The following is a 101943-nucleotide window of genomic DNA, read 5'->3' as shown; positions in this document are numbered from 1 at the left end:
GAGCAACGCCCCAGAACTTCATATGTGAGGGACACCTTCTTCCTCATCTTCCCCATCCCCACCTCCACCTCCTCTCCTGCATTTGCTTCTCTCCCTACACCGGGGTCATTCCTCTCTCTGTCGGCAGACAGCCTTCCTGCTCTCCATCTCCATCACGACTGCCTCCATACATACCTCTCAAGGGATTATCTGGCCCACAAAGTGCCCCCTTCTCTAGGAAGACCCTTAAAACTCAGAGATGAGCCTCCCATAACATTTTCTGCCCCTGTGATCTTGCCTCTGCCCCACTGATTGTCCCCATAGTAGACCTCTGACCCAAGCTGAGCTGGCCAGTTTCTCCTGCAAATTTGAACTTAAGAAAAGAGAGACACGATGACCGGAGCCACTGGAGCTGCTCTAGGTCTGAATCGGTCCCAATTCCTCTCATTGCTGCGTCAAATGGAATTATTATTACTGCTAAATCTCTCTTAAATGAGCCAGGGCTAGATTCTGTTGGCTTACACCAAAAGAACTCTGAAGCTAACTGAACCATTTTTTCCATGTTTCTATTTCAGATTCCCTGGAGAGAGAATCTGACTCAGCCTCGCCTCTGGAATGGCTTTTTCTGGGTCAACGTCTACCCCAAGGCCAATGAGCTGTGGCCGAGAAAAGCAGGGCCTCTTAGAAACATGGCTATAGTGGCCCACCCTTGGATGTATTGTTCAGGGTTGAAGACACCGTTTCAGGCGGGCTGGGAAGGCCCCCAGAAAGGGTCTCCTACAATGAGATCAGGCAGGGAAGGGGAAGCCAGGCATAGATGAGGGTAGTAAGCAATCTGGTCTGACTGAGGAAAAGGGCTTGTGATGGAGCGCAGTGTGGGGTTAGCTTGACTTGAGCCTTATTGTGTCTTTCTGAAGCAGGAAGAAATGTTTCTAGAATTATGTCTCCAGTGGACTCTGCAAATCTTCTCACTCTGGAGGCTTGGTGTCTGGTGGGCTGCAGAGACGTGCGACTTCAGGTAAAGGATAGCAGGGCTAACTAGTGTGCTTCCATAAGAAATAACTTATCGGTTACTCAGAGCTCTGTCCAAAGCTGTGAGTCTAATTAGCTTTAATATCCTCTTTGCCGAAAAGCCTAATGTGAAAACACAGACACATGCAAGGAAAACACATTTGGTTAATTAGCCTTGTGAAAACAGCGTTCCTCACTTCTGCGCCAGCTCCCAGGTCTCTTCACTAGGCAGCCAGAGCCACGGCTTCCTGGAGGGATCCAAGGCCCTGTCTCTCTGATGACAAGAGTGGGCTTCGGGGAATCCTGCCTGCCACCTACCAGGTGCCAGAGGATGTGAGTTGGCTGCTCCTCTTCATCCTCTCCTAAGACCGACACCAAGGTCAGAAGTGGAGCGAGTTGTGGAGTTGGACCTGGAAGGGCCATTGGGAAGCACCTAGAAGAGCCCCCTCATTTTATCATTTTATTATTTATTTAGGGGTGAAATATACACAAACGTGAAATCTCCCATTTTAACCATTTTAAGTACACAATTTCGTGGAATTAAGTGTTCACATTGTTGTACAACCATCACCTCCATCTATCTCCAAAACTTTTCCATCATTTCAACGGAAACCTTTATACCCATTAAACAATAACTCCCCATTCCCTTCTCCCCCAGCCTCTGGCAACCACCATTCTGTTTTCTGTGTCTATGTTTTTGATGACTCTAGGTACCTCATATCTGTGGAATCATACAATATTTGTCCTTTTGTGTCTGGCCTATTTCATTTAGCATAATGTCTTCAAGGATGATCCATGTTGCAGCATGTGTCAGAATTTCTCTCCTTTTTCAGGCTGAATAGTATTCCATTGTATGGATATACCACCTTTTGTTTTCCATTCATCTGTGGTTAGACATTTGAGTTGCTTCCATCTTTTGCTATTGTGAATAATGCTGCTATTAACATTGGTTTACAAGTTTATCAATTTTAATTTTAATGTCACATTACATAGTAGCCATGCTCATTGTAGAAAAACTTAGAAAATGCAGATAAATGAAAAAGCAAATCAAAATAATCCTTAATCTCAACACTGAGAACTAACCCTATGAAGATTTACTATTTATCCTTCAAACGTACTCTCACTCCTTCAGTTTCTTTCTCCTTCTATATATCCATGTAGACATACTTATATTTGCAAACAAGATGGAAATATACTATACACATTTGGTTTTTTTTTTAATTTTTTAATTTAATTTTATTTATTTTTTTATACAGCAGGTTCTTATTAGTTATCCATTTTACACATATTAGGGTATATATGTCAATCCCAATCTCCCAATTCATTACACCACCACCACCCCCCTACTGCCGCTTTCCCCTCTTGGTGTCCATACGTTTGTTCTCTACATATGTGTCTCAGTTTCTGCCCTGCAAACTGGTTCATCTGTACCATTTTTCTAGGTTCCACATATATGTGTTAATAAACGATATTTGTTTTCCTCTTTCTGACTTAACTTCACTCTGTATGACACCCTCTAGATTCATCAACGTCTCTACAAATGGCTCAGTTTGGTTCATTTTTATGGCTGAGTAATATTCCATTGTATATATGTACCACATCTTCTTTATCCATTTCTCTGTTGATGGGCATTTAGGTTGCTTCCATGACCTGGCTATTGTAAACAGTGCCGCAACGAACATTGGGGTGCATGTGTCTTTTTGAATTATGGTTTTCTCTGGGTATATACCCAGTAGTGGGATTGCTGGGTCATATGGTAATTCTATTTTTAGTTTTTTAAGGAACCTCAATACTGTTCTCCATAGTGGCTGTATCAATTTACATTCCCACCAACAGTGCAAGAGGGTTCCCTTTTCTCTATACCCTCTCCAGCATTCCTTGTTTGTAGATTTTCAGATAATGCCCATTCTAATTGGTGTGAGGTGATACCTCATTGTTATTTTGATTTGCATTTCTCTAATAATTAGTGATGTTGAGCAGCTTTTCATGTGCTTCTTGGCCATCTGTATGTCTTCTTTGGAGAAATGTCTGTTTAGGTTTTCTGCCCATTTTTGGATTGGGTTGTTTGTTTTTTTAATATTGAGCTGCATGAGCTGTTTATATATTTTGGAGATTAATCCTATGTTCATTGATTCGTTTGCAAATATTTTCTCCCATTCTGAGGGTTGTCTTTATGTCTTGTTTGCAGTTTCCTTTGCTGTGCAAAAGCTTTTAAGTTTCATTAGGTCCCATTTGTTTATTTTCATTTTTATTTCCATTACTCTAGGAGGTGGATCAAAAAAGATCATGCTGTGATTTATGTCAAAGGGTGTTCTTCCTATGTTTTCCTCTAAGAGTTTTATAGTGTCCGGTCTTACATTTAGGTCTCTAATCCATTTTGAGTTTATTTTTGTGGATGGTGTTAGGGAGTGTTCTAATTTCATTCTTTTACATGTAGCTGTCCAGTTTTCCCAGCACCACTTATTGAAGAGACTGTCTTTTCTCCATTGTATATCCTTGCCTCCTTTGTCATAGATTAGTTGACCATAGGTGCGTGGGTTTATCTCTGGGCTTTCTATCTTGTTCCATTGATCTATATTTCTGTTTTTGTGCCAGTACCATATTGTCTTGATTAATGTAGCTTTGTAGTATAGTCTGAAGTCAGGGAGTCTGATTCCTCCAGCTCCGTTTTTTCCCCTCCAGACTGCTTTGGCTATTCGGGGTCTTTTGTGTCTCCATACAAATTTTAAGATTTTTTGTTGTAGTTCTGTAAAAAATGCCATTGGTAATTTAATAAGGATTGCATTGAATCTGTAGATTGCTTTGGGTAGTATAGTCATTTTCACAATGCTGGTTCTTCCAATCCAAGAACATGGTATATCTGTCCATCTGTTGGTATCATCTTTAATTTCTTTCATCAGTGTCTTATAGTTTTCTGCATACAGGTCTTTTGTCTCCCTGGTAGGTTTATTCCTAGGTATTGTATTCTTTTTGTTGCAGTGGTAAGTGGGAGTGTTTCCTTAATTTCTCTTTCAGATTTTTCATCATTAGTGTATAGGAATGCAAGAGATTTCTGTGCATTAATTTTGTATCCTGCAACTTTACCAAAATCATTGATTAGCTCTAGTAGTTTTCTGGTGGCATCTTTAGGATTTTCTATGTATAGTATCATGTCATCTGCAAACAGTGACAGTTTTACTTCTTCTTTTCCAATTTGGATTTCTTTGATTTCTTTTTCTTCTCTGATTGCCATGGCTAGGACTTCCAAAACTGTGTTGAATAATAGTGGGAAGAGTGGACATCCTTGTCTTGTTCCTGATCTTAGAGGAAATGCTTTCAGTTTTTCACCATTGAGAATGATGTTTGCTGTGGGTTTGTCGTATATGGCCTTTATTATGTTGAGGTAGGTTCCCTCTATGCCCACTTTCTGGAGAGTTTTTATCAGAAATGGGTGTTGAATTTTGTCAAACGCTTTTTCTGCATCTATTGAGATGATCATATGGTTTTTATTCTTCAATTTGTTAATATGGTGTATCACATTGATTGATTTGCGTATATTGAAGAAACCTTGCATCCCTGGGATAAATCCCACTTGATCATGGTATATGATCCTTTTAATATGTTTTTGGATTCTGTTTGCTAGTATTTTGTTGAGGATTTTTGCATCTATATTCATCAGTGATATTGGTCTGTAATTTTCTTTTTTTGTAGTATCTTTGTCTGGTTTTGGTATCAGGATGATGGTGGCCTCGTAGAATGAGTTTGGGAGTGTTCCTTCGTCTGCAATGTTTTGGAAGAGTTTGAGAAGGATGGGTGGTAGCAGTTCTCTAAATGTTTGAGAGAATTCACCTGTGAAGCCATCTGGTCCTGGACTTTTGTTTGCTGGAAGATTTTTAATCACAGTTTCAATTTCATTGCTTGTGATTGGTCTCTTCATATTTTCTATTTCTTCCTGGTTCAGTCTTGGAAGGTTATACCTTTCTAAGAATTTGTCCATTTCTTCCAGGTTGTCCATTTTATTGGCATAGAGTTGCTTGTAGTAGTCTCTTAGGATGCTTTGTATTTCTGCAGTGTCTGTTGTAACTTCTCCTTTTTCATTTCTAATTTTATTGATTTAAGTCCTCTCCCTCTTTTTCTTGATGAGTCTGGCTAATGGTTTATCAATTTTGTTTATCTTCTCAAAGAACCAGCTTTTAGTTTTATTGATCTTTGTTATTGTTTTCTTTGTTTCTATTTCATTTATTTCTGTTCTGTTCTTTATGATTTCTTTCCTTCTGCTAACTTTAGGTTTTGTTTGTTCTTCTTTCTCTAGTTCCTTTAGGTGTAAGGTTAGATTGTTTATTTGAGATTTTTCTTGTTTCTTGAGGTAACCTTGTATTGCTATAAACTTCTCTCTTAGAACTGCTTAGAACAGCATCCCATAGGTTTTGGATCATCGTGTTTTCATTGTCATTTGTCTCTAGGTATTTTTTGCTTTCCTCTTTGATTTCTTCAGTGATCTCTTGGTTATTTAGAATGTATTGTTTAGCCTCTACGTGTTTGTGTTTTTTACGTTTTTTTCCCCTGTAATTGATTTCTAATCTCATAGCGTTGTGGTCAGAAAAGATGCTTGATAGGATTTCAATTTTCTTAAATTTACTGAGGCTTGATTTGTGACCCAAGATGTGATTTGTCCTGGAGAATGTTCCGTGCGCACTTGAGAAGAAAGTATAATCTGCTGTTTTTGGATGGAATGTCTTATAAATATCACTTAAATCTATCTGGTCTATTGTGTCATTTAAAGCTTGTGTTTCCATATTAATTTTCTGTTTGGATGATCTGTCCATTGGTGTAAGTGAGGTGTTAAAGTCCCCCACTATGACTGTGTTACTGTCGATTTCCTATTTTAGAGCTGTTAGCAGTTGCTTTATGTATTGAGGTGCTCCTATGTTCAGTGCATATATATTTATAATTGTTATATCTTCTTCTTGGATTGATCCCTTGATCATTATGTAGTGTCCTTCCTTGTCTCTTGTAGCATTCTTTATGTTAAAGTCTATTTTATCTGATATGAATATTGCTGCTGCAGCTTTCTTTTGATTTCCATTTGCGTGGGATATCTTTTTCCATCCCCTCACTTTCAATCTGTATGTGTCCCTAGGTCTGAAGTGGGTCTCTTGTAGACAGCATATATATAGGTCTTGTTTTTGTATCCATTCAGCGAGCCTGTGTCTTTTGGTTGGAGCATTTAATCCATTCACGTTTAAGGTAATTATCTATATGTACGTTCCTATGACCATTTTCTTAATTGTTATGGGTTTGTTTTTGTAGGTCTTTTTATTCTCTTGTGTTTCCCACTTAGAGAAGTTCCTTCAGCATTTGTTGTAAAGCTGGTTTGGTGGTGCTGAATTCTCTTAGCTTTTGCTTGTCTGTAAAGCTTTTGATTTCTCCATCAAATCTGAATGAGATCATTGCCGGGTAGAGTAATCTTGGTTGTAGGTTCTTCCCTTTCATCACTTTAAATATGTCATGCTACTCCCTTCTGGCTTGTAGAGTTTCTGCTGAGAAATCAGCTGTTAACTTTATGGGAGTTCCCTTGTATGTTATTTGTCATTTTTCCCTTGCTGCTTTCAATAATTTTTCTTTATCTGTAATTTTTGCTAGTTTGATTACTATGTGACTCAGCATGTTTCTCCTTGGGTTTATCCTGTATGGGACTCTGCGCTTCCTAGACTTGGGTGGCTATTTCTTTTCCCATGTTAGGGAAGTTTTTGACTATAATCTCTTCCAATATTTTCTTGGCTCCTTTCTCTCTCTCTTCTCCTTCTGAGACCCCTGTAATGTGAATATTGTTGCATTTAATGTTGTCCCATAGGTCTCTTAGGCTGTCTTCATTTCTTTTCATTCTTTTTTCTTTATTCTCTTCCACAGCAGTGAATTCCACCAGTCTGTCTTCCAGGTCACTTATCTGTTCTGCCTAAGTTATTCTGCTATTGATTCCTTCTAGTGTACTTTTCATTTCACTTATTGTATTGTTCATCTCTGTTTGTCTGTTCTTTAATTCTTCTAGGTCTTTGTTAAACGTACCTTGCATCTTCTTGATCTTTGCCTCCATTCATTTCCGAGGTCCTGGATCATCTTCACTATCATTATTCTGAATTCTTTTTCTGGAAGGTTGTCTATCTCCACTTCATTTAGTTGTTTTTCTGGGGTTTCATCTTGTTCCTTCATCTGGTCCATAGCCCTCTGCCTTTTCATCTTGTCTGTCTTTCTGTGAATGTGGTTTTTGTTCCACAGGCTGCAGGATTGTATTTCTTCTTGCTTCTGCTGTCTGCCCTCTGGTGGACGAGGCTATCTAAGAGGCTTGTGGGAGTTTCCTGATGGGAGAGGCTGGTGGTGGGTAGAGCTGGCTGTTGCTCTGGTGGGCAGAGCTCAGTAAAACTTTAATCCGCTTGTCTGCTGATGGGTGGGGCTGGGTTCCCTCCCTGTTGGTTGTTTGGCCTGAGGCGACCCAACACTGGAGCCTAGCCGGGCTCTTTGGTGGGGCTAATGGGGGGGTGGTGGTGGGATGAATTGGGAGATTGGGATTGACATGTATACACTGATGTGTATAAAGTGGATGACTAATAAGAACCTGCTGTATAAATAAATTAATTTAATTTAAAAAAACCAATATTCAGTGGGGAATTCCCTGGCAGTCCAGTGGTTAGGACTCTGTGCCTTCACTGCTGAGAGCCTGGAGTTCAATCCCTTGTCAGGGAACTAATATCCCGCAAGCCTCGTGGCTTGGCAAAAAAACCCCACAAAAACAGTATTCAGTGGAATGTTATTTACCTTAAAATGGAATGAAATTCTGATACCTGACACAACCTGAATGAACACTGAAGACATTGTGCTCAGTGTAATAAGCTAGCCACAAAGGTACAAATACTGTATGACTCCACTCAGTTGAGGTTCCTAGACAGTGAAATTCATAGACACAGACAGTAGAATGGTGGTTACTAGGCACTAGAGGAGAGGAGAATTGGGAGTTATCATTTAGTAGGTTCAGAGTTTCTATTTGGGATGATGAGAAAGTTCTGGAGATGGATGGTGGTGATGGTTGTACAACAATGTGAACGTACTTAATGCCCCTGAACTGTGCACTTTAAAAATGGTTACAGTGGTAGGTGTTATGTTATGTATAGTTTATCATGGTAAGTAAATAAATGAAGGGGGATTCACATCCACTTGCAGGCTTTTCTCCACAGGCCCCACCAGGTGTCATCAAAAACCCAGTTCTCCAGACTGGTGGTTGCCAAGGGGGAGGGGGTTGGAGGAGGGATGGAGTAGGAGGCTGGGGTTAGTAGATGTGAGCTTTTATACACAGAGTGGATAAACAACAAGGTCTTACTGTATAGCACAGAGAACTAAATTCAATAAACCATAATGGAAAAGAATATTTTAAAAAGAATGTATATATATATGTATAACTGAATCACTTTGCTGTACAGCAGAAATTAACACAACATTGTAAATCAACTATACTTCAATAAAAAAATATTGATTAAAAAAAAAGAAAGTTCCCCAGGTGATTCCCATGTGCAGCCAAGGCTGGGAACCACTGGTGTTTGGGGTAATTATCTTAATCCCTTATGGGGGAAAAACATTGCTCTTAAACTACCAAAGATGGTCCCTTTGTGGGTCCTAGAAGGACCTGATGAGTGTGAACTAGCTGACCTACAGGCCAGACTGCCCGGGCTGAGTCCTGAGCACTCCCCTTGCTCAGGTGACTGCAGGCTGTTACTTCACTTCTCCAAGACGTCAGCGGTACTAACCAGAGTGCCTGTCCATGAGGCTATGTTGTTTTTTGGTTTGAGGAGTTTTTTGGGGTTTTTTTGGTTTTTTCAATTTACGTGTTTTATTTTATATTGGAGCAGAGTTGATTTACAATGTTGTGTTAGTTTCAGGTGTCCAGCAAATTGATTCAGTTATACATATACATCCGTGAGGCTGCGTTGTGAGGGGACATGAGACAGCCATGCAAAATGCTTGCCACGTGGAAAGAGCATCAATAAATGTGGGTTGATATTATCAGCTTTCAAATCAGCCAAGAGTGAATACTTCCTACTATGTCCCTCGGCTATGGCAGGGGAATACAAAGATGTGTCAGGCCAGTTCCTGCCTCTAGGCGTTTACAGTTATATGACTTTACAGCTACATGTGCCTTAAGAGAGACAAACCAAATGCTGTGGCAGTTCAAAGACAGAGGTGTGATGATGGCAAGGCTGGAGAAGGAAAAGCCTGAAGGTCAACGGTATCTGAGCTGGCCCTGCCTGGACACGAAGCAGAAAGCTGACTCTGTCTGGCAACATCCTTCTCCTTTTCCGATGAGATATCCCAGCCTTAGAGGGGTTAGAGACCCACCCAAAGGTCAGAGTGGTTCATAAAATGCCCCGATCGCCACCCCTACCCGCCATGGGGTAACCCCATGACCCTGATCACTGAAAAGCCCCCAGGAGGCCGACTGACAAGCCTCACTGTCCAAATGTGGTTCATCCCAGGGCGGCTGCAGGCTGCACGCGGGCTCAGTGTGCTCTGGCCACAGGCAGCTGTCCAAGCCCATGCAGCTGCTCTCCTCCCCGCCCAGGTGGGGGGACCCTCCAGGCCACCTGGGGTAGCGCTCCCTCTTGGGGACCCTAAGCATCCAACAGAACTGGAGGGGACTGTGCTGGGCAACCAGCTGGCTGGAGGGAGGGCATAGCTGGTGTTCTGTCATGGTCTTCCTTGGCCCTTTGTTCTCCCAGCTCAAAGCTTTCGTGATGGAGAAGCCGTCCCCATCTTTAGGGGGAGATCTGGTCATTAGAGCCCGGGAGGAGGAAGCCCTTCGCTTCCTGCGGACCTTGCAGCTTTGATGTCACTTAGGTTTCTGTTGAACCTGGACTTGGAGAGAGTCTGGAGGAGGGCACACAGGTAATGAGTGGTGGAACGGGGCTGAGGGCATTTCAAGCAGAAGAAACGGCACTAGCAGAGAGGCTCAGAAAAGACAGCCCAGGGCATGTTTGGAAATTTGAGAAGAATCTGTCAGTTCTGATGGGGAGGGCAGCCCATGAAGGTGAGATGGAGATTTAAGACTAGAAGGGTAAGGGTAGATCTGAGCCAGATTGTGGAGGATTTGCCCTTACTTCAGTAGACAATGGGGAGCCATGGAAGGTTCTAGAACAAGGAGTGAGATGCGACTACAGCTGTGACTTATTTGTAGTTTGTTGAGCAAATTAATGAATGAGTGTCTGAGGAAGACGTGATAGTCGTGGGCAGGATGCCATGTGTCACAGAGATTGGCAAGAGGAGAGACTTGGCTGTAACGTGTCCCCACGGCCTTCTGTACGCTTGGGTAACTGGTACAACTGTTCTGCAAATTCAGCATGCAAGTAAGCTCATATCTATTCTATTTCTTACAAATAAACAAAACCAGCTCAAACCCACACACCAGATTAAGGAGAAGTCCAGAATCTCCCTCCTGGTGTTTCCCCATGTTCCTTCCATGGTTTTGCTCTCAGCTGCCCCAGGTTACAGCCCCCATTGGTTTCTGAGGGAGGACCATCCCCTGCCTGGTGTCCGTTGGGCTCCCTGTGATTCCCTGGGCCCTGGTACCAGCTCCTCCAGCCTCACACCCAGCCATCCCCACCAGCAGTCCTAGGAGCCCAGCACAGCTGGCTCAGGCCTCCGCCCTGGGCAGCTCCCACTCCTGCCCACTCTGGACACCCACCCACAGGAGGTAGGGCAACCCTCCCCTTCCCAAGCCTTGGGACACAGAGGACATCCCCTTTCCCGGCAATGTGGCCTCCCTAAATATTACCAGGAGCCCAGCAGCCTCCAAATGCAAAAGATCTAAAACAGCTTCTTCTCCAAAGACAAAGTCACTCAGCCTCCTTGGCACAGATGCCTGGACTCCCTCCGGGGGACCCAACAGGCCCACCCTTTTCATGTGTCAGGGAGGCACAATTAGTGCCTCAAAGCTGACTCACCCAACTAAGAAACAGCACTAACTCCAGGATCAGAGAAAGAAAAAAAGAAAAGGAGAAAGGGAGAAACAGAAGTACAGGGCATGAGATCTCCCACTAAATTTGTATTGTAATATTTTTCATACTATATTATTATTATTTTTGTTGTTTTACTTGGGGTTTTCCTTAACATTGTATATCCTGTATATATTACAATCTGAGCACGTGGCATTTGCTTATGAGATCTCTATGCAGGAGGGAGGAAAGTGAACGGGGAAGCTGGAAAATAGAACTGAGATTCACCAAGTACCTTCTGCTGGCAGGCTCTCCGCTGAACGCTGTGCACACGTCATTTCATTGACCTCTCCCCACAGCCTTATAAGGAAAGTATTATTGTTATTCTGGTTTTACTGATCTAAAAAAATGAAGAAATAAAGCAGATGAATGCATGCATGAATGACAATGCCATTTTTCTCTGCCTTTCCATCATGCAGAGATGGCTTGCGTTCCTGAATTATAAAACATTTTTCAAAAAGTCAGAGAACAAACAAAAAATATTAAAAAGAGATTAAAGCAGTATGATTTCCAAACCATTCAGTAAAGGATGAAAATAGCTTTGTTATCCAGCGCCTGTCTTCATAAAGTCATTGTTATCATGAGTTAGAACCTGCATTAACTCTGAAATTAAAATAATAGCCCCATGTGCAGCAAATTCTGAAGACACACTCTATGGTTTTCCAAGTGCCTATTAATATTCTCCTGAACTTTAGTTGGATCTGAACGGTTTACCAAAAGAGGATCCAGCTTAAGTGTTCTGCTTCACAAAGAAAAAGCAATAGAATGGGGTGACTCTGAAAAGCTTCCTTTTTATATTAAGCAGGTCTGAAGTACAAACTCTAAAATGATCAGTATAATGCCTGCATTTAGGAACAGGAGGAAGGGCCTCATGCACGCACCTCAGGAGGTGTCTCAGTGGACAGTTCCGGAACCACTGAGCAGACTCAGAACAGTCTCCGTGAAGAACGGTGCTCACAGGCTTGGTTCCAATGATCCCAACAGCAGCAGCTGTGACAATGCATTTTTAATCAAATCTAAAGGCAAACTTATAAAGAAATAAACGCTATTCAAATAAACACAGTGCATTTGCCTGAAATATATTATTATGCTTTCTGGAAATTAGCCCAAAAATATAAAATAAAGAGAATTCTACGGGGATTCACTATTGAGTCACAGATCTTGAAGGCATTATCTCTGCACTAACTTCCAAGACAAATTGCCGCAGACCGGCTGCAGAAAGCTAGAAGTTCCTGGCGGTGAGGGGTAAGGAACTGAAAAGCACCAGTATGGGGTCAGAAGGGCCAAGACAACTGATGGTTGCAAGGCAAGTTTATTCAAAGAGCATGAATGTATATATAGGTTTAGTACGGAACCAATATCAGACAATACATCAGTAAACCTTGTATTTCCACATAATTCCGTCGCCACTATCTATGCGCCACTATCTATGCGCCACTATCTATGCGTCAGCATGCCTTATGGGCCATTCTTTGGAGATACAGACTTCCCCCTCAGGGCAGCACGTCCTTCTTCTGGGGAACAACCAGGGGCTCTTAGATGCAGAGCAGGCACCTGGAGCGAAACTGGCCGCAAGCCATTTTCCTTTTTTACGCTCAATACCGCAGCGTCAGGAGTGCATACCAAGAGACAGACAAGCAGTTCTCCGGAAAGCAGAAAGCTGAATAAGCTTACAGCTTGGGGGCCACCACATTTCCCCCCTTTTTATTATTTTTTAAAGCTTGATAATGTAGCTTTAAGCCATGAACATCCTGACGCAAGACAGCGAAGCGCCCCATTACAAATCTAACAACACAAGGTAATAAACCGATCACCAATAAAAGTAGTACACCAATTGATATCAGGCCTGAGAGCCCTCCATGAATCCATTGTATCGGGTTTAGCCCTTGTAGTTGATCTAATAATCCTTGAATCAAATTCTGGGGTCCATCTTCGTCCAGGTGGGCCTCTTGAATAGCTTGTATTTCGGCATTTAACTTTTGAATATCAAGGCTAATGTGTCCATCAGTCCATACACTTAATATATGCATTTTTACTTTTTCCCAATCCCATTGTGAATCATTATATAAATGTTGAGTTACACAAATCCAGGTATATTTGGCATGACAAATCAAACGCATTTTTAATTTTAAAGCCATAACTTGATCCCCTATTCCTATTAGAACATTTTTTAATTCATCTACTTCCGTTTTTAGTTGGGTATCAATATGACTTTGTAGGGCTAATGCTACACTAGTATTTTTAGATAACTGATTAACATAATGAGCCTGGTGAATAGTTTGTGAAAGAGCAATCCCAGCAGTGGCCGCAGTAGCAGTTAAAGCTGCTAAGGCTAGGATTGCACATATTAGAACACCTATAAATCTCTTTGGTCGTTTTAATGCTTCAGTCAATTCCAGCCAGGCTTGCGTGCCAGTGTTATGATACCATGGTTCAGACAAATTAACAGGTAACATTATATAAGAAGGTTGCTTCATAATCATAACAGATGCAGATCCTTTAACGGGCAAAACACAACTACTAAAGATACAATTAACACAAGTAATATTATAACCTATAGGATTCATAGTGTTTTCTACAATTAAATCTCCAATCAATAAAGCATAAGGAGGAGCGACGCAAGTAATCACCGGTCTATAAGAAAAGGATAAGGCAAGTTTCCAGAATTCCCATTGCTTGTAAAAAACGAGGCTGTTATTATTAACGGGGACCGAAGAAGCTAGTATGGTGCCATTATCATAATCTAAAGTCCACCAGACAGAGGCTGTGGTCCACGTATCGTTACAAACAGGAAACTCAGACTGCGGGAATTCAGAAGCCATCAAAGCAGGAAAGTGTAGTCCTGTGACAGGCTTTACGACCGTAATTTGATGTCCAGCTAATAACGTCCCTTGATTACCTATGGTAGTTTCAATACACAAATAATGTCCAGTATCTTCAATCCTCAAGCGATATATGCATAGAGAATGATCCAACGAAGTATTAGAAGCAAGCTTAGTTACTCTAGCATTCATGTGAATGGGAACGTTATCCTTATACCAAAATACAAAGGTGGATAAATCTTCTCATCTAGAAACAGTCTGTTTGCAAGGAAGACAAATATTAGATCCCACAGCTTTATAATTTTTACGTAAATGAGTAAAAAATTGAGAATTTACAGTGGTTTGGTAAGAAATAGCATGTTCTAAAGCAACAGCCTTAACACAACCCGAATTGGTACTCATAGGACTTAAACAAACAGGGGGAGTATTAAACCAATTAGAGTAATTAACAGAAGTATTAGTAATAGGCAAATTTCCTAGCACTCTTCCAAAAGTAGAATCATTATAGAAAATTGGAAGGTCAGCTTCAGACCATGTAACAGGTTGTAATAAAGGAGGATCGGGTACATAAGCCCAATAAGATTTAGCCTCTATAGGTGGGGCTGCCAATACAGCTATCATGGCTAAAAAAAAGGTAAGAGGAGAGCGAGGATGAGCACTCTCCTCCATAATCCTACGTGCTTGAAATACTAAACATTGCAATTGATACCAAGTAATTTGATTTCGATCTCCCCTCGCCTCCCTGACAAGTTGTCTCCTACTCCTCGCCGCATTCTTCTCGTCCGCCGGGGGAACCGGTTGGGGTGTGCTGTGGTGTGCTGTGGTCGATTGCGAGAGCCTCAGGCCACGCATTCTTCGAGTCAGGGTGTTTATTGGTGACGGCATGATAATGTCGAACCAAGCGCTCCGGGAGCCACCGCGGAGAGTCTGCCTCCCTAGGGAAAACACAAACATGGCCTCGGCCCCATACTAAAACAGGGTCTGGTCCATGCCAAAGGTTAGTCATGGGATCTTTCCATTTAACAAGCGCTTTTTCAGGAGGGGTTCCAGAAAGACCTGTAAACAATCGTTCATAAGGCGTGTGACTAAATGCATCTAAAGTTAAAAAATTTAAAATAAATAAAGCATGATTAAGCATAATCTGAGGAGATCTATCATATTCCCCCTTTTTTATTTTTTGTAATGTAATTTTTAATTGTTGGTTGGCACGTTCTACAATACCTTGACCCTGAGGATTGTAGGGAATGCCTGTTTTATGTGAAATATGGAAAGTTGCACAAAAATTGGCAAAAGCTTTACTCGTATATCCTGGAGCATTATCTGTTTTTAAAGCTTTAGGAATTCCCATAGATGCAAAACAATGAAATAAATGAGTAATTACATATTTAGTAGATTCCCCAGCCAAAGGTGTAGCACATATAAAATTAGAGTAAGTATCAACAGTTACATGAACAAATTGTAATTTACCAAAAGAGGGAATATGAGTAACATCCATTTGCCAAAGATGATGAGGGAGTAAACCCCGAGGATTGACTCCAAATTGTGGAACAGGAAGGTGGGGTAAACATTTAGAGCAGGACTTAACAATGTATCGGGCTGTTTCTCTAGAAATAGAGAATTGTTTTTGAAGCATAGCAGCAGATTGATGATGTAAATTATGTGATTGAGTAGCAAGATCCTGAGGTTGAGATAAACTTAAGGCTATAATCTTTGTATTTTCGTCAGCCAATTGATTTCCCAAAGACAATGGGCCAGGGAGACCTGAATGGGCTCGAATATGTAATATGGCTACAGGAAAGTCATGCTGACGAATAATCTTTTGTAGTTGAAAGAAAGTCTGAAACAATTGAGAATCAACAGTATTGCCAATTATAGCAGTTTCTATGTTACGCAAAATAGTAACCAAATAATGGCTATCCATATAGAGATTAAAAGAACAGTGTGAAAAGATTTGAAAAGCCAAGGAAATCGCATGTAATTCAACTCGTTGGGCAGAGGTATGATCTGTTTGTTCTTTATGAAGTAAGTCATCAGAAATAACCACAGCGATGCCATTGGCAGAACCATCAGTAAAAACATTTGGGGCATTGAGAATAGGAGTTGAACAGATAGTTTTAGGAAAAATAAATAGATGTTGAGTAGCAAAATGAAGGAGCTTATTAGAAGGATAATGATTATCAATAATTCCTGAATATCCAGCAAAAGCAAGAGCCCAAAAATCAGAGACAAATAATAGCCAAGAATATTGATAAGTAGTATAAGGTATAATAATAGAATTTGGTTCATATCCTACCAACTGAATATTTCTTCTACGACCCAATTGAACAAGGGTTGCTATTAACTCATAATAAGGTGTAATGACTTTATTAGGCGTATTTTTCATATGAATCCATTCAAGAATTCCTGTTTCTTGCCATAATAAGGCGGTAGGGGTATGTGACGTAGCACAGATTATTAATAGTATAGGTAAAGAAGGCTCAATTCTAGTTAGCTGAGCAGATTGTATTGCTTTGTTTACAAGCTTGAGTGCTTGTTGAGCTTCAGAAGTTAAAATACGAGGGGAAGAAGGATCAGGACTTCCCTTTAGGATATTAAAAAGAGGCTGTAACTGACCCGTAGTTAATTTTAAAGAAGGTCGCAGCCAATTAATATCTCCTAATAACTTTTGAAAATCATTTAAAGTTTTAAGAACGTCAGTCCGTATCTCTATCTTCTGAGGTGTAATATTATAATTTGTGATATACTTACCAAGATATGAGAAAGGTGGGTTCATCTGTACTTTGTCAGCAGCAATGACTAGTCCTGATCGTGACAAATGACTTTGAAGGGAATTATAAGCCTTAAGTAAAATATGTTTATCAGAATAAGCAAGTAATAAGTCATCCATATAATGAATAAAATATATCTGAGGGAACTGTTTACGAACAGGGGCAATAACTTGAGCTACAAACTGTTGACATAAAGTAGGACTATTAGCCATACCCTGAGGCAGCAGTTTCCATTGATAACGTTGCATAGGTTCTATAAAATTTAAAGAGGGTAAGCTAAAAGCAAATCGCAACTTATCAGCCGGAAATAGAGGAACAGTAAAAAAGCAATCCTTAAGATCAATAATAATAATCATATAATTTTTAGGTATGGCTGCAGGAGAAGGCAAACCTGGTTGCAGAGCTCCCATAATTACCATAGTTTGATTAACAGCACGTAAATCTTGCAATAAACGATATTTTCCCGATTTTTTCTTCATAACAAATATAGGAGTATTCCAAGGGCTATTAGACTTTTCTAGTCTGCCCAAAGCAAGCTGTTCATTAATTATATTATGGGCCGCCATTAATTTCTCCTTAGAAAGGGCCCATTGGTCCACCCAGACAGGATTATCAGAAATCCAAGTTATAGGGTCAGCATGTGGTGGAGGAGAATCCAAGACCCCTAGAAAAAACCCAAGCCTGTTTTATCCTGTTTATTATCAGTCTGTAAGGGTAATTTATTTCCCTGTTGATTTTTTCCCAAACCATTCCTAGGATCATACCCTTGATTTAACAATATATTAGTTACAGTAGGGTTGGGACTAAGCAATAGGATTCCCATTTGTTGTAATATATCTCTTCCCCAAAGGTTAACTGGCAATCCGGGCAATACGTAGGGTTTGAATATTCCTTGATTACCTTCAGCATCCTGCCAATGTAGGTATTGCGAACTTTGTTGTGGAGAATTAGATTGGCCAATACCTTGCAACTGTGTAATGGTTTGGTGCACGGGCCAATTTTTTGGCCAATGTATAAACGAAATAACAGAAACATCAGCACCAGTATCTAATAACCCAGAAAAAGGCCTTCCATTTATTTTTAATACCAATTGTGGTCTTTCCCTACCAATTTGTTGAATCCAGTAAACTGCATCAGAGGAACCGAAAGCCCCAGTTCCTCTTTTGTTATGTTGTTTGTAAAATTTTTCCTTCTGGTATATATGGAATTAATAGAAGCTGAGCTATTCGCATACCGGGCGTGATAAGAAAAGATCCTTTTGATGTTTGAACCATAACCTTTAATTCCCCTTCATAATCAGCATCAATCACCCCAGGAATAATAGTTAAGCCTTTCATACACATACTACTTCTTCCAAGGATTATACCAACCGTTCCCTGGGGTAAAGGCCCAAAAGTTCCCGTAGGAAGGGCTTGGGGTCCCATATCCGAGGTTAATAAGAATTGGGTGGAGGCACAGAGGTCCAGTCCTGCACTATTTGGCGTGGCCCTTTGAAGGGAGGAGATTCCATTCCCTGAGGAACAAAGGTCTGAGCTGGAGGCGGTGGAGCAGGTTGTGGGGGGATTATTGACATTGCTCCAATTGTTTGATGGGGCCGGAGCAGGCCCCTCCGGAAGTTTCCCGACAAGGGAGTTCCATCTTTATGAGTCACTGATCGACATTCTTTAGCCCAATGCCGTCCTCTTTGGCATCGGGGACAAATTGTGGGAGGAGGAGATTTACCTTGAGGCACAGAATTTACGACAGGCATATTAGGAGTATCAACAGTACAATTTTTTGCAAAATGACCTGGCTTCCCACATTTAAAACAGTTTTTACTTTTAGCATTTGGCCCAAATCCTGCCTTAGTCAGGGCTGCAGCTATAGCTGCTCCCTGTAAGTAAGATGATCCAATATCAGAACAAACTCGAAGATAATCCTCTAAATTTCCTTTCCTTTTCCATGGACGTATAGCTGCTTGACAAATATTATTAGCATTTTCGAAAGCCAATTGTTTGACGATAATTGCTCCAGAAGGACCATCAGAAATAATTCTATTAACAGCCTGTAATAATCTAGCCACAAAATCAGCATAAGGTTCATCTGCCCCTTGCCTTATTTTAGCAAGGTCTTCAGTCCTAGTGGAGGCAGCTAAATGTTTCCATGCATGTAGAGCTATATGATAGATCTGAGCATAAGCCACAAAAGGGAAAGCTAATTGATCCTGTAATAACTGATGTTGTCCTTCCCCAATCAACATCTCATAATTTACTAGCACATTATGTGCAGTATTTCTTTCAGCTTGTTCAGCAGCCTTTTCATAATATTCTGATTTCCAAAGTAAATAGTCGCCACCAGTGAGACAAGCACGAGCAATAGATTTCCAGTCTGCTGGAGGCAATGCTTCTGTTGCAATCGTATCCAACATAGTAATAGTGAAAGGGGCTATAGGCCCATATTGTGCACAGGCTGCTTTTAAATCTTTCCAAACCTTAAAGGAGAGAGGCTGATATTCCCGATTATTTTGTTGTGGATTTTGAGGATTAGGTCGTTCCACCACCGGGCAGCAGAATAAAGGATCCTCCCCTCTATTAAGAGCTCCCCGTACTGCTTGTTGTAAAGGACTAAGCTTAGGAGGGATAGGGACAGAGACATGTAATTGCTGTAACCGCGGAAGAATATTTTCATCAGGATATTTTTCAGCCTCATATTTGGCTTCTTCACCCGCTAAATCAAAAGAAAAGTCATCACCATCAAGTGAATTAACACTCTTTATCCTCGGTGGCAACGGAGGAGCAGTAGCTACTGCAGCAATATGTTCTACAGATTTAGCTGTTAATTTTGGAACTGAATCATAAATTGGATTAAAACAATCTCTTATTAAATTCCACAAGCTAAAAGTGGAAACTGAAACAGAAGATGGTCCATGTGCTTTATGATATTTAGATAACTCATCTTCTACACGAGTCCAAATTGCTAAGTCCACTGATCCTCCTTCAGGGAACCAAGGACAAGCATCATATACTAATTGCAAAAATTCCAGAAGTTCTGAGGTAGTTACCTTAGTTCCATGGGCTTTTAACATTGAAAGCAAAACCTGAGCAAATAAATCACGCTCCTTAGAGCCCTTTTGTCCCATATTATTTTACTTCTGACTCTTTCTCGAGTTACCGTCCTAAAAACGAAATTATTTCTTGTGGCCACACTATCTCACTCGAGAGTTCTACTTACCTGAAATCTTCTGAAATGCCTCACGTACTCAGGTCCCTGTTCGGGCGCCAGGCAACCTTCCAAAGAAAGAATTCAGAATAATGATAGTGAAGATGATCCAGGACCTCGGAATAAGAATGGAGGCAAAGATTGAGAAGATGCAAGAAATGATTAACAAAGACCTAGAAGAATTAAAGAACAAACAAACAGAGATGACCAATACAATAACTGAAATGAAAATTACACTAGAAGGAATCAATAGCAGAATAACTGAGGCAGAAGAACGGATAAGTGACATGGAAGACAGAATGGTGGAATTCACTGCTGTGGAACAGACTAAAGAAAAAAGAATGAAAAGAAATGAAGACAGCCTAAGAGACCTCTGGGACAACCTTAAATGCAACAACATTCGCATTATAGGGGTCCCAGAAGGAGAAGAGAGAGAGAAAGGACCAGAGAAAATATTTGAAGAGATTATAGTTGAAAACTTCCCTAACATGGGAAAGGAAATAGCCACCCAAGTCCAGGAAGCACAGAGAGTCCCATACAGGATAAACCCAAGGAGAAACACGCCGAGACACATAGTAATCAAAGTGACAAAAATTACAGACAAAGAAAAATTATTGAAAGCAGCATGGGAAAAACGACACATAACATACAAGGGAACTCCCATAAGGTTAACAGCTGATTTCTCAGCAGAAACTCTGCAAGCCAGAAGGGAGTGGCATGATATAATTAAAGTGATGAAAGGGAAGAACCTACAACCAAGATTACTCTACCCGGCAAGGATCTCATTTAGATTTGATGGAGAAATCAAAAGCTTTAGAGACAAGCAAAAGCTAAGAGAATTCAGCACCACCAAACCAGCTCTACAACAAATGCTAAAGGAACTTCTCTAAGTGGGAAACACAAGAGAAGAAAAAGACCTACAAAAACAAACCCAAAACAATTAAGAAAATGGTCATAGGAACATCCATATCGATAATTACCTTAAACGTGAATGGATTAAATGCCCCAACCAAAAGACATAGACTGGCTGAATGGATACAAAAACAAGACCCATATATATGCTGTCTACAAGAGACCCACTTCAGACCTAGGGACACATACAGACTGAAAGTGAGGGGATGGAAAAAGATATTGCATGCAAATGGAAATCAAAAGAAAGCTGGAGTAGCTATACTCATATCAGATAAAATAGACTTTAAAATAAAGAATGTTACAAGAGACAAGGAAGGACACTACATAATGATCAAGGGATCAATCCAAGAAGAAGATATAACAATTATAAATATATATGCACCCAACACAGGAGCACCTCAATACATAAGGCAACTGCTAACAGCTATAAAAGAGGAAATTGACAGTAACACAATCATAGTGGGGGACTTTAACACCTCACTTACACCAATGGACAAATCATCCAAAATGAAAATAAATAAGGAAACAGAAGCTTTAAATGACACAATAGACCAGATAGATTTAATTGATATATATAGGACATTCCATCCAAAAACAGCAGATTACACGTTCTTCTCAAGTGCGCACGGAACATTCTCCAGGACAGATCACAATTTGGGTCACAAATCAAGCCTCAGTAAATTTTAAAAAATTGAAATCCTATCAAGCATCTTTTCTGACCACAACGCTATGAGATTAGAAATGAATTACAGGGAAAAAAACGTAAAAAAGACAAACACATGGAGGCTAAACAATACGCTACTAAATAACCAAGAGATCACTGAAGAAATCAAAGAGGAAATAAAAAAATACCTAGAGACAAATGACAATAAAAACACGATGACCCAAAGCCTATGGGATGCAGCGAAAGCAGTTCTAAGAGGGAAGTTTATAGCTATACAAGCCTACCTAAAGAAACAAGAAAAATCTCAAGTAAACAATCTAACCTTACACCTAAAGAAACTAGAGAAAGAAGAACAAACAAAACCCAAAGTTAGCAGAAGGAAAGAAATCATAAAGATCAGAGCAGAAATAAATGAAATAGAAACAAAGAAAACAATAGCAAAGATCAATAAAACTAAAAGCTGGTTCTTTGAGAAGATAAACAAAATTGATAAGCCATTAGCCAGACTCATCAAGAAAAAGAGGGAGAGGACTCAAATCAATAAAATTAGAAATGAAAAAGGAGAAGTTACAACAGACACCGCAGAAATACAAAGCATCCTAAGAGACTACTACAAGCAACTTTATGCCAATAAAATGGACAACTTGGAAGAAATGGACAAATTTTTAGAAAGGTATAACCTTCCAAGACTGAATCAGGAAGAAACAGAAAATATGAACAGACCAATCACAAGTAATGAAATTGAAACTGTGATTAAAAATCTTCCAACAAACAAAAGTCCAGGACCAGATGGCTTCACAGGTGAATTCTATCAAACATTTAGAGAAGAGCTAACACCTATCCTTCTCAAACTCTTCCAAAAAATTGCAGAGGAAGGAACACTCCCAAACTCGTTCTATGAGGCCACCATCACCCTGATACCAAAACCAGACAAAGACACTACAAAAAAAGAAAATTACAGACCAATATCACTGATGAATATAGATGCAAAAATCCTCAACAAAATACTAGCAAACAGAATCCAACAACACATTAAAAGGATCATACACCACGATCAAGTGGGATTTATCCCAGGGATGCAAGGATTCTTCAATATACGCAAATCAATCAATGTGATACACCATATTAACAAATTGAAGAAGAAAAACCATATGATCATCTCAATAGATGCAGAAAAAGCGTTTGACAAAATTCAACACCCATTTCTGATAAAAACTCTCCAGAAAGTGGGCATAGAGGGAACCTACCTCAACATAATAAAGGCCATATATGACAAAAGCACAGCAAACATCATTCTCAATGGTGAAAAACTGAAAGCATTTCCTCTAAGATCAGGAATGAGACAAGGATGTCCACTCTCACCACTATTATTCAACATAGTTCTGGAAGTCCTAGCCACGGCAATCAGAGAAGAAAAAGAAATAAAAGGAATCCAAATTGGAAAAGAAGAAGTAAAACTGTCACTGTTTGCGGAAGACATGGTGCTATACATAGAGAACCCTAAAACTGCCACCAGAAAACTGCTAGAGCTAATTAATGAATATGGTAACGTTGCAGGATACAAAATGAATGCACAGAAATCTCTTGCATTCCTATACACTAATGATGAAAAATCTGAAAGAGAAATTATGGAAACACTCCCATTTACCATTGCAACAAAAAGAATAAAATACCTAGGAATAAACCAAAAAAAAAAAAAAAACTGGTAAATGAAAACAACATTTAAAATTGTGTTGTCATTAGAGTATACACAAAGTAATTGAAGCTGTAGGTATAGAAGTGGTTGCCTTGAGAAGACATGTATAATAAGGAAAAGAAGAAAGGAAGGAAGGAAAGAAGGAAGGAAGGAGGGGAAGAAGGAAAGCAAGAAGGAAGGAAGAGAAGGAAGGGAAGGAAAGAAGAGGTCTTCAAAAATAGGGAGATTTAAGTGGCATTTAAGTAAACCTGCCAAAGGGAGCAGTGGCAATCAAGGGACCTGAGTATTAATTAGGAATGACTGGTCACGTGAGTCCCATGAGGGTAGGGATCACATCTGCTTCTCATTTCTGGAGCAGAGCACCTAGCACAGTACCTGGCCAGTAGATGCTCCATTCGCAATTGTCCAGTGTTGTCCGTGGGGCAGGAAAGCTACAAATACCATTGGCTGCGGCAACTGGGTGACTGGGGATGTGTGCAAGCTGGATGTCAGGCAGTGAGTAAAGAAATGAATAGGGAACAGAAGTGCCCTTGACCGGTGGGGAGGGCCGCGCTGTGCACCCCTCTGCTCTCGCTGCAGGGAGATGGCTTAGCGACTTCTCCTGGGGAGGTTCCTGGCCTCCATAATCTGCAGGAAGCCCTCTCAGAGTCAGTGGGCGCCCCTTGCCTCCAGGGCCCTGCAGACCCCACAGCGCAGTCCTAATAACCTGACAGTAACACCCAGCCAAGCCCAGTCAATATACACCACCAGAGTCTGTACAATGACCTTTAACATCCAGGATGGACCAGACTTTCAAGACTGAGTTGTCAACAGTGAGACACCAGTGGTTGTGGATTTCCATGCACAGCGATGTGGTCGCTGCAAGATCCTGGGGCCAAGGTCAGAGAAGGTGGTGGCCAAGCAGCATGGAAAGGTGGTGACGGCCAAGGCGGGTATTGATGACCACACAGACCTCGCCATAGAGTATGAGGTATCAGCTGTGCCCACCGTGCTGGCCATCAAGAATGGGGATGTGGTGGACAAGTTTGTGGGCATCAAGGATGAGGACCAGCTGGAGGCCTTCCTGAAGAAGCTGATTGTCTGACAGGCAGGGAAGCGTCCTGACTGCCCCTGCCCACCTGGGCCCCGTGGTCCCGGGGGACCCAGATAGAACTCATAGCCCTTCTGTGCCGGCCCTTCCTACCTCCTCCCTCTGCCTGGCCCCTGTGGGTCCGTGCTTTGGAGACCAGGCCTCCAAACACAGGAGCCTCAAGTGCTCCCAACCTGGCTGACCGCCAGGGTGGCCGCCCAAGGAGCGGTGCCGCCACCGAGCTGGGACAGCCGTCTCCTCACCCACTCTCTGCTCCTTCTAGGGCTTGTTGCCGTGCTCCCAGGATGCTGGGACAGAGTCCCCGGGCCAGCCTGCAGTAACAGCTTGGTCTCCCTGCTCCCTTCTGATCTGAACCCCGGTGCCTGGCTCATCTGCCTCCTGCATTTTTCTTTCCTGCTGCTGTTTTGTAAAAAAAAAAAAAAAAACAGAAGAAGCAAAAAAGAAACCCAGGGCTTCCCTGGTGGCGCAGTGGTTGAGAATCTGCCTGCTAATGCAGGGGACACGGGTTTGAGCCCTGGTCTGGGAAGATCCCACATGCCGCGGAGCAACTGGGCCCGTGAGCCACAATTACTGAGCCTGCGCGTCTGGAGCCTGTGCTCCGCAACAAGAGAGGCCGCGATAGTGAGAGGCCCGCGCACCGCGATGAAGAGTGGCCCCCGCTTGCCACAACTAGAGAAAGTCCTCGCACAGAAACGAAGACCCAACACAGCCATAAATTAATTAATTAATTAATTACAAAAAAAAACAACCCATAGAATACAGTACCAACAGCGGACCCTAACACAATCCACGGTCGTTGGTGATAACGATGTGTCAATGTAGGTCCATTTATTGTAACAAATGTACCACTCTGGTGTGGGATGTTGATGATGGGGAAGGCTGTGCATGTGTGAGGGCAGGGGGAGTATATGAGAAGTCGCTGTACTTTCTACTCATTTTGCTAATGTTTTGTTATTTGTAATTTCTTCTTCTAAAAAAAAGAGGATATTAAAAAAAAAAAAGAAATGAGTTATCAAGCCATGAAAAGACACGAAGGAACCTTAAGTGCATATTGCTAAATAAAAGAAGCCAATCTGAAAAGGCTGCATACTGAATGACTCCAACTATATGACATTCTGGGAAAGAAAGTAAAAAGATGTGATAGTCAGGGGTCAAGGGTCAAGGCGGGGTGAGGAAGTGATGATTAGGTGAAACACAGGAGATATTTAAGGCAGTGAAACTATTCTGTAGGATACCGTATTGATGGATACACGACATTATTTGTCAAAACCTACGGAACTGTATAACACAAAGAGCGAATCCTAATGCAAACTATGGACTTTAGTTAGTAATGCTATATGAATATTGGTTCATCAATTGTAATAAATTGTAACTGCACTAAGGCAAGAGAACTAAGAGAGAACTAAGAACCGCACTAAGGAGAAACTGTGAGTGGGAAAAGGAGAGGATATATGGAAACTCTCTGTACTATCTGCTCAATTTTCTTTTTTTAAATTTTATTTTACTTTATTTCTTTATTTCTTTATTTTTGGCTGTGTTGGGTCTTCGTTGCTGCACGTGGGCTTTCTCTAGTTGTGGTGAGCGGGGCCACTCTTTGTTATGGTGCACAGGCTTCTCATTGTGGTGGCTTCTCTTTTTGTGGAGCACAGGCTCTAGGCGCACAGGCTTCAGTAGTTGTGGCTCACGGGCTCTAGAGCGCAAACTCAGTAGTTGTGGCACATGGGCTTAGTTGCTCTGTGGCATGTGGGATCTTCCCAGACCAGGGATCAAACCCGTGTCCCCTGCATTGGCAGGAGGATTGTTAACCACTGCACCACCAGGGAAGCCCTATCTGCTCAATTTTCTGTAAACCTAAAACTGCTTTAAAAAATTGTTTATTAATTTTGTAAAAAGTGCAACCCATGGCTTGACCAGTTCTGTATATACCACTTTCTTAGGCAGTAAATTATCTTTGCAGAGCGCCTTTGGGCAACAAGCAATGATGCAGCATAGCCCACATAGACAGAAGGGTTTTGAAGACAATAAGCCTTCAAACTCATCCCCCCACTAGAGTGTGAGCAGGAATGACAGAAGGGGGAACAGAATGTGGTGTGTGGAACCCTGGGTCCCCCTTTTAGCTACAATCAAGGAGTCACTGAGCACATGAAGGCAGCCTCGCAGGGGTAGCACCGCTCTAAGAAACAAGCGACACTTCTGACTTGTTTTACCCAAATAACTTAAACAAGCAGATAATAACCAAGTGATTCATCCTACATGATCTTCAGTTTTCCCATTGATACAACTGACAGTATTATGCATTATAGATACTGCTGTGTTGTTTTCAAGCCTTCCTTGAAAGCCTTAACAAAAACGTCAAAACATCCTCGCATAGGATACTGATGATAAGGAAGTGGATATGTGTGATCACATATGAGATATCTTATTAAGGAAAGTGTGGGAGGGTTCTTCTTTAGAATATTTTCAAAAAGCTCTTCTAAACACTAGATATATTTTTTATTACTTTTACTGCTGTTATTCTCCTACTTGTTACCTGAAGTTTTGTCTAAGGACCGCAGGGGTTTTCTTAACCTTACAAGTAAGTTTCTGTTGAGTAGAACCTCGTCATGCTACTTGTTGCTATTGATAGAGTTTGTTAAGCCAACAGTGAAAGCAATCTGTCCTCTCAATGCATGGTAGCCCTTCAATACTGGAGATTCTGTAATGAATTTTAAAATCAGAGATGAGAAGCATTTCCCCCACCCACCTGGGATTGGAAAGAGAAAATTCAGTAAGACAAAACAGGATGCAGAGCTTAAGAAGTGGGTTAGAGCCCACGAAGTTCTAAGAATCACAACTGTTGAAGAAATATTAAGCAGACCAGAAAATTGGTGAAATGAGTCCAGGTTGAGTGAGACTGAATGCTTTCCCCAAGTCCCACATGGTAACTGCCTTTTTTCTTCTGTAGGGAGAGAAAGAATTGGGAAGAGATTTCAGATTTCTAGAGATTCACTTGAATAGTTCCTACTGCACTGCTCACTGGGACAATATTCTTTTTCCTCCCCAAGGTGGCCATATGCAGCAGCAGTTCACCCCATCCATTCACTCTCATCACTTAGAATGGAGTTGTCCCCATGCAAACATCGAGCAATGGCACCGTGAGAATTGAGAGGCTCATGAAAGCAAGGCTGATGGGAGCCCTGGGGTGCACCCCCAAACTAAAAGGACTCAGGTTGCAAGACCTGTCACTTAACAGTCACAGCAGGATATATTTTTGGTAATCGAAGCCTAATTTGGATTGTGTTTTTGGAAAATGATAACATTAGTTTTCTAAAAACTAGAAAATTTTTTAGGGGGGAGTGGTGGTTCTCTCCAACTCCACTTTGAAGCTAAAATGGCAAACTGTTTAGAATACAAACTTTTTCTTCCCGTGGATTTATGTAGTAGATGTTTCAAAATGACTGGCAAATACATAGAATTCATACAAAGTTAGAGGCAAAAGGGTGCTCCAGAACCCTCTGGTTGAATCTCTTCACTCTATAGTTGAGGAGAATGAGGTCCAGAGAGGCTAAGTGTTATGCCCAAGGGCACACAGCTGGCTCACAAGATGAGACTTGAATCCGGATTGCCTATGTACTGGCCAATGCTCTTCCCTCTCTACTGTGCTCTACTTCCCAGCACCACAAGAGGACACCTACTGTGTCTTGCAGAATCTAGACTATTTTTTGAAAGCTTGGAACTAAACTTGTGACTAATTAGAATACAGTGTTCCACCACCTTTAAGTCACCAGCTAAAATCCACTGCTCCCCGTCGCAGCACGCCCGAGGCCTTCTGGGTAACCAAAGAAAGATTATTGTCTCAACTCAGTTCTCTGTGTCTAGGTACCCACAAAATGGAAATCACTTTACTTGGGGAAGAGCAAGAGGACAAGATGAGATGAAAAGGAAGCATGTTTAAAATGGATAAAAGGAGGCACTTTTTTCCCACTACACACAGTTGAACTGGGGAACTCACTGCAGCAGGATATTAAGATCAATGGTGAAGATTTGTGTTTTAAAAGATTAGACATTTCACATGCATATCATCAACAGCGACACTCAATGGGATGAAAGTAAGATGGATGAAAGTTCTCAAGCTTCAGTGCATAAGTTGATCACCAACTGGGTCAGGTGAAAAGAAAAAAAGTTGTCTACTGGATTAAAATTTCACAGAAGGGCAGATCTGGGGGGTTCCAGTCATTGCTGCTGTGTAACAAACCACTCCAAAGTAGTGGTGTGAACCAACAGGCATTTTATTATGCACATGGATACGGTGGATCAGGAATTTGGAGAGGGCACAGCAGGGATGGCTTGTCTCTGATTCATGACATCTGGGGCCTCAGTTGGGAAGACTTGAACAACTAGGAATGACTTGAGGTTGGGGGCTGGAATCATCTGGAAGCTTCTTCACCTAACCTGGGATGACTTGAAGGCTCACTCAGCTGGGACTGTCAAGTGGAGCATCTATATGTAGGTGTCAAGAGGGAGTGTCCCAAGAAAAAGCACTTCCAAAAAACAAGTGTCCCAAGAGACCCAGGTAGAAACTACACGGCCTTTTATGACCTATCCATGGAAGTTTTAGAGCATCACTTCCAACACAGTCCATGGGTCAAAACCGTCACAAGCCCACTGAGATTCAAGAGGAGGAGACTTAGGACCTCCTACATCCGTCCCCTATGGGGAATGGCAAGATCACATTGCAGAAAAACCTGTGGGATGGGAGAGGTTTTCGCAGCCATCTTTGGAAAATGCAATCCCCCAGGGAAGTGGTGGGTGATGTGAGGTTACAAGAACACACAATCTAGTGGAAAAAACTGACATATGAACAGAGAATCACAGTACAATAAAATAAATTTCAAGGTAGTTATTTCCCCCTCTTTTACAAGAATTCTTTTTTTTCCCTTTGATAAGAGTCATCACATTAAAATTTTTTCATTCATTGTCTGTCTTCTACTAGATTGGAATCTCCATGCATTTAGTTTCCTACTGTAACCCCTGTGCCTAAAACACTACCAAGCCCAAAATAGGCACTCAATAAATATTTGCTGAAAGAGTATATGAGTAAAGTGCTGTAATAGAGAAGTAGTGGGAGGGCTGTGGGAGTACAGGCAATAACAAAGCACTCAGCTTGACAGAAATGACATTTGAGTGGGTCTTGAATGCTCTTGAAGGATAAACAACAATTTTTCTGGTGGAAAAAAAAGGGAATAAATTTTTCTCCTTAAATCTCCTCCAGAGACTTCATTAGCCAAGTTTAAGTGGGCAGATCTCATCCTAAGTGTACAGACTGCATGTAGTAGTTACAATGTTCTTGGTTGCAAGTGAAAGAAAACAGGGACTCAAATGTATTAAAAAATAAGCAGCGTATCGTATCACATAACAACAAGTCTGGAGGCCAACAGTTCAGGTAGCCTCAATGCCATCCTTCTTCACTGGGTCAACTTAGCTCCTTTGTGGTTGCAAGATGGTGCCCACAGTGGTAGGCATCACAGGCAGACAAAACAATACCCAGCAGGGGAGAGGACTACTTCTCCTTTGGAGTAAGATCTTTCCCGTAAGCCCCTGACAGACTTACCTCACACTGGACCCCACACCCCGCCTTACTGGCTAGAACTGTGTCCCATGCATGTATGTAACCTAAACGCTGATAAGAAGAAGGGGAGAAACACGAGCAGTTAGACTAATCACGTGTTACTCCTTGGGGCTTGACCTGAAGCTCCTGCCTCTCCTGAAGCACAGGGCTATGCAGAAAAGGGTGGATTCCCCAACAAAACAGAACAAAACAAATAACGGGGGTTTTGTTAGGAAGGAAAAAGGGGAGATGACTCCTCGGCACATAATCAACAGTGTTTGCAACATTAGGCTTGGGGAAGGTTCATGTTCTGTTTTCTTTGTGGATGACTATTACCTAACAATTTTATTTATTCTTTTTCATGCTTTTTGCTCCTTTCCTTTCTCCTCTGCACTAGTAGTCAGTTGAATAAATCAAGCGCTGTATCAATAGGAAAGAGTGTCATGTGTACAGTGTACATACGAATCTAATTAATCAAAAATATGTTGATTAGACGTGAGTGCACTTTCAGGTAAAAACCTTGATTCAGATGCTTCTGATAGCATAGCCATGCCCAGCTGTTCACCACTTGAATCGTGCTCTTTCATGGCCTTGTGCCCGTTACTTGTGCTGATTCCTCTGTCTAGGAAGTCCTTCTCAGTTTCCTTACCTATAGTGGATACTAGTGATTGCCTCTCCAGCGTCCATTCTATCCTTCTAGTAATTTGCTTGAAGAGATGGCGAACTGCCAAACTACTGTTTTTCAGACTCCCTTGCAGCTAGGGTCTTGATCTGAAATAAGTTCAGTCAATCAGGTGCACTTGTGTAAGATTTGGAGGCAGATGCAAGGAGAAGGCATCGTTCTGTTGCTGTTGCTGTTGGCCAGCAAGGTTTGAGCAATAATGTTAAGAGGCATTTAATGCTGTTGGACTCAATGTCCTGTTTCAGTGTCTAGTCACCAGTTTCATGGGTGTGAAGAGCCCTTGCTGCAGCACCATCCCAACTTCTGGAACATAGCTACTGTGGTAGGCCCGTGAACTCAATAGCCCAGGGGTACCCCCCTGACTTCTGCCCCTCCAGCTCATCAATTTTGTAAGCCTCTGTTTGATTCTCAGTATTAAATATTTCTCTGTTTGAAACACCTAGAGTGGTTCCTTCCTGTACTAAACCCTGACTCATAGATCACCTAGTTCATATTCAGCCTTCCAGGCACAGCCTGGGTCTTCCCTGAGCCACCAGGTTGGGCCAGGCGCTTCCTCTGTGCTCCCACCACGTCCTGCCTGGTAAGCCCATGCCTCTTCATCTTTGCACCCCTGGCACCAGGGTTTGGCTCACAGCATGTGCAGCATCAATATTTACCGAACTGAAGCTCCCTCTGCCAAGATACCAGACAGGTCCTGAAATCTAGTCTAAAGGGTGCCCCACCTCATGCCTGGTCTGCAAAGCCCAAAGAACAAGTGGCTCTAGACTTATACTGGATTCTAGATGAATCCAGAGCCCTCAGCTTTTCCGTACTTTAGTCCCCCACACAAGAGGCCACACCAGAATTGAAAATTTGACCTGGTCCCCAGGAAAAGGATGATAAGGAACAAGGGGAGTTGCTTATCTCAAGAGTTACCATCTGGTGGTTTTCAGGACCCTCTACTGCTGGGCCTACAACGAGGCCTGCAATCAATGGCAGCATAGTCTTTGGAGCGAGGAAAACCCAAGTTGGAAGGTGTGTGCCGTTGTGTAGCAAGTTACTTTCTGAACCTCAGATTCTTAATCTATAAAATGGGGTTGATAATATCAACCTCACAGGATTCTTGGGGGTAAAAGAGATTATATATGTAAAATGCTTAGCACAGTGCATGCACATTGGAAATGCCCAATACCCATCAGTTACTGTTACGGCCACCATTGTTGTTGACTGTGCCAGCCCTGTACCACAATTCTGTTACATATTTTTTACTTCATATACACACACTTTCCTTCAGCCCAAACAGACTCACATGCAGTTAGACTAGAACGTACTTCTCTATACTTTCTCCCGAGGTGTTCCATTTTACATCATGATGTGATTAACCCTTTTCTGCAGAAGATCCAGCTAGGCCCAAGTTTGGGGCTGTGCTGAGGAAATAACAAAACCATCTATGTCAGTGGCTCTCGATCCTAGCTGAAAATCAGGATCACCTGGAGAGCTAAAAACAAAACGGCAACAAAAATAAACAAATAAAACGAAACCAAGAAACAGTGTCTGGGTCCGTCAACCAGAGATTCTGATTCAGTAGGGCCCAAGCATCAGTATATCTTAAGGCTCCCCAGGTGATTGTAATGTGCAGCTGAGAGCCATTGCTGAGAGTGGGAAAGATGAGCGCTTCCATCGCCTCTGGGAAAGAAGAAAGAAGCTCTTACTTTTCTATAATCGCCACCACAGTGGAGGAGGGGAGAAGACTAAAGATTACAGTTGAATGATTCCACTTATAATGTGAACAAGGCATTCTTATTATGAACCTGGATAAATGACTCATCATGTTAATCCTCTGATTAGTGTCTGGGTTTCTCCTCTAGAGGTGTCTGATCTGATGAGAAGAGGAGTTATCAGAAATGCTCTAGGACATGGAAAAAGCTAGTCTGGAAATACCTGTGAGGGATTTCAAGTTGGCTTGTGGGTGTCTGTCCTGTGCCAGCCCTGTGCACACTCGCACACTTGCGGGCTGGTTGCTGATGTCAGGTGTACGCACTTTGATCCAGGGCAAGTGAAATGATCCCTGCTTTGGCATAAAATCTAGCTAATATCTTAATGCTAGAGATAGCTGGTGACAGCTGGGAGTGTGCTCAGACATAAAGTACAGGCATACCTCATTTGATTGCGCTTTGCAGACTTTGCTTTTTCACAAATTGAAGGTTTGTGACAACCCTGAGTTGTCAGATGATGGTTAGCATTTTTCAGAAATAATTTTTAAATTAAAATATGTACCTTTTTTAAAGACAGAATGCTCTTGCACACTTAATAGACTGAAGAATAGTGTAAACATAAGTTTTATAGACATTACTGGAAAACCAAAAAATCCATGTGACTCACTTTATTGTGATATTTCCTTTATTGCGGTGGTCTGGAAGCAAACCCACAATATCTCTGAGGTATGCCTGTACATCTAAAAAATGTAACTTTTTTCCCATTATTAAAGTGATACACAAAAGAAAATAGAGTGAGAAAACAGAAAAATAGCATGAACCCAGTAGAAACTAATAACAGACTTACACAGAGTTACGAGGTGCTAGACATGGTTTTAAGCTCTTCACCATATAAATTCATTTACCCCTCACTACAACTCTATGAGGGGTAACTCCACTTTACAGATGAGGAAAGAGGACCTGGAGCTGTTGTGTGACTTGTCCAAAGTGGCAGCTAGTAAAGGAAGAGCCAAGGTTTGGACTCATGCTGCATTTAACAGGGTAGGGTCAACCTCAGAGATATATATAGTTCATAAGGTAAGCTTTATCCAAGGATTCAATGCCACTTGCTAAAGTTTAAAAAGTTAATCTCAGTTGCCATTTATTCATCCATTTATTTCACAAATATTTACCAAAGGCATCTATGGGCAGCACACTGTTCCAGGCTTGATTATCAAGATACTGAAGAGTATACAGAGGCTACCTGTCCAGTCATTCCTATAGCATTGAACTCTCAAGTGTCTCAATATGTATAATCAATACAAGTATAGTAAGATTAGAAATGCAATAACTATTCTCTGATTACAAAATCCAAAACCAATACTTCAAAACTTTCAAAATGTCACAGTCTTACTAGATGGAATGTTTGGCATGATCCTCCGTATTTTCATCAATTAATAAGCACACCTTGGACAATAATTTAAGTTGAACCTCATGAATTCCACTTTGTAGCAACACGTTTAATATAACAGTAGTGTCTTCAAGTCAGAAATCTGGTGTTTTTGGATGGATGGATGGATGGATGGATGGCTAGATGGAAGGATAGATGAGTGAATTAATAGCTAAGAATGCCTGGCAATATTCTAGTTGCTTAAAAATTGCATCTTTAAAAATAATTCAGTGTTTTCCAGTTTGTTAAACAATAACTATGACTCAGAAGAAAATTGTGCTTTCTGTCCTTTCCATGGACTAAATATGTAACTTCAAGGAAGCCATTATGATGCCAGTTCCATCTGATTGTTGTGAGGATCAAATGCGCTAACTGAAATGAATTATGTAGCACCCTGCCTAATACATGTTAAACAGCATATTTTAAACTGCCTTTAAAGTGAAATAGTGTATGCAGAAAAGCAAAAATTCAAATGATACAAAAAGCTATACAATGCAAAATACGTTTCTTTTGGCCAAGTTTTCCCGCTATTATTACTACTATTATTAGAGATCTCCAAGCAAAAATAACATCTCCCTGTTGATTAAGAAGGGAGAGGTTTACAGACTAGGAGATAACATCCTTTGAGTCAGAACTAAGTGAAATAACACATGTATTCTGGTTAAATTCCAGCATGAGTGATTAACATTCTCCAACTTCAAATAATTTTTATTATTAGCCAACACTTGTCCATCCCCAATAATACACATGTTGCATACAGGCCACAGAATGAGGCAGCCTCTCTTGGCATGTTCACAATCTGTGCATACTTTCCACTGAGGGTTTCCCTTTCTTTTTGATTGCTATTCCATAGCTTTTCAACTCCCACTACTTTCAACCCTGGGATGTTTGCCGACACCGAGTGCCAAGTAGTTCCAAAAAAACCAAACAAATATAAGCACCTGTAGAATCCCAGGGAATGAAAGAGGTAAAGTACATTTTAAACATATTTATTAACGGTTTTAATGTTTGTGAAGAGATTTATATTTATTTCTTTTAACTTTGAGGCTGGGATTAATACACGTATTCCTCATTATTTCTCACAAAGTCTTGTTGATAAGCAGGAGGAAGAGGGCTATTCTGTAATTTTGTCTCCCAGTCTGTGTAAGTGGGATCCAGGACACAAGAACGACTCAGCCCTAAAGTGCAGTCCTGAGTCCCTCAAGAACTCAGGCCCTCCTGCCTTTTTCCCGCCTTCTTCCAGTAGAAGGAAGGGGTAGGGGGAGCGGGAAACAATTCAAACCCTCTTTGTAAGCGTGTGAATGAATTTCAAGAATGTTAAACACCTCAGTCTTCCAACCTAATTAGAACATGTAGAAAAGAGGCATTTTTAGGACATTTAAAACTTGCAGCATAATAACCCATCTGGAGAGCGCCACAGTGCGTCCCAGTGGTCGAGGCGCCCAGCAGGTCTTCGCGCGGGCTCCCGCAGCTCCGTGCGCCCCGGATCCCCGGCGGCGCGCGGGTGCGCAGCTAAGCAGCGGGTAGCCCCCGGCGGGGGGGGGGGGCGGCCCCTGCCCATCACAGAGCCCGGAGCCAGTGTTGCTTTTCTCTGCGGGCGACTTCGAACTGCCTGGATTTTTAACCCGATAAACTGATAAAGGACTAACATGTCTGGAGTCTTCCAAAGACAGAAAGAAAATCACTTTCTTGTCGCAACAGTAAGATTTTGTTACGAAATGCAAAAGTAAAGGTTAAAGCCTGGGAGATAACCGGTCGCATATGGGGGGAGGGGGGAGGAGGTGGTAAAAACTGTGGCTGTCGCATCCCAACTATCTCGGTTCGAATCCCGGGTTTGCCATTTGAGAGCCTACTCTGTGCTAGGCGGTCGGAATACCGCGCTGAACAAGATTATCTAGGTTGTGGCTTTCTTGGGGGAACTATCATTAGCTCGGTTCCCTTGGTATGCTTCTAAACTCTGTTTCTTCACCTATAAGAATTGTTGTAAGGATCTGAGACATCCTGGATTAAGATGAGAACGATTAACGCGCCGTCTGACACACAGTAGGGGCTCAGTAAGCATTTGTACTTCTCTCAATTTGAGCTCACCTGGTGAGGGCAGCGCAGAGAGGAGACAGGTGCCACGGTTAAGAATGATTCTTTGAGCAGTTCTTTTAAACAAGCGCTGGACTCTAAGGATGCTTAGCTGCAGATAGGAGACCTGGTAGGTGCCCTGGAAGCTAGGGTTCATAAGCTAGAACATTACGGGAAAGTGAGCCCCGCACCAGTGGACGCCAGCAGAGAACTCAGGAGGGACTTCTAGCTAGGGTTTCCCGCTCCGGGTCTCAAGAAGGCGTGATTAGCATTCGCCCCGCCCCCCATAGCTTCCCGGCCGGCGATTGGCCCACGCTCCTCGGCTGCCAGCTCCAGGCGGGGCCGGAGGGCGCCTGGGGAGAGGCTGAGCCCGCGGGGCAGTGGGCGGGGACGCGCGGAGAGCGTGGCGGGGCGGCCCACCAACCGAGCCCCAGCGCGAAGGGGCGGGGCCGGGGCGGAGCCTCCCGGCGGGCATTAGAAGCAGGTGACCCAGGCTGGGTGGGAGAGGCTAGTCAGTCCGAGGCCGTGACTCCACTGCGGCCAGCGCCGCCGCCGCCGCCGCGCGCAGTTCAATACCCGCCGGAGGTGGGCCAAAGGGTGCTAGAGCGCGGGGGAGGAGCGGAGCCCGGCGCGTCCCGGGAGAACCGCCACCGCCCCCAGGAGTCTGCTGGAGCGCGGATCCCCCTGCAGGGGAGAAGAAGAGCGGCGGGCGGGACGCGGCGGCGGGCGCGCACCATGCAGTCCTGTGAACAAACACTGGCAGCGATGGGGGAAAATAAGTGTCCCTGGACTTTGGACTAGATTACAACCAGATATTCCAAAAGCATCGAGACACTGCTCTCTGCGGCCTCTGAAAACAAATGAGACCCATAACACCCTTGCATAAGCTTTTAAAACATGGATCAGTGTAGCAAAAGGAAAGCTGTTCCCCCCCCACCTCAATATATTTTTCTCTTCCTCTTCTGAGAAAGCTTATATAGTGATGAGCACACACTTTACTGTTAGAGAATTCTGTTTGCTTTTCTAATCTGTTGAACCATTCCCTCATTTATATATGAAAGCCTATGTATTGATGAATACACACGTACACACACCACGCATACATACTTTACTGTTAAAAATTCTGTTTGCTTTTCTAATCTGTTGAACCATTCCCTCATTTACATATGAAAGCCTATGTATTGATGAATACACACGTACACACACCACGCATACATACTTTACTGTTAAAAATTCTGTTTGCTTTCCTAATCTATTTAACCATTCATTCAAGAAGAGTGTGAGGCCATTACTGGGGAAGGGGGTGACAGTGCATTGGCCAGCAGAATACCAGTGACCAGGACTGAGTGGGGACTAAATTTAAGAAGCTAAAATGGCAAAAACAATTAAAATTTGAGGATGTCTCCCTAGAAAAACAGCAAGTGTAGGGATTTGCGCTTCATTTATACCAAAGTTGGAAAAGTCAGATTTAAGCCCAGGTCAGTTTTTACATTATGGATATTAAGTAAACAAGTGTATAGTTTCCATAGTGTATTTAAGCACTTTGCTGGTGGAAAGAAGCCTGGTGTTATAGTTTTCATGGACTTTCAGAAGCTATTCACGTTTATAAAAATGCACTGCTCTTACACACTCATCCTCTGAATCAAAATTTCAGTATATTCGACAAAACCTTGTACACAGAGTTACAGAACTTTTTGCACATCTAATTCCTCTACTTGTTCAGAAGCTTCTTAGAACCTTGAAATAGATCCCCTGCCTGAGGGCCAGTTCCTCTCTTGTTTTTCAAATGAGGAACTTTTCTGATCACCTTGACCTCTTCCCTCAGTTAACATGTCTTCCCAGAAAGTACATAGATTATTCTGCTGCCTTAGGTCATTGTGCCTAATTTGGGTTTTTCCTCTTCCTTTTTTTTTTTTTTTTTTTTGTGGAGGAGTGTAAAGATGATGCAGAATGTATCTAAAAGTTGTGGGATGATGTGGTTGAAGTGATTTAATTCTTCCTGTTAAAACAACTAGTTTTCATTTTGGCAACATACCAAACCTAAAAAGAACAACCAATTTACTTAAAAAAAAAAAAAAAGACAGTTAAGACAAAGGATACTAAGCCAAGGAGAGGCAATACAGGTAATGCATTTGGAGGTCTAGGTCCAGGCCAACTCTCAGAGCTGCCTCTGTTTTCAGCCTCTGTTCTCACCGCTGCTCTCCCCCTCCCTTCCCTCAAAGATGAAGCCCACCTGCTTCCCTCAAGTCTTACCTCAGCCACCCCTCCCGCTACCCAGGGCAGAGAAGCCCATCTATTTATGGTCGCCCCCTATTTCCATCTCATATGCTGTTTTCTTCTGATTTTTATTTTTATTAGGCAAACAATCCACACTCATGAAAACAATTATAAAATGGAAGGTTGTGGGGTGGTTTAGCAGCTTCTTCACAGCCAGCTCTGTGATTTTAGTGAGGATTTAAGGCCCAGTTTAGTTTCACATGTACAGCTTTTGGGCTGTCCCTTTCATGGTTCAATTGTAAGCAACGTCTCCCATCACAGATTAGGGGGTAAAGATTTAGAAGGAACTAATATGTGACCTCTCAGTAAATCAGTTGATAAGACTTAGGAAGTCATTTTAATTTCTATTATTAACCTCACACTTTGAAGTTGTCTAAATTGGCTGAAAATAAGTATTCTTGGTGCCTTATTGGTTTATCCTTGCAAACCTTTGTCTTGTTTTCTCGTAGTCGTTTCCAGTGATAAGCCTGTGTGTGTGTTGTGTGTAATTGTGAGCAATGTACAAGCTTAAATAACGTGCTGACACCACTGTTTCCAAGTTGGTATTCATTAGGCCGTTTCCTCCTGGGCTAGGGCTGCACTAATCCTGACACCGGCTGCCAGGAGAAAACCTCATGGATCCCACACCGCACCTTAATAACAGCACCCGTGACCTGCAGTCTCAAGTACAGAATGGGAACCCCAGAGCTAGGAAATGTAGTTGTATATTTTAATGAACTGCTACCCCTGCTAAAGAGGCTTCTTTCACTTTTGTGCTCTACAGAAAGACCAAGGGGGGTAGGAGGGACAAAGCTTTGAATAACTGCTTTCTAACACCGAATGTGGCCAACAGGACAGAGAACATCACAAATCTAGGCAGGTGTGAGGTACAGTGGCTGAGGATTTCCTGCTCCCCCTGCATGCCCTTTCTTGCCTCCAAAGTCCGATCAAGTGATCCTGGGAAAGAAATACGCCTGGGTTGAGGAGGGTGGTTTTGAAAGAAAAAGCTACCAAGACATTAAAGCAGGGTGAATGATGAAGGGTAGGCAGGATGAAAGTAACTAAGTAACCTGGCTCAGAACTCTCAAAAGCTTCTAGCAGCTTGATGACAATTACAGGATTTATTGCAGTCTGTGGTACATCATTTGAAGACAATATTACTTCATGTTGTTACAAACTGTATGTATAGTGTGTATGTGTTGTGGGTGTGTATATAAATAATATATATTATATATATGAGAGATTTAGTGACTTTTGATACGGGTTTGGTGCAGGTGAATTTATTACTGAGCCAAGTGAGGCACATACTGAGTCAGTAGTTCGAGTCCAGGGCATTCAGTACTTTTTCTGATTTCCATGTGTGTATAGTGCCTGTCCCATGCGGTATTGTCAGTGTCATGTCAAATCCAGAACTCACAAAGCAGAGCCAGCGATATTTTCTTTGTAGACAATCAACTAGAATCTATAAAATTATTCCTGGCAGATGATTATAATTCCAGATCCCTAACACTAGCAAAAGGAAACCCAGAGCATCTTGATAAGAAGTTTTCTGTTTTTGTTTTGTTCCTGGAAGTCAGTAGAATAGCAGTTATATGTGGTTATATTAGTGTCAAGATACTTAATTTGCTGACCTTATTATTTCAGAAAAAAAAAATTGTATGTATTATATTTGTGGGAAGTTAAAATAATGCTTTGAGATTTTTATCAAATATGGAGAGTAGTTATTTATGAAAAACAAAGAAATGTCTATTTTTGTTTCTTTGTTCCCAATTACTGTAGATAAATTTTAAAGTGCATTAAAGCAATGGTAAAGCAAATAAGATGCTGTACAAGTATTTTTCTCATGCTTTCATGGAGAGACACTGTTTTCTAAGAGTATCTGAAGGAGGTATGTGCATTCTAACTTCATGATCAGATTTCTCGGATGTACTTTGAATATAAGTGGCAACGTTTTTATTGATAATAAAATCAAAGAAATTCCAATCACCAGAAGGAGAACTAATGAAAACATGTTTTACCTGAATATACTTCATAGGTTTCTCCTGCTGATCCTGTGATTGTTTCATGATTCCCTTGAAGAAATGAAGGAAAATAGACATAAGAACAGAGACATTACCTGAGATTGTGTTCTATTTTATCAACCCTCCATCTATACTCTGTACTGAAGCAATTTGGATAGAAGTGCTGCTGTTGTTGTGTGTGTCTGGTTTGCAGTCAGAAACTCCCAAAACTTCATCATTCAGCAGTTAGATCCACAACTTTGTATTAAGGTCTAAATACAAGTCAGGGAATCCAGATAAGATAAGAGGATATATGGTTCTCCCTCTGTATTTGTGGGTAATTGGTTCCAGTCGTCTCCCTCCCCCCCGTGCCACCCCATACCAAAATCCATGGATGCTCAAGTCCCTTATATAAAACGGTGCAGTATTTACATATAACCTACGCACAATCCTCCCATCTTCCCCCGCACCCTCCTTTATACTTTAAGTCATGTCTAGATTACTTATAACACCAAGTACAAATCCTAAGTAAGTAGTTGTAAATAGAATGCAAATGGTTGGTGGTGTGCAGCAAATTCAAGTTTTGCTTTCTGTAACTTTCTGAAACTTTTTTCCCTAAATATTTTCAGTCCATGGTTGGTTGAATCCACTGATGCAGAACCTGTGGATACGGAGGGCCAACTGTAAATTGATTTAGAGTTGGCACTTCCCTGACAATCTGGACCGATGCTTAGTAAACCTGAGATAGTTAATTTAGCATCAAAGTGAGTACTATGAGCATTATTAGATTGGTACATGTTAGGGCATTTGGGAGAACAGAAAATACAGCGGTTGAGCTGGATCCTGGTGCAAGAGCCACTGTGCCTGACCCGTACAGGTCTCTAGTGGGCACGTCTTCCCAGTGCTTTCTCGTTGTTCATTCCCCCCAGTGGAAAAGGGGGGCACTGTTGGACTTAGGAAGTTGGAGAAATAGGTAATAATGCTTCTTTTAGTGATTTAGTTACAGAGCTCTTACGTGCAACAGAATGAGAGGAAGTAGAATGGTTCTGTGCATAGATTTGGGAGCTAGACTGATTAGGGATTCAACTCCCAGCTCCATCATTCATGGGCTGTTGATCCTGAACAAATTACTTAAGCTCTTAGTACTTCATTTGTGTACTGCATCTTAGTACTTTCTCATCTGTGAAAGGGGGATAATGATAGTACTTATAGTTTAGGGTTGAGAGGATCTAAAAGATTCAATCAGGTTAAGGTAAGTAAAACAAGGAGGAAGCAGCCATTCAGGCATGGAATGGAAAGGGAATTGAAAGACTAGTTTTCAAATTTGTGTCTGCATAAGAATCATTTGGGGTTCCTATTAGAAATGTAGATTCCCAGGCTTCAGCTCCAGGAATTGAGATTAATTTGGGATCCAAGAATTAGGTCTTTTTGTTCTGTTTTAGTAAACTTTTAGAATTATTTTAGGTTTACAGAAAAGTTGCAAAGATATATCCATTTTGCCCTAATATTAACATATTATCATAGCACATTTGTTAAACTAAGAAGTCAACATTAACGCACTACTGTTAACTCCAGACTTCATTTGGATTTCACCAGATTTTCCACTGATGTTCTTTATCTGTTCTAGGATTCCACATTGCATTTAGAGAAGCTTCATTTCTTACAGGGACTTTCAGCCCATGAGAGGCAGGTGGTCTGGAGACCACATCTTGAGAAACACTAGGACATGTCAAGGGCTGAGGAAGGTCAAATTGCCCCATCCTCACCACCATCCTGGTGGTGGGGGTGTTGGATATAGAAATTTGAAGAGTTGGGATGGAATCCTCTCCCTTAGATGAGAGGGGTTACCTTAAGAAGTGAGGCATCTGTTCCTAATGCCAGATGAAATGAGTTTTGGAGTTTGGAAGGTGGGGTTGCTGCCTAGCCTGAGGAGATACATCTAGGGTTGTGGGCAGATCAGGGGAGTGAGTGCAGCAAATTGGGAACAACTACTTTGTGGGAACACAGGAGGGCTCAAGTAGTTGATTAAAGGGGATTACAAGGGGCCAGTTAGCCCGTGAGCCATATAAATCCTGTATTTCCTGGAACCTGGTGATAGTGTTTTAGAAATGGCTCACAGTAGTAACCAACATCAAGCACTGCCACATTGGACACGAGCAGAGAGTCAAAGGGTGAAGCTGAGATGACCTTGTTGAGAGAGGGCAGTGGGAGGTGGACAAAACACTGACGCCCTGCGTTTGGAAGAGTCGGTTCCCACAGTGAGGAGATCAAGGGCCACCATCTGGGGAGCTAGAAGTAAAGGTCAGTAAAATTGAGAACGGTAAGATGAAGGAATAGACGTTGTAAGAAAAAGCTGGCAGAGTAATTTGAGGTCTTGAAGTAGAGATCGACATATTCTTGAGGACCTTAGGTCCTGAGGCTGTCACTGACTTTCTCTAATCACATTCAAATTATTTAGCTGCCCTCACAGCAGTTAAGTAATCACCTAACCTGTTCCTTTTTTTTTTTTTTTTTTTTTTAAAGAACATTAACCTCTTCATTTGACTCTGGATTTCTCTTCATTTCTATACTACTTCACTTTCCTGGTTCTTTCTGCATGTTAGAGATCCTAAACCATAAACTGGTATTCATAACATTTCTTTCACATGAAGTACATGTTATCTCATCTGCCAAACCCATTTAAAATGGACTAGTGGAAATTGCCTCAGAAGCCAAACAGATTGCACCTGTGTACAAGGGACCAGGTGTCTCTGAAGGGCTCCTAGATCTTTTGTATTCTTGCTGGCACGGTGTCAGGCTGGCCAGGCTGGTGAGTGGCTAACAGTTAAGATTTTAGGTGATCTAATCCTTAACTTGATAGATGCTGGGTGTAATCTACAGATTCTGCATAGAAATTAGCACTTGCCCCTGGGAGAGCCCCTACCAGCTGTCAAGTGCTTTACCAAATAGCTCTATACTCAAGAATGCGGCTTCTGGGTGAGGGAACAGTCGTAGTCATTTTACATGTGGTTAGAGAGAAGTCTTGGGTGATGAAAGATTTTAGCTAACCTACACGCTATAGGTAAACATTTCCAAAAACATTGCATAAGCTGAATACAGAGTGAATTGTTTTCCAGTAAATACTGGCTTCAGCATTTTTCAAAAATCAAGGAATGGTATATTTTATAGAATGGGAAAACTAAGAAATGAAATTTGACCTGTTGTAAAACTAGGATTTAGTGCTGTTGAATTTCAATAATGGGCATACAGGGTACATTAGGAGTAAATGTGAAAGAATAGGGTCATGATGGAATCTGATACAGGGTGGAAAAAATTTCTCTTAACCAGAAACACTGGGCCCTAAGAAGTTGTCTTAGGGTCAACCACATGAATTTAACATACAAAAATGGCAATTTAATTTGGTTCAAACATACATTTCAAACTTTTGTCTTTTCCTTGTAAAGAATCAAGTTCAGTTCACGGTATACCAGAGTTAAAATTGCACAGATGTCAGTATTCCAATAGAGAAAAACAATTTTTTTTAAAAAGCAAAAAAGTAAAATTTGAGTTCAGGTAGTCAGATATTCTTTTATAGTCTTACTACTTTAGGGAACAAACCCTTCCTCGGTATAAAAATCTGGAAAAAAATGCCATAGTTGCCACCCTCTTAATAACTAGTTTCCATGCCCCATATTTGTTGGAGAACCTACTTTGTGATGTTTAAATTTTTACCTTAAGTTGCCTCAATTTCCCATTTATTAAAATGGCTGTATTGCCTCTAGAATTAAAGCTGAAGGGGAAAAGCAATTTTTAGCGATTCCCCTTATTCTACCAACTTGTTCTTGAAGCTACAGTCATGCCCAATGTTCCTACCCCCAATTTTTTTTTTTTTAAACCTTCGACCACTCGAGATATGTCAGCATTTCTGCTTAGTAACTGGCATATTACTACGCGGTGCAAACTATTGATATAAACAGTGACTTGTGATAGATTTTTTTCCCCTTCTGTACTAAATCAGATCATTTCTCCTCATCAGCAACTTAACAAGAACAAAGTTAAAGATGTGACCTCAGGAAGGGAACTAAGGTGGATGAAATACGACGGCAATACTATCAGGACTGATGGAATATTGCTCAAGTGCAGTGGCTAGGGTCTAAAAGAAACTTCTTTAGAGATCTGGTGTATTTCCAACTGCATGTGAAGTGAAATAGCAGGTTAACGTCAAATTCCGGGGCTTGTGTAAAAGTCACCCTCCTAACAGCAACCACAATTCTACTGCTTCCTGTTCTTCCATTTTCTTTCCTGTTCAATTGCTTGAAACCCTCAAACAACAAGTTCTGATTCTACAGTATTCCTGTAATTCCTTTCTCTGTGTATTTACCTACTTTTATCTTTCAATGTGCATTTCCATCTTGGCACCATAACAAACAATTCAAAAATGCCATCTAATGCATTATGCCACTGAGCACTGTAGCCAGTGATTTTAAGTGTACTAGATTATCTTCAGGTTGAAAAGAGCGTAAGCTGGAGAAATAAATGTCTACATCTTAGCTAAAGGCAGGGGTCAAAACAACTTATGAATGGTTAGTTTGAAAATGCTTTAAGGCCCGACTATCAGAGCTGACTGAAAACATTTGAGTTAGGCAGAGTTGTAATGTTATGTGAATAGTGAGAAGTGTTACAAACACAGTAGCCATATATTTTAATTACAATAGAGTTTATTAGCTTTTCTTTTAATATAAACATGAGGAAGCAAAACCACATAAGTTGTAGCATTCTTTTCAAAATAAAACTGCAATCAGTACTTGAATTTCCAAGCTGCAAACTCCATAAACAATATTTTTTGAGGTGGTAGATTGTAGTATTTTATATACCATAATTTATCATTTATGTCTCTGTCCCTTAAAAATGATGGAACCTGCAGCACTCAGTATAATGTGAAGCCTTGCGATGAAGAGAGAAAGTACTTCTGGCCCAGAAATGCTTTGTTTACAGGCAAAATTCCTAGGATTACATTTGAGAAGGTAGGAGGAGAAAGATTTCACATAGTTGAGAACACTTTTTTTTTTTTTTTTTTTTTTTAATATTTCAAGTTTAGGTGACATCGTTACCAATCTCCAAAAAGACTGATTACTGGACCTCCCTGCCTTTTAAAGCCTGAGGTAAGGGTTCCTAAGGTTTATATGTTTCCTCTTAAATAGAACTTGAAGTGAGACACCTACAGCCAGGTTAACACACAGGATAGAAAAGCTGTTTCATATCACTTACTCTCCTGTCCCTACTATTAGGGTCCAGTTCCTTTCAATTTATTACATGTGAATTAACACTGTTGTTCATAATTCCTTTACCAAATCTAGAAAAAAGAAACTTAGGTGATCAAGCAGGTAAGCAGCCCAGCCTTGCAAAGGACTATTTTAAAAAGAGGAGGGGAGGTATCCCCTCAAGTCTTAGTGCAATTTTAAGCTTTGATACTTGTAGAAGTATAAATGCCACAAACTTACAAAACATCATTTGAAAGTTTAATCGAATTTCTTCTAAACTCATTTAGTTTTGTAAATTTTAAACGTTAAGCGTTTATTGTTTTATTTTTTATTTTTTACAATTTATGTATTTATTTATTTATGGCTGTGTTGGGTCTTCGTTTCTGTGCGAGGGCTTTCTCTAGTTGTGGCAAGTGGGGGCCACTCTTCATCGCGGTGCGCGGGCCTCTCATTATCGCGGCCTCTCTTGTTGCGGAGCACAGGCTCCAGACGCGCAGGCTCAGTAATTGTGGCTCACGGGCCTTCCCAAGCCAGGGCTCGAACCTGTGTCCCCAACAAGAGAGCCTGAGACAGTGAGAGGCCCGCGCACCGCGATGAAGAGTGGCCCCCGCTTGCCACAACTAGAGAAAGCCCTCACACAGAAACGACCCAACACGCCATTAAATAAATTCATTAATTTAAAAAAATAAAAAATAAAAAAATAAAAGCTTAATGTTTAAAATGTACAAAAGTAAATGAGTTTAGAAGAAATTCGATTAAAGTTTCAAGTGATGTTTTGCCAGTCTAGCATTTATACTTCTGCGACAGTGTTCTGGAGTATCCAAGCACACTATATTAAAGCTTAAAATTGTTGTAAGACTTTTGGGACACCTTCTATTTCATCACCGGCTTGTTAATTACTGGACCACCATGTTGGCTGGAATTATGAAAATATCCTTTAATACAAGTATAGAACAAAGAGGAAAATCATCACAAAATCAGAAGCACCATTATAGTTAACAAGAAATGCAGCACGGACCCAATAGAAGGAAATAACCTACTTTCTCTGTTTATGATCGCAAGCATGCTAATATGCTAATAAGTACTGCCTGCAAAGAATTTGAATGACATGTGTTATTCAGCAGCTTTTTGGTTTAAATTGATTGCCAATAATGACTAGCAGCTTCAATGATATAGTAGGGAGGAAGAACCCTGCAAAACCTAACGATGCTACAACAGTCTGTTCCGAAGTTTGGCTTTATGAGTTGTTAGGAGTCCCATGTTTTTTTTTTTTGTTTTCTTTTTTTTTGTTTTTTTTTTTGTTTTTTTTTTTTGTTTTTTTGTTTCTTTTGTTTTTCTTTTGTTTTTTTCTTTCTTTTGTTTTTCTTTTGTTTTTTTTGTTTCTTTTGTTTTTCTCTTGTTTTTTTGGTTTCTTTTGTTTTTCTCTTGTTTTTTTCTTTCTTTTATTTTTCTCTTTTTTTGTTTTTCTTTTGTTTTCTTTTTTGTTTTTCTTTTGTTTTTTCTTTTTTTCGTTTTTCTTTTCTTTTTTTGTTTTTTTCTTTTTTTGTTTTTTTGTTTTTTTTGTTTTTTTCTTTTTTTTGTTTTTCTTGTTTTTTTTGTTTTTCTTTTGTTTTCTTTTTTTTGTTTTTCTTTTGTTTTTTTCTTTTGTTTTTCTCTTTTTTTGTTTTTCTTTTGTTTTTTTCTTTTTTGTTTTTCTTGTTTTTTTTCTTTTGTTTTTCTTTTGTTTTTTTCTTTCTTTTGTTTTTCTCTTTTTTGTTTTTCTTTTGTTTTCTTTTTTTGTTTTTCTTTTGTTTTTTCTTTTTTTGTTTTTCTTTTGTTTTTTTCTTTTTTTTGTTTTTTTCTTTTTTTGTTTTTTTTGTTTTTTTCTTTTTTTGTTTTTTTTGTTTTTTTGTTTTTTTGTTTTTTTTTGTTTTTTTCTTTTTTTGTTTTTTTATGTTTTTTTCTTTTTTTGTTTTTTTTGTTTTTTTCTTTTTTTGTTTTTTTTGTTTTTTTCTTTTTTTTGTTTTTTTTATGTTTTTTTCTTTTTTTGTTTTTTTTTGTTTTTTTCTTTTTTTGTTTTTTTTTTTTTGTTTTTTGTTTTTTTTTGGAGTCCCATTTTTTGATGGTAATACTGCACTGATTCTAAAGCAATATGCAGCAGTATGGGACAATGAGGCAAGAAAAACATAGAAGTTATATAGTTAGTGTCTTTAAAGTCTAAAAATTTAAACTATTAATTAAAAAACCTCACATAGTTCTCAGCTATCACATATCTGTGTGTAGATTGGGAGCAGATATCTGTGCATGGATTGGGAGCTTTTAGCTTTGGAGTGGTTTTTGTAACTCTGTTTACAATAAAAAGGACAGAAGAGCGTGTTACATTGACGAGGTCCCGTTCTTTCCTATGAGCATAATCTTCGCTTGTCCATGAGTCTCTTGAATTCAATGTCTTTCTTTAAGGTGAAAATACTAACTTTGCTGGTTTCTGAGCAGGAGAGGTGCTATTTCTCCAGTCCTTGTTTCGAGGGGTTTATGATGTTACAACCCCTCACTTCTCCCTTAAGAGAGGATGGCATTGGAGCGCCGAATACCAATGAAATTATCAGCGCTGAAAGACCTTCTCATAGCAGCTCTACACACGTCTTTGTATTCGTCGTCACACAATCTGGAAATGGCCTAGGAAAGTCAATCAGGTAGAACATAGGTATAATTAGGGGGGAAAAAAATGTTCGGACCTTAAAAAAACAAAAAAAGCATCATTGATAAGCCACACATCTACATTCGTTTAGATAGTTCATAGTTACTGCTACTTTGGATAGCTGATATCTACACTAACTGACAATTCCCTAAGGTAATAACCTTTAAGGGCTATGATTAGATTGCTGGGGCAAGGGGTAACTTGCCCTAATAACTTAGAGTTACTTAAAAATTGGGTTCCTAATGATAGGCTCCTAATAGCAATATCATCTGTTACCTACACACGTGATCCTTAAACGTAATGGACATACACTTGGGCAAAATCAGTGTTTACTCAGCTATTCAACTTCTATTCAGTTTTCATTAGTTATTACATACTCTAAGAAAATTTTAATCAGGTAGGTATGTGCTGAAGGTAGGAGAGGTCTAATGACAAGCGCTGAAAGGTGCTATTTCACTTGCACATAAATTATGGTAGAAAAACATCTTATTCTAAAGTACCACCAAGGTACCACAGAAAGTATCAATTTTAAATGTGTTCATTTCAGTTGTGAATTTTGCTGTATACCCACCAAAAATCATAAGCCATAAGTATTACTTTGTTCCATGTACGTTACCATTTATATTAAAAACTCATGTACTTTCTACAGCCAGTATCTGAATCCACATTATACCTTCCAAGTATAGGTCTCTCAGGTTAGCCACGGATGCTTTGTCTAATAAACTCATGGGACTGAACTGTGATACACACACACACACACACACACACACACACACACACACACAAACTGCAAGCTGAGTAAAAAACAGTTAAGAGGGAATTCCCTGGTGGCGCAGTGGTTAAGAATCCGCCTGCCAATGCAGGGGACACGGGTTTGAGCCCTGGTCCGGGAAGATCCCACATGCCGAGGAGCAACTAAGCCCGTGCGCCACAACTACTGACCCTGCGCTCTAGAGCCCGTGCTCTGCAACAAGGGCAGCCACTGCAATGAGAAGCCTGCGCACCGCAATGAAGAGCAGCCCCCGCCCACCGCAGCTAGAGAAAGCCCGCGTGCAGCAGCGAAGACCCAATGCAGCCATAAATAAATAAATACATTTATTTATTTATTAAAAATATCAAGACAGTAGAAATAGTCCAAAACATCAATTATTAAAAAAAAAAAAAGACAGTTAAGAGTGGTAAGTAGATTATGTAGGTACATATGATTAGGGATACAATTTTAAGAAATTATTCATGTATGGTTATATGTAAGTGTAGAGGTTCAAATGGAAAACCATTAAGAACAGATTAAATATGATTTAAAGTATTCTGAATTATGGTTACAGAAGAGACAATTTTTTTTTTTATAATGTGGGATCCCTGTATAAACCATAAAAGACACAGGAAATATGATGCCAACGGGTCAATAAGCTCTTCAAACTGTTAACCGCTTTCCATTTTCCTAATCACTGCTTAATATAATTTAGCTACAGATGTGGCTTCGGTGGCTGACAGAAAACCCCAGTTAGTGATTTCACAGCCTTACCTTTAAGTTCTGTGCTCTTTCTTTGCTAAGAGGAGTGAATAGAACATTCAGGTCGTTGTCATCTGCTAAGGAGCGAAGGTCAAAGTAGTGTTTGACATACACACTGAAAGGAACATTAATATTAAAATGAAGTCGCTCCAGGACGTGCCTTTCCATCTTATTCCTGGGGGAGGAGGAGAAGACAAAACCAACACAGGACAATTTTAGTCAACTGGGCTATCTTCAAAAATACCATTCTGAGCTACTAGGATGGCTCTAAATACTGTTTTGAAACAAATAATGGCTACCCAGCTGGATTAATACCCTAATGTTCAAACAAGGTACAGCTATTTGTGGTCCTTTCTGCGTCCCAGCACTTTGAGTCTGGGACAAGGGGGAAGAGGTTATGGCCCTCTTATGCACTCATGCTGCTGACTCAGGGGCTCATTCTTCAGAGTTCCATTAGTGCAGCTGTACGAGTCATGCTCCACACTCACTCACAAGGCCCCGCTATAGTGATCAGATGAAAGGAATGATGGATGCTGTTTATTAGCTCTGAAGAGCTTGCAGACACTTGCACCGGGCTGAGGACAGGAAGGGGCTCACTGAGGTGGAGACGAGCCAACACAAGGCGTGGGCACATCACCACGGCAACACATGGATCCCTCGAGAGCCACTGCTGTTATCTCTGAGGGGGGAAAACTCTTGAGGCAACAAGGATTCATCTCAAGTAAATAAATAAATAAGCTACATTCGATGGGAAAGGGAATCCCCCCACCCCCACCCCGTGCATGGGGCTGTGTCAAAGGGCATAATCCAAGTTTCTGTTCACCTTAAAACCTTACTAGGGTGAGTTGTCGTCACCATGACAGGACAGGATGCACTTTTTAAGCTTAGGAAGGCAGTAAGATTATGTCTCAGCTAGACTAAACCCACTTTACGATACGACCTCTGATAGAGCAGTTGTTTCCCCCGGTGTTAGGAGAGCAGCCCAGAATGTTCAGACCTACCGCCCCTTGCCAGGACAGACTGCACACGCCCACAGAGGGCGAATTCAATGAAGTGGGAAAGTAGAGTGCTGGGAGCAGGCTTCTGCTATATGACCATATCCAGCCATTTGCTTGCCAAATGTTTAAGTAAATAAATATAAAATTAGAGTAAATCTTACCACTTTCCACAGCAATCACTTTAGAGAGTTGATTATATAAAAATGATAAATACCCAAACAAACATGCAAGTGGCTTATTTTACAATACATTTGGTTTCTTGGTTGTAAAGTGTTAATATTTTATCCATTGGATAAATCAACAAATGCTCCTTGTTCTCCTGTATGGAGAGCAGAGTATGAGCAGAAATGAGGTTTCTCATTTGTTGAACTTTAAACCTAACTGAACCTACTTCCAAAATTAATTTCCTGTTCATACGGCCAGAAGTCTATAGAAATGTAAATCAGATAATGTTTTGATAATCAGCTAATCAGGACTTAATTTACTACAGGAATAAATGCACTTCACTATCCCTTTTATATTTTCTCCACTAATACATTTTAATTGTGTGGAAATACAGTACTTCATAGGATTAACATGTCTATTAATAGAGCTTTAATCACTGAAGAAAAGCATTATGCCTACAGAATATGCATCTTCTGTGTTTTTTGCTGTTTTTAAATGGCTAGGTGGCTGAAGAGCCTACCACTTACAGGCGCAGCAAACTGTCTGAACAGCAGCTGCTCAGTTTAACTTACTCTTTTGAAGGGAAATATATATTTAACAAGACACAGAGATGTTAGAAAGTTTTAAGGAAAAGCTGATAGACAGCAATTTTTCAATTCAGACTCAAAATGAGACCATTACAAATAGTAGTCAACAGCAGAGGGATGAAACAAATGTGTATTAAACACTTTGTTGTAATGCTTTCCAACTCCCAAAGATCATAAACAAAAGCAGCCTATTATAAACGTAACTCCTGGTGATTCTCCGTTCTACACAGAAAAGCGTTGTTTAGAATTAGTTTCTTCATAGCCGGACAGTGCCGCCAATGCTCCTGGGCTCAATGTCTGTGAACACCCACACGTTTCCCTGCATGTTCTCGGATGTTGTACCTGGAACCAGAGCCCCAGTCAGCTCAGTTGCAGATTCTGGGAAAATTTCAGCTGCCATCATGGCAGGGATGGTGTTCACGATTACAAATTTTCCTTCCTTCAAGGGACCAGTTTAAAGACTGATGATAGTGTTGGTCAACGTCACTTTAGTTTCTGCAACTTCCAAAAGTACTTCTATTCATTTCAAATTCATTATCTGCTGTTACACTGTTCGCTAAGATTGCTACCAGCAATATCACCATGACCACCTGGTTTACATGATCACCAAAGTGGGCATTTTCACCAAAAGCCACTTTGACAGCTACTGACAGTCACTGGTCCCTTCTCTTAGTCACAACTTTCCTCGCTTCAGCTGTAAATATGCACTTTGGTAATTGTGAATTATCTCGAGTAAGGGGCAAAGGTAACAAAAACAAACTCTTGCCCCTGCCTGCCATCTTGATCGGCCTCTGCTGTCCAATATAATCAAGAGGTGTCCTTTCCCATTTTCCTGAAGGCCACCCACAAAGACAGGTTCACTGTCAAGCGGGCACTTCGAGAGTCTGCTGGAATTACCTCTCTGGCTCATCCTGCTTCCCACCCTTGGGGCCCTTCACCAGAGCCAGATTGGAAGCCTGGCGTTTCATGCCCATGTGAGCGTGCCATCCGTGAGGAGAACCTGCCTAGTTAACTCAAGGCCCCACAAAGTGCCGCTGTGTTTGCTGAGTGCCCTGGGTGAGGCCCCAGGGATGCTTCCCGGACTACCTGAGAGGTAGGTGTTTCCTAACTCAGCAGACTTTAGGGGAGGAGACAGGAACACAGGGATCTGAAACCTTTATATGTGGCTACCTGTACATCATAGTTTCTGTAACAACAGAACCTCAGATCAAAAGGAGAAAAAGACCAGCAAAAGCAAATACACAATGTGTGACTCAGGTTGAAATTATAACCTGTCAGTAGTCTAGAGGCCCTAAGACCTTAACAGTGGCCACTTGCTTCAAAGACCAGGCATGTGCCCCTTAAAAATGGACTGGACCTGGTAGACAGCTTTAAGAAAGCTGTCAAGTTACTGACTGTACCATGTTGTTCTGGTAGTGAGCTTGTAAAATGTTTGGCAAAAACCACCAGAAAAATAATTTCAATTTATCGAGCAGAATATTACAACAATAACACATCAAGACCTACCAATTAATGAGGGGAAATACAAATTGTTATACTACAGCTAGATGGAAAGAAGTCTGTAATTTTATGTCTATTTCAGCTCTCTGCACAAGGTAACCTTTCTTAAAATGTAACATTTCTTAAAAATGTAAACTTTATGAGAGCAAATGAGGTATTGGAAAATGGTTAGAAAGTTCACGGTAACCTTACAAACTCACATGTCCTCAACTGTAACGTCCTTGAGGATCTGGCTGTGCTCCACATCCCATACAGCATCATCGCCCCAAATCCTGGAGGCAAGAAGAATGGCTCCCAAAACAATTCTTTTCCAGTTAGTGGGGCAAATGTCGATCTCAGAATAAGTTAAAAGCCTTTCTAAGTAAACCTGCAAAAGTAAAGCACTGATCTTTGATTTTAGTTCAGTTTAAGTGCTGTGATAAGAATTGTTAGGAATGACAGATTTCATCTCTTTTTGACACCCCTTTTATTCCTAGGTTCTACAAAGACTTTGCTCAGCCAAGCCAAGGCCAGAGGCCAGGTCACAGTTGTAAGTCAGATATTTCTGTTAGTCTGATATTTCTACTCTGCCCGTGTGAATTTCCAACCCAATTTTGGTCACAGGAATGAAAGGACATCTGAGCAAAGGGCATTCTAAAGACACGCATTGTATTATTACCTTCCCACTTGTCAAGGGCAGCACATACAGCCCAGTGTCGACTTCAACTGTTCAGTAAATGCTTGAGTGCCTATCACGTGCAATGTTAACTACAAGACTGGTGGTGGTTGCATGGCGATTTTACATAACGCTTGAGTGTGTAAAATTCTGGTAAGACTGAGCACATCTTTACCTTCTCTTCAGAGTCCCCAGTCCTTCTGTGGCATGAACTTGAAGATAAAAACTGGTGGTCAAGAGAGCCTCCCAGTGGCTGCTGCGTGGCACAGCAGGACAGGCAGTCCAAAGGGGCTTGACAGCTAGCTGTCAAGTATTCCCATATTTTAGTGCCTTTTTAAGGAACACACATGCATACAAAGGGTAGTCCTTTTCATATCCCCAATTTTTCACATCTCCATTATCATTTCATTATTCATTTCTGTCTTACATAATCTGCAGCTTAGTCAATTCTTTTGGTTTTAAGGTGGGAAGACCTGCCTGTGTCTGTATCCCTGGGGCTCCTCTAAACCTGCCGGTTTGTGAGATGATTTCCTGGTTTCTTTTACATGTATCAAATGTCTACCCTACAAAGAACTGGATGGAGTTAACAGCTGAGCAAAGATGAGAGAGGTAAGCTGTGATTTGTTGTTACCTCTGTAGAAGAGTGTATATGCCATTTGACAAAAAGAAAAATGTCCAGTTTTAAAGAGTCTGTTTACTCTCTGAAGGGTTATCAGATTGACAGCTCAGATTCGCCCATGCCCTCCAAACTCTACTGTGTTTTCAAACACGGGTATTGAGATTATATGTTCTTAGTGAAATTCGGCTCCCATTCCCCAAAGAACTCAGCACTCTCTAGTACCCTAAGAACGACTCTCCCCGCAAGGTTCAACTCTCTACTTTATGGGACTAATCAGAGGCACTGAAACGACACTGGCAATCTCTCAACTTCCTCTCACCTTTGTACTGGCAAACTTGGTACACGTGCCGATATTCATTTATCCCACTTGCCCTCCTGTCTCGGAGGAAGCGAGATTTCTTTCTTTTCACTGAAGCTAACTCTCCTATGAATGCAGTTGATCCCACCTCACTTCTGCAGAGCACTGTGCCCACAGTTAGTCTCTTTTTGAACAACTTCTCCCTCTCTGTCAGAGGCTTCCTCCAGTGTGAATGCTTCCATGTCCCCAGCCTGTCCCCCACTGCCCCTCGACGGCGTCCTCAGGGCTGAGGCCAGCTCCTCATCTCCCATCCTCTCCTTAACCCACTTCAGTCAGCCTCCTGCTGCTACCACTCTACAGAGACTACTCTTGCCGTGGTCACCGGTGCCTTCACACAAACCACCCAGAGCTCTTCGTCCCAGAGCTCCACTCCCCAGGCCTTCCCCTCAGAAATGAAAGAGCACTGCCACACGCCCAGTCGCTGAGACCAAACACCTGCACTTGAGTGTATCCTGCTCCAATCTGTTAGAACTTCTTGTTATCTCTACCTTCACTGGTACCCTGACCGCTTTTCTGTCTGTCACTTCTGACTTGTATCGCTGCCACTGCCTAACTTCTCTGCCTCCCAACAGACTACAGTCTGTTCTCCCCAAAGCAGCCAGGAGAGCCTCTTAAATTAAGAGTACTTTATGCGCCTGCTCCAGATCTGCCAGAGGTTTCCCATCAAACAAATACCTTCTTCCCGTGGCCTGCAAGTTACGAGGCCCTGTGCGGTACGGCCTTGTCCTTCCGTGACCTCATCACCTATGCTCTTTCCCTCATTCCCCGCTCGGATCACAATGGCCACCTTGCTTTTCCTTGAACACACAGAACAAGTTCCTGTCTCAGAGCCTTGCACTTGTCCCCTCTGCCCGTAATGCCAGCGTACCTGATCTTCCTCAGTTCAGCCACGTCCTGGGTTCAAACATTACCTCTTTAAAGAGGCTCTTCCTGAGCTTTCTAGTAAGCCCCTCTAATCACTTTATCCCTTTACCTTGCTTTCTCTTCATGGTTTTTACCACTACTTGAAATAGTCATCTTTTAAAAAACACTCATTAAAAAAAAACACTTATACTTTGCTATACACCTGAAACTAGCACAACACTGTAAATCAACTGTACTCCGATTAAAAAAAAAAAAAAAAAAAAAAATTTACGTCTTCCACACTTGCTCCATAAAGGCAAGAACTTTATTTATCCAACTTGTTCTCTCCTCCACCCCCCACATGTAGAAAAGTGACACAGAGTAGGTATTCAGTGACATGTTATTTATGACATGAGCAACTTCTTGGTAGCATTTAGCGTTTGGACCATACTCTCCTTCTTGAACCTCTCCTGGTGTCTCTTAGGGTTCTCTGCTGGGTTTCCTACCACTGTAGCCACTCCTCTGGGGATCTGTCCCTTAAGTGCTGACAGTCCCTACAGATCTATCTTCTACCCACTTTTTATTTTACATACTTTCTCTGCATTTGAACAGCTACACTTAATTCCCTCCCTCTAGCTCAGATTCATGCTCCAATCCCATATATTCAAATGATTACTAGACACTGCCATTCTGCTGTCTCGCAGGTACATCAAGCTTAACTTGTCTACAAAGAAATGCCCCTCTTCCAACCCAAACACTCTCCTTCCTGCATTTCCTAGCTCTCCATATGCAAGCACCATTCCTGCCTCTCTCAAGCATGTGCTAAGCACTCCAAGTGGCCTGTAGCTCCAAGAAAAGGCCTGTGTCTGATCCAGTACCCACTGAGGGGTCTCTTTTCAAAAGGACAAGCCTCCTGTCCTAAATTCTGCCTTGATAGGAGCAGGCAGTGAGTGGCCTAAGTATTCCTTCCCTGCAGACCACGCAGCTGACTTTCCCCCCTACAGGTTTGCTATAGGGAGGAGTAAAACAATCCCAACTACCTCTCACTTGAATATGATTTATTATTCAAATGATAAAATCTTACCACAGGAATTAGGAATGGATGACAAAAAGGTCCTTACACAGCTGTAGCTTAGCAGGCTAACTAGAGTAAAGCCTTCTGAAGTCCTACTGGCACCCTAGTCCTGGGCAACTTCACATGCAGGCAATAAGAGGACAGCAGGGATGGTTAACACCATTATCCATTATCCAAGGAACAGAGAACTGAGGGCAGTAGTTCTCAATCAGGACACACATCAGAACTGCCTAGGCAGTACAGTCTGGGACTCAGCTTCAAACTACCCGGAACCTGTTTCTGCCTGTGGACCAGAGCGTTCAGTTATTGCCCCGCCCTACCACCACAACATGCGTCGTCTGTGTGTGCGTGTGTGCACTGTGCGTGCATGTGTCCCCTCAGGTGTGGAAGGAGAAACCAGAAATCTCTCCTGCTGCCTTTAATAGCAATTGTTTTGTGATGAGAAAAGCAATGGCAACATTTTAAATCATAATGATTATTAAAGCTCAAATGTGTATACTTTACTTTCTTTTGATAGGTTTCTCTTAATAAAGTTCTAATGATCATTTCAGGAACCTACTTTCATTTGGGAAAAACAGGACCATACCATGTGTACAAGACAGAAATTTCTACAGATGCTTTACGAAAGAAAAAATATCTTACCAAAGTTATTACTGCACTTTCAGCAGTTAGCTGTGTGGCACTACAAACAGTATGAACAAATCTGTAAATGAATTTGTGTTCAGGATCATGCTCGAAGTATTCCTCTGGAACCTTTTCTCGCTGAAAGGAGAAAAAATGCAATTTATGTATCCATGGAAGAAAAATACTTAAAAGTACCCTTAAGATAGCAGTCTTCACACTTGGGCCCACGTGCCCCTTAAAATAATTTTGGTTGGGTGACATGTCTTGTAGTCTTTTAAATATAAACAATGGGATCCTAAAATACCACAGTGATCCAGTACTCACCACCATTCATTAAAGAAAAATACAGGCACAACCGCAGAAAATTTATGTATTTCCACGTTCCTCCCCACAGAATTCGAACCAAATGTAAACTATTGGGTTGGCCAAAAAGTTCATTTGGTTTTAAGTAAAAATAAAAGACACAGTTTTCATTTTCACCAAGCATTTTATTGAACAATATATTCACTAACCAAACAAACTTTTTGGCCAACCCAATATTTTTAGGCTCAAAAGTCTTGCTGATCACCATATGTCATACTTTTCTGTAATCAACTTTGAAAACACATTCCCAGTGTCCTGTAACCATAGGGCTCTAAGAATGCGCTGTCCTGTACAGCAGTCGCCAGCCACGTGTGGCTACAGAGCACCCAAAGAAGTGAATTTTAAAACTTTGTCATTTTAATTCGTTTAAAATTTAAACAGTTTTCTAATTTTCTTCTTAGAGGCCTTATCATATTAGGTTTATTTACAAATATTTATATTGTTTGATGCTATGGAAAATCATCCTTTAAAAAGATACATTTTCTGTTACTTGGGTATGTTTACTTACCTGCTCACTATTCATACAAAGTGCAACTCGGTTCATATCCATCAACCCCTTATACAACACGCCTTCGGGAAAATGACTAGACACAACATGGCGTGGGGAAGAAGACTTAAAGGAAGATGAATTTGACTTCGAGCTGGAGGAAGTAATTTTCTTCTAGTACTTAATTTCAAAGCAAATCAGCATGAAATAAACACAACTGTATAAGAGAAAAATACCACTTCAATAAAACTGACACTTACTGTGAGTGGATGTAATCTCTCATCAAAAATATCCAAGGATCTATCTGCATCTCTATAAAATAAGAATGTGCATTTAAAAAATTAATTCAGGAGTTACTATCTTAGTAAAATATCTGCTAGGAGTAGAGAGAGGGGTAGAGGAAGCTTAACCTTCAACAAAGCAAACAGTTTTATAAATTCTTCTCCTGGATTCCACCCTTAGAAAGGTTTCCTGACCTATTTTTACTCAGCACATCAAGTTCCGTGAAATCTTTTCTACAACAACCAGCCAGAGTTGCCTCTATAAGCACTGACCCTCCCTAACAGGCAATGCTAGTAAACCAATATATTTTCACTCCTCTAACCTCACACTGGAATATGCAAGAACATTTTATAAAGCAGTGGTGGTGGGCAATAAATTCTTCTAACTTCAATCAATGTGAATATGAGATTCATGGTTTTTTCCCGTTTTTTTCTCTTTAGTTCTTTATATTCTTATTGTGTATTTCTTCTTGTCTCTTTTAAATAGTTTGAGTTAAAAATGTAATTGTCTTTTTATTTTAAAAGAAACAGGCTTTTTAATTTAAAATTTCACCACACTAATACACTGCGCTCATTTGAACAGCGGTTCTCTAAATGTGGTCTGCAGGCCTCTGGGATTCTCCCCTATCCCCTCCTTCAGGAGGCCCAAGAGGTCAAAACTGCTTTTATAAGAATACTAAGACACTACCTGCCCTTCACATTGTGTGACATTTGCTATGGATGTATAAAAGCAAAAGTGGGTAAAACTGCTGGTTTCTGAGCATGAATCAAGGCAGTGGTACCAAACTGAATTAGAAGTCATTCAATTATTCACTGCCACTTGCAGTTAAAAATCTGCTTTAAGGGCTTCCCTGGTGGCGCAGTGGTTGAGAATCTGCCTGCCAATGCAGGGGACACGGGTTCGAGCCCTGATCTGGGAAGATCCCACATGCCGCGGAGCGGCTGGGCCCGTGAGCCATGATTACTGAGCCTGCGCGTCTGGAGCCTGTGCTCCGCAACAAGAGAGGCCGCGACTGTGAGAGGCCCGCGCACTGCGATGAAGAGTGGTCCCCACTTGCCACAACTAGAGAAAGCCCTCGCACAGAAACGAAGACCCAACACAGCCAAAAATAAATAAATTAATTTAAAAAAAAAATCTGCTTTAAGAACATCCTTGATAAAAGAGTAAAAATTAATAGTGTTCTTAAACCTTGGTCCTTCTTTTTAATATTCTGAATAAGTGGAAAGTATGCATTAAGCACTTTTACATACTGAAATATGGCTGTGTTAAGGAAAAGCACTTGTGACTTGGCGGTTAAGTCATTTTTTTCATAGAACACCATCTTTATTTGAAACACTTTTTTCATCGAACACCATCGTTATTTGAATGTACAACTGACACAGTCATTCTTTCAAAAATGAACAAAGTGAGCCTGTCACTTCAAGGAAAATCACTCTAAAGTTATTTGTTGCCAATGATAAAATTCAAGCCATCAAGCTAAAAATATCAGGATTTTTGGAAAACTTCTACCTTCTATTGTGAACTTGACAACTTCTCAACACTTAAAAGACTTTTCTGGTAAGACTGGTGGTGATACTAACAAAAGTGAGTTTTTGACACTGTCTAAAGAAATGTGAACCAATACTTTCCAAATGACCAATGTATAATATTATAAAGTCAGGTACAGGTAAAAAGATCTACTCAGTATGCATGACAGATCAATGGGTATTAATTTAACATAGTATTTATTACAAGTTCATTGATATGATTTAGAATTCCATTTTAACTAATTTAAGAAACTAGCACATGCAGACTTTTGGTACAGTATCAAAGAATATACCAAATTATCTGAAGGCTTTAAAAATACATCTTTTTCCAACTATATATCTGCAAGCGGCTGGATCTTCTTCATATTGTTTCTTCAAAACAAATGACTGAAGACAGAATAGATATGAGAATCAGCTGTCTTCTATTAAGGAGATACTTTTCTCTCAATATTTTTTGTTGTGGAAAATAGTTATTTTTCATTAAAAAAAAAATGACTTATGTTAAACACTGGGGTTCCCAATCAGGGGTGATTTCGTCCCCCAGGGGACTTCTGGCCATGGCTGGAGACAGTTTTGGTTGTCGTAATGTGGAGGGAAGAAGGTGCTACTGGCATCTAGTGAGTAGAGGCCAAGGGTGCTGCTATATATCCTATAACACACAGGACGACACCCCACAACAAAGCATTATCTAGCTCAAAATTTCAATAGTGCTAAGGCAAACCCTGTTTTAACATACAATGGATTTAATTTTTTAAATTCTCAATTTCAATGTCTAATACAGTAAATTATCAATATAACCCATATAAACAAATACTCTTTGGGATGCTCAGTAACCTAAGAATTAAGGGTCCTAAGATAAAAATAAATGATTCACTTCTATACTGTAATAAAAGCACTCGAATAATAAAAGCTTATGCCAGTAACATCTATAGTTATTACCTAACACTAAACTTGATACCTTGTAAATTAATTAGCTGGAATAACAAGATAGGTTTTAAAAGAGCTCACCTGTTCTTTATGTGGTAATATATTGCTAAGGTCAAACTGTGGAGGAAAAAAAATACATTGTAATAACTGATTTTTATCATATCAGGCCTGAAGACATTTTTAAAAAGGGGTTAGCAAGGAGGGAAGACCTTCCAGAGGCCCAGTGGCCCCGAAATCCTCGAATTCAGAACAGTACCACATGGGTGCTTTCCCCCTTGTTTTAGGTTCTTCAGCTTTTAGCAAAATTAGGAGACCCAAAATGCTAGATATGCTGTTAGAAGGCATGTTTTGGTTGATTATTATAATATATAAATTATTACATATTTCCCCTGTCATTTGTCCTTCTACCCACAAAACCTTCTGTCCTGTACAAGTTATATCTATCTATACACATGCTTAAATTTAAGCCATATAGTAGTTTGTGTGTGGGGGTGTGTGTGTGTGTGTGGTTTTTTTGTTAGCCCCTGCATTTCAGTTGATTTAGTTCGCTATCCACCTACCCATCCGTTTTCCATTATTTCCCTAAAAGTAAATAATAAAAGTGCTCTATACCAAAATGATTTAAAATCACTTTTACATAATTATTAGAAAATTTAATAGCAAAATTTTATAGCCACAAAACTGATGATAGGTCTAGCTATCCTGAAATAAGCAGTGCTAATAATACAGCATAATACTACACAGTGGGCTTCCCTGGTGGCGCAGTGGTTGAGAATCTGCCTGCTAATGCAGGGGACACGGGTTCGAGCCCTGGTCTGGGAAGATCCCACATGCCGCGGAGCAGCTGGGCCCGTGAGCCACAGCTGCTGAGCCTGCGCGTCTGGAGCCTGTGCCCCGCAACGGGAGGGGCCGCGATAGTGAAAGGCCCGCGCACCGCGATGAAGAGCGGTCCCCGCACCGCAATGAAGAGTGGCCCCCGCTTGCCGCAACTGGAGAAAGCCCTCGCACGAACCGAAGACCCAACACAGCCAAAATAAATAAATAAATAAATAAATAAAGTAGGGGGAAAAAAAAAATTAAAAAAAAAAAATACTACACAGTATACCATTAATGACAGGTATTTCCAAATTATTTTAAATAAAGTATTAACGAACAGATAGATACAAGTCCTTAGGTAGTCTTTTTTAAGTTACTATAGTCCTAAGTTATTCACAGCTGTTGTATATTAGGCAACAAAGGGGTTCTCTGGTTAAGTTATATGCTCCCCTTTGTTCTCAGTGTCTAAAATGAAACTCAAAATAATTGAGGGAAGGCAAATCTGAATTTTATAATAGGTCTATAGAATCTTAGCACTTGTATAAAGGCCTGTAACACCGTTAGCATCAAAGATGGATACTTCTATAGTGCTTCAAAGTTTCATCTTCAAATTGATTTTAAAATCACAGCATTAGGGCTTCCCTGGTGGCGCAGTGGTTGAGAGTCTGCCTGCCAATGCAGGGGACACGGGTTCGAGCCCTGGTCTGGGAAGATCCCACATGCCGCGGAGCAACTAGGCCCGTGAGCCACAATTACTGAGCCTGCGCGTCTGGAGCCTGTGCTCCGCAACAAGAGAGGCCGCGATAGTGAGAGGCCCGCGCATCGCGATGAAGAGTGGCCCCCGCTTGCCGCAACTGGAGAAAGCCCTTGCACGGAAACGAAGACCCAACACAGCCATAAATAAATAAATAAATAAATTTAAAAAAAAAAAAAAAAAAAAAAAAAAAAAAAAAAAAAAAAATCACAGCATTAGAAGTTTTATGATGGAAAGGACCACTGAACCGTAGATGACATTTAATTAAACAACCCATTTTACAGATAAGGGAACCAAGGTTTAAAACTGACTTACCTAAGGTCCCACTAATTATCAGAAGCAGTTCTCTTTCTCCTGCCCTCTAACCAAATAGTGGCTCCCAAGCTCAGCTGCACACTGGGATCATCTGAGAAGCTTTAAAAACTGCCTGGCTTCTGCTTCAAGATGTTCTGATTTAACCGGCACTGGGTATGACTTGGGCATCAGGACTGTTTTTAAAGATCCCCAGATGACTGCAGCGTGCAGCAAAGTTTAGGGATGAATGAGTTAGGGTTAAGATCGGAGAATCACTCGGGATGCTTTTGTCCATATAATCATGCTTCACATCATTCCCCATCTTGTCAAAAGGTGTGTGTGCGTGGGTGAGAGAGAGACAGACAGACAGACAGACAGACACACAGACACTGTGTCTTGGAGGCGGGGGCAGGCGGGTGGACTTTGTGCATCCAGAAACATATATCTTGAAAAGTTGCATAAGTGATTCTAATAAGGCTCACCTACCCCACTGAGAACAACTACCCCACTGAAAACTAACCCCATGATAAACATTTTCAAAATCATTCCTAAAAGCCAATTGGCCCTATTAATTTTCTCAGTAAACCTTTATTTCACCAATAATGAATGTGATGAATGATCATTTTTAAAACTGAATGAGAGCAAATTAAAATTTACTGTACTTCCAAAAATTAGACTAGGTCGGGAAAAAAAAGGATGAAACCTACTTGTCTGAGCAAGGTTAATCTTTTTTTTTTTTTTTTTCTTTAATTTTATTTAATTTTACTTATTTTTGGCTGCATGGGGTCTTTGTTACTGCGCGCGGGCTTTCTCTAGTTGCCAAGAGCGGGGGCTGCTCTTTGTCGTGGTGCGCGGCCTTCTCACTGTGGTGGCTTCTCTGGTTGCACAGCACGGGCTCTAGGTGCGTGGGCTTCAGTAGTTGTGGCACACGGGCTCAGCAGCTGTGGCTCGCGGGCTCTACGGCACAGGCTCAGTAGTTGTGGCGCACGGGTTTAATTGCTCTGCGGCATGTGGGATCTTCCCAGACCAGGGCTCGAACCTGTGTCCCCTGCGTTGGCAGGCAGATTCTTAACCACTACACCACCAGGGAAGTCCCTGAGCAAGGTTAACCTTCAAAGTACTTTTGAATTATATACTGGACATCAGACTCTTTTGAATTCAAAAGAAGCTGCGACTCTAGCCAAAGTAGAGTGGTTTTTGTACCCACAGATTCAGTGTCTTGGCTGAATAAAAACATTCAGTGATGATGTGATAAGTGCCCAAACTCAGGACTTTAGAGATGGGGCTCAGTTTTTGCTGAAACATGATTTGACTGCAACTATTATTGTAAGCAAGAGAGGAAAGTTACCTTATTATGACTGTGAACTTGCTGTCTTTAATTAAAGTAGAAGTTACTGATAATTTAAATAGCTAAAAAAAAAAGCTGGCACATTAAAAACCAATTAAAAATATAATTAGCTTATAAAATTAAGACAACAAATAAAATTAAGGATAAGGACATTAATATTTTCAAATAGCATTTCCCAAACTGTGTTCTGGAAAATCAACATTCATACCCTAAGGAGATGTTAATGTTTCGTGGACAACCGCGAGGGAGGAGGCAAGAAGCTCTGCATCCCGTTTGGTTTTTTTCTCTTAAATAAGCTTGAAAGGTTCATCATTAGGGTGTTTTGAAAGTGCATCTCCAATTGTGGACTATGAGGTGCTCCCAGAAATTAAAGAATAGTTTCCATCATCATGACACTGTTCGTGTCTCCTTAAGTATAAGCCTGACCACAGCCATGTTTCCGAAACCTCACCTCTTTTATTGTTCTCTGCTGTGATTGATACAGTGTGTTGGAGATATATTTATATATATAAACAAAAATTAAATGTGTCTATTAAGTTAAAACCTCAGTTGAACAAATTTCATCTACAAAGAAATTAAGCTTGAGTGTGTATTTCTTAAGACTGGTTTGATATATTCTCCCCCTCTTTGGGGGACAGGAAGGAGAAGTAAAATTTCATACAGAAATAGTGCAGGAAAAAAAAAAAATGCACAGTGGGATAAATCTGACAAAATCCAATTAAATTTAAATGCAGAGTCGCTTTGGTGCCAGTAGGGGACAAGCTGTTCCTTCTTCTAAGAGTAGCTTCCAAAGTAGTATACATTGTTTGAGGACTACAACTCATAAAGAAATAATTTTTTCTAGAAATAGCCAATAAAAAGTACCTCTCTTTCTCATTATGTTCAACAATGGCTTAACAACAGAAATGCATCAAATAAAGATTTATACTTTTTCTGGGATTTCTTATTTGCTAACTGGCTTTCCCTTCTATCATGCGCTCTCAGATTAAAATGGAAACTGAAAATTCATATTTAGGTCCTTGAAATCAATCTATAGTTGACACCAGTTTTTTAACCTGATCACTGAAAAGGACAATTCAAATGAATGAAATTATGTATGGCTAGGATGCTTTTAGCGATAAGGGGGTCTGTCACTCAGCCCTTGGCAACCTACTTGTACTCACCATTTTACTGTGGTTCTAAGATTAGGCTGGCTGACTGTGCTGTCATCTAGAAATATTGTTGAGCATGAGCTATACTTTTTAGTAAGCTGCCCTGGAGATACCTGAAGGGGAAGGGAAATAGAAGAAAATGTCACAGTAAGTTAAACCTATAAAGTGTGTTTTTTTCCTTGGTTAAAATGTCAAACGATAAAGCATTAAGATTTTTCTTACACTCCATGAACTGCCTGAGTGTGATATCATGTGCAGCTCTATGGGAAACCTCTATACTCTGACTTCCACAGACGAGCTTTGAGAAATGGGTTATAAAATGCTGCCTTGATATAGTACCTATAATCAAACCTGGCAAGCGCCTATTATAAATTACCTTTATAATAATGTAAAAAGTTTAGAATAAGATTTCAGGGTTTTTTCCTTAAGCAATGAAATGCAGCTGAGATTTCCTATTTCTATTCATTTACTACAATAAAACGTAATGCTTTATGTAATACCGATGTAGGAGCATTTCACTGCAGTAAACGAACACCAATAATAAATGTATTAGTTCAGGAGACAGTGTGACGAAACAAACGTTTTCGAATCAGAGGCTGGGCATGCCAGGGCTGCTCTATCACTAAAAAGCTGGGGGCCATAAGTCTCTCTGGGCCTCAACTTCCTTATCTGGAGGACAAAAAGGTACTGCTTAAAGATTCTCTCGCATCCAAAAAAAAACGGATAAAACAACTCTGAGAATTTAACTTCTCACTTCATGTTTAAGTAAGACTGCCATGACATTACTCAAGTGAGAACCTCAGAGAATACTTGCCATTCATTTCAAAATTGTACTAATTCTGTTCTACGTGTTATTTGACACTCCTGCCTCACCCATGCTGCTCTCTGCCTGCAGTGCCTTTTTCTTCCTCCTGTCCCAGCAAGCTTGACCCCATCTTCCTCTAGGATCCCTCTGCCAGCAGGCACACCACAACACTTCTCGCTTTCTGCACACTCACACGTCTAATTTACCAACTGTTCCATGGTCTCAGCTGCTTGCATAGTACCACCCTCTTAAGTAAACAAGCTTCTCCAGGTTAGGAAGATTCTTCTCCTACCTCCAGCTACTGAGCACAGAATCTGGGACAAATTAGGATTCAACAAGTGTTTGAGAAATTATTTAAGATCAGTTACAACTGGAGGTAAATCTTACTAAAGATACAAATTCGTGAGAATTTATCTACAGTGGTGTTGGATAGGTGACAAAGAACTTTTTGAGACCCTCTAGAGAATGAACTATCTTTAAAACACTTTAGAACCATTTAAAACAAATAAACCATTTATTTGTGAAGAGCCCATGAACACGGCAATAGTCAAATACTAAAATGGCCTAAACTATGTTAGGACAACTCTCTTCCTTAAAGTAAGGCCAATAACCAAATCCCAATCACTGAAAGCCACTGGAAGGAAGAGTAGCATTCTTTAATACCACAGAATACAAACAATTTTAAAGCTGGGTTTTGTTTTTGGTTTTTGTTTGTTTACTAATTCAGATGAGCCTTCCTTCCTCCTATTAATATAAAACAGTTTTCACCATGCTGTCACACTCTCCCATCAATGTCCTCCACAAATACATGAAAGGTGAGGCAGGGAGAAAATCTAGTTGATGCTTTTTAAAATACAGAGCATTTAAGTAAAAATTGCCAGTATCCAATAATCAGAAATATCCAAATGGCATATATAAAACACCATTTTGCTTGTTTCAGATGCTTTATGCAAAGCCACTTATTCCTTATTAACAAAAAGTTCTAGATGTAACATATTTGAAAAGTATCACTATTTGGAAGACTCATTTCTCCTTCAAGCTAGAAATGTTTTAAACTAAAACTCTGATATGGTCCTTAAGCTATTTGGTTAATGTGTAATTTTAGAACCTCAAAAAACAGATACAGCATGAAAAATGAAAATTCACTCATTCAAATACTTTGATTCTAAACGAAGCAGGTTATCTTTTAAGGTCACTACTATTAGGGTATAATATGACATACACTACACGTAATAAAAGTCAATTCTGACCAAAAGTCTATATATATGAGGGGAATAAAAATAGTAAGGAAATGTACCAAAATATAGACTAGTTGGTAGAGCTTTGGGTGCTATTTATCCTGTTTTCCTCTATTAAAAACTTTTTTTTCTATTATGAATGTATATTGATTTGTCTTTGGAAATATTACTGCTAAAACATTTAAATTTTTAAATTAGATGTGGTCTATAGTCCTATGGGGGCTCATTTAATGTATCAGCAACTTACAGTCTACTGGCTCGATCCTACAAAAGAAACACTTCCACAGGCCTACTCCTGAAACTATTCAAACTTTCCAGCATCTAGTGTTCACTAAAGGATGGCAGAATTGAAGCCTCTGAGCAAAGCCTAGATATGTTAGCTGCCAGCAGATTACTTTCCTCTCATCTTGCTTGAAAATTTAAGATAACTGTCCTTTATGATTAAAGCCTTACCATTGCTGGCTCACAACCTCAATAAACTGCACTGACACACATAAGGGTATAAAATGCAAATACAAAAAAAAAAAAAAACAAGTAGCAAAAAACACTACTGACAGTTTAATGTTCATAGGTATTATTTCAATTGGTCACTGAAGAAGAGTATTTATCTTCATTCAGCACTAAGGACAAAATACATGGACTTTTACAATCTTTATAAGGGGAAAGGTTGCTTAGTAGACTTCAGGTTTAATGGTGAAGACTAGAAAATAATCATACCTAGGAGGTTAGTAAGTAACAACCCTCAAAGCTTATCATTAAAGGTCAAGTACCTGTTGAAATCCTGCCCCCACCCAATGACTCTTCCCACTGTGCCTACTGCCTCTGATTTTAACCCATTAAAAGAATAAAGCTGGAGAGAGCGAGAGTACGAAGTGCGGCAACCCGAGTCATGGCAGGACAGGCATTTAGAAAGTTTCTTCCCCTCTTTGACCGAGTATTAGTTGAAAGAAGTGCACCCGAAGTTGTAACCAAAGGAGGCATTATGCTTCCAGAAAAATCGCAAGGAAAAGTATTGCAAGCAATGGTAGTAGCTGTTGGATCAGGCTCTAAAGGAAAGGGTGGAGAGATTCAACCAGTTAGTGTGAAAGTTGGAGATAAAGTTCTTCTCCCAGAATATGGAGGCACCAAAGTAGTTCTAGATGACAAGGATTCTTTCTTATTTAGAGATGGTGACATTCTTGGAAAATATGTCGACGAAAATAAGTCACTATTGAAATGGCATCACGTGAAGCTGCCCGTTCCCCCAATGGCATCACGTGAAGCTGCCACTGAAGTTCTGAAATCTTTCATCCTGTAAATAATTTCCGTGTTTCTTTTATAAGAAAGTAATGATATCCAAACTAATGATATTCAGTGTCTCTGAAATTTAGTTTTCTCTGTATTGATTTAAACATTCCCAAATAAAAGTATATAAATGAAAAAAAAAAAAGAGAATAAAGCTGAAGTTCACTTTTTTCTTCCCCCTTTTCACAAGTTTTGGATACGTTTATTAAGAATCAATGACTTTAACTGAAAAGTCTGTAATACTCCATCTATGTTGCACATTAATGGACAATATGGTAGGGTGAGTGGTTTGAATAGAATTCATACTCCAGGCCTTAGTAGAAAAGTATAATATTCTAATTATAGGTATAATCCAAAATATTGTCTGAATTAATATCGTTAATTATATTGAATTAAACTTCAAACTCAGAACCTATATTCAAAGAATAAATCTAAGTTTGAGTAGACTGACCACAAATCTATTTCCTCTCCCCCTTCTTTCAGATATCATCTCAGTAGAATTAAAGGCATTTTTTAAAAAAGCTATACATAAGACAGGATAAACAGCAGATGATTTTTAATGTTTGAAAGGTGAAAAGACTAGATAAAGGAGTGGTAACTGACATGGCAGAACAGAGGAAGCACAACCTTGGTACCTACAGAGAGTGACTAGGACAGGAACAAGAAAACCAGTTTGTCTTACGGAACCCAAGGCAGGCTCAGAGTTCAGAGGCGTGGTCCCCAAATCCTTGCAGTGAGGCCCATCAGTTAACGAGTTGTCCAAGTGATGCTTCCAATTAGATCTTAACAGACAGCCAAGGACCATCACTCGTTTGAGGGAAGCCCCCAACAAGTAAGAGATCAAAACAGGAAGAAGGAATGGGACTTCCCTGGTGGCGCAGTGGTTAAGAATCCGCCTGCCAATGCAGGGGACACGGGTTCAAGCCCTGGCCCAGAAAGATCCCACATACCACAGAGCAACTGAGCCCATGCGCCACAACTACTGAGCCTGCGCTCTAGAGCCCATGAGCCACAACTACTGAAGCCCACACGCCCTAGAGCCTGTGCTCCGCACCAAGAGAAGCCACTGCAATGAGAAGCCCACGCACCCAACAAAGAGTAGGCCCAGCTCACCGCAACCAGAGAAAGCCCACGTGCAGAAACCAAGACCCAATGCAGCCAAAAAATAAATAAATAAAATAAAATATAAGGATGCTTTAAAAAAAAAAAAAACAAAACAGGAAGAAGGAATTGATGGGAGTGATAAAAACTCAGGAGCAAATGAAAACTTGAAATTGCATCAGTGAAAAAAAGAATGACAGGATATAAGAGAACTCTATAAATTGAAAATAAGGTAGACAAAACAATATATTCAATAGAAGGATTAGAGCACAGTCAAGGAAATCTCCAGGAAGCAGGACAAAAAGACAAAATGCAAAGCAGGAGGGGAAAAAAGTTACCGATCTGGTAAGTCTAAGACTTCCAACATCCGAATAATAGGAACCTGGAAGAAAAAAAACAGAATATCAAAGAAACACACAAAAAAGGTCTATACCAAACCAAATTATGAAATTTCAAAATCCCAGGGAGAGGGAAGGTACTAAAAGGTTCCCGAGAAGGAAGGGATGGGGGGAAATGACTAAAATCGGTAATGTACAATGTACCATACAATGTCAACAGGTTTAAGAGCAACAGTGTAAATGAGAAGATGAGAGGGAAGTGTCTTTAGAACTGCAAAAATTAGTTTCAACTGAGAATTCTATACTTTCTCAAATAGAAGGAGTTTCAGAGAGGCTAGATCTCTATAAACTTTCTGCCCATGTGCCCTTTTCCCACGAAAATGTGCTCCAGTAAAACAAGGAAGTATAACAAGACAAGAGGGAAACAGAATCTAGGACATAGGGGATCCAACATAAGAGAGCAGAGATATGTGAGATCCCAGATGACTTCACACAGATATCCCAGGAAAAGAGGCATAGAGCAGGCCTAGGGGAACACTAGTCTATATGGGAGTAGGAAGACAAAAGATCGGGGAAAAGTGTCTCCAAGAAAAAAATGGAACAGATGTGGCTTAGTAGACGGAAAATATTTTTGATAGGCATGTGACAAATGTTAAAACATTTGGGGAAAAAAATAGCTGTTAGAAAACAGGCAAGTGAATATAGTCAGGAAATTAATTCCACAGAAAAAAATGAAGAATGTGAAAGCAGGGAGACCGGGCAGGGAGCTACTTACTGCATGTGGCTGTGTGAGATCACGTTGGCTAGGAAAAGGGGGTTGGGTTATCCTAGAGAAGTGCAGAAGGGCTCCAATTTCATTAATATTGAAGAAGAAGAATGAAGGGTGTGCAAGGAGGAGGCACAGTCAGAGAACTATATGGCTCAGCAGTGCACAATATTTGCAGAGTCGTAGTAATGTAAACATTGATTCTGATGTAATAAAAACTGATACATGTTGAGGGAACACAGGGAGGGAAATAACGTCATGGTGGACCGAAGAAGCTAAGCTTTCACCTGCTATGACAAGAAGTCAATGGACAGTGCTAAAAATTAACTTACCTGTTATACTTTTATTACTTTGGTTAAAAAATAAGATCAAAAAAATAAGGCAAAAGAATTTAAGGCAGATCTTTATACTACAACCATATTAGTGAAATTTAACTTAAATGTCAGAACCCTTAAAAAATGGGCACTACTAAGTCAAAGACTTTCCTGAATACATTTGATAATTAGGAAAATAGAGATTTAGAAAATCTACCAAAAAGAGGTCCATGCTAACAGTATGGGATCCATCATATTTTTAGGAATCATGGCAGACATATTTTTAATTCAAACTATTAATTTCTTAACTTTTCAACTGTTTACTTACATGGTTTAAAGGGTTGCTCTTCGTCTTTTCCCGCACTAAGAATAAAAAAAATTAACTGATGAATTCTGATACAAATGCCATAGAAAAATAAAAGTAGTCACTAATTATTTGATGGATTACCAATAACACAATGAGATAAAATTCCATTCTATTTTTTAAAATAATTTCCAACAAAATATATAATTTAAATCACCCAGCAAGATGAGTCCTATAAATAAAATCTAAAAACTTAGTTTCACTTTTTTGACCTAATAGATATTCTGTATTAGGTACAAATGAAAGACTCCCCATTTACAAAAGAAAAGGACAAAGCAAATTAGGCCAGGTGAGAAACTTAGCTAATAAAAAAATTTACCTGCTGCATAGCTGAACTACTAGCCAGGAGTATTTTCTAATTCTTCATTTACACACAGCTTACTTTAATTACCACCATCTACAGATGACAACTCTAAGAACCAGTTTCTGGCCAGGCACTCATCTCCGAACGCACCAGTATCTCTGGAAGCATCCTGAACCACTTAATGGTAACCTACTCAAATACCTTACTGAAAAACTACACAACTGGAAAGTAACCTATGTTAAACGTAAATTTTAAAATGAGTGTGCTGACCTAAATGAACATATCTACAGCACACAAAACTGTTTTGCTCCAACAAAGGCCAGAAGAATAAAAGCCTGAAGAGGGTTTTAGGCCACACTCTTGCTCACATTGCCTCCTTTAACTCCAGACAGGCATCACAGGCACGGATTCCTTAAGGCTGAAGAGAGAGACAGGCATGGGACAGCTTTTCTTTTACTGTCTCCAGAGCCCCTCTACATGTGAGCAGCTCATGGCTCTGGAAGAAACTGAGAAATAGAGCAATCCTAACCAGAAATGAGTGGCTCAAGTACACACACTAGAAAAACGCAAGTTAGAAACCCCAGGAGCTTCCAGGTTGGTGAACACGTAGTACCCTTGCAGGGGGCATCAAAGCTCTGTGCCCTGTCCCCATGCCTGGCCCTATGCATCTCTTCCATCTGGCTGTTCCTGAGTTATATCCTTTTATAAAAACCAGTGATCTAACGGAAAAAAACAAAAAGCAAAACAACAACAACAAAAAACCAAACCTCCGTTTTTTATTGTGCTGCTTCACTTTAAATATTATGGAATGTTCACTTCTTGTATTCCTGCTCTCGTAATCAACTGAAAAACTTGGTCACGTATGGCTCTTTAGCAAATAAACTAGGATTTAACATAACATTAAGGAAGACAGGCAGGCAAGCAGGAGTGCAAAAAATTCTACGGTTCTGATTCTCATCTTAAAACAAGGAGGACACAGGAAATTTATATGAGTTTCACATGCTGAGGATAATCTTCTGGAAAACCCCATATGGCATGTTGCTCTTATTACCCTGGCACAGCACTACATTAGGATGAGAAAGTTTTGAATAGCTTAAAAGTTCTGAGTAGCAGAAATCTGGATGTGAGATAGGCTCGTCTGGTTGAACACTGTGTAAAACAGGGCCAAAATCACAAGGCTCAATTCCCATATATAACAACTGATTTTTCTGATTTGATCAAATGAAAACCTAACTGTGACCTAAACCCTATCATTTGTCTTTAACATATGTGCTCTTCGGAGCAAGGGGAAAAGGACAAAGTAGCATGCAGAAATAGACCACATCTAAATCATGTGGCCAGTTGACTATGTTGATAAAGAGGTGGCAAAATGTATAAACAGATAGTCTAAGTGTTCTCCTCCCTAAAACACTGACAACTAAAGGAAACTGTATCATCAACATATTAAAATAAGACAAGTGAATACATAAAAAAAGTGAAACATTTAAACCACTGTAAGAGTTTTTCTAAATACCTCCTATAATACACAAAACAAAAACAGTTTTCACTCTTTTTCTCAGGGAAAAAAAAGCATTGCCTTACCCTCTGTTTGAGATTTGCTCAGACAAACTGTGCTTGGCCTTGGGTGGTCAGAAGGGTTTGGTTCCAAAGCTAAGTCTGTATAGGAAGAAGAGAAAAAGGTGTGGTGATTTAGTTGAGTAGAAAAATACATGATTTTAAAGATAGCTACACATTGATTGAAACCACTTTTAATAGTCTTGAGAAGAGCTTTTAGTAATGACAAAAAGGCAATTTTAGTAAAGGCACAATATAAAAATTCTATTGGGAAACAGCAAAATTGTAGAAACTCTCCATACATGTGGAATAAAACCATGGCTATGTCTTAGACTTCTTTAACTTGCACCTAAATAATCTATGCCATTTTTAGATGAATCATATATGTGACCCCCCTCCTATTTATCAATTAAAAATTCAGTCACCCTCTTTTAAAGCTGATATTACTAGCACATTCCAGGAACAGTCTCAAGAAGCAAGTTATGCTGTGGCCAACTACTGTCAGATACCAGCTCAATATATCAAATATGCCAAAACGAAGTGAGTTGCTTTTGGCAAATGTTCTTCAGACAATCAAATGGCTAATTCTAACTCCGTTCAACAAATGAACTCATCTAATTGGCTGTGGTTTATCTGGGGGCTATTCATCATGGCAGATTTAAGAGGACTACATAAAAGTTCAATGTTCTAATCTATAGGAACACTTCCATGATAGTGATTTTTAACTTTGCCCTCTATTTCCAAAGCTAAACTCACTTCTTCATTCCACGCTGCATGATTAATTTGGGGCTTCAATAAGAGTACTTTCTGGAGCAGATCATAGGGCTACTAGAAAAAAATTTTGACCACACCTACACGAAAAGGTGGGTCTGCCTGTAGCCCACCTTGCACCAAGGTGGGATAGCGTCTTCTATTTAGGCAGAAATACAAAACAAGCACAAGCTACCACACAGGATAGTAAGGTTGTTGTTTAAAACAAACAAACAAACATAAAAGCCCTATGACACTTCCTCAGCAAAGTCCATCTCAAACCATTTAACCAATCTTTTAAGAAACTGGACCAAGATTCAGATAAAGAGTAATGGTTAAGGCAATTATTTCCCAAACCACATAATAACTGATCTGTTTTTGAAAGATGGCTTTGATGGTCAAAGTGAAATACAAATATATCCCTGCCTCTGAGAGAATCCAAAGAATACACACATTGATATATTAAAAACTAATTAGTCTAGTAGTGAATTCTGTCTAACCCAGCATTCCACAACTGTATCTACCTAGAATCCCCTTTTCCCACCCAGAAAGAATTTTGCACGAACAGTAATTTTGGACTTCCCGTTTTAACAGGAATCTGAGCCATCCATTTTAATGTCATTGCCAGCACTAGTAATTTACAGAGCTAAACCAACTGCTTTGTTCTTCATGAAAATTCCTTCACTGAATTTGAAGTTTATCAAGCTGCTTTTGGAGAAAATATTCTATTCAACATTTTTATGTAAAAGACCCATAGAATTATTTTAAAGTTTTTTTCTCCTACATATTTGAAAAACTAAGACAATGGGAAAATAAATTATTTCAGCTGTACACAAAATGGCAGGCAGAGACTTTCACAGCTGCCTCTAACCTATAGCTTCCGAAAGAATTCATGACTACTTACCTATACCAAAAAGAAAGTAAATAGACTACATTTGAATCTAAAAAATAAGCAGAAATGTTTGCAAAGTAGCTGTATTATTTATCAGTGTCTATGGCATGGTAAAACTTAACAATTTTCAATGGAAGTCCAGGAAAATTAAGTGCCAGAATCAAAGAGAAGCAAGCTTTAACACACACACACACACACACACACACACACACACACACACACCCGCCAAACCAAGATGTGCTACTACAGATCTAAATACAAAAATCAAGAAGGCTGGGATAAAAGAAATGACAACATGCAAAAAAAAAAAGTAAACTTAGCCCAAGTGACCAGAAAAAAGCTGGCACTCTCCCTACTCTATCCTAGGGGGTTCAAAGGTAGGCACAGGACCCAGGACCGGCCAATCAATCACAGCTGTCCTGGGACTTCCCAAGAAAAGAGAAAGGCAGAACTGTACTCTAGGATCCTTAGCTAGTCTTGAGCTGCTGGACACTCCCCTTGCTATCATGAGGGGAAAGGCTTTTCAGGAGACATCAACAGAGGAGAGCAGAACTGAGGAGATCATTTAACTCCTGGGTCAAATAGTGCTTAACTCTGTGATGTTCTTTTAACTTGCAACTGAAGGAGACCTGGTTAATCAGCAGTACTGATGATCACACTAAAGGTGGGGAAAGGTAAAAGTCACTTGCTCATTCCTTTAACAAATATCATGAACAAAAATCTGCATGAGACAAAACGATGCTCGGTTTAAAAATTACACACAACCATTCACAATCATTAACACACAATGATTCACAACCGTTACTTTTAGTTGCTTTTCTTATACGTTAAAAAAAGCTCTAATTAGTGTACAATTTATGTCTTCTTGTTACTAACAAGCGCTCTCCACCCCACTGTTGCATATTTATTGTCTAATGAATACACACTGGCCCATCAAGTGTTATTCCTATACTGGACTTAGCCAATCCCCTATTGCTGGGGATTGGTGCTTACAAAGTTCTATTCTTAAAATATTAGGAGGAAAATCTTCATGTACATAGTTTTTTAAAATAATGGTTTTATCTCCTTAGCAAAGATCTTCGGAAGTGGAATGACTAAGCCAAAAGGTTAGATCACTTTCACGGCTCCATGTACAATGCTAAATTGCTTCCTAAAGAAGGTGGGGGGCACATTAGGGTATAATGCTACCAATCATGACATTTTGAGTTCCTACCCTTGCTTTGGATACTTGAAAAAAAAAAAAATTCCTACTGATATGAATGAGGACCCTCACTGTAGATCTAATTTGTATTTCTTTTGATTACACAGTTTGACCATTTTCCCACAGTTATCAGTGTCATTTCCACTTTGGTGAGTTGGCCTATCATTTGAATGTACTGTAAACACCAGGGCCCTACTGCTGTCAGTTTGCATGAGGTTTTCAGAAAATATTAATCTTTTGTTTATAGCCTATATAACTAACAATTTTCTATATAACTTGCACTTTTTGCTAATGAAAAATACCACATCACTATCTTATAGAATGGACATGTGAGCCATTAGACAGTAAACTCATACATACACACAATATTTCTGCACTTCCCATTAACTATCTTCCCAAGAGCCTAAGGAGACTATGATAAAACCTACCACACTCTTCACTGTCACAAAGGTAAGACTGCCGACTATTAAGCAAAGCTTTACCACCCACCATCCCTCTCATCCCTCTCCCCACCACATGCACACACAGTAATTTAGAGACTTCAGGAAATTACTGTGCATTCAGGAAATTACATGGATTCTTCCGAAAGTTATTTCTTTAGAAACCTCTAAGAATGTTTTACCCAGGAGAAATATTCTTGAGCTCATGATTAGGGCTTATGATTAAAACTGTATTTTAAGACCCATCATTTTTGTATTATCAATTTAAATTGCAACTTATTTGACAGCATGATAGGTCGATGTAGAAAAAGTATGATTAAAAAAAAATTAAACTCGGTCTTAATGTAAACATTCCTCAGAGGAAACTTGTAAAACACCACCGACACTGAATACTGTTTTTCCTCCAATCTAAGATTCTACCAGTTGTTAAGATCCACCTCAATTGCAGTTGTTAAAAGTGTGAAAACATAGGCAACTTAGAACAAATGAAATGCATTACTGAAGGCTAAAAGTGTTAAAACTATGCTATCAAACTGTCGATAAATGATTTTTCCTTGTTAAAATATTAGAGGGAGAGGGAAGTGACCAAGAAAGCATCTGACAGAAGCAGCATATTTCAGAAAGCGATTAATATCAACATATTGGTTCCAATATCTTCCAAAGAAACAGGCGACGTCAGCAGTTTCTGGGCAGCTGCTGAGCACCAGTTTACTTAACGGTAACCACTGCGTTTACTGACCTGCCCGAGCATCCCTACAGTGCACAGTGTAGTAGCTTTATGGCTCATGATACAAACATTACAATCTTTACAATTACCATGTAAACTGATGATTTCATCTCTTTGAGTCCACACTTGCCACCGCAGTCAGGGAGTTCCTGCCAGCCAGCCCTGAGCTGGGCTGCCTCACCAGCGGGTACACAGCAGGCTCCTGCACCTGCCAGGCTACTGCTCACCCAAGCCTTGATCCTGCTTTCCTAGCTTCTGACAATCCTGGCTTCCAAACTTCCCAGCTCTGGTTTCCAACTGCTTCTGTACCTGCCTCTACCCTGGTTCTCAGTTTTGCCTTATTTTAATCCTCAATCAGTGTTACAGTGATCATGACTGAGAGGTGACACATAGGTAAGTACACCTGGCTTTATATATTTCTAAAGAGTACTTTACTCAGTTTCTTGGACTTTTAAGAACCTTTCTGGGTTGCAAGTTACCTTCATTTCATTTCACATTACGCAGTGTTACTGTTTTAACTCTTAAGTTTTATTACTTTCATACACTAAACCAACAACAACAAAAAAGGGTGAGAAAAAAGGTAGTATTCCAAAGAAGCTCACATAATGTCAACAATAAATTCTGTTCCTATATGCCATGCATTTGGAATTTACAGTCCTACTCTCTATCAATACTCATTTTTAAAACCTTGGACAACTCAATTTATACTTAAGAGAAGAATTCCTACACTACCTAACTCAGAACATGGTGAGAATCAAATGAAATGCAAGAGCAATCTATATACTACAGCCTATTTTAGACCCTTATTAATATCGCTTTTTTGTTCAAGCCACTGTTGGCTCTCACCTGAGCTACCGCACCAGCCTCCTAACTGGTCTCCCTCTCTGCTTCCTTCCACCCTTACAGTCTATTCTCACACAGTAGCTGGTCTGATCTCCCTCCACCCTCTCTACCCCCCTTCCCTTTTTCTAAGAATTAACATCATTCCCCTGCATAGAATCCTTCAATGGTTTCCCATGACAATTAGACTAAAATTCATATTTTTTTGTCAAGGCCCACTAGGCATACAAGGTCTTAATCCCCCATATTCCTCCTGGCATTCATTCACTCAGCTGCAGCCACCCATCTTTCTGTCCTTGGCACGCATCAAGCATATTCCCTTCTTAGGAACTGCGCAGAAGCCTCTTCTCCCACAGCCTCACATGGCTCTCTTAGGACTGCTCATGGGTCGCTTAAGGAGAGAAGCTGTCTTTAACCACCCCTTGTAAAACTGTCCTCCTCCCCAGCCCATTACCTTCATTTTCTTTCTTAGTGTTCTCACTACCTGATGTTATTCTTGTGTCGTCAGCCCCCAGGCACCTCTAGAAAGTAAGGACCTGAGTTAGGATACGGGTTTTGTCTTGTCTAACCACTGTTTGTCCTGCCTCTGGAATGGTGCCTAATAATCATGTTTCAGTGTACCCAAAACCAGTTAAGTTTCTCCCAATTTTCCCACATCATCTAAGATTTCTTCTAATGCTGTCTTTTGATGTGTCTGTCACCTAAGACCAGAGTTAATTTCAGATCTCTTAGAGTAGTAGTTTAGTTACTCAGAATCAAAGACACAAGACAGGTTACCAAGAACCACGAAAACCTAAAAGAGGAAATCTAATGTTCAGTGAACAATCAATGGTAACTTTAATTTGGGAAAAGAACATCTAATGTTAAAATACCTTTACTACAAAATGACTCACCCTATGAATTTAATGAAGTCGTAAGACAAAGTGTACAATCAGAATGCTATAGGGAAGTATCAACACAATGCATCAGTTTTTATCTGTGTCCCCTGAATAAAGCATTATAATGGGATTATAAAAGATGCTCAACCATAAAGGCTGGGTAAATGAATTATGCTCCAACCATTCGATGGCACAGTAAACAGTTGGTAAAAGGCAGGCTGTAGAGCTATGCGCAGTTGCATGGAAATACATCACCCTGGAGCACTCTCTAGGTGTCAGCACAGTTCCAGGAGCTTCATGTCGTTACTTTTCTTTATAACAAAAAGTTACAAAGTGGCACAGAAAGAACAATCCCATCTTTGTAAAATAAACACAATGTTATGTTTATATGCATACAAAAGGTTCAGGAAGAATCAACCCCAAAATATTAATAAAAATTCTGGATATTCTGAGTGTGAGTGAAGGACTTTTCTGTGTTTTCTAAATCTTTTACATCAAATGTTTATTAATACTGTCACCAAAAAAAGGAAAGATCTGTCGCTCAGAGGTTTTTCCACATCATATTGCCAATTCCTTCCCTACCCACTCTTCAGGGGGATGGGAGGTAGGGGTCACTTGAGAGAGCACCTTTCACTAGAAAATTAGCAAAGCTCCTAAGGTCAGAACATAAAGGCTGTATGAAAAGTTGATGAATAAAAATAAAATCAGATAATAGGACCGTAGCATCTTATTTTCTATTATGACACTACCATCAGTTATATTAGATATACTGTTAAAGACAAAGTAGTAAACAATTCTTTTGAGTCTATCTGAAATCTATACTACGTTCTTAGGAGTTACTTTTTTGAGATGGCTTGAAGAAATCATGTTCTTCTCCAATGTTTCTGAAGAACAAGACAGAGCATCATTTATGTACGATTTTCTCTAAGTAACCAAATAATTCTTCACTGTAGAAAAGCCAAAATGTTTTATATCTGAGTAGGTATTTCTCAGTTTCCAGGGAAACTGATACAAAATTGTCTGAAATAAAGACATTAAGAGCAAACTTCCAATGTGCCTGTGCTTTATATTTGGTGTTCTGACCTTGTTTCTATGGAAACTTAATTAATAGGCAAATGCTGAAATTGAGGTTTCTCTTATCACTTTATTGAATGCCCCCCCAAAAAAGACAAATTGAAATGAAATTTTAACAATCGTGTTAAACATAAAAAGGTAAATTCTGTACTCATGAACTCTATTTTTCCAGTTCCTGATTTAGCACTCCTTCCTTATCATACATAGTCGTATGCTAAATGCTTAGTACCTTACCTGCCCGCTTACCAGCTTCCCCTAATGTCCCTCTGTCCAGGGCATTCTCGGCTTCAATTGGATTTCACCAGAACAAACTCTTTAAATTATATCAACGTGTTTACCTGACTGATAAATTTAGGCTATTTCATGACTTCTACTTTTATTCATATCCATTGCAATGTATGTACAGACAGAGAATGGAGAGGTAAATGTTGCTTCTGAGTTGTGTACAATAAACTGGAATGGCAATAATCAAAACTGGAGTATGCTGAGATAGGCCTAACTTATGGATAAATTATAAAATATAAGGTGCACTCTAAACAGTTTCTTAAGCATCCCAAGAACTGAATTTGGCATATCTACCACCTCCCAAGTCTGTCTCTTTTGTTCAGTAGCTGTGTTACACAGTCATTTCAGATCTCTAAGTCTTGGCTTCTTCATCGGCAACAGAGGGAGAATATATACGGGCCTTATTTGTAGATGGAAGGGCCAAGTGAAATACACAAGAAAATGCATTGTAAATCTTAAAAGAATTCTATAAAGGTCCAATTTTCGTCTCTCATCCTACATTAGCCAACTACTAACTGTTTTTGAAAATCATTTAGAGGCTTACCTTATAGCAACAAGCAGAGCAGTTTTCACAAGTACTTACATGCTTTGTGTTTAAAGCTACAATTAATTCACATAATTTGTTCATTCTTTCACAATATCTAACTATTCTGAAAAGGGAGTACTTTCCACTTACAAAGCCACGTCCATCATAAGGGTGAATCCACAGGCTTAATTATTCTAACTTTTAAAGAAATTAAATAAACCCAACTAAAATTTAAATAGAAGAGCTGTAAGACATTTCGTCTATGAAATAATGAAATAATCTCTGGCATTTAAATGAAACAAATGGGCCAGGGGGGCTTTAACATCTTTATGATACAATGTTTTATACTTCAAAGAACAGTCTTTATTAAAGTGCCACTATGCTACCCAGAAATTTTTTTTTTTAACCTAGAGCCATCCCTTTCCAAAATTCTAGAGGCAAAAATCAAACATTTCCTCTCTTCTCTCTCTCCTCTCCTCCCCGACAACACCCACCCCCAGCCACTTAGCCTTCAGAACTTTTACCTGAACATTCTTAAAGTTAAATAGTATTCTACTGGGGGGGGGGCGCGGAGGAGGGAGCCATGGAGACATTTTTCTGCAGGATGGATGTGGTATGTTAACTCCCAAACCTTTATATCACAAATGACAATCCGAAGTTGTTTTTTCTCCTTTGAAACTTCTGTCCAGCAGTCTCAGGAACCACCTCACCGCTCCCTTAGAACAGGCAACGTGCAAAAGAAGTCGGTTAAGGCTGTGCAGCTGAAGACATACTTGTGTCAAAGTGGGAATTTAAAAGTAATCAGAACTCCATGGGGTCTCCTTTGGTAAAGAAAAAAAACCCAACTATTCTCTGCAGCCGTGGCAGTAACGTTTCACACCGTTCACAGTTATTTTAAGCCCCTCTCCCACCATTTTCTTTCCTATCGTGTTCAAATTATAGTTAGAAGGGATAAAGTAGCTTCTATCAGGGCGACTGAAAACATTAAAATCCAAAGAATTTTAGTTAAGAACACCACACTGACTCTGTCCATCTCTATTTTGAATTTAAATGACAAATCCTCTAATGTTTGTCTTAATTGTCTCGAGTATCAACTACCTTAACGAATAGAAGTCTATCATCAGGCCCTTACCTAGTTCCTTCGCTTAGGTACCATCTGGATAGGGAGACGGGATGGATACGCCGAAGTTAGAGTATTTAAGTTTTCATTAAGAAAAGAGAGAATACACCAGAAAGTCTCTGCTAAGTCCCACGCGATGTTAAATAGAACCACGAACAGGAAGGGCCGCGGATTGGAGGGTCTCAGGCCGGGCTGGGAAATGGGAACGGGGGAAAGAATTGGGCATTCGGGTAGGGAAGAGGGAAGGAGACTGGCCGGACGCGACTGGTAAAGAATAAGGGGTGGGGACGCCAAGCAGAGCCAGCCTTCGTCCCCGGTGCCCAGCCCTGGGAGAGCCAACTCCGGGCAAGAAGGAGCCCTAGGCGGCGTCTCCCTCCCGGGGGACCCTGGGGGCGGCGGAGGCCAGAGGTAAGCCCGAGAGCAGACGGCGCCGGCCCCGCGAGGGGCGAGGCGCGCCCGCCGCTTCTTACCTTCGGGCATCTCCCGGTCGCTGATCTGCTGCAGGTGGTGGCCTTCGCCACCTGCGAAATCCAACTCGGCGGGTTCCACGGTAGCTGCCGCCGGAGCTACTGCCACCGCGTTCCCGGCCGCCGCCTTGTAGACCTCAGCCTCACAGTCCGGCTCCGCTGACCCCCTGCGCCGGCCCACCTTGGGGCTGGCATTGGGGCACAGGCAACAAGACAGCGAGTTCCCCATGGGGCGCCTTCACTCCTCGCCGCCGCCGCCTCCGCTCGTCCCCTGACTCCGCCGAGCTCAGAAGCCGCCCCCTCCCCCAACAATGGCGCGGCGGGCACTGGCAGCCCCGGGCTATGCCGGGGCTGTGCCGCAGATGCAGACGCGACTTCGCCCGCCGCTCTCCTGTCCGCCCAGCCGCCGGGCCCCGGGCAGGGGCCCGGCCCCGGCTGCACCCCCGCCGGCCGCCGCCGCCTCCCCGGAGCCAACTAGTCTGTGAGGGCTGTGACAAGACCGGCTTATTTAAAAGGGGTGGGAACCAGACAAGCGCTGAGACGCGCAGCCGCTGCAGGGAGAGAGCACAGCCGGAGCTCCTCCTCCTTCCCCCGCCGCCTCCTGCCTGAAAGTAGCTAGCCCGGCCGGCCCTTGCCTTCCGGAATGTGTCCTTCGGTTACCTGGTTACGACGGACCAATCACGACCAGAGTTCCCTCAGAGCGCAGGCATGTGACTCACAATGCCCCGCCCCCGCCCGCGGCTGCCCCGCCCCCCGAGCGGCGCGCCCCGGACTCTGGTTTCCATTCATCTCTCGCGCTCCGAGCTTTCCGGTCCTGAGGGAAGCGCCGCGTTTGTTAATCGAAGCCGTCCTGAGTCAGTGGGCTCTGTAGAAAGCCCCTGTTCGTAAAATGCCAGTTCAGTTAGCAACTCGGTTTCACCAGGTCGACAGTTGACTCATTTGATGTATCGCTCAACGAACTTAGTTTCACCCCAATTTTTGACCGTTTTTTATAACTGAATGCTCCTCCTGTCTTGCCTTCCAAAGAGTGTTAGTTTCCGCCTACAGTTTAACCATAGCAACCCCCGGGGCCCTGGTCCTCTGCATGGAAAATAAACCATCACTAGATCAAAAGCTTGGATAAACACTGTAGCATTTGTTATTCAGAAAGCACTCTAATTTCTAGCTAAATTCTGCAAGCCTCTGTTCCTCATTTGTTAAGGAAGAAAATCTCCTGCTCCTCATTGCTGAAAACAGCAGGTGGCAAAAGATGCCCAAAGATGTATCAAGTCCTGTTGCATTTTCACAACCGTAGGCATAAGTGATACCCCATGTCAGTGTTCCCCTGCCTGTGGACATGCTAAGGTAAGGGCGGTGGACCTGTGTGGTCCTGCTGAGCCTGGGAGAGACAGGCTGACTCAGAGGCTCAGAGCAGAGTACCCCCCTACCCAGGGGGCCACAGGATCCAGCTAGCAGAAGGTGGAGGGGTCTCCCTGTATTCCTTTACCCACAGCCACCTCAGGGCCTTGGGACAATGTCATTCCTTGTCTGTTCCTGGGACATCCCTCCTGGGCAAGGACCATCAAGCACCTTCAAACACCTTTACATTCCTCCCAGCGGTAACAGTGATCTGAGGATAGATAAGCCAACGTGCTGATTTGCATGCATTTTGAAATCCCTTAAAAATAAAGACGTAGTCACCTTCAGGATGGGAATTTTTTTTTCTTTTTTTTTTCCTTTGGCGGTGCCTCCCGGCTTGCGGGATCTTAGTTCCCCAACTGGGGATCGAACCCGTGCCCCCTGAAGTGAAAGTGCCGAGTCCTAACCACTGGACCACCAGGGGAGTCCCCAGGATAGGATTTTTTTTTTTACTCGAAATACCTGATCCAGCCTGACGGCCAAGAGTGATATTGGCAAAGAAGGAAGAAAAAACACAAGTAGCCTCTGATTTAAGATACCCCTGTTTTCATGATTTAATAATGATACAAGGCAAAGGGTTTAGGTAACAGATCAGAAGTCCAGTGAACGTTCTCGGAGCCCTGCTACACCCCAGGCACGGTGGATTATAGAGACGCGGAAGAGAGTCAGACCCACGGAGCACACAGGCAGGGCTCCCAGGGTTATTACAACCACTTCTGCCCATCGCAGTGCCCACTTCCGGGAGGACAAGGAGCCGTGTCGATTCTCTACTCATCACAACCACCCGGCAGGCTGGGTTTGATTACATGCCCACTGTACAGCTGTGCAAACTGAGGTGGCGAGGCCACAGGCAGACCATGAAGACCCAGGTCTCCCTGGGGGGCTCTTTGCACGCGGGGTGCTGAATTAGGCACTGCTGTAGCACAGATCCAGAGAAAGAGAAGAGCAGCTTTCAGGGAGGGACATGTCCTGGAGCACTGCAGGGTGATGGATTCAGGGGCAGGGAGAAGATGGCAGGACCAATGAGTCCAAATAGCAGAGGGGACCTGGGGCGGGGAGAGCACAGTCTGGCCAGACCTGGTCCCCGCCACCCCACTGGCGTATTGAGGTACACTTTCTCCATTCTGTTGGCCCACTGCACACTGCCCCCTTCTTTTGGAGAACCCCCCTGTGGTTTGGGGGGAGGTTGGCAGTCAGAAGAGCAAGCCCATGACCCAAGCTGAGCCAACCAAATAGGACCTCACCCCTCTGGCTGAAATAACTGAACCCAAGGAGTGGGCAAAGATCCCAACCACCAGATCAGAGACTTTTTCTGAGGTTTGTAAAATCAAAGGTGGTTTGCGATACTACCAAGTTGAAGTCTGGAACCCTAGTGGTCATCTCTCCTTCTGTGTGAAGCCTGCCTGGCATGGAAGAGGGCGGAGTGGAGACAGAACAGGCAGAGAGAGCTCTAGGAACACCTAGATCCCTAGATCCAGGCTTCCCGAGGCCAACACTGCCCTTCCCTTTCCACGGTCTAGTGGGATGAGCCAATAATTTCTCCTTTTTCTTTAAGCTGGTTGGGTTGAACTTCTGAAGCCAATGACTAAAGGAGTTCTGGCCAGCGCACAGTCATGACTTACCGCGTCGGGTGAAAGGAGCCAGAAACGTGTACTTCGTGGTGGGACAGAATCTATTTCTGTGGACCCAGAGGCCTCAGAGGGACACGTATGGGCCAACGTGCAAAGGAGAGACAGACGGTGCTGGGACAGGCAGCAGAGAGACCAGCGAGGTGCCTGCAGCTGCCCGTGTGATGCGCCCACCATGAGCCTTCGCTGGAAATGGGCACCGCAGACGTGCCCGACAGGGAATCATCCCGCTCTTAACAACTTATTCCCTCTCACTATGGTGTGGCCCTGAGACCTCCTCACACTGGAGGGGTGCTGTGTGTGCGGCCCTTGCTAGATCTGGTGAGCGTGGGCTCTGCCGGGAAGACCAAGCGTGGTAAGTCTGTGGCTGCAGGGAACCCCTCCTCAGTGTGTCAGGGTGAAGAGCTCCAGGCCTGGGGATCCAGGGAGGGATTTTGTCTGGGGGCTGTTTCATCAACAGACACCCATTTGATTACTTGTGTGGAGGCAAACCGCACTGCCCTCAGGCAGAGACTGAGTCACCCAACAGAAAGTCATATTACACAGTAAGAATTATCTGGAGCAATTGAATTCTTAGCATTGCAGGCTTCCCAGTCTTTCTTCCTATAATAACGTCTCCAAAGAAAGTTAGCTCCTGGACTCTACATGAGCACAGACTCTGGTGGGAACCAAGGGGCTCACATGGCAAGGATGAAGGCTGGCTTGGCGAGAAATACATCGTATATACATAATATAATTACATTGAAATAGTTATCAAAATATGCTTTTAAAATTAGAATATGGTAAGGTTCGTACTTCTTTATTAACATTCTATATAAAAGTTTTGGAGTGGTGACTAATAAGCAGCATAATTATGAGGTAATGATGACTATGTGGTATTTTGAATTATTTGCAACAATTGTAATGTAATATGAATATAATCCATGATTTCTATTACTGTGCTTCATTGTCTGCATTCATACCAAAAGGAAATAAGTTAGTGAGAGTTGGTGTAACTAAAGATGTAACAGTACATTTCTTTCATGCTCTGGAGATAATGTTCAATATTCAAATCCTCTGGTAGCCCACTGACTCAAATTCACACTAAAGTGTAAATGATTGTCCTGGGCCCTTTCCTCAGAGTAGATAAGACAGTGGTGATAGTGGGACCGAATATGAGGCCACTAAGCACTGGGAATCAAATAGAAGGGAAAGATATTCCGTGTGACTGAAGCAGCCACACTTCAAACCTGCTGACAAAAACCCTCACACACACACTACCGCGGAGAAGGACATTCACTGCACCATTTTGTATAATAGCTGTAAAGAGAAAATAACTCATGCCCATCAGTAGGAGACAGGCTAAATCAACTGGTACTTCGCACAATGGACTGCAATATTCTGAGTGGTTACAAAGGAATGAAGCCCTTCATACGCTGACATGGAAAGAGCTCCAAGACATTTTGTTTAGTAAAATAATAACAAATAATGGAAAGGTGCTAAACAATGTTTACAGTATGCTGCCTTCAAGGCAAGAAAGGGATACAAATTAGAATATGTATTTAGACTTGTTTGAATTTGCATAAAGAAACACTGAAAGGATAAGAACAAAAAAAAGCTTCCAGGACAGCAAGCAGTGGAATAGGTGGAGACAGACAGGAAGCTGAATCTTCACAGTGGACCTTTCAGTTGTTTTCATTTTTGAACAGTGTGTATTCAAAGTAATAATAAAATCACGGTAACACAAAACTGTGTAAAGGACATCATTTTCATTGTATAGATCGACTGTTAAAAAATAATAACAGGACTTCCATGGTGGCACAGTGGTTAAGAATCCATCTGCCAATGCAGGGGACGCGGGTTCTAGCCCTGGTCTGGAAGATCCCACATGCCGTGGAGCAACTAAGCTCGTGCGCCACAACTACTGAGCCTGCGCTCTAGAGCCTGTGCTCCGCAACAAGAGAAGTCACTGCAATAAGAAGTCCGCACACCACAACGAAGAGTAGCCCCCGCTCACCGCAACTAGAGAAAGCCCACGCACAGCAACGAAGACCCAAAACAGCCAAAAATAAATAAATAAAATAAATAAATTTTTAAAAAAATAATAAAAAAGATGTTTTAAACCTGGAATAGACCCCACTGCGCTGTGCTGGACTGTGTCAAGCCTGAAAGGCACTGAACAAATATGAATCCCTGTCACACCCTGATACAACAGGTGCAGCATGACAGTCCCTGGTTCTCTGATCAGGAAGTTTTCTTCTTAATCTCGCCACGATCCACCCATCGTTAACGCCACCGAGCTCAAGTCTCACAGGCCACACAGGTTGCTGTCACTCAGCTCCTGGCAACCACCCTGGTGCCGAGTTGCAGGCCTGGCATGCAGGCACCCACTTCGATACGTGTTGAGGCTCCGTCTAGTCCACAGGCCCTCCGGCCCCGTACCAAGCATCCTTCAGGAAATTGGACTCAACAACCCCTTTCCGCTCTGCTCATTAAAAACCACCACTGCAGCAGGGCTAACCCGGAGCGGCCTCCACGGCGTGGCCCGCTCACTTTGATGTGAGCTGGATTCGGAGAATCGGGTTCATTTACTGCTCCTCTAGCTGCGGGCTCCATCAGCAGCGCACACTCACCATGGTAACGCTCAGGCCTCTTTGGGGAACCCTTCTTTTCTCTGAGCTTAAAACTATTCAAAGGAAGATCTATCCAAGTTGATCAATTAAAAGACACTTATTAAATACCTTTTCCAAAGTCAAAACATCTACAACAAGAAGCTGTTAAAAGCATAGATTAGAAGTTGTGTTTCCCTGAGACACGTACTAAATTAGGTTAAATATTTAGCTGGAAGTAAAAAGGCACAGCACACTCACCCAGAGCAAGAAAAGGTCAGAACGTTACCCCTGGGGGAGCCCTCACACAAAGGCTCAGGACACGGAGACTGTGGCTTTCAGGGAACAGGGCACACGTCTGTGTGGTACCCGAATCGTTCTCACTGCTTTGTGCTCACGCCCCATGAGCTCTGGCTAAGGGGATATCAGCTCTACTCATTAAAGGAGAGAACACTGGAAGCATTTAAAATAAACACCGGGGCTTCCCTGGTGGCGCAGTGGTTGAGAATCCGCCTGCCAGTGCAGGGGACACGGGTTCGAGCCCTGGTCCGGGAAGATCCCACATGCCGCGGAGCAGCTAAGCCCGTGCGCCACTACTACAGAAGCCGACACGCCTGGAGCCCATGCTCCGCAACAAGAGAAGCCACAGCAATGAGAAGCCCGCACACTGCAACGAAGAGTAGCCCCCGCTTGCAAAAGCCCGCCCGCAGCAACGAAGATCCAGCGCAGCCAAGAATAAATAAATAAATAAATTAAATTAAAAAATAAATAAATAAATAAACACCGGTGATTTTCAAAATCATAAAAGTTTCCAACAGGCTCAAGAGAACAGGAGGAACAAGGAGAAAAAAGATGGAGGGGAAATCTCCTGAAGGATAAAGGGTGATCGGGGCCGCGTGGATGCTGAGATTTTGTTTGTTTGGCTAATTTTCAGCAAATAAGATTTGTCTCCTCTTGCCTTCGTTTCCAGGTCTATTTCCTGCAGCTGTCACTGGCTGGCTGTTTGGAAGCCCAGCGAATTCAATTCAGAGCTATGTTGTCCCTGAAATGTCAGTGTTGTCCCACTCAATGAAGAAACTGTGATGCCCTGGGATCAGGAGGGCTTATGAGATCAACAGTGCTAATCTGCTATCAAGGAGAACCTCGGTTTCCAACACTTAAGGCTAGAACTTACAAAATAAATTATTTCCTCAATTTAACTGAGCCTGATTTGGAGGGAATATGAAAGGTTGGGAAGTGAAGGTTCTTAATCCCAGGATTCTGGGCTGGAACGAAGCTTGGCTGGAAAGCTGGGATTCTTCTTTTCTTACTCATGCTAAGAGCATCTATTATGACAGCCCATAATTATATAGACATGGCCATTCCACAGGGCAAATTACGTCCATTTAAAGGTCACTACTATCAAAACACAGCACAGCGTGGTTATCTACTGCATGCCTATAATTCTGGCTCGTGACTCTAGCACTAAAAGGGGTTAAATGAGCATATGGAAGATCTCTTGTTAGGAGGAACCAAATGTAGTTCCAGCATTACAGAATGGAGAGTATGGTCTCAAAACACAAACCCATACGGATAAGTCACAGACATAATGTAGTCGGTCAACTCTAACAGCATAATCTGATGTTACTCATTACACATACACACCTGCCCTCTCCCAAATCAAACAGGACTCTCCCCAGTTACTCACCTACCATACCCTGACAAATGTCTGTACACGTGGCTCCACCAACGATAAACTGAGGGCTGGGACACAATTCCTGAAAGCAACTGGGGACAAAACACAAGTCCCAAGATGCCCAGTGATGGTGGCAGCAAGAGTGAAAGAACTTGATAGTCCCAAAAATCCGTGGAAGAGACCTAGGAGAACATTTACTGCACACACCGCATTTTATTGCTGAGGATGCTGAAGCCCAGAGAAGGCAGGAGAGCTGCCCACGGTCACACAGCCAGGGGTGGCAGAGCAGGAGCTGGAGCCCACGGCCAGCTCTTTATCGCGATACATACTGTGTGGGTGTGTGGGTGTGAAAGCGGGTATGGGGGAGGGTAGGAGAAAGGCAAGGGCTGAGATAATGACATGAGGAGCTATGATCTCACCCATTCAGACAACACACCTATTTACAGGGAGAGGATGAAACTAATGTTTAGCACTCTAACAAAATGCCCTGCACCCTGTGGACACTCATTAAATACTTGACTCAGTGATGACCCCATGTGCTAATGGAAACACTGAGGCGTCAGGAAGTGTCCTATACAGAGAGGAGAACTCAGCTCCATTCCCACATCTGACCTACGCTTCCCCTGCTCACCTGCCTCAAAGTGGCAGCCCTACAGCCTTGTATAAAGCTGCTAGCTCCTACCTAAATGGGCCAAGACAGTGCCTTTGGACTGGTTTTTTTTTTTTTTTTTTCTTCCAAATATTAAAAAAACTCATTAACTTGTTTTCTATTAAAAAAAATATGTGCATATGGGTAAAAAAATCTGACAGTAAATAATGCTGTAAAACAAAAAAACTCCTTCTACTTCACATTCTTTGCTGTTAACATTTCTTATGTATCCTTCCAGAAACCGTCTTTTGATTTAAAAGCACACTTACATATATATCCATTTTTTATCTTGGACATCTTTCCTTAGCACATATAGAGCTTTATCATTTCATTATAAGTACCATGAGTTATTTAGTCAGCCCTCCAATGATGGGACTTAGTTCTGTTTGTTTGTATGTTTGTTTGTTTGTTTGTTTCAATCTCTTGCCATCTCTAGTGGCAATTTAAAGAGAGAAGTGGCATGAGTCAGACTAGGGGCTCTAAAAGTGGACAGCTGCAAATTCTAATCCCAGGTGCTTGACAGCTCCCAGTCTCCAGACATCCTCTCTTGGCAGACAAAAGGTGGAGAGATTTAAAAATTGAATAAATAAAAATAGAGAGACAAAAAATGTTGAATGTAGCTTGTTTTTTAAAAAAAGAAGGAAAAAGTTGCTTCATGGAGAAGGAAGGGCAGAGAGCACATTGAACAGAGGTTTAGCAGAATCTCTCTTGTTAAAACCTTCTTAAAAGAGTCTCCTGTTGGAATTCCCTAGCAGTCTAGTGACTGAAAAAAAAAAAAAAAAAAAGTATCCTGTTCCTCATCTCCCATGCATCCATCAGTCTACTGAAATCTGGCTCCGATCTCCAACGGCTTCATGAAACTCTTCTCACCTGAGTCACCAGCAATCACGGAAGGAGCTTTGTTCCCCTGAATCTCACTGTTCTTTACACTCGATACTGTGGCCTATTCCCTCCTTCTGAAACCCTTCTCTCTTGGCCTCTATGTCCTTACTTGCTCTTGACTTTCTCACCTTTCTACTCCTTGTCAGTCTCCTTTAAAGGTTCCTCTGCTCTCCTCATCCCCAGGACCAGGGAACCCCCGGGCTGGGTCCTCAGTCCTCGGCATGACCCCATTTCATAGAGCAATAACATACCCGAAACCTTCTCCCTGGGTGACATCATCCAGACCCGTGGTTTCAGCTACTAACTATAGAATTTGCTGATGCTCCCCAAATCACTCCCCTGAGCTGTACATTCAATTACCCACGTCACACTGTCCATACGGTAGAAGCTCACTAGACTCATATCTAATAATCTACCTAGCTCGGCTAACATGTTAAGTTTGGTTTGGAAGACAGAGTGGTTTGCAAAGGCTGGAGACAACTGAAAGCGTTATAACCAGAATGGCGCTAAGGGGTTCATAGGCAGGTGGAATGTTCATTTGGCTACGGTTAGTCATTAGCATATTTCAAAACACACACCAGCCTCCACCAGGAGAAAACAATCAAGAAATGCCATGACTCAGAGGTTGTGTGGATCTCTCAGGGGCCACAGAAAGTCCTCATCCTTGCAAGGAGATCACAGCTCAGCATTATGCCTGAAGAACATTTCCAGAGTCTTCTCACCATTGTTAACTTTCTACTGGAACTCCTATCAGATCAGAGATACAAAGTAACATGGCAGCCAAAGATGTTTATAAGAGGCAAGCCTCAGTAAAGAGGCAGGCTCCCACCTCCCCCACTCTTGGGACATTATTTTTTTCTTCCTTAAAAACAAACTTGTCGGACTTTCCTGGTGATACTGTGGTTAGGAATCCGCCTGCCAATGCAGGGGACACAGGTTCCAGCCCTGGTCCGGGAAGATCCCACATGCCACGGAGCAACTAAGCCCGTGCGCCACAACTACTGAGCCTGCGCTCTAGAGCCCACGAGCCACAACTACTGAAGCCCACGTGCTGCAGCTACTGAAGCCCGCGTGCCTAGAGCCTGTACTCCGCAACAAGAGAAGCCGCCGCAATGAGAAGCCCGCTCACCGCAAAGAAGAGTGGCCCCAGCTCGCCGCAACTCGAGAAAGCCCACACATAGCAACGAAGACCCAACGCAGCCAAAAACAAATAAATAAATAAATAAATTCATTAAAAAACCCCAAACAAACATGTCTTTTTAGTACTTCTTTTACTTTTAGAAATGTTTACTATTTCTCAGTAAAGATCTCAAAACATTCCATAAACTCAAATTATTCAAGCCTTATATCAGCCTCTGATGAAAGGGCACAAGAGTAACACTGGTATCAGTAAGGAATTCAAGGTAGGAAGTGATTTAAACCACACATTCTCAGTGACTTGGTGACTTGGAAGCATTGCTCCCCAGGGCATTAGTCCATGTCTGATAGTCTATGTTTGGTAGTACAGGAGCCCTGGCTGTGCACTTCCGGGAAACCCAGCGATGTCGCCACGTTTTATCATCATCACCATTGATTATGGCCACATTACTCAGCTCAGCACTCCTGTCGCTCTTGGATCTGGCCCCATTTGACGTTTCCCACAACACTCTCTGTTTCCCAAGGTGCTCTCTCTCCCCTAATTACAATGCACCACTGCCTTCCTCTGAACATGCTGGCTCTGAATGCATAGCCACAGCCCTGTGCCTTTGCTCACACCTGTGCTGTCTTGGTCTCTATCATGACCCTCTTCTTTTACCAACCCCCCCATCCCCCGCTCAGATGTCTGCCCCAATCCCACAGTCAGTTTAACTGCTTCTGCCCCTGAACTCCCATACATATTTATATTTCACTCTCTGGACATTCTGTCTTATAATAATTGCTAGAGATAGATCATAGCATTGAGCATCTATTATGTGCCAGGTACTGTGTTAAACCCATTCTCTCATTTAAGCCTCCCAATAACCTGGTAAGTCATATTATGATTCCCATTTTATAGATGAGGAAACTGAGTCCCGGGGAGGTTAGTAACTTAGCCACAGTCACAGAGCTAGTAAATGGCAGAAAGGGAACCAGAATCCTGATCTACCTGATGCCCAAACCCAAGCTCTTGGCCATTCTGCTGCCTGTCAGCTGTCAATTGTCTCTCTTCCCAACTAGCAAAAGCTCCACAAAGGCTCCACATTATGATCTGCACATGACCAGCACTCAAAACATCAAGGCTGAATTAAAAATTCCAAATTCATTCATTCAAGAGGCAGCAACTGAAAACAAAGAGTGGAAGACCCACACTGAGGCCTCTCCCCTTCATCCTTATCCTAGCCTCCCAAAGTTCAACCCCCCGTGTCTCTCTGAACTTGGGACGGCCATTTCACGGGCCCTTACCATGCAGCTGGCATTGCCTCACTTCTCTCTGTGTATTTCTCCTTAAGATCAATGAACCGCTTAATTACAAAAAAATGGACAGAGAAGAATAGCATTGACTGGGCCCATGCACTAGGGCCCACACACACTGGGCGTCCCTCAAACCACAGGGGCCCAGGTTGGGTGTCGACCCAGAGTGACGGGCAAGTTGGGAAATGGGAAGTAGCTTCTAGGAGCACTCCCTGCTCTCACACAGCCGTCATGCTCTTTGTGATAGGATCATTGTCCTTGCCCAACACTAGTGGGGGGAAAATCGCCTTAGGATCATGAATAGCCAAAAGTTTCTCCTGAGAACCCATGCTTGACCATGAGATCTTCAGTCTGGGCAAACGTGTCTTCCAACCCTTGGAATAAGAACCCAACCAAACCTTACAGTCAGGACTTAAAATAGGCAGAAACACACAGCAGGGGCAGGAAGTCAAATTTTATGATTTCAGAAAACATCTAAGTATCAAGCTTTATTAATTATTGAGAGGGCAGAAACAAATATACATATATATTTAGCCCATCTCAGCTCCTTTCCCCCAAAGGCAAGTAAAAATTACCATCTTTATGGGAACCAGGGTTATAAGAGCCACATCTGGGCAGCTGGCTGAAAGTTCCTAAGACTGAAGTTGTAAGGGGTTACCCTCAAAAGCAGCAAGTGAAGCAAAAAAGCAAACAACCCAATTCTAAAATGGGCAAAGCACATTTTTGTGCTTTGGAGAAGTAGGCATTTCTCCAAAGATGATGTACAAATGATCAACAAGTACACGAAAAGATGGTTAACATCACTAATCATTAGGGAAATGCAAATCAAAACCATGATGAGATACCACTTCACACCCACCAGGATGGCCCCCACCACAAAACAGAAAATAACCAGTGAGAGTGAAGATGTAGAAAAATTGGAAGCCTGTGCACTTTTGGTGGGAATGTAAAATGGTGCAGTGGCTATGGAAAACAATATGGTGGGTCCTCAAAAACTCAAAAGTAAATTACCATATGATCTAGCAATTCTGCTTCTGGATGTAAACCCAAAACAATCGAAAGCAGGGTCTCAAAGAGCTATTTGCCCACCCATATTCACAGAAGCATGATCCACGATAGCCAAGAGATGCAAGCAAACTAAGTGTCTATTGATGGATGAATGGATAAATAAAATGTGAAATATGCATACAATGGAATACTATCCAGCCTTAAAATGGAAGGAAGTGCTGTCACATGCTACAACATGCATGCATCTCAAGGACATAATGCTAAGTGAAATCAGCCAGTCATAAAAGGACAAATACTGCATGATTTCACTTATATATGAGGTACCTAGAGTAGTCAAACTCATAGAGACAGAAGTAAAATGGAAGGAAGGATGTGGAGTTAATGAGTGCGCAGTTTCAGTTTTGCAAGATGAAAAAGTTCTGGAGATGGCTGGTGACAATAGTTACACAACAAATTACTGTTACTCAACTATACACTTAAAAATGGTTAAGATGGTAAATTATATGTTGTGTGTATTTTACCACAATGTAAGAAAAAAAGAAGAAGAGAGGGAGGAAAGAAGGAAGGGAGGGAGGGAGGAAGGAAGGAAGGAAGGGTGGAAGGAAGGAAGGATGGAAGGAAGGGAGGGAGGGAGGGAGGGAAGAAGGAAGGAAGGATGGAAGGAAGGAAGGATGGAAAAGGAAGGATGGAAGGGAGGAAGGAAGGGAGGGAGGGAGGAAGGATGGAAGGAAGGAAGGAAGGAAGGGGGGAAGGGGGAGGGAGGGAGGAAGTGGGAAGGGAGGGGGAAAGGGGAGGGGAGGGAAGGGGAGGAAAGAAGAGCAAATGAATTCATTGGTGCACCTCATTTCTGGACACCCCAACCTTCTTGCCGGCCCCTGAGAGACTTCAAGGGAAGAAAGAAATGAAGCATTTAGGAACAGACTGAGTTTTCCCAGATTCCAAGGCACGTCCCCAATAGAGATAGAATCAGGGTCATTACAAACTCAGGAGTCTATTCAATAATCTGTAAGATCTTAGAGGATAAAACTGGGTCCTATCGTGTGATGTGTGAGCACAGCCTGGTCAAAAGCAGCTGAGTGAGAATCCTTCACTGATGACTGGGGATGGAGAGGGTACTTTCTGACAAGCTTTTATTTATGCATCTGAAAACTCCCAATAATGGGAGTTCTTCAGCTCCACATTAATCAGGTTCTACTACCTCATGGTCCGGCTTTTATAGCATTTTGTTGACAGGCACAAATCAGCATCCCAGTCTGAAATTACCATATTTACGTGGACAGTGAGACCAGGTGAAGACACATTTTAGGGGAGAGGGTGAAATGTGTTTGAGGAGGTGAGGGCTTTAAGAATTTCAAATGAAAGAGAAAAACTAGGCAAAAGCTAAAGACACCTGACTTTGGTCACAGAGTGAAACCTTCTCCCCTCCCCCCATATCCATCTCCCCTCCCCCAAGCTCCTTGGGGTCCTTCAATTCCGCTCGAATGTATTCTCCTCCCCTAAGTCTTTCCATCATTCAGTCCTAACATCCCACATTGCCATGCCCGTGGTTTATGTCTCTGTTAGCACTTCCTTCATTCTGCCCAGGATGTCAGTCCTTTATTCATGTGTCTGCCTCCCCGCAATCTCCCTCAGAGCCGAGACCCCGGCTCATCCCTCAGTTTCTCCCCGACCACCTTTCCAAACAGGGCAGAGCCAATGCCTGGCCCAAAACAGAGGCCTAAAAAAACTGTCTGTTGAAATGAAATGTGGCTGTCAACTCTTGACATTAGAATATAAAACCATGGTTCTGGGGCTTCCCTGGTGGCGCAGTGGTTGGGAATCTGCCTGCCAATGCAGGGGACACGGGTTCGAGCCCTGGTCTGGGAAGATCCCACATGCAGCGGAGCAACTGGGCCCGTGAGCCACAATTACTGAGCCTGCGCGTCTGGAGCCTGTGCTCCGCAACAAGAGAGGCCACGACAGTGAGAGGCCCGCGGACCGCGATGAAGAGTGGCCCCCGCTCGCCGCAACTAGAGAAAGCCCTCGCACAGAAACGAAGACCCAACACAGCCATAAATAAATAAATAAACCCAAAGTTTAAAAACCATGGTTCCCAACCTTGATTTTGCCAATATCCCAGAGGGCCCACATAGGTTCTAGAGGGGCACGGAAGATGGCCATGGGGGGCTGGAGGGAAGTAGGGCAAAGAAGTTATCCTCAGAGGTGGCAACTGTTGTGTAAAATTGATAGGATGAAAACAGGAGGGGTAGAGAGAGCTGGAGTTAAAGGGTGATTTTGACCACGTCCAAGGAGTTATTCTCTCCTTACCCTCCCTCTTCATCCATTGCCAAGAAAATAAGGACCATGGCTTGATTTTCCCATCACGGTCTAGAAGACAAACGGACCCTGGCCAAGGGTCACAAAGCATGTTCTCTTATGAGACTTGTGGGCCAGACACTGAGCAGAGCACTTCAATGGATTATCTCAATTCTCACAACCACTCTGTGTGGGGGGCTCCTATCCTTGAGGTTAAATCACTGACAAGGGTCACAGAGCAGTAGGTCATGGGCCCAGGTTTTGGGGGGTTGGTTCTACATGCCTTGCCCTTGAGATTTGGGGGGGGGTATCAATGACAGCATCCCAGAGCCCTTGACTCCCATCTGTATCCACAGACCCCCAGCCCCACCTCTCCACTCCCTAGCCCCAATAGAACAATGGCAATTCATAACCCTAAGCAACCCTGCACACTTCAGCAACGACGTCACAGTGTACCCCAGGACTGATTACTTCTAGCATTGTTTTTTTCCATCTTGCACTGGCCCAGGGGTCCTATGCAATAGCTACCATGCCTTCTGTGCCTGTTATGTGCCAAGCACTGTGCTCTGACCTTTATCTCCAGTCCTTGTACCAACACTGAAAAATAAGATGCCAGTAGCACCATTTTACAGATGAAAAACCTGAGGATCACAGCGATTATCTGTCCAAGACCGCACAGGCAGAGGCAGGATTCAAATCTAACTTGTCTGGTTCCAAAGCCAGTGCATGCTCTTCCCTCTATACCTTATCACCTCTGCAAAGATGTTTTTTAAAGTGGAGGGGTGGGGGTAGGCTGAAATATGGGATACAGGAACATAGGGTCAAGAACCATAACTTCTCCCTCAGCTACTTCTGACCAGAAGCGAGGGCCCTCCATCCTGACACTCAACAGCAAACCCATCTCCTTTCCGTGGGCCGCTTCCAAACAGTGCCTTGAGTTTGGGGGGGGAGCATGGTCCAAGATCCTTGTAGCCCAAGGCTGATGGGCACGCTGGGAACTCTGGATCCTTAAATAGGACCCCTGAGTCCAAGCACTTCTGCCTCAGGGTCTCAAAGTCCTGGCCCAAGTACTTCACGGCATTCTGGCTGGAGCCAAGACCTTCAGCTGCCGCCTGCTGCTGGCATACTCTAGCCGCCAGCGCTGCCATGGTCGAGGGCTCCGTGGGGTAGACAGAAGGGCAGAGCTGCTCTGTGCTGTCAGATCTGCCCCACTGGGAGGGGAGCTATAAGGCAGTGTGAAGGGGAGGTGGAGCAGGTAATCATTTCACCTGAGGCCCTGCTCCAGAGGGAAATGAGTCACAACCAGGAGCAAATGTGTACCCAAGGTGCAAATGAATCGGCCCCACCCTCCCCTTCTGCCTTTCAGCAGACAATTTGGAGGCTGGGAAACTTCCAGGGCCCCTCCCAGGCCATTAGCCTAAGAAATCCGTTAGGATCACAGCCATCCATCCCCATCTCTTTGCAAGACCTGCTTACTTCCCATTGGCCCCATCAGCTGAGATGAGAAGGCCTGTTGGGCAGCTTGAGGCCAGTATTTTCCAAGGAATTGGTTCTCAGCAGGAGGGCAAGGGGTTAGAGGGGTCTCCTTTCCTTCCAGAAAAGTTTAGTTCCATATTTGCTAGAAGGACAAAAATATCAGAGACGGGTGATTCATGGAGTGGACCAGAGTAACCCCAAGCAAAGGTGTCCCTCCTACAAGTGAAGGGTTTGGCCTTTGCCTGGGTATCTATCCCAGCAGCACCAGTAATTAGCTCTGTCACCTTGGGCAAGTTATTTAACCTCTCATCCCCTTAATTTTCTCACCTGTAAAATGAAAGGTAATAGTAGGCCCTACCTTACAGGGTTGTTTGGAAGGGTGATGAGATAGTACATGGAATTTGCTTAGAATAGTACATAAGGAGCACTCAGGAAATGCCAGTCATCGTTATTCCTAGGAACCAGGACCAGATAGAGAAGGCCTGGGGAATAAGAGTTGTGGGTTCTAACCTCAGAAGGGAAATGGGCTCTGGGAGGTTGCATTAATCGCTTTTCTCAGGTTCCAATTTCCTAGGCCTGGTCTACCTTAAGGATGTGGAACATCAGTGAGTTTTGAAACTGGAAGGGGGAGTGGCTGGAAAATGGTCCTCCAAAGATACTGAGTCCCAAACTCTGGAACCTGTGAATAGTACATACCTTATTTGGAAAAACGATCTTTGCAGTGGTGATTAAGTTAAGGATCTTGAAATGGAGAGATTATTGTAGCCCTAAATGCAATCACAAGTGTCCTCATGAGATGGAGGCAGAGGGAGATTTGACAACAGACAAAAAAGGAGAAGGCAATGTAGCCACAGAGGCAGAGACTGGAGTGATGCTGTCACAGGCCAAGGAATGCCAGCAGCCACCAGAAGCTGGCAGAGGCAAGGAACGAATCCTCCCCTAGAGCCTTTGGAGGGAGTATGGCCTTGCCGACATCTTGGTTTCAGCCCAGTGAAACTGATTTTAGACTTCTGCCCTCCAAAACTGTGAGAGAACATATTTCTGTTGTTTTAAGCCACCAAGTTCCTGGTAATTGGTTACAGCAGCCTCAGGAAAGGAATCCAGTATGTGTGAGAATCCGTGAAGCACTTGCTTAAAATGCTGATTGCTACCACTACTCCCCCTCCCCCAAAAGGTTCTGATTCAGTGCGTGTGGGGTAGGACCCAGGAGTCTGCAGTGTTTAAACTGCTATCCCAGAGATGATGCCAAACGCAGGGGTCCTCGGTCCACGCTCTGAGAAGCGCTGAACAAGCTGACCTCTCAGGCCCCTGGTTCCAACCTTCTAAGCCAGCAACAGTCTGTGAGTAAAGGACTTCACCAGATGGGCAGGTCTTGGCAAGCAGAAAGAAGGGTCTGTTCCCCACATGTCCAGGATAAAACATGGTTTCTCAGGTTTCACCAGAAATTCAAGGCCAAAATGACCTTCAGAGGCTCAAGGTGACATCAGAAAGACTTGACTGTGGCCCTGGTCCCTCTGGGAGCCCCACCTGTGTTTCCTCGGCTCCATTTTCCCCTGGATTCAATGTCTCCTTCCACTAGTAAGCTCATCCAAAGTCCATGGTTACATTTTCACCAGCTCCCAAAGTTGACCCTGGTCTCACCTGGGGGGCCCCATCCTCCTTGAAAACCAGAACTATAATTCCTCCATTCAGTCAACACAGAATCCTCTCAAACACACTGGATTCCAGGAGCAATCTAGCAACTCTGTGTGGGAAAGGAAAGGAAATATTTATTTTTACTTTTGAATCTACTGCCTAATTATCTGGAGCTTGTGATTGACATCCTTGACCAATCTTTGTCTACTCAGAGCAGTCATTTCAAGCACAAATCCAACCATGTCCTTTCCAAGCCTAAAGCCCCCCAGTGGCTGTCCATTGCTCTTAGGAGAGCAAGGGGGAGGGAGGGCCTGCATGCCTACAAGACCCTCAGCAGACTGGCCCTTTGCTCACTCCCCGCCCCTCTCCCATGCCCCTCCTCCCTCTCTGCTCTCCACCTCCTGGCCTCTTTCAGATCCTGGAATGTCGTACTCTGTCCCACTTGAGGACTTTGCACCTGCTGTGCCCTCCCCCGGAAATGCCCTCCCCCCACCCCCGCTCTGCCTTCAGACCCCAAATGCCCCAGGGAAGGCTTCCTAGACCACCCCCCCCCATAAAAAGCCATCCCCCTCCCATATGCTCTCACAGCGGCCTGCGATGCCCTGCCCAGCATCATTTAATGAATGCCCCTCCACCCCACCAGGCTCTGATCTCCACGAGGACAATTGTGTTTGTTTTGCTCATCACCGTATTGTTGGAGCCTGCAAAGCTCCTGGAGCATAGTAGGGACGGAATAAGTATTTGCTGAATGAATAAACACCCACAGGTATAAGATGCCCAGTGGTTGGATAGATACATACCAGGTATAGTGGACCCAGCATCTTCAGGCAGGGATCCCATGGGATTGTTTTCCGTGCTTCCGTTTCTCCCCGAGCCTCCTGGAAACACTCCCTTTAGACTGACTGAAATGAACAAGCCCTTCTCCATCTAATCACAGAGTATGCACAGCTGGTAATTTTCCTTCTCCATAAGGGTCTCCTTTGGGGTTAGAAATCTCTTTCCCACCCCACCTGCCTAAATCACCTCCCTCGTCACATCCAGATGCTGCATGAATAAATTCATCCTCATCTAGGCAGACAGATCTGAGCTGCTGGGAACAGAACCCTCATTTCCCGAGCCAGGAGCCGTCCCTGCTCACCAGCCCCACCTGAGCTGACAGCCAACGTCTCCCCGTTACCCAGCCGGGCTCCCGCTGGCCCTGTCAACCTGGACAGACATCTCCCCAGCCTCACACCTCAGACACCCTACAAGAGCCACTGCCAGCTCCACCCAGGAAGCCCAGGACCCACGACAGAGGCCAATGAGGCCGGGCAGAAACACACCTGTCAGCAGCGACTAGTAAGAACTCTTCTTGGCAAACAGCGTTGGTGAATGCAGCTCAGACAGAGCGCTCAGCTTATCCACAGCGGCTCCTCTCGGCCAGAAGGACAAGGCTGCATTGTGCCCTCAGCAAGGAAGACAAATCACCCCAAAGCCCAAGTGTGCTTTTCAGACAAAGTCTGCAAATCTCGTGTTCATGCAGAACCTTAACTTCAGTCTCTCTCCTGGGCCTTCCCATTTCAGAATTCTAAGGCAAGCATGGAGTGAATCCAGTGTCAAGAGGATTACAGAGTTCTCATACATTGCTGGTGGGAATGGAAAATATACAGGCACTTTGGAAAATAGTCTGGCAGTTCCTCAAAATGCTAAACACAGAGTGACAGAGTAACTTCTAGTAACATTCCACTCCAGGGAATTGAAACAGACTTGAAAACTTAAGTCCACACAAAAACTTCTACTCCAATGCTCATAAGACATTATTCACAGTAGCCAAAAAGTGGAAACAGCCCAATGTCCGTCAACGCATGAATAGACCAACAAAATGTAGTATAGCCATGCAACTGAATATTATTCAGCCATAAAAAGGAATGAAATACTGACATGTGCTACAACATGGATGACCCTGGAAAATATTATGCTAAGTGAAAGAAGCCAGTCACAAAAGACCACAAGTTGCATGCGTCTAGTTATATGAAATATCCAGAATAAGCAAGTCCACAGAAACAGAGTAGATTATTCGTTGCCAGAAACTGAGCAGAGAGGGGAACTGGGACTGACTACAAATAGGTATGAGGTTTCTTATCGGGGTGATGGAAATTTTCTGGAATTAGGTAAGAGTGATGGTTGCACAACATAGTGAATATAATGAAAAAAATCACAGAATTGTATACTTTAAAATGGTGAGTTTTTATTATGTGAATTATATCTCAATTAAAAATTTTAAATAAAAGAAAATAGTATTACAGAGAAGGTGGCCTGCTGTGATCCACACGTTCATTAGTCGTCTCTAAGT

The 101943-nt window shown here is 41.9% G+C and overlaps 2 protein-coding genes, 1 long non-coding RNA gene and 1 pseudogene across 11 annotated transcripts; 3 read left to right on the top strand and 1 right to left on the bottom strand.

Annotated features, from left to right (window-relative positions):
• Positions 1-23634: 23634 nt before the first annotated feature.
• On the top strand, positions 23635-24150 carry LOC130705048 (thioredoxin, mitochondrial-like; annotated as a pseudogene).
• A 20796-nt stretch (positions 24151-44946) lies between these two features.
• LOC130709444 (uncharacterized) lies at positions 44947-58254 on the top strand. 5 transcript variants are annotated; one of them, XR_009009992.1, is made up of 5 exons: positions 47660-47789; positions 51896-52150; positions 53034-53086; positions 53399-53821; positions 56659-58254. It is a non-coding gene; the product is annotated as an uncharacterized LOC130709444 (long non-coding RNA). The 5 variants fall into 5 exon arrangements; XR_009009994.1 differs by lacking the exon at positions 47660-47789 and adding an exon at positions 44947-45018 and having other exon boundaries at positions 53034-53821; XR_009009993.1 differs by lacking the exon at positions 53034-53086.
• LOC130709439 (cyclin-Y-like protein 1) lies at positions 47632-82422 on the bottom strand. Of its 5 annotated transcripts, XM_057558715.1 has the most exons (12): positions 81951-82420; positions 72775-72849; positions 70854-70888; positions 69446-69489; positions 68689-68902; positions 64692-64792; positions 60398-60433; positions 57842-57893; positions 56750-56869; positions 52758-52924; positions 49320-49482; positions 47632-47772 (listed from the first exon to the last, which is right to left on the bottom strand). In XM_057558715.1, the coding sequence occupies exons 1-12, from the start codon at positions 82174-82176 to the stop codon at positions 47656-47658; spliced, it is 1350 nt and encodes a 449-aa protein (XP_057414698.1). In that variant the 5' UTR covers positions 82177-82420; the 3' UTR covers positions 47632-47655. The 5 variants fall into 5 exon arrangements, with proteins under 5 accessions (XP_057414698.1, XP_057414705.1, XP_057414714.1 ...); XM_057558722.1 differs by lacking the exons at positions 68689-68902; positions 69446-69489 and having other exon boundaries at positions 81951-82418; XM_057558731.1 differs by lacking the exons at positions 64692-64792; positions 68689-68902 and having other exon boundaries at positions 81951-82416.
• On the top strand, positions 67554-68047 carry LOC130709443 (10 kDa heat shock protein, mitochondrial-like). The gene has a single exon (XM_057558740.1). It carries the CDS (start codon positions 67612-67614, stop codon positions 68017-68019), a length of 408 nt encoding a protein of 135 aa, XP_057414723.1. The 5' UTR covers positions 67554-67611; the 3' UTR covers positions 68020-68047.
• Positions 82423-101943: the final 19521 nt, after the last annotated feature.

Source organism: Balaenoptera acutorostrata, chromosome 1 (genome assembly GCF_949987535.1).
Source record: "Balaenoptera acutorostrata chromosome 1, mBalAcu1.1, whole genome shotgun sequence".
Taxonomy (NCBI): Eukaryota; Metazoa; Chordata; class Mammalia; order Artiodactyla; family Balaenopteridae; genus Balaenoptera; species Balaenoptera acutorostrata.
Note: the sequence above shows the minus strand (reverse complement) of the source record. Positions and strands in the feature narration are given on the sequence as shown.

Bases quoted from the DNA above. Each gene is read 5' to 3' on its own strand.
- LOC130709439 (XM_057558715.1), bottom strand. From the start codon at position 82,176: ATGGGGAACTCGCTGTCTTGTTGCCTGTGCCCCAATGCCAGCCCCAAG. The intron at 64,793-68,688 runs GTAAGACAAACT...CTTCCCCTTCAG, and splicing joins CTGAGCCTGCCTTGGGTTCC to GTATCTCCAGGGCAGCTTAC. The intron at 52,925-56,749 runs GTAAGATATTTT...TTACTTTTGCAG, and splicing joins AAAGTGCAGTAATAACTTTG to GTTTACTTAGAAAGGCTTTT.
- LOC130709443 (XM_057558740.1), top strand. From the start codon at position 67,612: ATGGCAGGACAGGCATTTAGAAAGTTTCTTCCCCTCTTTGACCGAGTA.